Source organism: Geotrypetes seraphini, chromosome 7 (assembly GCF_902459505.1).
Source record: "Geotrypetes seraphini chromosome 7, aGeoSer1.1, whole genome shotgun sequence".
In the NCBI taxonomy this organism is placed as follows: Eukaryota; Metazoa; Chordata; class Amphibia; order Gymnophiona; family Dermophiidae; genus Geotrypetes; species Geotrypetes seraphini.
Window position 1 is genome coordinate 70,892,919 of NC_047090.1, and position 102,589 is coordinate 70,995,507.

At 44.1% G+C, this 102,589-nt stretch overlaps 1 protein-coding gene across 1 annotated transcript; it reads left to right on the plus strand.

The window, feature by feature from the left end:
• The first annotated feature begins 674 nt into the window (after positions 1–674).
• CMAS (cytidine monophosphate N-acetylneuraminic acid synthetase) lies at positions 675–100,400 on the plus strand. Its single transcript, XM_033952198.1, has 9 exons — positions 675–1,113; positions 20,692–20,840; positions 53,076–53,228; positions 75,927–76,057; positions 78,374–78,468; positions 84,407–84,518; positions 89,492–89,597; positions 93,080–93,246; positions 98,719–100,400. The coding sequence occupies exons 1-9, from the start codon at positions 830–832 to the stop codon at positions 98,836–98,838; spliced, it is 1,317 nt and encodes a 438-aa protein (XP_033808089.1). The 5' UTR covers positions 675–829; the 3' UTR covers positions 98,839–100,400.
• Positions 100,401–102,589: the final 2,189 nt, after the last annotated feature.

Here is a 102,589-nt window from a genome sequence, read left to right on the forward strand (position 1 = left end):
AACTAATACAATCAGAACTGTCCCAAGCATCACCTGCAACTACTCCATATGTACTTCTGATGTCATGACAATTCAGACATAATTTGTTATGTTTGGAATAATGGTTACATATATGAGGGTCCTGTATCCCTAGCGGACTAGGTCCTTTAAGGCTCTTATGTGGATGGAATTATTTTATGTGGATGATTTTAGTGTACCTTTGGAACTTTGATACTTTCAAATAAAGTCCATTTGGGAACATCGTCACTCCACAGAGTTTTTTTGGTTTCCTTACATATATGAGGTTCAATAAAAGAAAATTTTCACTGCCTGTTTCTATTATGACCATTTATTTTTCATGGTTATTACAAAAAATATTTTTTTACATGGGGGGGTGTAAAAAAATGATGGGCCCCGGGTGCCACATACCCTATGTAAGCCATTGACTAACCCTCAAGCTTTGTATTGAAGAATGCTGGTGTAGAGGGACTGAGGCTGAGATAGAGACACGAACGCCACGGGATGGCTTCCCGCGGTTATCCGCCAGGACGGGAACTGTTCTAGTTCGGAGGGCGCAAAGCCCGACGTAACGTGCAGGGCGGGTCACGAATCTTTCGTAGATGCGCAGCGTGCTATGCAACCAGGTTATTCTGGACGCCCGTCGCTCTGTCTACACTACAGTATCTTCGAGGCGGGGCTAGAAGCCTACGAACAGCCTAACTCGTTGACTAGGGTTGTACGTGGAAGGGGCGGGACTAGTGCTCAGGCTCATTCTGTTAATGCTGTGGAGGGTCTCAGCTGTATTTAAATAGGTGTCATCGGCGAGGCGCTTGGTGTCTGTGCTGCTGACATGGGGAGTGTTTTCAGTACTGGCCTGAAGTTGCTGGGCGCCGCTTCCGGTTTCCTGGCTGCTAGTTTTGGCTACGCCGCAGATGGCTTTACCAGCCTGGGTGTCTTGTGTGACTCGGTGATGGGAGCGGACCCCACCGATAAAGCTAAGGGGCACTTGGCCTGTGTGGTGCTGGCCCGGGGAGGAAGTAAAGGCATCCCGCAAAAGAATATTAAGCCGCTGGCTGGGAAGCCGCTCATCCACTGGGTGCTGATTGCTGCCATCGAGTCGGGCGTCTTTGACAGGTTCGTAGGGGGCGGCTCGAGTTGTATGGATCGCAAGAAGTTAATTGAAATTTAGTACCTAGATTTTTGTGTTTTCTAAATATAAAGAATATGTTAACAATATGCTTTAAGAGGAAGGGTTGGGGGATATTTTTTGTATAGCATGGGTCAAAGTGCCAGGACCTGATTAACTTAGCCCCAGGAGATCTCGGCAGGTTAGTAGCTTGGAGGAGGTGAGGCTCGAGGAATGTGGTGAGTCAAGAACAGGGAGGCTGGTTGGTTCTTTTATTAGCTCTAGCCAAAAAAAAAAAGATTTTGGTGTCCCTGTTTCATAGAGTGGGATGTGCATGGGTCTGCCACTTATAGCCACAAAATGATGTAAAATTTTATAACTATTCGTACACCTGAACATTCACCAATACGTATCCTAAGTATTCCGGACTGTGTATAGCTTTGAATGTTTTACAGCAGGGGTATACAACCTTTTGGCTTCCCTGGGCCGCATTGGCCCCCCAAAAATTTTCTGGGACTGCGCAAACGCTACAGCAAGACAGGAGGGAGCTGGCAAGACGGTAAACACCCGGGGGCAACAGAGGAAAACACTGCATCGCCCTCGACCGGGGCCGCACAAAATACTTAACGGGGCCGCATGTTGGACATCCCTGTTTTACAGCCTCAGCCCCACCATTCCATCACCAGTATAAATTTATAGGGTGAAGAATTATGTGGACTTTCATCATCAGCCATCTTCCGCTATAATAATACCTTTAGCACGCATGTGCACTTCAATCTTCATGTTCCCGTGCCTCCGTGGTGCCGTGTTCCCGCTTGCGCAGTAGAGTAGAACTCTGCCTGTGGCGGTTTCCCCATCGCACTCGAGACAGTTTCCAAGCTCTGCCCCGCACGTTTGACGTATAAAGGCCTGCTGTTGTGCTCTGTGCCGGAGAGGGGAGGGAGGAAGCAGGCCTCAACGACAACAAACAAGTGCTGCCCGTGGAGCCGAGCAGGAAGCGAGGGCCCGCCACACGGAGTCATGCGCTTGGCTCATTATCCCCCTCCTCCTCTTCACGCTGGTGTCCCTGCCTCCCTCTTCTCCATCACCCGCCCATGGCGGTTGCGTTCTGTGTGAAGCAGTTTCCCAATCTGAAAAAAATAGCCTGCACCGAGCCCTGCCAGAGCTGCTTCCGATTACAAGCTAAACTTCTCAAATAAGCCTGTTTGGGGAAGGGAAATATTTTGCTTTAATTTGGGTGAAGTGTGTGTGCTGGGAAATCAGTGAACGATCTTACATTATTTTAGGTAAAGGGGGGGGGGGTGTTGGGAAGGGAACAATCTTGCTTCCATTTGGGGAGAGCGGTGTGATTTGTTGGGGACAGGAAATGATCTTGGTTTGATTTGGGGGGAGGGTTTTAATTGGTTGAGAACAATAAACTATCTTGGTTTTCATCACGCCACAATCTTGCTTTGCTTTGGGGGGGGGACGTGTGAATATTTTGCTTAAATTTGGGTGAAGTGTGTGTGCTGGGGGAGCAGTACTGAAGGAACTGACAGGAGGGAGGTAAAAGAAACGGAGAAGGGCTACTGCTGGACAGGGGGAGCAGGGAAAGGGTACTACTACTGGACAGAGGGGAGGTAAAAGGAAGGGAGAAGAGACAGAAAGAAAGACTGACAGCCAGCCAGCCAGGGAGAGAGACAGACAGAAAGACAGGGGGGCAGGGAGAGAGACAGACAGTAAGACGGGGGCCAGGGAAGAGACAGACAGAAAGAGAAACAGAGACACAGGGGGACAGAGACAGAAAGAAAGAAAGGGGGGCAGGGAGAGAGAAAAAAAGACAGAGATAAAGAAAAACCAAACGCCTCAGTGACCCATTGTGCTAAAAGTCTACACATCTATTCTAGCATCCGTTAATGTAATGGGCTTAAACACTAGTAAATTCATAATCAATTTCATCATCTCGGTTAATGTTTAATTATGTTTTATAAATATGTTAATTTATTTCAGTAATAATATTTAAAACTTTACAGCCACTTATCTTAACAGCTGACATGACCCGTGAGAAGTAGACCCAACATGTTTCGCACACCGTGCTTTGTCAAGGATCCCCCTTGGCTGGTACTGTCAAACGACTTGCAAACAAATTTAGGCACATGCATAACCATGGATGGGATATTGGTGCTCCTTCTGTGCAGATGACAGGAATCCCTAAGCCCTGCTAGCCGAATTGCAACCCAGGCTGCCCATGGTCTTGTATTCAAGCAGTTGCCTCCTGCCCCCCCTACCCAAGTGCTCAGTTTTTACAAACTTGAAACTCAGTAAGTGGGAGGAGAGGACAGGGTAGGATAAGCAGTGGTTCCAGCTGGGGGTAGGAGGTCTTTCGCTGGCAGGGCTTGGGGATCCTTTCCCTACCAGCTCAGATATTTTTATTTCTAGTTTTGGTGGAGGGTATGAAATTTTAGGCCCATCCTAAATCAGCCCTCTATATATGCCACTGCTGGATGAGATGGCAGAAGCAAAGCAGTAAGTAAAGAATATTTACAATCTTCAGCAGGTTGGGCAGACTTGATGGTTCATGCTCTGTGTTCAAAATATTGTCGCAGCTTTCTTGTTCTCAGAAATTATATGTAAGAAAATAGAGAGCTTTACAACAAATTGTATGCAAGTACAGTGTAGCCTTTATATAGTCTGCTTCAGACAACTGGAAATAGTGATGACTAACTTCTGGGTGTGTCAATAGTAAAAGCAAGATTAGAATTCCTGATTCTTATCTCATAACTCTATTTACATATTTTCTCTTCCTGATTCTTATCTCATAACTCTGTTTACATATTTTCTCTTTCTATTCAAGAACTGATTAACAAAGGAATTGTGGTGACAATGCAATGTGCACACTATACAGCAGAGTATAGAACAGTGTTCTTCAATCTTTTTTACACCCGTGGACCGGCAGAAATAAAATAATTATTTTGTGTACCGGCAAATTATTAAGACTGAAATTAAAAAAAAAACATTTCTGCCCCATCTTCGTGAGCTCGGTCCCCGCAAATCATCTGATCCCATCTACACAAGCCGCAGTTATGATTTTATATTGAATGTAGTTTATTAAAGTATAAAAAGAAACAATATTATGTACAATTGTCATTTTATAAATACAAATATACAGAGCAAGGACCAACAAAACCCCTTTCTCCCCTCCCCTTCACATATATCCCCTCTACTATCAAGAAAACTGAACAAGCCAAGTTATTACAGAATGCTACACAGAAATATCATGCTAACAGAATACTGCAGTCACACATGACAAGAATAGTGTTAGGGGAGTGCCCCCTGGTCCGAGAGAGCCCTGGGCTTTGCGGTCCCCAGTTATATCTCTAGCAGGAGTATATTTCAAATCTGATATATTCTAATGCCAAAATAGAAATAAAATTTTTTTTTTTTCTACCTTTTGTTGTCTCTGGTTTCTGCTTTCATCTTCTTTTCACTCTTTTTCTTCCAGCGTCTGCCCTGTCTCTTCAATCCAGTATCTGCCCGTTCCATCCACTGTCTGCCCTCTCCCCCTTCCATATGTATCTGACGTCTTTCTATGCCCCTCTCCCCTTTCCATCCAACCTGTGCCGCCTCTCCTTTTTACATCATTCATTCCAGCTTCACTGCTTTCTTCATTTTTATCTCTCCTACACCAGATCTAGCATCTTTATCCTTCTCTCATTTCTCTGCTGACCCCCTTTCCAGCATCAATCTCTCTACTTTCTCATTCCTTTCTCTCTCCCCTTTCCCTCATCTGATCTCTCCATTCCACCCTGACCCCCTTCTCCTCCTGTAATCTCCCTGCCAGCTGTTTCCTTCCTTTTTTTCCTTCTCCCTTTCCTCCTCCCCCTATCCAACAGTAACTCTTCTCTACCCTTTCCCTCTTCCCCTCCCAGCAGCATCTCTCCTTCTACCTCCCTCTAAGTCCAGTATTAGCGCTCCCTTTATCCAGCAGCTTCCCAGCCTCCAACAGTGGCTTCCTCCCCTTCCAGCAGCTCTCAGTACTTGCCTGCAGTAGTGATTTACTTAGGCAGCCTTGGGTCTGTTGCCGCCTCTGAGGAACGAGGAAGTTGCTGGTGAATCACTGCCCTGGCAAGTATGAGAGCTGCTGGGAGGGGAGACAGCCACCAGGATCTTGCTCCCGCGCACGCTGACCATCTCCCTTCCACCTGCAGCTCTCTTCCTTCCACCTGCACTTTCCCTGTGGCCCTCTTTGGCAACTCGGCAGGGGCAGCTATCAAGACAGGCTGTCGATGTCGGGACCTTCCCTCTCTGAGTCCCGCCTATTTTGTTTCAACTTCCTGTTTCCGAATAGGCGAAACTCACAGAGGGAGGGCCCCGACATTGGCAGCCTGTCTTGATCGCCCGAAGCTGGGTGGAACAGCAGCCTTCTGCCAACACCACCGCAGTTGACAGGAAATTTAACCGCCGACTCAATCTCGCTGGCCCTGTGCGGACCGGCAGGAATTTTCTGTGGACCGGTACTGGTCTGCGGACTGGCGGTTGAAGAACACTGGTCTAGAATATCCTTCTATACCCAGGGGTGGGAGGTTATGGGGGCACTGTGGAAACAACAAGCTTTGCTATGGAATTGAAAGTGTGCATTAATGGCTGAGAAATGCATAGAAGGGGTTGAGCATGAGTGCTAATTTGTGCAGAAGACATGGTTGCAGATTGGCCTTGTTCCAAGCATTGTAATGCATTTATTCCACAACAAGCAGAGAAAGGAGACGTAGCTTCTGCCTTATGGGCAACCCAAGAAAATTTTGCCGGGTCTGGGGCAACCTTGAAGGGTTAGCAGCAGGGTGGATTTGATTTAAATCAAATTAATTTAAGTCATGGTTTTGTGGAGATGACGCGGTATACAAACCTAAGGTTTAGTTTAGTTTATTCTTGCTGGTATAATCTTAATATTTACAAAAGATGTACAGTCAACCTCGATTTGCGAGTAACCCAGTTTGCGAGTGTTTTGCAAGACAAGCAAAACATTCTCGCAAAATTTGTCTCGCAAACCGAGCGTTGACTCGATTTGCGAGCACCTCCCCTGAGAACTGGCATCGCTCTCCCCCCGCTCGCAAAGCCCCCCCTGCTCGAACTGGCACCCCCCACCCGAACAACTTGAACTTACACCCCCCACCCTGTCTGTCACCGGCACGCAGCCCACAGGATGAGCTGGTGCCGCTTGAAAATCTTCCTACCTCTGCCGGGCCTTAAGCATGCATCTGCGCATGCTCAAGGCCTTCTAATTCTCCCTCTCGCTAAGATTCTTGGCGAGAGGGAGAATTAGAAGGCCTTGAGCATGCGCAGATGCATGCTCAAGGCCCAGCAGAGGCAGGAAGATCTTCAAGCAGCACCGGCATGTCCTGTGGGCTGCGTGCCGGTGCCAGACGGAGGGGGGGGGTAAGTTCAGATTGTTCGGGCGGGGGATGCCGGTTCACGCGGGGGATGCCGGTTCACGTGGGGGAAGCCTTTGCAAGCAGGGGGGGAGAAGGGGAGCAGCGCCGCTGGCCTCGTGGGGGGGGAACGTATCAAAGCCAGTTTCCATTATTTCCAATGGGGAAACTCGCTTTGATATACGAGTATTTTGGTTTACGAGCATGCTTCTGGAACGAATTATGCTCGTAAACCAAGGTTCCACTGTAATCAGAATAGGCCAGTTCTTGATATACTTCTCAAAACAGTCCACTACAGAGTTCCATCTTACATCTTATTGGAGCGTCTTGGCTCCACCCATTCTTTTCAGAGCTGCTGCAGTAGCAAAATGATTGCCACTGAAGTATTTCGTAATTTCAATGACATTAGTCTTTATTTCTGGGAAACTGAGGTCTTTGGGTAGGAGGTGCAGCAAATGAGTATGTATTAGCTTGGTATTTTCTTCATGCTCTTCTAAACTTCTCGTCTTGGATACATTTGCAGCATTGTCTGTGACTAAACTGCATACTACACATTTGAATTTTTGTTCACATTTTATTACAGCTTTTGAAGCTACTTTCTGAGGTATTAATTGTTTCTGCAAAAAAGGCATTTTCTTCATCTCTTATACCAGCACATACAACAGAATCATTGGACATTACTCCATCCATCAAGACTTGCCCAAAAATTTTAATATTGCATGAATATACAACCGCATGAAGAAAATACCAAGCTAATACATACTCATTTGCTGCACCTCCTACCCAAAGACCTCATGCTACATAATTAAAAACTAATCCTTATATCATGATGAATAACTTTTGTACTATAATGTACTTTAAACAGAAAATTCTTTAGATTTTTTCCTCAAAAAAGCATTTTATTAAAAAAAAAATTTTTTTTTTTTCCCCAAAAATAATTTAATTTTAACTACCATGATTAACGGAGAAGATTTAATGCCAGGTTTTAAGATTTAACAGCCAGTTTTTTCATTTTCTGCAGCCAGAAAAAGTGCCTGCAAGTTTAAAAGACTGATGGGAAGTAACGGAGCTTGTGTGCATGTTAGGAGAAAATTGAAAGTATTAGCACACATACTTGTACCTATCCGCATAGATATCAGCCTTCCTAAATGTTTGTGTTGAAAATTTTTGTGAGGCTTTTATATATGCAGAAGGACAGGCACTAAAGACAAGACAGAGAGGGTAAGTTAGGAGGAGGGGTAGCACTTTACATCAAAGAGATCATCAAGACAACCAGGATCACGGATGTCAAGTATACTGGGGAATCCATCTGGGTAAACCTGGCCAGAGGCGGAGAAAAATGCCTGTACCTTGGTGTGGTATACAGACCTCCAAGACAATCGGAGGACAAGGACGCAGAATTAATTGAGGACATTGAGAATATCACCTTACGGGGGGACGTTGTTATGTTAGGAGACTTCAACATGCCTGATGTAGACTGGAACACACTCTCAGCGACAATTTGTGATAGCAGGAGGATATTGACGTCCATGAAGGGAGTACAGCTCAAACAAATGGTACTAGAGCCCACTAGGGCCCAGGCCATCCTGGACCTGGTACTTACGAACGGGGAAAGCGTCTCGGAGGTCTCGGTGGGAGAAACGCTAGCCACCAGTGATCATAACATGGTATGGTTTAACCTTAAGAAAGGCTTCCCTAGATCACAAACAAAAACAAGGGTACTCAATTTCCGGAGCACTGACTTCGCACGCATGGGAGATTTCGTCCATCAGACGCTGCAGGTTCAAGAAGTAACTGATAATGTGGAAGCTATGTGGTCAACCTTGAAATCAACCCTTCACGAGGCAACTATCCGCTACATAAAATCGGTAACTAAACAACAAAGGAAAAAGAAACCCCAATGGTTCACTGATGAGGTCTTGTACCTCGTCAAGGAGAAGAAAAGAGCATTTCTCTCATACAAACGCACCGGGGAAAAGGAAGCAAACATTGAATACAGGACAAAGTCTACAGCGGTCAAAACAGCAGTCAGGGAGGCCAAGCTTCAAATGGAAGAAACTCTAGAGAAGAACATTAAGAAAGGGGACAAATCCTTCTTCAGGTACATTAGCGACAGGAAAAAGAACACAAACGGGATAGTACGCCTTAGAACGCCAGACGGGAATTATGTGGAAACAGATTCTGATAAAGCCAAACTACTGAATGATTACTTCTGTTCAGTCTTTACCTGCGAGGCACCAGGGCATGGGCCACGGCTGGAAACAAAGCAAAGCATGGAAGACCCATTTCAGAATTTTGAGACCCTATTCAGGGACACCCTGCAGGAAGCACAAAGAATGTACGTCCCCAGTTTCAGGAAAGGCTGCAAGAACAAGCGATCAATGGACCCGGTTTGGATATCAACTGAAGTAAAGAGGGCAATAAATGACAAAAAAGTATCCTTCCGGAGATGGAAAAAGGACCCAACGGAGGAAAATCACCAGGCGCACAGGAAATGCCAAAAGGAATGCCACCAAGAGGTTACATTACATTACATTAGTGATTTCTATTCCGCTTATACCTTGCGGTTCAAAGCGGATTACATAAGAAGAAGCTGGACATTTCCAGGAGGGTACGTGACATTTAGGGTAAGACATAGTTACAGAATGAGTATAGACTTGGTAACATTGGATGAGAGCAGTTATATTACATTACATATCAAATCTTTTTCCAGGTGTTGGTAGGTAATAAATCGGTAGGAAGAATTAGTTTTGTTTTTTTTTATTTTTTTTATTTTTTTATTTTTTTGGTCGGTTGAGGATATGGTGTCAGGGAGTGGGTAACCTGGTCGGTGTATGTGGAAGAGGAGATTAGGTGTTTTGAATATGCTTTTTGAAAAGTAGCGTTTTGAGTTCTTTGCGGAATGCTTTGAAGTCAGATGTTGAGGTTAACAATCTGGTTATGGAGGGTTCGAGTTTTGCTGCATGCGTTGCTATGAGGTTATCGTAAAGCTTTGTACGATGAGTGCCGTTGAGTGGTGGGTATGAGAATGGTGTCAGTGTTCTTCTTATTCTGGGTGGAAGGTTTCGGTGTAGGCGATCGATTAGATAGGCAGGTGCTGTACCGTTGAGTACTTTGAAGATTAGACAGTATAGTTTGAATTGGATTCTGGCTCTGATCGGTAGCCAATGTGAGTCTAGGTAGGCGTTAGTTATGTGGTCATATTTTCCGAGGGAATAGATTAGTCTGAGAGCCGTGTTCTGAATGGTCTGTAGTTTTTTGATCATTTTTGTAGGACATGGTAGATATAGGATATTGCAGTAGTCCACAAGTCCTAGTACCAGGGATTGAACAATGATCCTGTAGTGTTCTTTGTCGAAGAATTTCCTTATTTTTCGTAAGTTGCGCATTGTGAAGAATGCTTTTTGGGTAGTTTTGTTGATTTGAGTCTGCATAGTGCAGCATCTATCTATCAGCACTCCCAGGATTTTGAGGGAGGTCTGGATTGGGTATTTGGTAGTTTTGATTTCCAGGTCTGTTATGGATGGGATTTTGTCCGTTTCAAGCATTAAGAATTTGGTTTTGTCCGAGTTTAGTTTTAATTTGTGGTTTGTCATCCATTTTTCTACTTCGTCCAGTATTGTTTCCAAGTGTCCAGTAGCGGAGTTGTCTTGGGTTTCGAAGGGGAGGAGGATAGTTATGTCGTCTGCGTAACTGAAGGATGTTACATTTAGGTTGTCTAGAGTGGTACCAAGTGAAGAGATGTAGAGGTTGAATAGAATGGGTGAAAGTGGAGAGCCCTGAGGGACTCCACATGGATTAGACCATGTGTTGGATTTCTTATCGTTTATCTTAACTCTGTAAGTTCTTGTTTTAAGGTATCCTTGGAACCAGTTGTATACCACCCCTGAGATCCCTATTGCATCAAGTATCTGGAGTAGTATGGTATGATCAACTAGATCAAAGGCTGCGGAAAGATCTAGTTGGATAATTAGGATCCTGTGACCTTTACTGAGGTGTTGTCGGGCTATGTCCAGTAGTGTTGCTAGTAGAGTTTCCGTGCTGTGGTAAGATCTAAATCCTGATTGGGATGTGTGAAGTATATTGTGGTCTGCTAGGTAGTTAGAGAGGTATTGAGCCACGAGTCCTTCAATCAGCTTGACATAGAGTGGGATTGAAGCGATCGGTCTGTAGTTGGTAGGTGTGTCTACAGGACCTTTTTGGTCTTTCAGTATGGGTGTGATTATGATCTCTCCTAGATCTTGTGGGAATTGGCCTTCTAAGAGAGTGCTTTGTATCCACTGCATGAGGCTGGTTTTGAATTTAGGGGAGGCATTTGTGAGTAGATACGATGGGCAGTTGTTCAAGTCGCATGAGGTGTGGCTGTATTTTTTATATAGTCGGTTCAGTTCAGGCCATTGTAGAGTTGGGAAGGTGGTCCATGTTCTGTCTGCTGTTATGGCTTCTTCTGTTGTGGGGGTAGTTATTAACTCGTTGAGTATGGTAGTTGAGTTGTTGAAGGTAGTTCTGATTTTGATGATCTTGAGTTTGAAATGATCAGCTAGTTGGGAAGCTGTTGGGGTTTTGTTGCCTTGAGTGGCAAGGTATGGGTTTGTGTCTGTAAGTTTTTTTACTAAGTTGAAGAGTGTTTTTTTGTCGGGGTTGTTTGTGCCAATTAGTTTAGTGTAGTATGTTTTGCGCTTTTCCTTAAGTTTGTTGTTATATAGTTTGATTTGGGTTCTCCAAGCGGATTTGGTTTGGTCGTTTCTCTTTTTTCTCCAAGATCTTTCAAGTTGTCTGCAATGCCTTTTTAGTAGGTGGAGTTCTGAGTCGAACCACTTGTCTGATGGTCTGCAGGTTCTGTGTTTGGTTTTTTCTGGGGCTAGCTCATTCAAGGTTGTTTCGCTTAGGGAGCGCCAGTGTTTTGCGAAGTCTGAAGGGTCTATGGGGTCAAGTGCTGGGTCCACTTTGTCCCAGAATGTGGCTGGTTCAATTTTCTGTCTAGATTTGAAGGTTGTTTTTGGGGGCATAGATTTTGTGTTATTTTGAGGCCAGTTGATAGTGAAGGTGTATTTATGGTGGTCTGACCATAGAGAGGGATGCCATGTACCATTGGTGATGTGAATATTTGGGGAGTGTAGGTTATGAGGTGTGAATGCTGCTATGTCAAGTTGGTGGCCTTTATTGTGCGTGGGTTCCGGATTGAGGACCTGGAAGGATAGGGCGTCGAGGTATGAGAGTATTTCGTTTGCTTGTTTGGATGTGTGGTCTTCGAGGTGGAGATTAATGTCTCCTAGGAGCAAGTTTTATGAGGAGGATAGAGAGTTCTGGAATAAGAATTCTTCAAGATCGTGTTTTGAGGTGTTCCATTTTCCTGGAGTGATGTAGCATAGTAGACAGTTCAAGGTGCCTGTGAGTGTGTTGTCGGATAGTTGGCATGCAAGAAGGTCTAAGTGAGGGGTTGATTGTTTGTGTAGCACTTTTAGGTTGAGATTGTTTTTTACTAGAATCGCTAGGCCACCTCCTCGTTTGTTTTCTCGACATACCATTTCTACTTTGTAACCTGTGGGGCAGAATTCGGTTATGCATGGGTCCGTGTTGGATGTTAGCCAGGTTTCAGCTAGGAAGAGGCAGTTTAATTGTTCTTTGATTATCCAGTCTTTGATTAGATTTGCTTTTGGGTTTATTGACCTTATATTCATGTAGGCACAGGTTAGCGAGGTGTATTTTGTGTTGGAGTTAAGGTTGCGATTGAGGTAGAGGATGTTATTTGCTGGTGCTTGTGCTTGTTGTTTTTGCGAGGTAGTATTATGTTTTGGTGGAGGTCGTTTTCCCCAGACCGTGGGAATGTGGTCTAGGCTGGTCAGTGGGCAGGATGTTAGGGTTCTGGTGGTGTGGATTTTTCTGGGTGGATGTGGTTGTCTGAAGGTTGATGTCAGAATTGGGATGGGTGATATGTGATATCCTGTGGTTTGCCAGTTTGAAGTAAGTAGAGAGAGTATTAGGAGGGCTAGTGTGATTTTGTATGCGTGGTTTTCCATTTTGTTTGTGTGGTGGATGATTTTTTGGATCTAGTAACTATTTGGTTAGAGTTGAGGCAATGGTGTTAGAGTTTATGAGAGGGATTTTTTGAAGAAGGTGAGAGTTTCTGATCGCTCTCCTCTCTGGTGAAGGTAATCGCCTATGTGTTTAGACTCAACTTGTGGTGGCGTTTGGTGAGTCTGGTCCCTCGCAGATTGGGGAGAGGGGCTGCGTGGGCTGGACTCTAAAAACTAATGACCGCGCTGCAGGGGGTGGAATTGGGTCCCTCACTGGTCGGGGAGAGGTGCGGAGCAGGGCTCCCACGCTGCCTCTCTTCTGCTGGGCTCTGAAAAGCGAAAGTTTGCTGCTGCAGGGGGTGAAATCGGGTCCCTCGCTGGTCGGGGGGAGGGGCGGAGCAGGGCTCCCACGCTGCCTCTCCTCTGCTGGGCTCTGAAAGAATGAAAGTCCGCTGCTGCAGGGGATGATTTTGGGTCTTTTGCTGGTCGGGGAGGGGGCGGAGCAGGGCTCCCACGCTTCCTCTCCTCTGCTGGCTCTGAAATTAAGAGTTCTCACTGCAGGGGGTGAAATCGGGTCCCTTGCTGATCGGGGGGAGGGGCGGAGCAGGGCTCCCACGCTGCCTCTCCTCTGCTGGGCTCTGAAACAAAGTCTGCTGCTGCAGGGGTTGAATCGCTGGTCGGGGGAGGGGCGGAGCAGGGCTCCCACGCTGCCTCTCCTCTGCTGGGCTCTGAAAGAATGAAAGTCCGCTGCTGCAGGGGATGATTTTGGGTCTTTTGCTGGTCGGGGAGGGGGCGGAGCAGGGCTCCCACGCTTCCTCTCCTCTGCTGGCTCTGAAATTAAGAGTTCTCACTGCAGGGGGTGAAATCGGGTCCCTTGCTGGTCGGGGGGAGGGGCGGAGCAGGGCTCCCACGCTGCCTCTCCTCTGCTGGGCTCTGAAACAAAGTCTGCTGCTGCAGGGGTTGAATCGCTGGTCGGGGGGAGGGGCGGAGCAGGGCTCCCACGCTGCCTCTCCTCTGCTGGGCTCTAAAAGTCTCAGTCTCACTGTATCCTCCCCACCCTGTATCATTGGGGCTATAGTCCATTAGGTCTCCTGTTTCACTTTCCACTTCCCATCCCCCTTCCTGGGTGTTTGGGATAGATTCAAAGGAGGATTCCTCCTGGCTTGAGCTATTCTCTAGCCCTATCTCCCAAGGATTATATGGGGTATTACCTCTCTGAAGGGAATATTCCTGCCCTTCCTTCCTAACCTAGAACATTAGAAAAGCGAAAGGGGAATACGAAGAGGGGCTGGCCAGGGAGGCGGAAAACTTCAAGGCATTCTTCAGTTACATAAAGGGGAAGCGACCAGCAAGAGAGGAGGTGGGGCCGTTGGACGATGGGGATAGGAAGGGAGTGATTAAGGAGGATAAAGAGGTAGCTGAGAGGTTGAACACGTTCTTCTCGTCGGTTTTCACGAGCGAAGACACATCTAATATACCGGACTCAGAGGAGCTCATGAGTGGGGAACAGGCCGAAAAATTGGAGCACATAGAGGTAAGTAAGGAGGATGTCCTCAAACAGATAGACAGGTTAAAATGCGGTAAATCACCGGGCCCAGACGGGATCCACCCAAGGGTTCTGAAGGAACTAAGACAAGAAATAGCGGGCACAATCCAGCATGTTTGCAACCTATCCTTGAAAACTGGTGAGGTACCAGAGGACTGGAAATTGGCGAATGTCACACCTATCTTCAAGAAGGGATCGAGGGGTGACCCCGGGAACTACAGGCCGGTGAGCCTGACTTCAATTATAGGGAAGATGGTGGAAGCTATGATCAAGGACAGCATTTGCGAGCACATCGAGAGGAATGGCCTACTGAGAACAAGCCAGCACGGATTCTGTAAGGGAAGGTCGTGCCTAACGAACCTTCTGTACTTCTTTGAGTGAATAAGCAGTCGGGTGGACAATGGGGAACCCATAGACATCATTTACCTCGATTTTCAAAAGGCTTTCGACAAGGTGCCACATGAAAGGCTGCTTAGGAAGCTGTGGAACCATGGGGTGGGAGGGGATGTGCACAGATGGATCAAGCACTGGTTGTCGGGTAGACTGCAGAGGGTCGGAGTGAAGGGCCAATATTCTGACTGGCGGGGAGTCACAAGCGGTGTGCCACAGGGATCGGTGCTGGGGCCGTTACTCTTCAACATATTTATCAATGACCTGGAAAAGGAGGCAAAGTGCGAGGTTATAAAATTTGCAGACGATACCAAACTGTGCGGTAGAGTTAGGTCCAGGGAGGAGTGTGAGGACCTGCAAAGGGACCTGGACAAGCTGGAAGACTGGGCAAACAAATGGCAAATGCGCTTTAACGTGAAAAAATGCAAGGTCATGCATATAGGGAAAAAGAACCCGTTGTTCAACTACAAATTGGGGGGGGGGGCATTGTTGGGAGACAGCAGACTTGAGAGAGACTTGGGTGTGCTGGTGGATGCATCACTGAAGCCATCTGCACAGTGCGCAGCAGCCTCGAAAAAAGCCAACAGGATGCTGGGCATCATAAAGAGGGGCATAACAACCAGGACGCGGGAAGTCATCATGCCATTGTATCGAGCGATAGTGCGTCCACATCTGGAATACTGCGTTCAGTATTGGTCGCCACACCTCAAGAAGGACATGGCGGTACTTGAGAGAGTCAAAAGGAGAGCAACGAAACTGGTAAAAGGGCTGGAACACTGCCCATACGCCGAGAGGTTGGATAGGCTGGGGCTCTTCTCTCTGGAAAAAAGGAGGCTCAGGGGAGATATGATAGAGACCTTCAAGATCATGAGGGGCATAGAGAGGGTGGATAGGGACAGATTCTTCAGACTGAAGGGGACAACAAGTACGAGGGGGCATTCGGAGAAACTGAAGGGAGATAGGTTCAAAACAAATGCAAGGAAGTTTTTTTTCACCCAAAGGGTCGTGGACACTTGGAATGCGCTACCGGAGGAAGTGATCAGGCAGAGTACGGGACAGGGATTCAAACAAGGATTGGACGGATTCCTGAGGGATAAAGGGATCGTGGGATACTGAGAGAGGTGCTGGGATGTAACACAGGTATAGAAAGCTAACCAGGTAATAAGTATAGAAACCCAACAGGTCGTGCATGTGCAAGACCGGAGGGTTAGGACTAGAGAATGACACGGTGGCGGTTTACCCGCGGCCACCGCATTTTAGCCGCGGGTCACCCGCCGAAAACGGGGAAGAAAACTAGCAGTCGCTGCGGCGACGGGGACAAGGCCATTCACCGCCCGCGGGGCGGTGAATGGTCTTGTCCCCGCAGTGAGGCATGAAGGATCGCGCGGTCCCCGCAGCTCACACCCGCCTGCCCAATCGATTCTAGTGTTTAGCCAGCTCTCTCCCTTCTCCTCACCTTAGTTTGTAGATTTTCTTTTTCGGCGACCCGCATGCTATCAGAGAGCTGCGCACCCGCTGCTGCTCAGTTTCGATCTTCTGCTCTGACGCAACCGGAAACAGGAAGTTGCAGCAGAGCAGAAGATTGAACACTGAGCAGCCGCGCGTGCAGGTCGCCGAAAAAGAAAACCTATAAACTAAGGTGAGGAGAAGGGAGAGAGCTGGCTAAACACTAGGATCGATTGGGCAGGCAGGTAGTGGCTGCGGGGACCGTACGATCGCTAGTGTTCCCGGCTCAAATTGGAAGGAGGGAGTGAAAGGGAAAAGGATTCTGGGCCAAGGGGATGAAGTCGGAAAGAAAAACCCACAGCAGGAAAGAAAGGGAAGGACTGGCAGGTGAGCCAGATGCTAGAAGCAGGGGGGGGGGGGGAAGAAAGAGGGAAAAAAGCTAGATGGGGTTGAAAAGAAGAGACACACTGGTATGGAAGAGGAAGATAGGGGAAATCTGGACACAGGAAGGTAACAGAAAGAGGGGAAATTATGTGCATGGGGCATAGGGACAGAGACATAAAGGGGACATGCCATGGGAATGGTATATGGACACAGGGGGGGCAATGACAGATACATAGGGGAGATATTAAAAATGGAGAAAATAGGAGCACAGAAGCGAGATGGTTTGTGGGGATGGGACAGGGACCGAGCTTGCAGGCTCCAGTGGCTTGCACAAATTACATTGTAACGTGCCATGAAAATAAGAGGAAGGAAGGTAGATAGGCCACGCGAGAGGAGCTGAAGGGTAGTAGAAAGGAACAGATGGTAAAGGAGGGAGGGAAGGGTGGTGGTGGAAAGGAATAGAACAGACATTGAAGGAGGGTGGAGAGGAACAGACCCCCAAGGGAAATGTGGAAGACAGAGTGGGAAGAAGACAGATGCCAGACTATGCGGGAGCGGAGGGAAGAAGATGGGTGCTAGACCAATTGGGGGGGGGGGTTAAGGGAGAGGCACAGTAACAGCAAATGGAAGACGCAGAGAGAAGACACACAGTGGATGGAAGGAATTCAATGAGAAGATGTGGAAAGCAGAAACCAGACAACAAAGGTAGAAAAAAAAATTATATTTATTTATTTATTTTTTGCTTTAGGATAAAATAGTATATTAGTTGTGTTGATAAAAATTTATAAACAAAGCCCTGCCAGCTGAACATCTCTTTCTCTAGTTCAGCAGCAGGAACTTTGATTTATAAGAAAGGAATAAGCTAAATATTACAGTACTAAGGCTTATATGGATGCAGCGGGGACGGTGACGGGGCGGTGAATGGGATGGCAGTGGCGGTGACGGGGCGGTGAAAGGGATGACGGTGACGGGGCGGTGAAGGGAACGGCGGTGACGGGGCGGTGCAGAGGATGGTGGGCCGGTGTCGGGGCGGTGACGGGGACAGATTTTTTCCCCGTGTCATTCTCTAGTTAGGACTACGATGGGAAGATAGGACTTCAATGAGAAACCAAGGTGGCAAGGGAGCCCCTTCTGGTGATTCAGACAGGTCGTGACCTGTTTGGGCCGCCGCGGGAGCGGACTGCCGGGCAGGATGGACCTATGACCCGGCGGAGGCACTGCTTATGTTCTTATGTTCTTACAACAGCTGATGTTTACAGAGAACTGCCAAGACTCAAGGTGAACAAAGCCATGGGACTGGACAATTTGCACCCAAGAGTGCTCAGAGAGCTATGCGATGTTCTGGCAAAACCATTTGCCATGCTCTTCAATCTCTCCCTAAGTACGGGGAGAGTCCCCCTGGACTGGAAAACAGCTAATGTCATTCCTCTGCACAAAAAGGGTTGCAGAGCAGAGGCTGCGAATTACAGACCGGTGAGTCTCACATCAATAGTGTGTAAACTCATGGAAACTCTACTTAAAGGTAAATTAGACACGATATTGGATGAGGGGAATCTAAGGGATCCCTGTCAACATGGATTCACTAGGGGCAGGTCATGCCAATCCAATCTTATCAGCTTCTTTGATTGGGTGACAGGAAAGCTAGACTTGGGAGAGTCTCTGGACATAGTGTACTTGGATTTCAGTAAAGCTTTTGACAGTGTCCCACACCGTAGACTATTAAACAAGATGAAATCAATGGGGTTAGGTGAGAAACTAACTGCATGGGTCAATGATTGGCTGAGTGGAAGACTTCAGAGGGTGATGGTCAACGGCACCCTCTCTGAGACTTCGGAGGTGACCAGCGGAGTGCCGCAGGGCTCAGTCCTGGGACCATCCCTTTTCAACATATTCATAAGGGACTTGACCCGAGGGCTTCAGGGTAAAGTAGCACTGTTTGCCGAAGATGCCAAACTGTGTAATACAGTAAGCAAAAGCAATCTCAAGGATAGTATGACGCAGGATCTGATCACGTTGGAAAACTGGTCCTCGACATGGCAGCTGGGCTTCAATGCTAAGAAGTGTAAGGTCATGCATCTCGGCATCAGAAATCCATGCAGAACATACACCTTGAATGGAGAAACACTAGCTAGGACTTCAGAAGAACGGGACTTGGGAGTAATCATCAGTGCAGACATGAAGGCTGCCAAACAAATAGAGAAGGCCTCATCAAAGGCAAGGCAAATGATGGGATGTATCAATAGAAGCTTCGTTAGCCGCAAACCTGAAGTCATAATGCCACTTTACAGAACCATGGTGAGACCTCATCTGGAATACTGTGTGCAATTCTGGAAGTCACATTACCGTAAAGATGTGCTTCGAGCTGAGTCGGTCCAGCGGATGGCCACTAGGATGGTCTCCGGACTCAAGGGTCTCTCATACGAAGAAAGACTGGGCAAATTGCTGCTCTATACTCTAGAAGAGCGCAGGGAAAGGGGTGACATGATAGAGACATTTAAGTACGTCACAGGTCGTGTCGAGGTGGAAAATGACATATTCTTTCCCAAGGGACCCTCGGTCACAAGGGGGCACCCGCTCAAACTCAGAGGAGGGAAATTTAGTGGTGACACCAGGAAGTATTTCTTCACAGAAAGGGTGGTGGATCACTGGAACAAACTTCCGGTGTAGGTGATCAGGGCCACCAGCGTGCTCGACTTTAAGAATAAATGGGACATCCACGTGGGATCCCTGCGAGGGTCGAGTTAAGGAGCTGGGTCATTAGCACTCAGACTTAATGGGGTGGGTCAGTAGAGTGGGCAGACTTGGTGGGCTGTAGCCCTTTTCTGCCGTCATCTTTCTATGTTTCTATGTTTCTGGTTTTGTTCTGACATGCACTCAAGAAGCTGTGCTTACTGTGAAACTTTATTTACATGCATCTGGCTGACTTCCCTAGAGCTGCAAAATATGTCTTAAGTCTGTTTTGGGCCTAGGGTGCTAGTTGCAGCGTTTAAAGTCCATTCTCAAAAAAATACATCCAACCATATTTTTTTTTTATTTTTTTAAATCGTCTACTTCTACGTTCAGCCATTTTACAGTGACTTGTTAAACTTTAACCCTTATTTTTTTGGCATTGTTTGCTGGCATTGAAAAACAAAACCATCTTTTTCATGGGGCTTGAAACATGGCATATGTCAACAGGCAGGGAGGCACCAGGATGGATTCGTATGGCCATATCTACATCATACATCTAGAGTCGAAAACAATCCCTGATTTTGTTGATGCTGCACTCCACTAGGGGTGTGGCAACTTCCTGGGCAGAGTCCTGGGTGATTCTGCCTGAAGAGATATGTAGAGCAGCGATGTGGTCCTCCCTCCTTTTACAAAGTTTTACAGGGTGGATGTAGTGGCTCACTTGGACACAACTTTTGGGTCTTCAGTGCTGGCAGCAAGCTCATCTGTCCTGCTCTGGACTCTATAGACTGTTAGGTATGTTGGAGCTGTTCAGGACTTCTATACCCATTGCACTGGAAAGAAAGATTAGGTTCTTACATTGATAATCTTCTTTCCTGTAAATGAGTTTAGAGGTCCTGATACCTGCCCATCAGTTGTCACTTCGCGTTCTTGGGGTTCCAAGAAATGTATTACAGTATAGTAGACTGCCTCAGTCAGTTGTCTTAACACATGTTTACATTTCCCTATCAAGCAGGGTTGCACAGTGATGAGGCTTCTTCAATTGAAGAACTTAGCATAAATTGGTAAGAACTCCTTAACTGTTAGTGCAGTTTGCACTCAGGTAGGTGGCTGTTTTATTCCACCTTTTTTCATTCAAATGTTTAATTCATGTAGTTTATGCATGGTATTTACAGAGCAGAACAGTTATTAACTGGGGAATTCTCCCAAGTCCCCCTCCTTCTGTGTATTTTGATAATATACTGATACTCGATTGCTTTGGTACAAACTGAGGAGCTACAGCACAGCCTTCTGGGTAAGGTGGCGGAGCCGAGAAAATGATTGTTGCCTTCTTCAAATAATATGCAGTTTGAGGGTGACTACCCAGCTGTTCAGGACCTCTACATCTGTCTGCAGGAAAGTAGATTATAGAGATAAGAACCTAATATTTCTTGAGGAAGCACAGTTTTGGCTCATATAGCTGTCGTGACTGGGATGGCTGAGTTAATTAGTTGCGGGAGGGAGGGAGGTGCTAAGAAGCGAGAAAATAAGAAGGCAAATGGTGCCATAGCCTGGCAGAGAACCTGCAGATCATGCTGGAAGCACCTGTGCCACTACCAGTGAGAGAAAATGGTGGGAAGGGGGCAATTTTTTTTTCACCACTCCACATTGGTGCCCTTTGTAGCCACACTGCTTGCACAGTCCTTGATATGGTAAAGGAGATATCCATATAATTTTCTCTCTCTTCAGTGTGTGGGTTTCTACAGATACAGATGAAATAGAAGCACAAGCAAGGAGTTTGGGTTCTGTAGTTCAGGTCCATCGTAGGAGCCCTGAGGTGTCTAAAGATACAACCTCATCACAGGATACTTTAAAAGAATTTCTTCAGTATCATCCAGGTAAGCTAGTTATCATTCTGTACATTGGAATGTGCACTTCTCCTAGAGTCCAACCAAATTTCAGAAACTGACCCAAAATCTGGGTTCAGGTCAGCTACCTTTAAACAATGCAATACAATACAATTTTTATTTTTATACTGCCAATACCTCCATGAAGTTCACAGCTGTTTACATAAGTAATTATAGTGATCCAAATTAAAAGCTAGTGTTACAATATTTAGGAATTATTAGTAACAAATTCATGAAATAGGTCTTTAGGTCTTTTTTGAAGCATTTAAAATTAGATTGCTGGTTAGTATTGGTAATGCTTTCCACAGTTTTGCTGCTTGATATGCCCATGTGGAATTAAAAAATTCTATTGTATCTAATGGTCCTAATGACTGGATTCCCAAAAGTATCATTGTTTCTTAGGTTCAAAGATGGATTGTTAGAAAATGTATAGAGATGTGGTATATAATCAGTAGTTTCTCTAAACCGTATTTTAAATAGAATACAATATAATTTATAAAGTAGTCTCCCTTCTATAGGTAGCCAGTGTAATTCACGTAAAGGTGTAGGTCTAGTGGGTCTTCAGGGCAAGAGCAATCCTCAGTCATTCTTTCCCCCATATGTTTCGCAGCCAAAATGGGATTGAAAGCAGCATAAGTGGGAACAATCTCCAGTTGCTCCTGCTTATGCTGTTTTCCATCTCAAAATGACTATCGGGACCTTCCGTGGCAGTCTTGCAAGGCTGCCACAGAAAGTCCTGGCAGCAATTTTGGCTGTAGAACCAGAGGGGATAAGTGCAACTGGGAATTGCTGTTGCCCTAAAGATCTACTAGACTACCAAGAGGTTTAAAGGCATTCCTGGAGAGGGCCTTCAGGTGGTGGGAGGGAGGAGGGGTGTACCAAGAACAGTCATGGGGGGGATAGGCTATAGTAGTGGTATCAAGAGTGATCGCATGGGAGGGAGGGAGAGGGTTTGTTTTCAATTTTAGTTGCTAGTTTGGTTTAGATTGAAACTTGGGAATCTCGATCAGCCACCAGCTGCTCCAATGGCATGGGTCTTAAAGGTGGTATATAAGAAATAACACAAAAATTCTGTTGCTGCTGCTCTTTACAAATACAAGTTCTTGACAATTGCTTCTGAACTTGTAAATTAGATAGATCATTGGTTCGGAACCCTGACCTGGGAGACCACCCCAGCCAGTCAGATTTTCAGGATCTCACTAATGAATATGCATGAGACATATTTGCTTGTCTGTCTCCTCCATTATATGCAGATCTCTCTCATGCATATTCATTAGGGATATCCTGAAAATCTGACTGGCTGGGGGTCCTCCAGGACAAGGTTGAGAACCACTGGGATAGACTATTTTAAGGCCTCCAAGTATAGTCCTCTTGACTCTTCCCCAATTCAATTTCCCCCACATTTTCTACAAACTTGCTGCTGGTGTATATCCCATAAGTCTGGTCTTCTACCTGTACTGTGCAGCTTTTCAGTGAGTCAGTCATGTGCTATCCAAACTTCCAAACAGTTTTGCAAGAAGGGGCGACTAACATAGGAAAACACTAATTTGTGCAGGAGTTCTGACTTTAGTGAATCGGGGCCATAGTTCCCAAATTCTCTGAAACTTTTTTTCCACCTCCTAAAAGAAACAATTCGTGCAGCTTATTCCTCAATCAGGGATGACCCAATGTTGTATTATGCATTGGCGGCCCACTAAAAGAGTCTTACGTATAAATAATTTCTTGCCACTACTAAAATGTGTCCAAAAATGTGCCATATCCAAAAGAAATAGCTGAGGCTGCACCTCTAAAGGCTGATGAAGCAGAGTAGTTAAGAAGTTTGCCACCTGCCCCCAAAATCTCCCAATCGGAAGCTTGAATCCTTTTTTATTAATGAAGCACACTAACAGTGGCAATGTTTCGGGAACTGGGTCATTTTCTCCCAGAGATGGTTCATGAGAACTGTTTCTTGTTTTGACAGTCAGGTGAAAAGAAAGGGGCTCTTAGCAACTTACTCCTTCTACCAAATGAGGTCTCAGTTTGGCTGTGTGAAGACTGTTTGCTTCTATATTTGAACTCCTTTTTTATTTTCCCTACATGCAGAGTGGGAGAAGTTGTGTCTCGGTTAATGTCCTAGATCAGGGGTAGGCAATTCCAGTCCTTGAGAGCCGGAGCCAGATCAGGTTTTCAGGATATCCATAATAAATATGCATGAGATAGATTTGCATCTCAAGGAGGCAGTGCATGCAAATCCATCTCATATCTTGAAAACCTGACCTGGCTCTCGAGGACCGGAATTGCCCACCCCTGTCCTAGATTGTACTGCTGTGTGATGTACCATTGCTAGTTTTTGAGATTAGAGAGGTTCTCTTATTTCACTCCGCACAAATTAGTGTTTTTCCTTTTTGTACTATGTGGAATATCCTCTATAATAAAACCCTAAGCGCGCATGCGCACTTAGGAAGTTGTGATCCCTGCCGCTGTGATGTCTGCCTCCGTGCCAAATTCGATTGGAAGCACGTGGGGCGGCTTGTGGCACGTGGGACAGCTTGAGCAGCGGTGCCGGGACGCCTCTTCTCACCCCCGGACCAGCAAACGCAGCAGCCGCAGGGCATTTGCTAGGCCGGCTCACTTCAATATTGCAAGCTCTGCCTGGGCTAGCTCTGCCTGGGCTAGCGGATGCTGGACAGGGGGAGCAGGGAAAGAAGGCCTGCTGCTGGACAGGGGGAGGTAAAACGAAGGGAGAAGGGCTGCTGCTGGACAGGGGGAGCAGGCAAGGAGTGGTGGTGGACAGCTGAGGAGAGAGAGAGAGAAAGAAAGACAGACAAACACACACATCTATTCTAGCACCCGTTAATGTAATGGGCTTAAAGACTAGTATCTCATATTCTTAGAAGCTAACCTTATTTCAAGATGTGCCTCATCTTATCTTGTTTACTTTCCCCGCATTCTGTATCACATAGCTCCTTTCTACATTTCTTTGTTTGTCCCAAGCTTCTGTTTGCTTCCTCCTGCAGATGTTATGAACCTCATTTGGGCAGAAAAATTATACTTTACAGTGGTTCATATTCTGAGGTTAAGGTTTTTCTACTTCTTATTTTCTCAGAATTCCTTATTCATAAGGAGCAATATGGTATTTCTAAAAAAAAACAAAAAAAAAACCCAACTCAAACAAACCCAAACACACACATATTTATTTAGTGGTTGGACCTCCATCTGTTCGGGACCCTTTTTCCCTTCAGAAGACAGCTTGTCAGTTTGAAGTAGTTGTCTCCTCGTAAGTAAGTCTTCCTTTGAAGCTTTTTGAAGGAATGACACAAGATGCCCTGGATCAGAACTTATCAGATCTCCATCCCTACATTTCCCCTTACTTAACTATTTTGAAGGGTTTAAAGAGGTGAGGCAAATCTGCTCGGGAGAATTTGGATAGCGATCATAAAGTGGACTTATGGGCAAGTTAAACAAGGCAGACAGGCATTGCAGAGAACAACAGAGGGCAAGCAAGAGACCTAATTCAAAGAGGAGATTTTGCAGAATAACCTGGATCCACCAGCCAAATGGAAGCCATGCCCATAAAGCATTCCAGCACTTTGGTGAGCTATTGTGTTCTTGATTTAAAAAGCTAAGTGCTCAGTAAGATATGATCGATGTTCTTAGCTAAAGCACAAGCTAATTGTGATAAGGTGTTTCGATTAAATAATGCTAACCCAGGTACACCAACTAAAGAGACTGTCAAAGAGATAAGTTCAGCTGCTGAGAGCAAGTTAACATTACTATTCAGTTAAAGCATAACTATCAGAGGTTATAGAGACAGAGCGTCTTTCTCTAACTATCCCGGGATTAATCAATTGCTTTCTATTTACCAAGGCTGCCCAGAATTTACTCAGGCAGCCTGGGATATTGTGTGTTAAATTAGCAGAGATGTCCTGCAGGCAGGACAAGGTGAGCATTAATATATGAAATATTTACAAAATGTGAACAGTTCCATAACTACAATTCTTACCCTAGCACATGACATATTTTTGTGATTTGCTACCACGGGGGAATAAATAGTCATGGCATTCCAGGGTAATTTTCTGACTACGTTTCCCCATGATGTAAACTTGGTACATGATACTTCAGCTTCAATCATAAAATTAGTTAGTGGGGAAATCTTTCTTATTCCCCTTGGTGCTAACTTAATCATTTCCATATAGTGCCTCTGGAAGCTGCAAAATCTAATGTGTTGGTAGTAGTGTTTTTGTTATTATATGCACATTTCAGATATAACGATACATCCACAATTCACACACCTAAATCAAACACATGCTCACACACACAGTCTGGGGCCCCAAACACGTCACACGTATATCTATCACATATTCAGTAATTACTAATAAGGTGCATATGTTATAATCAAAAGTGTGAGTCCCTATAACTTCCTAAGCCAGAAGGAGGGGTCTGGCATTAATTAAAGTTCACTAGTAGATATGTGATGCATATCCAAAAAATCCCTAAATGTCCCTAAAATAAGAGAACCTCAAGATTACTTTCCCTATACCCAGAAGTGCCGGGCATAGTAACCTAGAATTAAATGTATTAAGATGGAGAAGAAATGCCCAGGGCAAACCCTAAAAAGCCCAAATATATGCATAATATGTACAGTTAATTCATGTGAAGGTGATACAAACAATGAATATACACAAGACAGATTTTGTCTTTTTAGAGTGTGGTGCAAGGGCCAAGTTCTCAAATTAAATGTAAATCGTAAAAATAACTTGTGATGTGTCAGCAAATAATCAAAAATGTAAATCACTGCCACCTGTGGGACAGGCCTATTACCTGCGACAGGTGTTACAGTACATAAAATATGGGATAAACAAATAGTTCTTTTCTGAGAACAATGCATGAGACAATAATAAAGAAAATACAACAGCGAACAAAATATCATAATGGGCCTATTAGATTCTGAAGATCTGCAGTGCTACTATAAATAGCTTGCATGGTGTGGGTGTATATTTTTTGGCAGAAAGGTATTAAACCATAGAACAGGTTTGTTAAATTAAAAAAAGGAAAAAGCACAATAGTTGCACACCTAATGTGAATATTATCAGTCTTTTTCAAGGTGAGAATGGCTGGGTTACTCAATCTTTTAAGGTGTCCCCCAAGTTACAGGATCAGTCTTAGAATAACGCTTTCTTTTCCGAAAATGGAAGCTTTTAATGTGTGCCCAAGTCACAGGATCAGTCTTAGAATAACGCTTTCTTTTCCGGTGGTGTGGGAGTTTGTTGTGGTTTCTGTAAGATGGAATTTAATTCAGGAATGGGGTTCTGCAGGAATTGATGCCACAACATTTTCCTTTGTGGTTCTTGCACTGGTGTCTGCAGCTGCTTGCTTTTCTTCCATAGGGGCAGCTCAATTTTCTTCTGTAGTTTCTGCTCATGCAGGCCAGACGTGTCTGCTCGACTCCCAAGGATTAGGAGACAGTACTCTGAAAGATAGTTCAAATGGTTAAGAGTGAACAAAATAGTGAACAAAGACATTTGAACCTGTCTCAAATTAGGAATGGCATATTTCACTGGTTTCTGTTTTAATAAAGAAGATGTTAATATACGGTTTGCTGTGCTAAAAATGGCTTGTCCTGTAGAATCTTAAGGCAAATCGTGAATCAGCTGGATATCCCACTGTAGGCAAAACTCAGAAAAAGCATTGGAAGAATATGCAGAGCCATTGTCTGCTTTTTAAAGTTTTTGGCTTTCCCATAACAGCAATGCATTGTAACATGTGATTAAGTACTTGATTCGTTGTTTCTCCTGTTTGTAATGTTACCCAAAGATAACCAAAATAGGTGTCAATAGTAACGTGCAGATATTTCCATTTCCAGAAAGAGGGATATTGCATGACATCTATTTGCCACACTTAATTTACTGCAAGTCTCCTGGTTTTACCCCGTACTCAGCAGCAGAATGCAGCTGTGAGCATATGGGGGCAGGATTGAACTATTGTTGTAACTTGATTTAAAGGAATTTTTAACATTTTCACCAGAGCTTTGGCATTTTGGTGAAAGAATGCATGCCTATCCATGGAAGGGGTAAAGTGTGCAGTATCTGCAATATTATCTCCTATAGAAATGACTCCAGGAAGATTTTTGATGGCTACGAATGTGAAACACATTAAGAGAGTTTTACGTGTTGACAATAATGGGCATAATTCAAGAAACAAGGATAGCAATTTGTCATAAATTGACGGGGTGACGTAGGCACCAGGAAGCTGGTAAACTAAAGTACGAGCGTACAGACTGCCTGTAAGCAGGTTCAATGGACAGAGGGAAAAGGTGTGCAGCGCAAGAATAACAGCGGCTATTTCCGATCGCTGAGCAGATTGTTGCGGGGCAGAGATTAAGACCCGAGAATCATTTTCTTGGGTCCAGAGCATGACTCCGCGTGTCTTGCTGCCATCTGTATACACAGTGAGAGCGTCAATTATAGGTGTTAAGCTTAGTGCAGAATGAAATTCCAAAACACCTGCTGCCACTAGAATTAAACATTTATCTTAAGGATAATGATGACAAATATGACCAATGTAATTTATTAATGCAATTTGCAATTCCTCATTATATTTAAAAAGAAATTCCCATTGCTCTTGTGAAATGGGAACGGTGATAGATATCAAATCCAATCCCATAAAGTTTAATGCTCTATTTCGTGCCTTACAAATCAGTGAACTATACATGTATTAAGGAGAACTGATATTCTTAGGGGGTGTATGTGGTAAATATATCCATTCCACCATATGTAATGATTATCTGGTGTTAGCTGGCCTAAAACCGCAGTAGGTTGGCGTTTCTATGGAAGGATTAATAAAGAAAGTGCTATAGAATCTTGAATCCTATTAACCCATTGCGTTAATAATAGCTGGTTAAGAATCACTATCACCTTTTGAATGTCTGGTGTTATATAGATCAAATCAAAAAATTGTTTGCCTTAATTAAGTTTTAAAGTAATAATGATAGGAGCTGCAAATGATTGCAGTAATTTGTGACCCAAATAAATATAAGGATACCGCTTTTGAACTTTTTCAGGTGCAATGCACAACCCTTAATGTTTTAAATGTGTGGTCAATTCAGAACTCCATTCAGTTTTAATTGTCGGAGCTACTTATCAAGATATTTGCTTTATCATCTGGATGTAGAGGAATGATAAAAAAACAATGTTTAAGGCCTATTACCAAAACCTCCCTTTTTATCGGAATTATGTTAGGATTTGGAGTGCCACAGTGTAAAGGACCCATAGGTTGAATGCACTGATTAATTTTCCTAAGATCATGCAGCAATCTCCATTTACCTGATTTTTTCTTTATTACAAACACTGGAGAGTTCAAGAAGCCAGCATTTTTCTGTATAAATCAGTAATTCATTCTCCCATCAAATTACCAAAGTACAATTAATACCCAAATTTTAATTTGTGACCACTCGGTGAGGAGGCTATTAATTCGTGTAATAACATGACTCAGAAATAGCTTACCTTAATTGCAACTAACTGGGAAAGGCGTTCCATATCTGGGGGTTTTCTGTAAAATATTTTCTTTTCACAAAATAAGACATGAATATAACAGATTGCAAATTCATTTATATGTAAACATTAATCACCTTAGAAGGTTCCTATCTTAAAGAGATTACCTGTCAGAAAGTTTAAATTCACCTCTGAGTGAGTCCTGCCATTCAGTTAATGATTGTCTTACCCGGAGTTGGCAAATGCTATGGAAGGACACATCCTGCATATCTAATTTTAGACAAACCTAGATAACATCAGAGTCATCAGTACTGAAGAGTTGCAAACAAAAGGACCTGGGCTGTAGTCTGTCAACAAACGTGATAAAATGTGCAAAGGTCAGTTTGGGGAAGAAATGACTAGTCAGTGTCAGTGAATTTAGAATTTTAACAGTGACTCCAATTTATGAGGGATAATTATTTAGAATTTTAACAGTGACTCCAATTTATGGGGGATAATTAGTACCCCACATCGTAGTCACCAGTATTTCAACTAATTTACAAAAATATAATTTATTGTTGTTATTTTCTGAACCAAGTCTCAACTTTACAAATATAAGAGGTTATAAAGATAAGAGGTTAAAGTCCCCATTCTCTCTCTAAAGCTTTTGACCAACTTCACTAATTTCTACTCAGACCCATCTTATCAGTAACACACACAAGAAAAAAAAACCTCTCAGGCAGGCAGCCCCCTCACACACAGACGTAGCTTCTAAATCCTTGGTGCTTTTTTGTCAATTCTTGTTCTGCTTGAATATATAAAGCTATGCCTGCACTGTGAGCTATTTCAGATTTTTAACTTGACAAGTTGGCTTTGTGCTTACCAATATTAGGGGGTCGGCCTATGTTTCATATGGGCAGTTTATTACTATTTCGTCCTCTGTTCCATATGGGCAGTTTAGTAATTTTTGCCTTGAAGTTTTGTTTGAAGTGTCCTGATTTTAAACCTGTCTCTGAAATAGATTTACGGATTTCTCGCAACATTGCAAAGGACAATGGTTGATAAGTAGCTATCTGTCTTGCACCATTAGGATCTTGGGCATATGTGACTGGATAGGCTTGAATTAAATCTTTCATAGCCTCTGTGGCTAATTGCCCTTCATCTCTGGCCTTTTTTTTTGTTGTTTGAAATAATTTTTATTAATCTGAAAAGACTGAACAGCCAAAACAAGGCAACAGGGTACACACAGGTCATGAAAACAGCAAAACAAGCAGGAAACCACCTACCCAAAGGGAGGAGATGCAATACCCCAAAGAGCACAATCCCAGAAGCAACAGCAACACAAATCCAAAAAGAGGAGCAAGGAAGAAAACAAGCTGGTCAGTACACTTCAGTTTTCCAATAGATAGAAAAGAAACAATATCCCCCAGAATCCCAGCAGCCAAACAACACATCCACACCGACACCCAGACCACAAGCAAACACAACACAGAACCCCCCTACCCTCACCCCGTGTATGTGAGTAATTAGGAGCAAACTGGAAACAATCACAGGGAACCAATCTCTAGTAAGGTCGCATCCCAAAGAGAGCGATATAAGCGACAGGACGCGGACAACGTCCCCTGACAGCTGCAAATCTCCCATCTGGCCACCTCAGCCAGGGAACGTTTCCATCCCAACACCTCAGGCGCACTGGCATCCATCTACATGCGAAGCACCCCACTTATGGCCACCAATAGAGCAGTGTACAAGAAACGCCAGTGCTCCTGATCAAGCACCTCTCCCTCACAGCCCAGCACAATGAGTAAATAAGACCACTGAAAGGGCACTCCCACTATTCGGGCCAGGAAATACAGCACTCCATTCCAATAAGTACCCAATATCGGACACTCTATGAACATATGCAAAAGGGTGCCATGCATATGCTGACATTTAACACAAACATCCGAGTCCCAAAGACCCACCCATACCCCCCGGTCCCTGGTAAAATAAGTATGATGTAACAATTTGAACTGTATTTCCTGCAGTTGAGCGTTCCGGGCCCCCCTAGGTATACTAGAAAAACAGGCCACCAGCAACTCAGTCCCAACAGGCTCCCCCAACTCCCCAGTCCACTTAGAAGCCAAATGCTGGAGCTGAGAGTCTGGCCGTTCTGCCCGGGCAAGCCCGTACCAGATGGACAGAGAATTCAAAGAAGCAGGGAGAGAGAGAAAAAGATGATCAACCTTTAAAAAATGGTATCCCAAGGGGCTACACCTCTGACAGTCCTCATAAAAATGTCGCAATTGCAAATAAGCAAAGAAAGGCATATCAGGAAGAGACCAGTGTCGACGGAGAACAGCATGTGAAGGGAAAGTCCCATCCTCAGAAGACAGCTAGCAAACATGCCCCAAACAAAAAACTAGTGCCAAAACTGGGCCGCCAACACCCGGCGGAAACGCAGGGTTTCCCCGGACCGACTGGAAAGCCCAATTATCCCACGCTCCCCCTCCTATCTGCCGCTGCCACCAAAGCAACGCTCGCCGCAGCGGGTCCAACCACAAAGAATTACAGCCCACCCAGGGTCACCGCCACCGAGGGACATCAAGACAGGCCAGCGTGCTGTGGGGAGGAATCAAACAAGCCTGGGGGGGCAAACCGGGAACTAGATGTGGAGAGTTCATGTTCCCAGCGCTTCAAGGCAGCCACATTGTACAGCTGGAGGTCCGGAAGCGCCAATCCACCCCGCTCTCTACTCTGCATAAGTCTCCAATAACCAATACGGGCCCGCCGATTTCGCCAGATGAAAGAACCAATAAAGGACCTATAGGCCCGTTCCTCTGCCCCTTTGAGCCATAAAGGGATAATCTGCAAGGGGTAAAGAATCTTGGCCAACAGAACCATCTTAACCAAGGCTATTCAACCGAAAAGAGACAGAGGAAGGTCCCCCCAATGATGACAAGTGTCAAGGAGCTGGGCAAGCCGAAGCACAATATTGCGCCGATAGACAGCGGACCAATCAGCGCTAAGAAATATCCCAAGGTACTTAAGCTCCCCCACAGCCCACCGAAAAGGAAAGGTAGACAGAGCGCGAGAGACACATGGCGAGGACACAGGAAGCGCCTCAGACTTACTGAAATTAATACAAAGTCCCGAAAAAGACCCAAATGAGGCAATAAAAGTAGTTATGCAAGGAAGAGAAACCCGGGCATTACCAACAAATAAAAACATATCATCCGCAAACATGGTAATCTTGCAGAGCTCCCTGCCCACTCGAATGCCCTCCACCCCAGGAGAATCCCGGATCTTAGCTGCCAGAGGTTCAAGCGAGAGTATGAACAATAAGGGCGATAAGGGACACTCTTGCCGGGTCCCCCGCCGCAGAGGGAATGAGATCGTACGCTGTCTATTAATGAGCAGCTGAGCGGTCGGGGCCGTATACAAGCGAACAACCCAGTCATGAAACGAGCCGGTAATGCCAAAGCGCTGCAAAATCCCAAAAAGGTAAGGCCAGACAACTTTGTCAAAAGCCTTTTCGGCGTCTAAACTAGCCAACAAAATCAATTCCAGGGCGGCCCCTGCCCTCCCGCAAAGCCACCAACACCTTGAGAATGTTGGCCGATGAGAAGCGACCAGGTACGAACCCCACCTGATTGGGATGTAAAAGCGAGGGGACAACCTGAGCCAGACGTTTAGCTAGGATGGCCGTAAGAAGTTTCATGTCCTGATTAAGCAATGAGATGGGTCTATAAGAGCCCACAAGGTCAGGGTCCTTTCCCGGCTTAGTAAGCACCACCACATGAGCATGATTCTGCTCCAGGAGAAGTCTATCAGTGAACTGCATATCTGCAAACATAGCACATAAGGTGGGTCCGACATGGGGTTGCAAGATCTTATAAAACTCAGGCCCCGACATGGGGTTGCAAGATCTTATAAAACTCAGGCCCCATGCCATCCGGGCCTGCTGCCTTAGCAAGTTTCAGGTTGCCAATAGCTGTGGAAATCTCCTGACAGGAAATAGGAGCGTTTAGCAGAGCGCGATGCACCTCGGTGAGCTGAAGAAGATTCAAATCCCGAAAGAAAAGGTCCCGAGCCTCAGCGTCATAAACACCTGGACTATACAATTCACTGTAAAAACGCATGAATTGGGACTGGATAGCAGCATCTGCCGTGTGCAGCACTTTGGAAGTGTCTCGAATATGGGAGACACGCGCAGTTCTTCGGAAGGGTCTGACAAGGTTGGCCAATAGTTTCCCGCCCGATTACCCCCACCTATAAAGTTTAAACTTGTAGACATCAATATGAGTTAAAGCCCTAGCAGTGAGAATGGTGTCAATTTGTTTACGCAAACTAAGATACGACTGACGAGCCTCCTCGGAGCGATGCCGTAAATGATAGAATTTACGTTCCCACAGTTGTTTCGCCAATGACGTGAGCTCAGCATCACGCAATTTGCGCGTACGAATGGAGTAGGCTATTATACACCCTCGCAGATAGGCCTTCGCCGCCTCCCAAAACACGGTGTCTGAAACATCAGCCCCTTCATTCGTCTGCTGATACTTAATCCATTCCTCTATGAGGTAAGTATGAAAAGCATCGTCCAAATACAGGGAGGGATTAAAACGCCAAATGCGATCAGCAGTGGGCCCCTTCCCCCACTTCAGGGACAGAGACACAACAGCGTGATCACTGAAAGGGACATCCAGGATGTGGGTGCGCACCACCTGGCCAATGGAACGAGATGGAAGTAAAAGATAGTCCAGACGAGAATGGCTTTGGTGCACCCCAGAGAAGAAGATGAAATCCACCTCCCCAGGGTGGTAAACCCTCCACACATCCTGGAGGTCCAACTCTCCCATCAAGAAATTTACCCCCATGCATTCATTATCCGTTGGCACTGGTCTTGGGGGCTTGCAATTTATGGAAGGGTTGCTAGTAACATTGAAATCCCCTCCCACCAAAAGCTCATAGTTCGGCAGCGCTATCAGATGAGCTAAGAGAGTAGAAAAAAAAAGTGAGAATAAACATTGGGGGCGTAGACATTACATAACACCACAGGTTTGTCGGATAATGTCACTGTCCAGATAATATATCGGCCCTGAGGGTCCTGGGTAATCTTATGGGTGACCACCGATACCTCCTTATGAATGAGAATGGCTACCCCCCTCTGCCTGGAATTATAGGAGAACGCAACCACCTCACCCACCCAGGCACGCTTCAACTTCTGATGTTCACACACCGTAAGGTGGGTCTCCTGTAAAAAGGCCACCGAGACCTTCTTCTTCAAAAAGGATAGTACCTTGGTGCGCTTCACAGGAGAGTTAATGCCCGCCACATTTAACGTGACACAGACGAGATCAGCCATAGCCATGAGAAGTACTAGCCAGTAATGCCCAACCACACCAAAGCATCTCACAGTCCCCAAGGGTCTCCCAGCCAAACCCCCAAGAACAGGCACAAAAACACCAATCACTCCAAAGAATCAGAGGCCCCCCCCCCCCCCCCCGCAGCCAGCCCACTCCCCACAAGCACCCACACCCCAGCAGACACAAGCCTCTCCCCAGCCAGCCCCCAACTCCCGCCTCCCCTCCTCAGCTGACCCCCCCATCCAACCCCTCCTCAATAAAAAAGAGTACTAGAAGCCCCCCCAACCCCCTCGCGCTAACAAATCAAGAAAGCACCCTCCCATCCCCACCCCCAAGAACAAGCCCCCCAAAAATCCCAAGACCATATCTCTTTAAGTGCTTAGGGAATTAGTTGTCAGACTGCGGAGCAAGTCCGCATAATGGAGCATCTGAAGTAATCACATCTAATCATTGCACGTGAGCCCTACCCAGCTTTTTTCAGATAAGTTTTCCCATTTTGAATTTACACATTGATTGCTTTGAATATGAATTTGTACACCATGTCTCGCGTGCAATGATTAGAGGTGATTGTTTCAGACGCTTCATCATGCGGACTTGCTCCGCAGTCTGACAACCAATTCTTTGAGCATTTAAAGAAATATGCATAGGGGCGTGGCTTAGTGTGCACACAAAATGGTCGTGTGATCGCAGCACTCCTCTTACCTGGGCAACCGTTGAATAAATAAAGATTTCCTTTTAAACTGTTTTTGGCTGAAAACATCGGAGAGGACAGCGGGAGCATGGCGAGCACCCGACAGAGTAAGAGTGAAACCGGAGGGGCTGTGAAAAGGCAGAAGCAGTAAGGTTCCGCTTCCTGCTGATGTATCAGAGGAGTTAAGCAAAGCTGAAGTTATGGGGGAACTGAGGCAAATCAAACAAATGCTGACAGAGACTGTGAGTAATATGGCAGAACTGAAGGAAGAAATCCTGAATATACACAGACAAATGGAAGTAGCTAATAAAAGAACAACAGAGTTAGAAGTTAAAATGGAGAGCTTAGAATGTGAAGGAAAAAGATGCAAAAATGACAGTTTGGAAATAATTCAATTGAAAAGTCAGCTGGAAGATTACGAAAACCGTGGAAGAAGAAAGAATATAAAACTTTTTGGAATACAGGAAAATTTGGAAGGGAAAAATGCAATACAGTTTTGAGAAAATTTAATTCCTAGATTATTGCAGTTGGATTTCAAACAGCCTTTGGAAATAGAACGGGCACACAGGATTCCAATAAAGAGTCTGGAAAATCAAGGGAGACCAAGACCATTAATATTCAAGATGTTAAGATACCAGCAAGCAATAGAAATTTTAAATGCTGCCAAAAAAGATAAAAACTTAAACTATAAAGGATCCAAAATATGGTTTTTACCAGACTTTGCTAAAAATACAGCAAATATTAGGAAGAAATTCCTTGATCTGAGGTCTCAATTAAAGGAAAAAGGATATAAGTATGGGTTATATTACCCAGCAAAAATGAGGGTATCTTGTGGGGATAAATCTTTGTATTTTGTTGATCCGGAAAAACTAAAGACCTTTCTTTCAAAATCAGAACCTATGTCATTTTAGCACAATGGGTGTTGAAATGAAGGGATAAATACTAAGACTGGATTGGTGGATATTGAACAAAAAATTAAATATAAAGAACTATGGGACTTTTGTTTGTTGGAAAAAGAAGAATATGCAACAAAGAACAGGAAATAAAAATGGACAAGTGAAAAAGAAAATAAAAGAATGTAAAGAAGAAAGAAGAATAGACTGGAAAGACATTAAAGTGAAGTTATTAGACTGAACTTTTAGGAGACTGAAAGATGGATGGTTGGAGTAAAGAATGAACAAGAAGGATTAAAGGACTGGACAAATTAACACAAAAGGAAAAGTGAAGACTGAATAGGAAAATAAATAGATGTGAAGAAGAAGAAAGCAGGACTGATAGACTAAAAGGATATTATAAAAAAAAAAAAATGAATGACAATTGGCAGTCAAAAGTCTTTAAGAGTGGATGGATGGAGATAAGAAATAAATATGAAAGTTCAGTTTATTTAATAAGTCAGAAAAGGAGAAAGTAAAGAATGAAAGGACAATAAGGAAAAGATTGCAGAATGGACTAATGATAGAAAGGACAAGTTATATGATATTTAAATGCAAGTAAAGGAAAGGAAAATGAATAATATAAAAGAAAGATACATAAGAATTTATTGGTAGCTGAAGGAATGTAAAGATTGATGTTGTGATAATATAGTTTTAAAAAGATTGGATTTAATTTGTAGAAGAGGAAATATAAAAAGGGGGGAAAAAGGGGAAAAAAAATTATTTTGAAAATGAAATACAAATGTTTAAATACAAATAGGGGATAAAACTTATAAAATTGAAGTTTTTTTTTTAACAGAAATATATGAAGAGATGGATATTTGTTGTTGGATATTTAAAGGAGGATAGGAGAAGATGGATTAGATAATATAAGATATAGGAAAATGATACTTTTTATTAAATATATGACTATGATAGAATTTTCTTGAATGAAATAAAATGTTGGGGGAATGAATTAGAGATTGGTGAAATGATAAAAATGCATTAATGGAATGTTAGGAAATAAATATGGTTATGTGACTAAAGGTTAAATAATAGATAGAGAAATTAATTACTTTAAAATGGAAAAAGAAGAGAGATATAATTAGATATATTGTGGAGAGGTAGTGAGTTTGTCTCAATAAAGGATAAAGGGGTTATTAATAAATATTGGTTGCCTGGGGGGGGGAGGGGGGAAGTTGGGATTACTGTCCAATGTGTGTCCTTAAACAGTCATTATATTGGGGAGGGAGGGGTGGGAAGAAGGTGGGTATTAAAGATATTACTAGGATGATTAAGGAAAAGATTAATAAGGGATTGGGTAATTTAGAGGTAAGAATGTGTGCCATGGGGAGAAGTTTTTTAGATCTTAGTTATGGAAGAAGGGAAGAGGAAGATTATGATGAGGAGTATAAAATATATTATGTCTTTTAAGATATTTTCTATTAATGTCAATGGCCTGAATCATGTAATCAAAAGGAAAAAGGTATTATCATTTTTAAAGAAGCAAAACGCGGATGTTTATTGTCTGCAGGAGACCCATCTTAATATAAAGGAATCACAGAAACTAACGGGTGGGTGGGTGAAAGAATATGTTTTTGCTCCAGCAGAGGGTAAAAAAGCAGGAGTAGCAGTTCTTATAAATAAAAAGTGTATGGCCAATTTTAAGATAGTAAATTCGGACCCACATGGAAGATGGCTACATGTTGATATAAGTATGGGAAATAATGCCCTGACGTTGTTCAATATATATGCCCCTAATTCGAATCAATCAGAATTCTTAAAAAAATTGCAGAGTATGTTGTTACCACTGGCTGCTTCTAATTTAGTGGTGGCTGGAGATTTTAATGCTGTAATGGATCCATTAATGGATAAAAAACCAGGTAAAAGTATAAAATCTTTAGGTTTAGATAATTTGGTTCAATCATGTGATTTGAAGGATATATGGCGTATTCTTCATTTTAATGATCAGGAATTTTCATTTTGTTCACAGGTTCATAAATCATTTTCAAGAATAGATTATATTTTTATTTCATCACATAAGGTGCAGCAAGTGATTAAGGCTTCCATTGATCCTATTATCATTTCGGATCATGCGGGAGTATGGATAGATTTACAATTAGATCAATTAGAAAATAGAAGACCTCTTTGGAGATTTGATAATGCATTGCTTGTGGATGAAAAATTTTTGGAAAATTTTAAAACACAAATTAGTGATTTCTTTCAAATTAATTTAGTGGAAGATACATCTATTGAAAATGTATGGGACGCTTTTAAAGCGACTATGAGAGGTCATATTATATCATATTCGGCTTTTGTTAGGAAACAGATTAAAAAACAGTATGTAGAGTTAGAAAAAGAAATTAAAATACTAGAAACTAAATTGGTAAGCAAATGGGAACATGATGTATTACAAGCTCTTTTGAAAGCAAAAGGTAAATATAACGAATTAGCTTCAAAAATGATAAGAAGAGACTTGTTTTCCAAACAGACAATGTATTATGGAAATTCTAATAAGGCGGGAAGATTATTGGCAAATTATCTTAAAGCAAAAAAAAGAACTAACATTAATGGGATAAAAGATGATAATGGTATAATAACCAATCAAACGGATATAATTTTAAAGCAATTTCTAAAATTTTATAAGGACCTGTATTCTTCCGAGCCTTATTTGGAGAGGCAAAAAGATGGTAAAAATTTTTTAGATTTAATTATTGGACCTAAGGTTCCTGATCATATAAAACGGAGTTTAGATGAACCTATATCATTAAAAGAATTAGAAACAGCGTTGAGATCTCTTAGAGTTGGATCCGCTCCAGGTGGTGATGGTTATACAGTAGAATTTTATAAAACATTTCAAAATGTCCTTTCCCCATATTTACTAAATTTATATCAGACACAACTTATAAAAGGTGATATTAAAGATACTATGGCTGAATCAATAGTAATTGTTTTGCCTAAGCCAAATAAAGATCCTACTTTGGTTTCAGACTACAGGCCTATATCTTTAATAAATGTGGATAATAAATTTTTGGTGAAAATTTTGTATTGAAAATTTGTATTGAAAAGAGTTACAGAGTTATGTGAGCAATGGAATCCGTTACATCTTTCTTGGTGGGGGAGAGTTCAAACTATTAAAATGATGATCTTGCCTGTAGTTTGCTACCAAATGAGTATGATACCTATTTATTTTCAGGGGTCCTTTTATAAAAAGCTTAATAGCATTTTAACGAAATTTATTTGGCTTGGTAAAACGCATAGAATAGCTTTGGTATCTTTGCAAAAATCAATTAAGGAGGGAGGGGTAAATTTTCCAAATTTTTATAGGTACCATCAAGCCTATATTTTACGTCAGGGTATGTATTGGAACCTCCCAGAACTGATAGATAATGCACCGGATTGGTTATATTTGGAATGGCGCCTTATGTTTCCCCTAAATTTAGTTCATCTTCCAAGTATCAACATGCCTAGAAGATACAGAGAAAATAAGATATTAATGGATACTTGGAAAACGTTGAGGTTTATTAGTAAATTAACACCTGTCCCAATAAACATACCGAGGACATCGACCTGAGACCGAAGCGAACATTGAAGAAGGGAAGGTCAGCGATCCTAGTGGGGGACTCGATCCTGAGGCAGGTGGACAGCCACATAGCAGGAGGGAGAGAGGACCGACTGGTGACCTGCCTCCCGGGAGCGAGAGCCAAGGACATCGTGGACAAAATTGGAAAGATCCTGGAAGGAGCGGAGACGGAAGAGACTACAGTAATGATCCACATCGGGACGAACGATGTCAGCAGGAGGGACTATAGAAGAAACACACTGATAGAACAGTTCAAGATTCTGGGAATGAAGCTGAAGATGAGGACCCAGAAGATAGCGTTCTCAGAGATCCTACCAGTGCCGAGGGCAGATGTGAAAAGGCAAGAGGAACTACAATCAATAAATGCATGGATGAGGAGATGGTGTGAGGAAGAAGGATTCCACTTCGTGAGGAACTGGACGACGTTCTGGGGCAAGAGCAAGCTCTACAGGAGAGATGGACTGCACCTGAGCGCAGCGGGAACTAGACTTCTAGCAAACAACATCAAGAGAGGAATAGAACAGGCTTTAAACTAACAAGAAGGGGAAAGCCGACAGTCGACCAAGCGTCGATGATTCGGAAAAAGGTATCTTGTGAAGATACTAAGGAGATAAAAGGCTGGGATGAGACAAGGGACAAATTACAGGAGTCGACAAACAAAGGAGAGGAGATTAGAAAGATCACAACCAAAGAGAAGAATCTAATGACCAAAACACAGGGAAAGGAAATGAAGGCAACAAAATTCCAGGAGCTAAATTGCATATATACTAATGCAAGGAGCCTAAGAAACAAAATGGGAGAATTAGAAGCCATGGCTATTGCAGAGAACATAGACATCATTGGAATCTCCGAAACATGGTGGAATGAGGAAAGCAGATGGGATACAGCACTGCCGGGGTACAAACTCTATCGCCGAGACAGATTAGGACAGAAAGGCGGAGGAATAGCACTATACATAAAAGAAAACATACAATCGACAAGAATGGACATAGCAGAGACGGCCAACAAGCTAGAATCGCTATGGGTTAAAATACCAGGAAGGAAAGGGCCTGAAATAAAGATAGGTCTATACTATCGTCCACCCGGGCAAACCGGAGAAATCGATGAAGAAATGGAAGCCGAGATGAAGCGAGAATGTAAAAGCGGTAACACAGTTATTATGGGAGACTTCAACTACCCTGGGATAGACTGGAGTCTTGGAAGCTCAAGATGCGCCAGGGAGGCAGACTTTCTGGAGGCTGTACAAGATTGCTTCATGGAGCAGCTTGTTAGAGAACCGACGAGAGGAAATGCCACTCTGGATCTAATCCTAAATGGGCTAAGGGGACCTGCAAAGGAAGTGGAAGTAGTGGGACCGTTGGGAAACAGCGATCATAATATGATCAAGTTCAAGGTGGAAATAGGAATACTGAAAGGAAAGAGAACCATAGCGACAACTTTTAACTTCAAGAAGGGAAACTACGAAGCAATGAGAAGAATGGTAAAGAAGAAACTTAGGAACACTTCCAAAAAATGGCATACGGTAGAACATGCCTGGTCCTTTTTCAAGAATACAGTGAGCGAGGCGCAAAATCTGTATATCCCCAAATTCAGAAAAGGGTGCAACAAGAGTCGAACAAAAGACCCGGCGTGGATAACTAAAATAGTGAAGGAAGCGATAGGCAATAAGAAAAACTCATTCAGAAAATGGAAGAAGGACAAATCTGAGGGAAACTGGAAAGAACACAGAAAGTATCAAAAGGAATGTCATCGTGTGGTTCGAAAAGCCAAAAAAGAGTATGAAGAGAGGCTAGCCAGGGAAGCACGAAATTTCAAGCCGTTCTTTAGATATATTAAAGGGAAACAGCCGGCTAGGGAAGAGGTGGGACCACTGGACGACGGAGACCGGAAGGGAGCGGTGAAGGAAGAGAAAGAGGTCGCAGAAAGACTTAACATGTTCTTTTCATCGGTATTTACAAGCGAAGACACAACCAACATACCAGAACCTGAACAAATCTTCAAGGGAAATCAAGCACAAAAGTTAACATCCATGGAAGTGAGCCTTGATGAGGTGCGCAGGCAGATAGAAAAACTAAAAACTGACAAATCGCCGGGTCCGGATGGAATCCATCCAAGGGTTCTGAAGGAACTAAAGGAGGAAATAGCAGAACTACTGCAGCAAATTTGCAACCTATCTCTGAAAACCGGTGTGATTCCGGAGGATTGGAAGATAGCCAACGTAACGCCCATCTTTAAAAAGGGATCAAGAGGGGACCCGGGAAACTACAGACCGGTGAGTCTGACCTCGGTTCCGGGGAAAATGGCGGAAGCACTGATAAAAGAAAACATCGATGAACATTTTGAAAGAAACAAACTTCTGAAAACCAGCCAACATGGTTTCTGCAGGGGAAGATCGTGCCTGACTAACTTACTGCACTTCTTCGAAGGAATTAACAAACAAATGGACAGAGGAGACCCCATAGACATCATATACCTAGATTTCCAGAAAGCCTTTGACAAGGTGCCTCATGAACGTCTACTCCGGAAACTGAAGAACCATGGGGTGGACGGAGACGTGCATAGATGGATCAGAAACTGGTTAGAAGGTAGGAAACAGAGGGTAGGGGTGAAGGGCCACTACTCAGACTGGAGAAAGGTCACGAGTGGTGTTCCGCAGGGCTCGGTGCTCGGGCCACTGCTTTTTAACATATTCATAAATGATCTAGAAACAGGGACGAAGTGTGAGATAATAAAATTTGCGGACGACACCAAACTATTTAGTAGAGCTCGGACAAAGGAGGACTGCGAAGAATTGCAAAGAGACTTGGACAAACTAGGGGAATGGGCAGAGAGATGGCAGATGAAATTCAATGTTGGGAAGTGTAAAGTATTGCATGTGGGAAGCAAAAACTCGAGGTATAATTATGCGATGGGAGGGAAGTTTTTGAATGAGAGTGCCCAAGAAAGGGACTTGGGGGTGATGGTAGACATGACAATGAAGCCGACAGCACAGTGCGCAGCTGCCGCTAAGAGAGCGAATAGAATGCTAGGTATAATCAAGAAAGGTATTACAACCAGAACGAAAGAAGTTATCCTGCCGCTGTATCGGGCAATGGTGCGCCCACATCTTGAGTACTGCGTCCAGTATTGGTCACCGTACCTTAAGAAGGATATGGCATTGCTCGAGAGAGTTCAGAGGAGAGCAACACGACTGATTAAGGGGATGGAAAGCCTTTCATATGCTGAGAGATTGGAAAAACTGGGACTCTTTTCCCTAGAAAAGAGAAGATTAAGAGGGGATATGATAGAGACTTACAAGATCATGAAGGGCATAGAGAGAGTAGAGAGGGACAGATTCTTCAAACTTTCAGAGAATAAAAAAACAAGAGGGCATTCGGAAAAGTTGAAAGGAGGCAAATTCAAAACTAATGCTAGGAAATTCTTCTTTACACAACGAGTGGTGGACACCTGGAATACAATTCCAGAGGAAGTTATAGGGCAGAGTACAGTACTGGGGTTTAAGAAAGGTTTGGACAAATTCCTGCTGGAAAAGGGGATAGAGGGGTATAGATAGAAATTTACTGCACAGGTCCTGAACCTGTTGGGCCGCCGCGTGAGCGGACTGCTGGGCACGATGGACCTCGGGTCTGACCCAGCGGAGGCATTTCTTATGTTCTTATGTTCAACTAATCAGTCTTTATGGATAAACTCCAAGATTAAAATTGGCGGAGCTCAAATCCTTTGGAAGGAATGGATTATTGCAGGCATTAGATCTCTGAATGATGTTATTTCGGAAGGTAAACTGCTGGAATGTTCACAATTGCAACATAGATTTGGTCTTAGTAAAAAACAAAGTTTTAAATGGTTGCAATTGAAGCAGGCCATTCAGGTTGGGTTCCCTGAATGGAAAACATTGAATAATCAATATAGTTTAGAGTTCTTATGCTTCCAAGCAGACTTCCTAGGGCATCAAGCCGTCTTGTGGTATAAATTAATATCTGGATATTTGAATAAAAAACCAAAAAATGGTCTAAGAGACATTTGGAGCATTGAGATTAAGCATCAAATTACTGCATCTCAATGGCCACTAATTTGGTCTTGGAGAATGAGATGTACAGTGTCAGCATCTATGAGACAAACTTGGTTCTTTTTATTACATAGAGCTTTTTGGACCCCTACACGTTTGCAAAAATTATATAGTTCTAAGTCCAATAAATGCTGGCACTGTAATCTGGAACCTGGGACTTTGGATCATTTACTATATCATTGTCCCTACATTAAAAGTTTTTGGAATGCAATTTGGCCACAAATTAATAAATTGATGGAAAATCATGTAGCAATATCATATGATACAGTGTTATTTGGAATGATGATGAGAAAAAAAAGTCAAATTTCACCAGAAAATAACAAGCTTTTACTAGTCATGACAGGGGTTGCCATTCAGCATATAACCAATAACTGGAAGAATCATAGTAACCTTAATTATACATTTTGGTGGAATACAATTTGTCATATATTCAAAATGGAAAGAGTAATAGAAATACAAAGAGGGAAATATCCTAAATTTATAAAAATATGGGGGCCATTGACAAAGTATTGTACTGAATGAATAATAGGATTTATCTTCTTCTTTTCTTCTTTTTCTTGTCTTCTTTATGGCACACATGGAGGGGGGGTAGTGAAAATAATTTTACATAACATGTTATAATATGGTATACAATATGTATAAGGTGATTGGAAAGTACTTGAAGGGTGGGGGGTGGGAGAGGGGATAAAAAAAATTTGTTCAGAATATTATGTAATAGATATAAAAGTGATATTGTGTATTCATTAGTTGTAACTCAATATTTTGTACACTTCATGTAAAATATGAAAATGAATAAAGAATTATAAAAAAAAAAAAAATAAAGAAATATGCATATGAGCTGCAGTTTTGAATCGCCTTTGCTTTAAAACAAGTAGTGTCACTTCCATTTTTTGTGTTTTGGTACTGTATAGCATCAACATTCTCTCTGTCCCCCTGCCCTGCCTTTTAGGATTTCCTTTCTCTCTTCCTCGGTCCAGCCATCCATGACCTCTCCTCGACCCCCTTCCCAACATGCAGGATCTCCTCTCTGTCCCACCTCCTATCATCCAGCATGGCCTCTCTTTTTTTCTTCTCACCATCCATTACCCCTCTTTTTTTTCTCTAAAATTGCTCTTCTATCATCCTTCCAGTATCCAGCATTGCTGTCTCGCCTATCCCTCCATCCAGCATCATTCGTTCCCCTATCTCTATTTCCTCTTAAAAGCCCTATCATGAATAGCATGAAGAAAGACCTAGCGAAGCTTGAAGAATGGCAGCTAAAATGTAATACTAAGAAATGCAAGTTCATGCATTTGGGCTGCAAAATTCGAAGGAACGGTACAGTTTAAGGGGGTGAAGAACCTATGTGCACGACAGAAGAGCGGGACGAGTGTGATTGTATGTGTGATGATTTTAAGGTGGCCAAAAAGGTTGAAAAGGTGACTGTGAAAGCTAGAAGGATGCTAGGGTGCATAGGAAGAGGTATGGCCAGTAGGAAAAAGGAGGTATTGATGCCCCTGTATAAGACTCTGGCGAAACCTCATTTAGAATATTGTGTATAATTCTGGAGACCACACCTTCAAAAATATATAAAAAGGATGGGGTCGGTCCAGAGAAAGGCTACTAAAATGGTGCATGGTATACATCATAAGGCATTTGGGGACAGACTTAAAGATCTCAATATGTAGAGGAAAGGCAGGAGAGAGGAGATATGATAAGAAGCATTTAAATATCTACATGGCGTAAATGCACATGAGTTGAGTCTCTTTCATTTGAAAGGAATCCCTGAAATGAGAGGGTATAGGATGAAGTTAAGGGGTGATAAGCACAGGAGTAATTTAAGGAAATAGGTGGTAGATGCATGGGACACTCTACTGGAAGAAGTGGTGAAGACAGAGACTTTCTGAATTTAAGAAGGCGTGGGATCTCTTAGAGAGAGAGAGAGATAATGGTTACTGCGGATGGGCAGACTAGATGGACCATTTGGCCTTTATCTTCTATAACATTTCTATGTCTTCCTTCCCCTCACCTCACCACCTTCTCTCTTTCTCCGTCTCTCCTCCTCCTGGTCACTGATTTTTGGCTTGCTCAGGCCACAAACTTCCCTCCTCTTATCTTCACTCACCAATGCATTCTGCTGCTTCCCCCTCCCCCCTAAATGATATAACTTCCTGTATCGGGGAGGAAGAGGAGGGAGACTGCCAACATTGGCAGTGTGACTATGGGTTAATCTTCCCAATCTTCTTATGCGCGCATACTATGGTTTAATCAATAGGGATGGTTACGTCACTGGCCCTTTATCACCACTACCCTGTACCAGAGCCTCACCTGGTCTATAGGTTAAGCCAGCCCCTGTTAAGATCCCTACCATACTTGGGACTGGTTATTTTGCTACATACCACAGATTCTGAACTCATTTGGAAAGGATGCTAAGGAAGAAAAAAAATTATACAGTATCTTACCTGCTAATTTTCTTTCCTTTAGTCTTAGTAGACCAGTTCATAAATCTACCTTTGGATATCTGATTATTCAGCAATTCTGCTGTTTATATTTTTTCCAGATATAAATTTTCTGATTTTTCACGGTTAATTTTTTTCCATCAATTTGACCTTCATCAATTAATTAGTACTACTATCCTAGTTTTACTTCATTATCTTCACTCAGTAGTTTTGCCTTTTACAATTGTTCATTGTAATATGCTAGCTTCTCTACATTATCTCTAGCCAATAACGATATATGTTTAAAATTCTTGAGCTATTTTATCAAATGAAATACTGAGCTTCTGTGTCTGCATGCTGCCTTTAAAGGGCAAATTGCATGGAACTGTTAGAGAGAGAAATCAGTCTGCTGGTTGACATGTATAATACCTACAGGTTCTGAACTTGTCTGGTAGGACAAAAGGGAAAAAATTTAGCAGGTAAGATATATTTCCTTCGAGAAGGTAATGCCATCAACAAGCCTATGATGAAAGAATGGGGGGAGGAAGAGGATTAAAAACAAGGAGGAGAGCAAAAATGGGAGTGAAAACAGGTTGATGGAATTGACTGGTGGGGGTTGGAAGGATATACATATTTTTGAAGAGGAGATGAAATGGGAGGCAGACATAGTATGTGTTGGGAGGGAGGATAGAACTTAGAGTGGAGGAGAGTAGGATTTGTTTTAGCTTTTTGGGCCACTCAATTCTTCTGAGCAACTGGACCAACTGTATCTTCATAAAGGGAAATCCCTCTGGACCAGTGACCTTTACTAATTTTAAAGATGGAGCCACTTTGGATCCAGTGAGCTTAAGGCAAGCTGCCAAATATTTTTCAGTGCGAAGTCACAACACCGCTGATCAGTGTGTGCCAATGACATCCAGTCTACCATCCCACCTTCAAACTGTTTATTGGATGTATCCTCAAGGAGGCAAGTATTTCCAATTGCATTCTCTTTACCTATTGAGGAATGACTTAAGAACATAAGAAGTCGCCTCTGCTGGGTCAGACCAGAGGTCCATCGCGCCCAGCAGCCCGCACCCATGGCAGCCCATCAGGTCCATGACCTGTCAGGTGTTTCTTGACTTAGCCCTGTAATCCCCCTTTTTCTTCTATCTATACTCTTCCTAACCTATCTCTATTTTTATCTATACCCCTCAATCCCCCTATCCTTCAGGAATCTATCCAATCCCTCTTTGAATCCCCATAGCGTGCTCTGCCCTATCACAACCTCCGGGAGTGCGTTCCATGTGTCTCTCTGGGTGAAGAAGAACTTCCTGGCATTGGTTCTTAACTTGTCCCCTTTCAGTTTCTCCGAGTGCCCCCTTGTACTTGTGGTTCCCCGTAGTCTGAAGAATCTGTCCCTGTCTACCTTCTCTATGCCTTTCATGATCTTGAAAGTTTCTATCATGTCTCCTCTAAGTCTCCGCTTTTCCAGGGAGAAGAGCCCCGGCTTTTCTAACCTATCAGCGTATGAAAGGTTTTCCATACCTCTTATCATTTTCATCGCTCTTCTCTGGACCCTTTCAAGTATCGCCATGTCCTTCTTGAGGTACGGCGACCAATACTGGACATAGTACTCTAGGTGCGGGCGCACCATTGCACAATACAGTGGCATGATGACTTCCTCCGTCCTGGTCGTGATACCCTTCTTAATGATACCTAACATTCTGTTTGCTTTCTTTGAGGCTGTTGCACACTGTGCCGATGATTTCATTGTTGTATCCACCAGCACCCCCAAGTCCTTCTCAAGGTTACTTTTCCCTAGCAGTGATTCCCCCATTGTGTAGCTGAACATCGGGTTCTTTTTCCCTGTATGCATGACCTTGCATTTCTCTATATTAAAGCGCATTTGCCACTTTTTTGCCCACTCTTCCAATTTCTTTAGGTCCCTTTGCAGGTCTTCATAGTCTTCCATGGTTTTAACCCTGCTGCAGAATTTGGTGTCATCTGCAAATTTAATAACTTCACACTTCATCCCCGTTTCCAGGTCGTTTATGAATATATTGAACAGCAGCGGTCCCAGCACCGACCCCTGCGGAACACCGCTCGTGACCCACTGCCAGTCCGAGTATTGGCCTTTTACGCCAACCCTTTGTTTTCTTTCTGCCAACCAGTGTTTAATCCATCGGTAAACATCCCCTTCCACCCCATGGTTCCACAGCTTCCTAAGTAGCCGCTCGTGGGGTACCTTGTCGAAGGCTTTTTGGAAGTCGAGGTAAATGATGTCTATGGATTCCCCTTTGTCCATCTGGCTGTTTATCCCTTCAAAGAAGTGTAGTAAGTTTGTTAGGCACGACCTTCCTTTGCAGAAGCCATGCTGGCTCGCTTTCAGATGTCCATTCTTTTCTATGTGTTCACAGATGCTGTCCTTTATCAGTGCTTCCATTATTTTACCCGGAACCGAAGTCAAGCTCACCGGCCTGTAGTTCCCCGGGTCACCCCTCGATCCGTTCTTAAAGATAGGTGTGACATTTGCTATTTTCCAGTCCTCCGGGATCTCCCCAGTTTTCAAGGATAGATTATAAATTTGTCAGAGTGTTTCCGCTATTTCGTTTCTTAGTTCTTTTAATACCCTTGGGTGGATTCCGTCCGGGTCCGGTGATTTGTCGCTTTTCAATCTATCAATTTGCCGGAGTACATCCTCATGGCTTACCTCTATTTGTTCCAGTTTTTCATCTTGATCCCCGCTTATGATCTCCTCGGGTTCTGGTACATTGGATGTGTCCTCGCTCGTGAAGAACGACGAGAAGAACTTGTTTAACCTATCAGCTACCTCTTTTTCCTCCTTTATTGCTCCCTTTCTGTCTCCATCATCCAACGGTCCCACTTCCTCCCTTGCCGGTTGCTTCCCTTTCACGTATTTGAAGAACGTTTTGAAGTTTCTTGCTTCCTCAGCCAGCCTCTCTTCGTATTCTCTTTTTGCTTTCCTAACCACCCTGTGACATTCTTTTTGGTGTTTTTGGTGTTCCTTCCGGTTTTCCTCAGTTTGGTCCTTTTTCCACTTTCGGAACGATACTTTCTTATTACCTACCGCTTTCTTCACTTCATTTGTTATCCACACCGGGTTTTTTGCACCCTTTCCTAAACCCGGGGATGTACAGGTTTTATGCTTTTTGCGCCGTGTCTTTGAGTAGGGACCAGGCTTTCTCTATGGTCTCCATCTTCCTTGAGCTGTTTCAGAGTTTATTTCTCACATTGTTCTCATAGCACCGTAGTTCCCTTTTCTAAAGTTGAGCGTTGTTACTGTGGTTCTCTTCACTTTTGATGTTCCTACCTCTAATTTGTACTGGATCATCTTGTGATCGCTATTTCCTAGTGACCCTACTACTTCCACTTCCTTTGCGAGTCCCCCTAGGTTGAGGGTGGCATCCCCTCGTGTTGGTTCCTTGACTAGCTGTTCCATGAAGCAGTCCTTCACAGTTTCTAGAAATTATGTTTCCCTTGTGCAGTTGGAGTTTCCAAAACTCCAGTTTATCCCAGGGTAGTTGAAGTCCTCCATCACCATCACACTCCCGCTTTTGCATTCCCGCCTCAATTCTGCTTCCAGGTCGTGGTCATTTGCTTCTGGTTGTCCAGGTGGGCAATAGTATAGTCCCAATTTTATGTCAGCTCCATTTCTTCCTAGCAGTTTAACCCATAGTGATTCCAATCCTTCCGCCCTTGCTGCCGTATCCATCCCAGCCGAGTGAATGGAGTCCTTTATATATAGCGCTATTCCCCCTCCCTTCTTGCAGGTCCTGTCTCTCCTATAGAGTTTATACCCTGGCAGTACTTCGTCCCATTTGTTGTCCTTAGTCCACCATGTTTCCTTGATTCCAATTATGTCTAGGTCCTCATTTTTGGCCATGACTTCCAGTTCTCCCATTTTGGTCCTTAGACTCATTGCGTTGGCTTATAAGCAATTTAAGTCCCTGGTTTTTTCTTTCCCTGCTGATTTTCTTTGTGGTTTGTTTCTCTTGCCTTCCCCCTCAAAGGCTGCCAGCCCCTGAGTTCTGTTTTGTACTTCCTCTTTCTGTGGTGCGTCTTCTTCGTCCTCAGCCAGCTTCCTCATTTCCACCTGTCCCTCTAGCTCCTGTTGTTTTCTCTTCTTATTTCTCTCTGGTTTCACATGTTCCTTGGACCCCTTTAGTTTGTCTTTTAATTCTTCCCCGCATTTTTCTCGCTGAGTATCTTCATTAGATACTCTTTTCCGATGCGTCATCGCCAGGTCGACTGTCGGCTTTCCCCTTCCTCTTAATTTAAAGCATGTGGCTTTTCCTACCATCCATTGAACATAAGAATAACCATACTGGGGAGGCAGTGACCTAGTGGTTAGAGCTACAGCCCCAGCACCCTGAAGTTGTGGGTTCAAGCCCAGCACTGCTCCTTGTGACCCTTGGCAAGCTACTCAATCATCCATTTTCCCAGGTATATTAGGAGATTGTGAGCCCACCAGGACAGATAGAGAAAATGCTTGAGTACCTGATTATAAAAAACGCTTAGACAACCTCCATTGAGTTCCAAAGCTTAACTAGGGAGTCTGTAACTTTTTTGATGGAGTAAAAAATCAATTCACGAATACTCGTTCCACACCTCTCTAGATTTTGTAGACTTCATATCCCTCCTTAGCCATCCCTTTTCCAAGCTGAAGAGCCCTAACCGCTTTAGTCTTTCCTTATACAAGAGGAGTTCCAGCCCCTTTGTTATCTTGGTTGCTCTTCTTTGAACTTTTCTAATTCCACTTTATCTTTTTTGAGATACGGTGACCAGAATTGAACACAATAAACTTCTCTTTTTCTGTCATGAACTTGGTTAGAAAGGCAGAGAGGTCTCCAAGGGCCACCATTGGCCCCTGGGCCTTGCGTTGAATACTGCTGTAGGCTGTCATTGGAGATTCCCTTTTCCCCACTTAACCAGGATGTTGACCACTTTGTCCAGTGTTGGGTCTTAACTCTCATATAGTTTTTGGCAAAAAAATGGTCCCTGCTGGAAAAAATGGTGGTGATCACTGGTGTAGACAAACTGTCCACAATGTTGAAATTTGTTGTTATTAATCCCTCTGCACTCAAGTACCAAGCCATGAACGAATTATAGGAACTGCCACAAATATGAAAGTTTTTCATGTAGGGAGAAATAATCACTTAAGCACCTGTTTTTTTGTAAATATTTTCCAGAGCAGCAACATTTTTAAAATATATTGGTTTATTTTGATACGATAACAAATCAAAAAGGTATCAAAGCAGTTTACATTCATGTGTGTAAGGTTTTACAACACAGATATTTTTGTTGTGTTTAAAAAAGCTTTTAACAGAAAAAACCCAGAAATTGATGCACATTTCCATATTTATTTAATGAGCCATTTTATGTGCTACTCTCATGGTGATATCTTTCTAAGATAAAAATAAGATACTTGTTTTGAAGACTTAAGGGAAGATGCATAAAATTTAAGCCTTGCAATGTTTCATTTGGACTGCTTTTAGCCAGTCTAAATGAAATGGTTTTCTGCAGCCAATGCACAGAAGCTTTCAGTCACTGCTTTACCATATATGGAGGCAGTGACAAAGTCTCATGCTAATGAGCTTGGTAGTATTAAAACAAATTCATTAGCAGATTCTGTGCAATGCACAGAAGCAGGCGCATGGAAAACCCCTGCCAAACTACTAACAAACTGTCAATAGGGTCCCCTGCTTTACTTTCCTATCAGCACCCGAGTGCTGATTGCTCAGGCACTGACAGACAAGTAAGGGAAGCATGCACCAGAGCCCTAGCCTCCCCCTCCCAAACCCCCCAAATCCATGGTGGTTCAGTGGACCCCCCCCAACCCCCTAAAATTGCCTGGTGGTTCAATAAACCACCTGACCAAGCGGGTCCTGGACCAGGCACAACTCCAACCCCTAGTCAACACTGGCCCTCAACCACCCCTCCTCCTCAAAGACCCATCCACATAACTTCCACATATTTCTAAAGCAGGCAAGAGAGATGCCTACTCCCTCCTGCATCTTGGCCCACCCTCTTCAAAATGGTGGCACTCTACCCCTGCCCAGTGCTTCCTGGAATGTACTTGGAGGGGCCTATACCATATAAGGAGTTTTTTCTCCTTATATGGTACCTGGGCATAGACAACCATATGGTTACAACCTAGTCTTATTTTGGAGAGTTGGGTCCCATGATCGGTTCACAAAGAAATTTTTTAAAACCTATTTTTTCACAAAAATTTTTCAGTTTGTTAGACTGTAATAATTTTATATTTTATAGCTCAGTAGGATTTGTTATAAAAATGCTGAAAATAAACAACTCCACCAAAGTTAAAAACGGTCATTAAAATCTATCACTTTCACTGAATCGCCTCAAAAAATTACTTTTAACACTTAAAAGGCTGTGTAAATTGCTTTAATAGATGAAAGATGCTATGCTTTCTACCACTGGACTGTATGTGTACCCGCTTGTTCCACTGAAGTTGTTAATTAGAAGTCATTCCAACCCAATCCATTAAAATGAATTTTAAAAAAACTAACACTTTGCTGAGAGATGGAGAATCAGTACAAATGTTTAAAATCTGAAAAAGTCCTGGCTCCAACCACAAAATAGCTGCTGGGACCTCCCACAGCAGTCTCAGCAACCATTTCCATTGGAACAGTGACACAGGGCAGGCCACTAGACCACCAGGGCATCCTGCCTTGGAAGAGCTTCTGGTAATAGGCAGGGGGGCATGAGTTTTGGCTGAAACCCAAACCCAGATTTTGGGTTGGTTTTGGTGCCAAAACTGAAATTCGGTTGACCTCTAATTTTGTACATAAAGAAATATCCTATATTCCTGTGGTTTAATCAGATTTCTTAGTTTTACTATATGTAGTAGAGGTTGGACAGTAGAACATTAGAGGAGGCGGAGTCTGAGTCAAATGCCTGTTTGGGAGAGCAGAAACTTTAGGCTGCCATATTGCTTGGCGCTTACGAGCAGCCCCGTCTAACAAGGTATTCACATACCCACCCAGATTACAAAGAGAAGATATGTATGAACAAAAGTCTGCAACTTGAAACAATGACAACATGTCTGAAAATAGGCTTCCTGGACCCCAGCATCTTTTTCCACTCACAGAGCCAACTTGTGTGCTATCCAGTCATTTGTATTTGAACAAATCTACAATATTGCTGGGATGTCACAAGCTTTAAGAACAAGAATTGACTGTATGGCATTGCATAAACTCAAAACTGCCTTTACTGTATAAAAACACTAGAGATAAATATCGAATAGTGTTGAAGATGGGCAGTACCCTGTGAGATCTCAGACCACAAAGGACCAAAGGGAATTAGATAAGTTCCTTATGAAGAGAGGTTGAACAGGTTGTTTGTTTTCCTTTTGGAGGAGATACAACTGAAAAAGGAGAGGTTTATAAAATGTGCATATTTTAAATCTATTGCCTGCCTCAGTGCGATGGCATCAGTCATGTGGTACTTAGACCAGTCTGGGGTGCTGGGCAAATCAACACACACTGGTGCAATCACAGTGTAGTAAATGGCAGTGTGAATACCAGGCCGTGCAGAATGTATTTCAAAAGTAAGGTGAGACAAGAATTAGTTATTGAAGAACCCTCAGAATAAAGTCACTCTTCTACTCTAGCATGTTCATGAAATGGAACATTTCATGGCAGAATGCTGGAGTGACCTCTATACATTAACCTCTTTCAAAATGAATTATCTGTAAGCCAATATTTACTCATACGCTACTTGATTTCTTTTTATTTTCTAGAGGTTGATCTTGTTGCACTCATTCAGGCTACTTCTCCATGTCTGCATCCGGAAGACCTCATAAATGTAGTAGATATGATCAGGAAAGGCAATTTTGATTGTGTCTTTGCTGTTGTGAGACGACATCAGTTTCGCTGGCAAGAGGTAAAGCCAGGTAAGTTTATATGTTGGTGTTTTTTGTTTTTTTTTTTAGTTCTAATTGGTAGTTTGTAGATACATATTTTTATTTATTTAAAAAATGTATATACTGTATAAAACTAAACAGTTTACATGGCTTACATACATATAAGGACTTGTTGAGTAAATGTTTCACATCTATAACTGAACTCTCAGATGCCTGCCCTGGTGAATCATCAAAGATTTCTATCCAGAAATGCAGGAGAAGGTATCATTCATTGAGTTCGTTATAAATAATAAGAGTGCAAAAAAGTATGTGTTGAACAAAACTTAAAGTGAATAAATAGCACTAAAAACATCGCACTTATCTTTTCATTTTGAAGTTATATGCAAGTGCCAATGTGAGAAACCCTACGGGGACCCGTTTCACCATTCGTGGCTTCCTCAGGGGTCAAAATCTACAACAGAAAAAATAAGAAAATAAACAACTAAAATCATAGTAAAACATTTCTGTTAGTGCTTCTGGGTGGAAAACCAATAGTATAATTTAATTCTGTTAGAGAAAATTTACGGTTCAGCTAGACTCTGTTGAAGAGACAAAAAATGGCTCTGACAGCCGGCAGAACGCTGGCAGGTATCTCAGCTGTCAAGATATCACGCATGCGTGCTTGATACAAAATTAAAATCCAAACACTACTGAATTGTCAAAGAAAAGATGTCCAATCTATGGACGTGTTCAGTCCTTTTGGTTTCATTGTATCCAGTCTATATATCCAGCGTATTTCCCTTTGTGATAAGCGTCTTTTATCCCAGGACAAGCAGGCAGCATATTCTCACATGTGGGTGACGTCATCTACGGAGCCCCAGCGCGGACAGCTTTTCAAGCAAACTTGATTGAAGTTTCAAGTTTGCTACACTGCACCACGCATGTGCATGCCTTCTTGCCCACTAGAGGGCGCATCCCACCTCGTGGTCCTCAGTTCAGTTTTTTCCACGGAGCCAGAAGCCCTGTGGAATTTGAGCTCTGCTATTTTTGCCTTCTGTTGCCACGTCCGGTGTTTTTTCTTCGGTCGTGGTATTTGCTTTCTCTTTCTTTTAGTTTTCTACGTCTTTGAATCAAAAAAAAAAAAAAAAAGTTTTTCCGTCGGCTCCGGGGGCTCCCGTGAGCCGCGACCCGGCCTCCTTGTCGGTCGGTTCGGTTTTCATGTCCCGTCCCTTGACGGGTTTCAAAAAGTGCACCCGGTGTGAGCGGTTACTATCCATCACTGACCCCCACCGGTGGTGCTTGCTCTGCCTTGGACCCGAGCATCCGACTGGTTCTTGCGATCGGTGCTCCACTTTTCAGGCCAGAGCGCTCCGTCGACGCCGCGCCAGGATGGCGGAGCTTTTCGCAGTTGACTCCGCGCCCGGGAAGGCCTCGACGTCGGCCTCGGCTTCGGCCCCGGCCCCGGCCTTGACCTAGGCGCCTTCGGCTTCGCCGCGTCCCTCGACCTCGAAGCCGACGCCTGCGACCAAACCTGCCTCAGGTAAGTCCTCTTTTCCATCCCCGACTCCAGGGTCATCGAAGAAGCCATCCTCAAGCTCCTCTGCGGCGGGTGGGTCGTCCTCGGCCCCGCCCAGGACTCCGGCCACTAATGCCCCGAGGGAATACTCGAGACCGAGGTCGCCCTCCAGGGAGCATCCCCCGGCCTCGGACCTGCCTACCATGGTCGGGATTCCGGCGTTCCAGGACCTGCTCCGAGCATTGATTTCCTCGGAGCTGTCTGGCGCCCTCGAACAACTGCAGCGGGCTGCGACCTCGACTGCTTTGACCTCGGGGGCACCGACCTCGGCGACCTCGGTCTCGACCCCCCTCGGTCTCGGGTACCGGGGCACCACCGACCTCGGCCTCGACCTTGCCCTCGGGGGCCCCGCCTGAGAGCAGCGTACGGCCCCGGGACAAGGTACGCAGAGTGAGACGGATTTCCTCCTCCTCCTCCTCGAGGTCCTCCCGGGGTTCCTCGCCCTCGGGCCGGCCTTGGGCGAGGCGTCGCCCGAGGAAGCCCAAGCGTTCGCGAGGCTCTCCTCGGCGACGTGGTCGCTCCTCGCCGCTCGGGGGCGAGGCCTTGCGGATCTCGGAGCTTCGCCTCGATAACCCGAGGCTTCTCCGTTCCCCTGCGAGAGGGGGTTCTCGTGACTCCTCGCCGAGGAAAAGGGGGCGTGCCTCGGTCCCTCGGACACCTGGGACTTCTCCCAGGGGTTCTTCGAGGCGGAGACGTTCCCCGACCCCCTCGAGGCCATTAGATCTGGCCTCATGGGGCTCGGGGTCCGGTAGGGAGCCACGATATTCTCACGAGGCTTCCCCCTTCTGTTCGGCGGAGAGGTCGAGAACTCCCTCGCCGCCTGCCAGACCGTCCTCCTTCTCCAGCTTTGTGCAGGACATGGCGCGTGCCTTGGGTCTGGACCTCATGGCTGGATCTCAATATACTAAAGAGTTCCTCGAGGAGCAGGACCTTCCCACTCCCCCAAGGGAATCCCCTCGGCTGCCCTTGAATAAGGTCCTTCATCAGACCTTACTTAAGAACCTGACTTCACCTCTTACAGTCACTGCGGTCCCGTCCAAGATGGAGTCCAAATATAGGACGATTCCACCCAAGGGGTTTGAGAAGGCTCAACTCTCCCACCAGTCCTTACTGGTCGAGTCTGCGCTCAAAAAGACGCAACCCTCCCGAGTTTCTGCGGCGGTCCCGCCCGGCAGGGAGGGTCGGACCCTTGACAAGTTTGGTCGTCACCTCTATGCGAATTCCTTCATGGCAACCAGGGTTTTAAATTATGCCTTTACCTTTTCATCCTATCTGCGTGGCATGGTAAAGGATCTGCCCCAATATCGCGAAGCCTTGCCGGACTCCCGCAAGGAAGGGTTCGACAGGTTTATGTCCAACCTGTCTCAGTTGCGTCTGTACCTTTTTCATGCGGTGTACGATACGTTTGAGCTGGTATCGAGGGTGTCGGCTTTTGCGGTAGCTATGCGCCGGTTGGCGTGGCTACGCACCCTTGATATGGACCCAAACCTGCAAGAACGCCTTGCGGACTTACCTTGCGTGGGGTCCGAATTATTTGATGAATCCCTGGAGGCGGCGACCAAACGGCTCTCGGAACAGGAGCGCTCGTTGGCCTCCTTGGTCCGTCCGAAACCTCGAGCCACGCCACAGAAATCCTTCCGGCCTCCCCCGAGGCGGTACCCTCAAAAGTCGACCCCTGCTTTTTCTAGGCCACCGCCTCGGCGCCCCCCTCGACAGGGCAGAGGGGGACAAACCAAAACTCCAGCACAGGGTCCTGCCAAGCCAGCGCCGTCCTTTTGACGGGCTAGGCGGATGGGGCCGGCCCCCCTCCGCGATCGCGCCGGACCCCCTTCCCATAGGGGGTCGAATCCGGTCCTTTTACGCGGCTTGGACCGAGATAACATCCGACGCTTGGGTGCTCCGGACCGTCTCCGAGGGCTATTCTCTCAACTTTTGCTCTGCGCCGCCGGAACAGTCACCGGGGGCTTGCCCATACAATCGGAACCAGCTCCCCATCCTCATGGCCGAGGCCAGGGCCTTGTTGATGCTTCGGGTGGTGGAACCTGTACCCCCCGACCAGCGGGGGCGGGGGTTTTACTCCCGTTACTTTTTGGTCCCAAAAAAGACCGGGGACTTGCGTCCCATTCTAGACCTCAGGAAGCTCAACAAGTTCCTGGTCCGGGAGAAGTTCCGGATGTTGTCACTTCCGATATTGTATCCTCTCTTGGAGGAAGAGGACTGGATGTGCTTCCTGGACCTGAAGGAAGCGTACACCCATGTTCCGGTGCATCCCGCCTTCCGCAAATTCTTACGGTTCCAGGTGGGCGAGCTACACCTGCAGTACAGGGTCCTCCCCTTCGGCCTGGCTTCGTCCCCTCGAGTCTTCACGAAGTGTATGTGGTAGTCGCTGCAGCCCTGAGGTCTCGGGGGCTTCAGGTCTTCCCTTACCTGGACGATTGGCTGATCAAGGCCCCGACCAGGGAAGGGGTTATCTCAGCGACCCTACAGTCTATCGCCTTCCTTCAACGACTAGGGTTCGAAGTGAACTTTCCCAAGTCACAGTTATGCCCGACCCAATCACTTCAGTTTATAGGCGCAGTGCTGGACACTGTTCGCCTCCGTTCATTCCTCCCTCCTCCTCGGTTGGAGGCTTTGGTTCGGTTGGGCCGTCTGATCTCTCAGCTACCGGTGGTGTCGGCTCAGCGCATGATGATGCTTCTGGGCCACATGGTTTCTACGGTCCACGTCACTCCATTCGCCAGACTGCACATGAGAATTCCTCAGTGGACTCTGGCCTCTCAGTGGCGCCAGGAGTGCGATCCTGTCTCTTCTCGCATAACGGTGACTCCTTCTTTGAGACGTTCGCTCCATTGGTGGACCGACTCTTCGAACCTTTCCGGGGGTTTGCTCTTTCTCGTCCCTCCACATCGCAAGGTTCTGACCTCTTGGAGTACGCGTGGGGGGCCCACCTCGACGGTCTGCGGACCCAGGGCCTGTGGTCGGCGGAGGACCGACGCTGTCACATCAATGTGTTGGAGCTTCGCGCCATCTTTCTGGCGGCTCGAGCATTCTGCCACCTGCTCCGCGATCAGGTAGTCCTCGTGCGAACGGACAACCAGGTGGCCATGTATTATGTGAACAAGCAAGGTGGGACGGGCTCTTGGTCCCTCTGCCGGGAAGCTCTGCGCCTGTGGGAATGGGCGATCTCCCAGAACATTTTCCTACAGGCGGTCTATATCCAGGGGGAACAGAACTGCTTGGCAGACAAACTCAGTCGGCTTCTCCAGCCTCACGAGTGGTCACTCAACTCCAGAGTCCTGCGCGAGGTCTTCGACCGCTGGGGGACTCCACAGGTGGATCTGTTTGCCTCTCCGGAGACTCGCAAACTACCCCTGTATTGTTCCCGGATGTACTCCCCGGACAGTCTAGAAGCGGACGCCTTCCTTCTCGACTGGGGAGGGAGGTTCCTTTATGCGTTTCCTCCTTTTCCCCTGATCTTGAGAACGTTGGTTCGTCTCAAATCATCCGGAGCCACTATGATTCTCATTGCACCTCGGTGGCCTCGTCAACACTGGTTTTCCCTGCTTCTTCAACTCAGTGTCAGGGAGCCTCTGCTTCTGCCTGTGTTTCCCTCTCTGCTATCTCAGAGTCGGGGTTCGCTGTTGCATCCCAATCTTCAGTCGTTACACCTGACTGCTTGGTTCCTCTCCCCTTGACTTCGGTCCCGGTTTCTCAGTCGGTGAGGGAAGTTTTGGAAGCCTCGCGCAAGGTCTCGACCAGGCTTTGCTATTCTCAGAAATGGACCAGGTTTTCCTCCTGGTGTTCCTCGCGTCATCTGAATCCGGATTCGGTCCCGGTGCCTTCGGTACTGGACTATTTGTTACATTTGTCTAATTCCGGCCTGAAGACAACATCTGTTCGGGTACATCTCAGTGCCATTTCTGCTTTTCATCGGCACTTAGACGGACGTTCTCTTTCGCTTCATCCTCTGGTGACGCGTTTCATGAAGGGTCTAATCAATGTTTGTCCCCCTCTGAAGCCTCCTCCCGTCGTTTGGGATTTGAATGTTGTCTTAGCTCAACTGATGAAACCTCCCTTTGAGCCTATCGACAAGTCTCTCCTGAAATTTCTTACTTGGAAGGTGGTATTTCTGATTGCGCTCACATCTGCTCGACGGATTAGTGAGCTGCAGGCTTTGGTTGCGGACCCACCTTTTACTGTGTTCCATCATGACAAGGTGGTTCTCCGCACCCATCCTAAATTTTTACCTGAAGTTGTGTCTGATTTCCACCTCAATCAGTCCATTGTCCTTCCTGTGTTCTTTACTAAGCCCCACTCCCATCCTGGCGAGACGGCGCTCCACACGCTTGACTGTAAGAGGGCGTTGGCATTTTATCTCCAACGTACCAGGTCTCATCGGAAGGTTCCTCAATTGTTTTTGTCCTTTGATCCTAATCGTTTAGGACACCCGGTTTCCAAGCGCACCTTGTCCAACTGGTTGGCTGCTTGTGTTTCTTTTTGCTACGCTCAGGCTGGTCTTACGCTCCCGGGTCGAGTCACGGGGCATAAGGTCCGGGCGATGGCAGCTTCGGTTGCTTTCCTCCGATCCACTCCTATGGAGGACATATGTAAAGCTGCCACTTGGTCTTCGGTTCATACGTTCACCTCCCACTATTGTCTGGACACTTTGTCCAGAAACGACGGCCGGTTTGGCCAGTCGGTGTTACGTAATCTGTTTTCCTAGATTGCCATCCTCCCACCTGCCCTTTTTTGGTTGGCTTGGAGGTCACCCACATGTGAGAATATGCTGCCTGCTTGTCCTGGGATAAAGCACAGTTACTTACCGTAACAGGTGTTATCCAGGGACAGCAGGCAGATATTCTCACAACCCGCCCGCCTCCCCGGGGATGGCTTCTTTGCTAGTTATGGAACTGAGGACCACGAGGTGGGATGCACCCTCTAGTGGGCAAGAAGGCATGCACATGCGTGGTGCAGTGTAGCAAACTTGAAACTTCAATCAAGTTTGCTTGAAAAGCTGTCCGCGCTGGGGCTCCGTAGATGACGTCACCCACATGTGAGAATATCTGCCTGCTGTCCCTGGATAACACCTGTTACGGTAAGTAACTGTGCTTTTCTATCACCCCCTCGGACACTTGATGTTACTCTGTCAATACAGAAACTTTTGAGATCTTCGAAATTATGATGTAGGAGAGAACAATGTTCTACCAAGGGTGCATTCACTCTGTTGTTTTTCAAATTAGATCTGTGTTCAACCATTCTGGTCCTGAATGTTCTTGTGGTCATACCCACGTAAAATTTGTTGCAAGGACACATTATGATATAAATTACGTGATCCGAGGAGCACGTTAAAAAATGTTTGATAGAATAACGGTTTCCATCATTGGGATTAATGAATTCTTTTTGTGATCGTACAGATACTACATTTTCCGCACCTGAAAAATCCTGTAGGTAAAACCTTCTTATTTGAGGTCGAATCAATATCATTGGTGGTGGAAGATAATATTTCTTTTAGATTTCTCTCCCTAGAGAATCCAAATCCAAAAGGACTGAACACGTCCATAGATTGGACATCTTTTCTTTGACAATTCGGTAGTGTTTGGATTTTAATTTTGTATCATAAGAACATAAGAACATAAGACTTGCCTCTGTCGGGTCAGACCGGAGGTCCATCGTGCCCGGCAGTCCGCTCACGCGGCGGCACCTCAGGTCCAGGACCTGATAGTGCTCCTACCCTAAAACTCACATACACTTTTCGATTTTGTCCTGTAGAGTAACCTTCTATCTATACCCTGCAATCCCCTTCGCTTCCAGGAAGTCATCCAGTCCCTTTTTAAAACCCAGTATTGTACTCTGTCCTATTACCTCCTTTGGAAGCGTGTTCCAGGTGTCCACCACCCTCTGAGTGAAGAAAAAGTTCCTTGCATTCGTTTTGAATCCGTCCCCTCTCAGTTTTTCTGAGTGACCTCTTGTTTTTGCTGTCCCTGCTAGTCTGAAGAATCTGTCCCTCTCCACCCTCTCTATGCCTCTCATGATTTTATGTCTGTATCATGTCTCCTCTCAGTCTCCGCTTTTTCAGGGTAAAGAGCCCCAGTTTGTCTAACCTTTCGGCATATGAAAGGTTCTCCATTCCTTTTATCATCCTAGTTGCTCTCCTCTGAACCCTCTCAAGTATCGCCATGTCTTTTTTAAGGTACGGTGACTAGTATTGGACACAGTATTCCAGATGTGGTCGCACCATTGCTCGATACAATGACAGGATAACCTCCTTTGTTCTGGTAGTGATACCTTTTTTGATAATGCCCAGCATTCTGTTCGCTTTCTTTGAGGCCGCTGCACATTGCGCCGCTGGCTTCATTGTTGTATCCACCAAAACCCCCAGGTCTTTTTCCAGGGTGCCTTTCCCCAGCACCCTTCCTCCCATCGTATAGCTGTACATGGGGTTCCCTTTCCCCATGTGCAAGACCTTACATTTCTCCACATTAAAGCTCATCTGCCATCTTTTTGCCCACTCACACAGTTTGTTCAGGTCGCTCTGCAGTTCTTTGCATTCCTCAACAGTTTTGACCCTGTTGGAGAGTTTTGTATCATCCGCGAACTTGATAAGCACGCATGCGTGATATCTTGACAGCTGAGATACCTGCCAGCGTTCTGCCGGCTGTCAGCGCCATTTTTTGTCTCTTCAACAGAGTCTAGCTGCACCGTAAGTTTTCTCTAACAGAATTAAATTATACTATTGGTTTTCCACCCAGAAGCACTAACAGAAATGTTTTACTATGATTTTAGTTGTTTTTTTTCTTATTTTTTCTGTTGTAGATTTTGACCCCTGAGGAAGCCACGAATGGTGAAACGGGTCCCCGTAGGGTTTCTCACATTGGCACTTGCATATAATTTCAAAATGAAAAGATAAGTGCGATGTTTTTAGTGCTATTTATTCACTTTAAGTTTTGTTCAACACATACTTTTTTGCACTCTTATTATTTATAACGAACTCAATGAATGATACCTTCTCCTGCATTTCTGGATAGAAATCTTTGATGATTCACCAGGGCAGGCATCTGAGAGTTCAGTTATAGATGTGAAACATTTATTCAACAAGTTCTTATACCTATGGTCTGTGTAACCAATAACTTGTTTCCATTTATCTCGATTAGTATTTTTACATACATATAAGCCCATATTCTGTAAACAGCGCCTTAACTTAGGCGCCTAAGTTAAGTCCAAAATGCTGTTTAAAAGAGTACTTAAAATAAAATTCAAGGCACCTAACGCCACTGAAGGCTTGACTTATGTTTAAATAATTTTTATTGAGCACTAAACAAACAAATCCAATATTCCTTGTAGCAAACAAGACCTTAACCTTTTACTATAATCCCCAACCCCCCTCTCCCCTTCCCCCACCTCCCCTATCCGGAGTCTCATGAGAACTAACTCACACACATATACAAACATGGTTAAACAGGTATTCAGTAATTCAAAATACGACTTCTGGCCACAGGTGTTATAGTGTTCCAAAAAGGTTCCCAAATAATCGTAAAATGGAGACCACGTACTAAGCAAAGGTCCAGGATACTCCGACGTTCCCAGGCTAAAAGGTAATCATCTGAGACCTCCACAAAGAAAGCGTGGGAACTGTGGGCTCTAACCAAAGCAACAAAATGCATTTGAGTGCAGACAAAATTGACCATCGCAAGAAGACACCAGCGCCAGGTTGTCTAGGGTGGTGAGAAGGTAAGACCCCGAAAAGCAGTTTTGGTGAGGGACGTACTGTAAATCTTCCAAATATGTCCAATAAAGATGAATAGATTGGTCCAAAAAACCTGTACAGCCGGGCAAGACCAGAACATATGGCCAAGAGTAGCTTCACGGTGTCCACATGTCACAGCAAGGAGAAGGGCGTAACTTAGCTCGATATGCCCACTTGGGTGAAATAAATAATTGAAATAGCAGTTTATATTGCATTTCAAAAAAGTATATATATTTCCTTAAAGAAGGCAATCGAGTTACAGCGGTTAAAATAGTATCGGTCAGTGTAACATTAAGATCCTGTGCCCAAGCGATCTGATATTTAGTATAATCAGGCAATGAGGTCTCATCTTTCAAGTAACGATGATGAAATTTTAGAGGCACCAGCATTTGGGCGTTTAACGTATAAACTGTGGACAATAATTCACGTCTGGTAGTGTCCAGATTGGATCGCTTAAGGGAATTCACATAATGATGGATTTGCAGGTATGGAAACCAATCTCTGTCAGTCAAATCATATTCTCTGCATAGCTGGGCAAAGGATTTAATGGTACCATCCCGATGAACTAGGTGGAACAAATATATCAGCCCCTTAGTTTCCCAGTGGGTAAACCGCGAGACCCCCATTCCAGGTATAAATTGTCTGTTGAAGCAAATAGGCAAAAAGGGGGACTCGCGGTAACTAAATCCATGAAATTTACATATCCATGCCCAAACCCGTCTCAAAGGCATACCAAACAACTTTAGTCCAGGATGAGAGGGAAAGGGCGAAGAAATGGAATGTAGATATGCACTGAAATGATCTCCTAGGAAACAAGTGAGTTCTATAGGGGTGTTGGAAAAATCAGACGTTCCCCTAAAATAATCGTTAATATGGCGCATACCACAACTGATAGTTAAGTAACGGAGATTAAGTAATCCAAGGCCCCCTTTGGAAAGTGGACACACCATCTGGTGGTAAGATAGTCGTGCCTGGTGGCCCCTCCAAAGAAAATATTGAAGAAAACGGATGTACTTGGTCTCGTCTCGAGTCAAAAAATATAAAGGAAGAGTTTGAAAAATATATATCCAAGAGGGAATCACAATCATGTTGAGTAATGCGATTCTATCCATAATAGAAAGAGGAAAGGTGTGCCACATACGTAACTTCGCAGACAGAGATCGGAACAGAGGGTCTATGTTGATGGCATATAGAGTGGAAAGATCTGATGGAATCAAAACTCCCAGATACTTAAGGTGCGTATCAGCCCATTGCACTGGGAAAACGCCTACCCACTGCTGACGAAGAAAGGAGTGGGAGGGCATAGCCATCGATTTGTCAAGATTAATAACCAGACCCGAATAGAACCCATATTCCGCTATTAGATCCAAAGCTACCGGAAAAGAACATATGGGGTTCGTTAATATAAGCATTAGATTGTCTGCGAACGCCAATATTTTTATTTTTTTTTATTTATTTATAATTTTTCACAAATTGTTTAACAACAATCTAAAGAAATTAACAATTGAAAAAGAAAATAATTATATTAAATTATATATAATAATTCCACATATATGACTAATCAGAGTCCACATAGAACGCCAATATTTTAAGTTCCTGGTCAGCTATTTGTAACCCCTGTATCGCCACGAAATTATGCAAAGTGCATAAAAGTGGTTCTAATGTGAGGATAAATAATAATGGAGAAAGCGGACAACCCTGACGGGTTCCTCGGGGAATAGGAAATTTCTCGGAAGGAATTCCATTAACCAGTAAGGAAGCCATAGGATTAGCATACAAGGAAGAAAGAGCGTGTCGATAAAATCCAGAAACTCCAATATAATCCAGTGTTTGATTCATATAGGTCCAAGAGACATTATCAAATGCTTTGGCCGCATCCAGGCTCACAAATAAAGTTGGGAGCGCTACTTGCTGAGCGTGAGCTAAAGCATGTAAGATCTTGCGCACATTTAACACTGATTGGCGTCCTGGAACGAAGCCAACTTGGTCTTTATGGATCAACAAGGGAATATATGGGAGTAATCTATTTACTAATATTCGAGAAAAAAAGCTTAAGATCCACGTTAAGTAGAGAGATAGGCCGATAAGAGCCTGGGAGATCTGCAGCCTTGCCAGATTTGAGTAAAAGAATTATAGATGCCTCATTGGCGAATCGAGGAAATGAGCCACTTCGCACAGCCTCATTAAAGTAAGACAACAGGGGACCGCAAAGCGATGTCTCTAAGATACGATAAAATTCACCTGAAAAGCCATCAGGGTCAGGAGCAGTACCAGGCTTAGTAGCCCTAATAACCTTCTGTAACTCTAAGTGGACGATTAAGTTGTAGTACTGCCTCCTCCAAGAGACGCGGCATCCCTGAGGAATCTAAATAATCATTGACCAGTTCAGATGACAAAGGAGAACCTGTGACGTATTGAGATGCAAAATAATCTTTCAAAACATTAATTATATCTGCGGTGCGAGAAACAGTTGTACCACCAGGAGAACATATAGCTAAAATAGGCTTCCTACCTTTATGCATATCCACCAATCTAGCCAACAATTTACCTGGTTTGTTACCATATATTGAAAAATGATATTTACGACAGGAGGCCCACCGTTGCATCTTGGAATGGAGCAGGGCATTGAGAGTAGCCTGTGTGGTTAAATATTTTCCTTTAGTAACCTCTGAAGGCTTCGCCACATAAATGCGTTTAGCGGCTTGCAATGCACGTTCCATTTCAATAATAGCTTTATTTATTCTACGCATCTTGGTACTAGTATAAGCTAAGATATGTCCCCGAAGGACCGATTTAGCAGCGTCCCAAAATAAAAGGGGATCATCTTGATGCTGAACATTATTTGAAACATAATCTTCCCATTGAGCCAAGAGAAATTTTTTAAACTCAGAATCTTGGGCCAAGAAAACAGGGAACCTCCAATGCTCTGGACGGGAGAGAGGGGCTTCTAATTGAATATCAATCCAAACTGGAGCGTGATCAGAAATATGAATATGGCCAATTCTCGCCTCTCTGACCTGTGATAACAAAGAGGAGGACAACAAAACATAATCGAGACGAGACCAAGAACCGTGAGCACGAGATAGATGAGTATAATCTCGTACTTCCGGATGGAGGAGCCGCCAAGAATCAATTAAATCAAGGTTTGAGCAAAAGTTTTTAAGGATTGAGCCCCGTGGACCAATAGAGGTATCAGGACAGGAGGACCTATCCAACTCAGGTTCCATCGCTAAATTAATATCTCCTACCAAAAGTAAAGGAGTGCCAGAATAGCGAGAACACAACGCAATCAGGCGTTGAAAAAAAGGTAATGGTGAGGAATTTGGTCCATATACCACAAACAAAAGATAATGAGTATCCCCCACCTGGAGACGTAACAGCAAATATCTACCTTCTATATCTTTGTCTAATATCTGAGCACCCAAGGAAGAGGACCTGCGAAGTAAGACTGCCACACCACCATGGCGACCTGTAGGGGAAGAGAAAAATACCTCTCCTACCCATGATCTTTTCAACTTAAGGTGTTCCTCGTCTGTCAGTCTGGTCTCCTGGAGGCAAGCAATGTCTGCTTTGGTGCGTTGTAGGGAGGTAAGAATTTTTTGTCGCTTGATTGGTGTAGTGATACCCCCTACATTCCAGGAGACCAGCCTAAGAGGTGAACCCATGGCTTAGACAAGGAGAAGTTTTCCAATTAAAACTAATACGAAAATGCCCCAGGAGCCCTGCCTCTCCCAGGGCTGTACATCTCTCCATGTTCCTATACTAACAAGATATTTCAAAAGCCAAGACATAAACTTTAAAGAAAGATTTTTTAAGGACTCCGGATCTACCCTCAATACCCAACCCCACTCCATTACCGGGGCCCCCAACGTAGTGGATCCCAAATGAACACAAAATGCGGGGGCCCCCTTTGAGACCCTAAGATACAATGCAATGATTTATACAAATCGGAATGCACCAAGACAACACCATGTCCAGTGAGGCCTATTACAACTTTTAAATCAGAAGTTAGCAAATGAAACTATGTGACCATACAAGGTCGCATAGTTATAACATAGAATCCATAAATTCCTTAGCCACTTCCACAGTGTCAAAGGATTTCCAGACTCCATTTAAATATATCTTAAGAATAGCAGGATATATAAACAGGAACCTGATCTTTTTCTCCGTCAAGGCCCCACATAGGGGCTGGAATTTGCACCTCCTCTCCTGCAGGGTGACAGAGTAGTCTTGAAAAATCTGAATCTGTGTATCTTCATATTTAAAGGAGTCACGACGAAGACGATATTGCTTCAGGATTTTTACTTTATGAAGGTAGTTATGCAGTTTAGCTACTACTACTCGAGGTCTCTGGCGGTCTGGCACTGAACGGCCCACACAGTGCACTTGCTCAAAGCGAAGTGAACCTAGGCCGGGTGGAAAGGGAAATTCAGCCGCCAACCATTCTTTAAAGGTAGATCCCAGCTGCTGGTCTGTGATAGATTCTGGAACACCAACAATTCGGAGATTATCCCTCCTTGATCTGTTCTCCAGGTCATCTATTTTTTCCTCATTTTCTGCCAAGCGTTTCTCTAACTTGACAAGTTTTGTAGTAAGAGCCTGAGTAGAATCTTCTACCCCAGATACCCTGGTTTCCAATTCTGTAGTGCGTACCACCGTTTCCCCCAGCAAGGTTTCCATATGGGAAAGTTGCATAGATAATTTGTCCAGTGGGGAAGCTAGTGCGGCGGTAACTACAGCTGCAAGCTGGCGCATCTATCCCTCAGTAAACTCCGAAGGCTGTGTTACGCCTGGATCCGCCATTTTTTCTTCAGCTTGTCTCGTCTTGGCGACCGTACGGCTCGTCATGCCTCCTCCGGATCTGGAAACAAACTGATCCATATGCTGCCGTTAAAAAAAACACCATTCGGTGCGCTGAAATCGATTCATGGAGGTAAGTAGAGCAGGGAATCAGAGCGGGGCCCGGGAGCTGAAGGGCGTGCGACTTCGCTCCTCACTGCATCACGTGATCAGCCCCGAAGGCTTGACTTAATACTGGAAGTGGCGTTAGGCACTGTAAAGCACCTACATAGGCGCAATTCACATTAAAGTTTAGGCTCTGGAAATGTAGGCCTTGAAAACTCTGGCATACATTTTCGGCGCCTACCTTTGATAGAGGCACAGTTCTCTAAATGGCACCATTGTGTGATTTGACATGTGATTGGCAGCTGCCAACAATGATGCCATTTAGAGAATCCGGGTCATAGCATCTATCTTAATAAAATTTACTAATGTTATTAATACAGTAAGTTATTTTACCACAGGTCCTATTTTATGCAAGGGGAACTTATTTATTTATTTAAAAAATTTATATACTACATATAAACAAAGCGGTTTCCATAAAAATAAACATACATAATTATAAACACAAGACAAAATTACAATCCTAAAATTAAAACAAAACTACAGTTTCATTAATTTCATTCTCAAAGAAAAAAAAAAAAAAGGGCTACTCCACTCTCCCAGCAAATATTACTACCATTGAATATAAACAGAGATTTGCCCAAAATAATGGCCCAAAAAGGGGGGGTCTCGGTTTATATTCGAGCTTCCTTTCAATGATGGTGCTTTTTTCCCACCCGTCCTGATGTCCGGCACTGCTATCTTTCCTCCACCCTCCCTCAGATGACCATCACTGCTGTCCTTTATTACCTGCTTCTTCCTTGCCCCAGACTGACATCGCGCTTACAATACTGATGCGCTGGAAGCCAATGCTGGCGCTCTGGGCTGGGCTGAAGGGCCTTGAACATCTGCACATGCTCAAGGCCTGCTGACTCCCATGCTCTCCGGGATTCTCTAAGGGAGTCCAGCAAGCCTTGAGTCTGTCTGTAGAAAATCAAATCCACCCTAGCACGAGGAGGATGGCAGTTTGAGAGGAGGATGGCAGTTTGAGTGCAGAGCTCCTCTCCCTGGACAATCTGCCTGCTTTTAAATATCAGCAGCAGTGGGAGATCAATTACTTTTACACCTAAGCAGTAACGGGACCAACCCACCAAAAACCCACAGTCCCGGTCCTGCAAAAATATGAGCTCCACCCTCCCTGCAGTTCGCTAGGAAAATCAACTGCTTTTACACCTAAGCAGCAGCAGGACCGATCCAGCCAGGCATGTGAGCTCCTTCCTCTGCAGTCCATTGGAGAGATCAATCTACCTGCTTTTAAATATCAGCAACAGTGGGAAATCAACTGCTTTTACACCTCAGCAGCAGCGGAACTATCCGCAACTACCAAGAGCACACAGACCCGATCCAGCCAAGAGTGTGAGCTCCACCTCCCCCTGCAGTCCACTAGGAAGATCAACTGTTTTTTACACCTAAGCAGCAACAGGACCAGCCACCACTACCGAGAGCCCTTTGCCCTGATCCAGCCAAACAAGTAAGCTCTTCCCCCAGCATTCCGTTGGAAAAATCAATATGCTTGCTTTTAAATATTATCAGAAGTAGGAGTCAACTGCTTTTACACCTAAGCAGCCTATAATAGGAGCCCTTGCCCAGATCCAACCAGGCATGTGAGCTCCTCCCCCTATATCCCGTTTAAGAGATCAATCTACCTGCTTTAAATATCAGCAGCAGTAGAAAAACAACTGCTTTTATTTACAAGCAGCAGCGAGACCTACCACAACCACCAAGAGCCCACAGACCCGATCCTGCCAGGAGTGTGAACTCCTCCCCCTGCAGTCCATTGGAGAGATCAATCTGCCTGCTTTTAAATATCAGCAGCAGTGGAGATCAACTGCTTTTACACCTAAGCAGCAACGAGACCAGCCACAACCACCGAGAGCACACAGACCCGATCCTACCAAGAGTGTGAACTCTTCCCCCCATGCAATCCGCTAAGAAGATCGACTGTCGGCTCCGGGCGGCTTTCCCGCAGAGGAGAGAATCCTGCATTCACCGTGGGCCTCATCTGGGGCAGCCTCCTTGGAGTGGCTGGGGCACGGGCAGTGTGTCTGGGAGGGAATGCATGGATGGGAGAACATCGCAGGGGAGGAGACATAGGCATCCTGGGACTGTCTGCCAAGTCTCTTCCCTGAAGAAGCCCTTTCTGGAAACGTCAATCGCTCCTCCTAAACTTACTTGCTCCACTTCATCACTGACGCTGAAACCGTGGATTGAAGACAAAGTTTTATTTTATTTTTCTTTCCAGCTTATGATTTATCTTTAATCTTATCTATTGTTTTGCCTTTTGTCTTTGTTTTGTTCTATTTCTATCATTTAAATTTCTCCAGAATTCTACTGTTCAACGGCTCCCCCTTCTGCTTCTATTCCTTTCTCTCCTCTCTTCTACCTTCCAAAGTATTTAGATCAATGCTGTCTTGTTAAAATGTTTATTTTATTTTTATTTTTCCTCTAACTCTACTTTTCACTTCTCTATTACCCTCCAGGTACTTTAGTTAGATTGTGAGCCTTCGGGACAGTAAGGGAATTTTTCAAGTACCTTTCTTATTTCTAATCTTAATGTATATTTTCTGTAAACCGCTTAGAACCTAACGGATGTAGCGGTATATAAGAAATAAATTACATTACATTACATTACACGTTAGTAACTCTAGCTGTTAATTTGTTTTAAACATGTAAGATATGAGTTGTGTTTAGTACTTTAGATTCTAGAAGGGTATTTCATTAACTAGGCAATCGGGGGCAGATTCTATAAACGGGCGTCCCGATATAGGCAGTGGTAGGCATCCTACCGCTGTCTAGCAGCCAATCAAGACACACGTTTAAAAAACAAATAAACCCGAGGCAGACTGCCTACACTGTAGGCATTTGTCGCGGTTGAGAGGGACACTTTAGCTTGCCCAAGTCTGGGTGTGGTTTTGCCCAAAAGTGGCTTTGGGTGAGCTTAAACGCCCTAGGCATCTCCCTAGGACCATAACATAACACCTGAAATATAGGCCATTTCAGATGAAGCCGCTGAGCTGATCATTTCTAAGAATTCCCCCTGCTGTGACCAACTGAGTGGCTGTGGCAGGGACTGCCCCTCCCCCACCATGAAGTTGGCCAGCAGAAGGGATGGCCACTCCTTACTGCCAGAACCCCTGAACACCTCCCTTAAAGTTGACCGGCTGAAGATATGCCCACTCCCTCCTGCCCCTAAACCCCTGCCAAAGCGGCTGGGGTACCTCCCACATGCTCCCGTACCTTTCCAGAAGAAAGTCCAGCTGAAGGGATGCTTACACCCTCTAGCTGGCAGGCCTGCCATTCCAAAATGTCAGGCCTTCATGGTGCATTCTGGGATGCACTGAGGAGGTGAAAGATGCCTAAGGCCACTCCCATAGGGTGTAAAGGGTGCGCACAGGGCTGGGTAACAAGTAGATGTACTTGGTTACAATATTTCATTATATTTTTGTGTACTTTTGCATGCAATGAACTACAGTTTAAAGCAGTATGTCATACTTGTAACTAATTTCTTTACTTGTTTACTAAAAAAGTCATTTTGACAAAAAGGTACCATATTTTTTACTCCATAAGACGCACTTTTTCCACCCCCAAAAAGGGGGTAGAAAAGTAAGTGTATCTTATGAAGCAAATATATCAAACACCACCTCCCCCCCCCCCCGGCAGTACCTCAAGATTTTACCATTATAGCCCACTAAGTTAAACTGATCAGACAGTTCAGTCACAGAATGATGTTCGCTGGTGCTTCGCTGGACGGCTCCTGCTGATTGCTGGTATGTTGGGGCCAGCGGCTGCTGTGTAGGCGCGTGCCACTTCCTGAATGGCTGCCGGCAGTTCTCGTGGGACTGCCAGCAGCCTTTCAGGAAGTGTTGCGAGCCCAAGCATTAGCATGCTTGTGTGTCACTGGCCTCGACATAATCAGCAGACAGCCGACCACCACAATTTAAAGGTACCGCGGGGGGGGGGGGAGGTTCTGGGACATAATTTAAAAGACCAAAAGAACAGAAATTGCAGGAACAACATGTGAATAGTTGAACTGCCAGAATCTTTAACAAAGATTTGATGGCATTCTGTGACTGAACTGTCTGATCAGTTTAACTTAGTGGGCTGTAATGGTAAAATCTTGAGTGAGAGCGCAAATTGCCTGGGCCCTGCACCAGCGGAGGAGGGAATGAGCCCTCACAGTTATTGCATGGGCTCTGAATAAACGCCAATAAAAGTCAAATTGAGATTTTACACAGCACAAGAACTCATGGAAATTCATGGCTACAAACTGCTACTCTGAAGAATTCTCAGCACAAATAACATAACATAAATTTTTTATTTATATCCCGCAAAAGCCTTTCGGTTCTATGCAGTTTACAAAAGGCGCTGGGGGGCTGGGACAGAATTTAAAGGTGCCGAGTATATATTAGTATACAATTTGGTTCAGAATGGGTTTTTTTTTTCTTGTTTTCCTCCTAAATCTGGGGTGCGTCTTATGGCGATGTACATCTTAAGTAGCGAAAAATACGGTACTCCCTTTTGGTACATGATTTTTAACCAGAAGTCTTGGTGTAAACAGCAGTGGAAAAACGGAAAAAGGCTATGTGTGCAATTGCCATTCTACCATTTCCCCTCCCGAAGTCAGCGGTGGGGGTGGGGGGGGGGCAGATGAAGTTGGCATCAGTGCACATAGACTGAGGCGCCGTGACCTTTTTTTTTTTTTTTTTCTGTTTTACCTCTGTCATGAGTTGTTTTCATTTAAAAATTTGATAATGAGGATTAACAAGTTGAAGAGGACAGATAGTATTTCACCTTCGTCTCATTTAGATTCTATTTTTTGCAGTTAAGCATTAATTGGGGTCCCTTTACCAAACAATGGTAAAAAGTCAATTTTCCTATTTCCCTTAATGGCCATATGCTAATTTTCCCATTAGCGCATGAGCCCCTATCGTCATCCATTAATTAAGTAGTAAGGGGCAAATTCTATAAAAGGGCATCCTGATTGTAGGCAGCAGAAGGTGTCTGGCAGCCACTCAGGATGCACGTTTATTAAAAAAAAAAAAAAAAAAAAGACTCGAGGCAGGCTGCCTACACTGTAGGCGTTTGTCATGGGTGTAGGGAGATGCCTAGGGACACTTAAGCTCACCCAAGGCTGGGCATGGGCGTGGTTTTGGCTGGAAGTTGCCTTGGGCAGGCTTATGCGGCCCTAGGCATCTCTCTAAACATAGAAACATAGAAGATGACGGCAGAAAAGGGCCACAGCCCATCAAGTCTGCCCACTCCAACAACCCTACCCCCTTGAATTTACCCCCCTAGAGATCCCACATGTGTATCCCATTTCCTTTTAAAATCCTTCACGCTGCTGGCCTGAATCACCTGAGGTGGAAGTTCATTCCACGATCGACCACCCTTTCGGTGAAGAAGAACTTCCTGGTGTCACCATGAAATTTCCCACCCCTGATTTTCAGCGGATGGCCTCTTGTGGCAGAGGGACCTTTAAAAAAGAAGATATCATCCTCCACCTCAATACGGCTGGTGATATATTTAAGCGTCTCTATCATGTCTCCTCTCTCTCTACTTTCTTCGAGTGAATATAGCTGCAATTTATTCAGCCTTTCTTCATACGGGAGGTCTTTAAGTCCCGAGACCATTTTGGTGGCCATTCTTTGAACCGACTCAACTCTCAGCACATCCTTTTGGTAATGTGGCCTCCAGAATTGTACACAATACTCCAGATGAGGCCTCACCATGGATCTGTACAATGGCATTATAACTTCGGGCTTCCGGCTGATAAAACTTCTTCGGATGCAACCCATCATTTGTCTTGCCTTTGATGAAGCCTTCTCCACTTGATTGGCAGTCTTCATGTCTTCGCTAATGATCACCCCCAAATCACGTTCCGCCTTGGTCCTAACTAAGGTTTCACCATTTAGTGTGTAAGTTTTGCATGGATTCCTGCTGCCGAGGTGCATGACCTTACATTTTCTAGCATTGAAGTTTAGCTGCCAAGTCGAGGACCAATGTTCCAATAGAAGTAGGTCCTGCATCATACTGTCTGGTAAAGTGTTCTCACTTACTATGTTGCATAGTTTGGCGTCATCGGCGAATAATGTGATTTTACCCTGAAGCCCCTGAGTCAGATCTCCCACAAATATGTTGAAGAGGATCGGGCCCAAGACCGAGCCCTGAGGCACTCCACTGATCACCTCTGACGTTTTTGAAGGGGCACCATTTACCACCACTCTCTGAAGTCTACTGTTTAGCCAATCACCGACCCATGTAGTTAACGTCTCTCCCAGTCCCATTGATTTCATCTTGTTCAATAGTCTGCGGTGCGGAACGCTGTCAAAAGCTTTACTAAAGTCCAAGTAAACGACGTCTAGGGACTCACCCATATCCAGTTTCCTTGTTATCCAATCAAAGAAACTAATTAGATTGGATTGGCAGGACCTGCCTTTGGTAAATCCATGTTGGCGGGGATCCCGTAGATTCTTCTCGTCTAGGATTGTATCTAATTTATGCTTAATTAGTGTTTCCATGAGTTTACTCACTATGGATGTGAGACTCACCGGTCTGTAATTCTCAGCCTCTGTCCTGCAGCCCTTTTTGTGGAGTGGGATTACATTGGCTGTTTTCCAGTCCAAGGGGACTTTTCCCGCCTTCAAGGAAAGATTGAAGAGCACAGACAATGGCTCTGCCAGGACATCACACAGCTCTCTAGGGCCGCAATAGATGCCTGAAATGTATACACTTCTCCCTCCTTATTCGCGGTGGATGCGGGTAGACTCGAGATTTCATGAGAATCTCGGAGATGGTGAGATCCAGAAGGCCTTGAGCATGCGCAGATGCTCAAGGCCCAGCAGCAGCCCAGCAGAAAACCAGCGGCATGCACTTTCTAACATCGGCGGTGCACAGGCAAGGACAGGGCTGGTCAGTGGGTGGGGAGGAGGTAATCGCGAAGGGAGGGAGCAGCGCTGGTGGCTTCAGGGGAAGCAATACTGCTGGTTCCCGGGGTCAGCTTGCGTGTCGGCTCGGGGATCAAGTGTCGGTTCGCAGGTTGGGTGGAAAGAATCATCTGAGTTGCCATTATGGCCTATGGGGAAAGTTGCTTTGCTATATGAGTACTTTGGATTGCGAGCATGCTTCTGGAATGAATTATGTTAACAAACCAAGGTACCGCTGTACTTGCGAACCCTTGTTGTGGCTGGTGGGCACTGAGGATCCCCAAGCACCACCAGCTGAGTACCTTCTCCGTAGGCGGCCAGAATTTCTTTCCACCAACCGTAGCAATTGCTGACAGCATCCCTGAGCCAGTAAGGTGCCAGCATCTGTGACTCTGTGGCACTGCTGCTGCTTGCAAAGCTTGGCAAAAGGGATCCCCAGCCACCTTCAGAGTTAAGTCCTCAGCTGACATAGCTTGAGGGTCCTCATCAGCTGGAGTATTTATATTAGAGGCACTGGCAGAAAACCATTTACAGTATATATGCTTCCCAATTAATTTTTATAAATTAATAAAGTGTCTTTGCTTATTTGTAAATAGGTCTCTACCAGATCCTTTAATTCAGTAGCATAATTAAAAGAAATAACTACTTCATAAGTTTATGGGGACAGGCGATAATGGAAGAGGTTACTTGCGGGGACGGATTTGTTTCCAGTGGGAACAGGCAGGGATGGATTTGATGCTGGCAGGGATGGGCTTGATTTCTGTCCCTGGGCAACTCTTTAAACTAGACGCAGCTGGCATGTATGGTGGGGGCAGGAGCCTCTGGCTTGGCCTCCTCTGGACCCTCAGGTAGTGTTAGTGCCCAATTGTCCGAAGCCTGTCAGAAAGTTCAGATTGAACTGGGGAGCAGCACAACTATGTCCCTGTCACAGTGCAGCTGTGACATGGCTGCAAAACCCCAGAAAGAAGCTTCTGGACGTCCTGGTCAGAGGTTTCCCCCTGAATTCATCAATATGATGTTTGAAGTTTACATGATTAATAAGGGCCTTATGGAACCCTTGGGGATCTAGTCCCTGCTGGCATCATGGATTCCCCAGCAACGGTGCCATGCACAAGATTGGGAAGTTGTCTGAGGCAGACTGGGACAAAATGCCTTTACTCTCCCAGTCAGGGTCCTCCTGTAGCAGGAGATGCTTCAGTCCCCTTCCAGCCCTTCTTACTTTGAAGCATGCCATCTGTAAAGTTGTCATTTTGTTGGATCCTGCCCACTGTAGAAGAAATTTTTTAGGAAGTGGTTAAATCTCAAAATATCCATTACTGGAGTGCCCAGTAGTTTTAGAAAATAAAAAGTAACTTGTTGCAAAAGATAAGAAAATAATTTTAAGAGAAAAGGATTTCTGGAAAACTGTTTGGAAAAACAAACTATCCTAATGGGGTTGGCTTGTAGAAATATTTACACAGAATATCCCATTTTAATAAGTAAGCAGGATTGAATGTGTTGGAAATGTGGTATAACTATCAGTTCTTTTCTTATAGTAGTAGTTGAATTGTACTATTTCATTGTAGGTAATTGGACAAAGCCTCTTAATTTTACTCCAGCTAAGAGACCCCGTCGTCAGGATTGGCGTGGAGAGCTGTGTGAAAATGGCTCATTCTATTTTGGTACCAAACGTAATGTAAATAAAGGTTGCATGCAGGTTTGTATTCCTTTTATATGTTATGCACACGTGTGTTCAACAAAAATTATATTTTCTCTTTGAAACCTTTTCAAATGCTCAGTATCCATTTTTTAATTTAAACGGAATCCTTCCTTTTCTGAAACGCACATTAGCATGGGTTTGAGACTTGGGGGTCCTTTTATCAAGCCGCGCTAGCGGGGTTAGCGCATCGGGACATTTCGTCAATCACTAACCCCCGCGGCCGGCTAAAAAACTAATGCCTGCTCAATGCAAGCGTTAGCGGCTAGCGCGGCAGGCGATATAACGCGCATTAAACCCCCGTACCGCAGCTTGATAAAAGGACCCCTTGGTTGGGGCTGAAACCTTGATAATTTGGGCCGCTCCTCAAAAGTTTCAAGCCTTTACTAATTTCTTTTTTAGTGTCCAATATACACAGGTGTGCATTGCTAAATCCAAATTCCTATTGGCTGTTTTAAAGAGAAATTGAGGGATCAAGGTATTCCTTAAAATAATCTGAATATGCTCAATTTCCTTGAAGACAAAGGGCTCCTTTTACAAAGGTGCGCTAGCGGTTTTAACGCACACTACAATACCGCATGCACTAAACGCTAACGCCTCCATAGAGCTTGCGTTAGTATTTTTCGTTTAGCACGCGCTAAAAACTCTAGCGCACCTTAGTAAAAAGAGCCCTAACAGGGAAAAGAATCCGTATACAGTACTCCCCCTGATATTTGCGAATACGGTTTTTAGTGGGGGAGACGCAGGGCTAGGCAGCGACATAGCAGTGGCAGCCACTGCCCGTCCCATCAGCGAGCCTGAACGCTGAACAGAAAAGCACGCGATTCGGGCACCTCACAGGAGGCACGCACTCCGGTGAGGAATTTCGAACCAACTGTGTCTGCACGAGGCAGGAAAGCCTTTACCGGTGTGATGGTTTGGGCAGGGAGGTGAACAAGCTTCTCTAGCTGATTGCATCAGAGCCCTCTTCAGCCCAAAATCCAGTGGTTGAAGTCACTTCCGTAGGTGTTTTTAGTGGGGGAGGCAGGAGAGAGCAGCCAGAGCACTGGCGAGTGAAGGTAATCACTTGTGGTATGCTCCGACCGCCTCTTCCTGCACTAAAGTCAAGCCTCACCAATCGGGAAAAATACGGTATTCCCCGAGAATGCTCGGTTTCTTTTTTGTGAACTGCCTAGACCTGATCCTGTAATGGGTTATATGTGATTTGTAATGTTAAGTGGTAAAGGGAATGGGACTTGATATACCACCTTTCTGTGGTTACAATTAAAGTAGTTTATATATTATATACAGGCACTTATTTTGTACTTGGGGCAATGGAGGTTTCAGTGACTTGCCCAGAGTTGCAAGGAACAGCAATGGGGAATCGAGCCTAGTTCTCAGGCTAATCCTCAAAGGAGTAAAAGTTTGAAAAAGCATGGTCTTTAAAACCCATACATTGTATAGAATGCTGGTTGTACCAGACAATTTGTTACAGCAAGATGTACAAGGCATTCCTTTTAATTCAGTATATGGGTAGTGGTGGTTTCACCATTGTTCAGTCAGAGGGAAGCTTATTAATCTATAGTACTACCCCGAAATTTGCGGGGGTTCTGTTCCAGGAACACCCGCGAATGTCAAAAAAACCACAAATGCAGTTTTGCGCCTATCAAGAGGCAGGAGAGCAGGGGGGGGGGGTGTTCTGACCCAAATCTGCAGTTTGACTCGCTTATCATTCCTATAGACAGTCTTCACTTTGAAGTCAATGTCCATAGTGCTAACAAAAGCCGGGGTGAACGTGTCATCGGCATATCTAAAGAGGAAAGACGTCTTCCCCACACTGCTGTTACCAATGATGAGGAGCTTGAACATGTAATCAAAATTTTGGTCTGACTCATCTTTGTGTCAATATCTGGAATCTGTTACTGAAGCCGGCGGGTGCAGAAAATCAATTTGCAGTATGCTCCAACAGCCTCTTCCTGTTACTAAAGTCAGGCTACACCAGTCGGGAGCTGCTTCGACGTGCAACTCCTGATTGGTGTAGCCTGACTTTAGTGACTTAATTGCAATTTGTATTTTCTGAGAAACATTTGATGCTCATGTATATAATTCACTGTTTGTCCAGCTTCTTCTTATTGTGAACTGCCTTGAACTGATGGCTTGGCGGTATATAAGAATAAATTATTATTATTATTATTACACGAAGAGGCAGTCGGAGCATACCACAAATTAGCGAGTCCGCGATTCGTGAACTGCAAATTCGCGGGGGGACACTTGCTTCATACTTGCTTTTGAAAATGGAAAATATGCTTATTTAATATTTATTTTAATTGTTTCTAGCGTGGAAAAGTTATCTACTATGAAATGAAAGCTGAACACAGTGTGGACATAGATATTGACATTGACTGGCCTATTGCAGAAGAACGTATATTAAGGTAATTTATATTCAGTTTAAATAAAAAGCTGTTAATTGGGGGGTTTTAATATTTGATAGCTTTATATTATTTTTAACCTAATGGAAGTTGGAAAATAATTACACAAGAGTGATTGAGAAGTAGATGGAGGCAAAATATCTCTCCAAAAACAGAGTGAGATAAAACTTGGCAAGGCACAAAAAAAAAAAAAGAGAGATTAGTGAAAAGATATTGTGCATTGAGTTTGAAAATAGACCACAGTGGACTGAGGATTCCAGAAAATAAACATTACATGAAATGGTCCTGTGCATTTCTATGGGACAAGTAATTTCAGCTTCTGCAGTCTAGAAACTTTTTTTTTATATATAGTGAAATAAGGCTGTTGAGGAATTTCTCCTTTTTAAATTTCCTCATTCCTGTTCTCTACCCTAAACTGCCTTGTGCTTTGCCTCTCCAAATTATCCTAACCTCAAAAATCTCTCCCATAACTGCCTCCGCCTTTCCTATATGAATATATTCACAAATTTGCAAGCAACACATGTATACAGGCTATACATTCCACAGGCAATATTGACATACATAATACCACATGAATGTAATATGGTTGGAAACATTTCCATGAGCTATGTTCTGAATGCTTTATCCACTTGTAATATTAAAAGCAAAAAACTACTTCTGTTCGCCCCCCCCCAAAAAAAAATAAAAAAATACAGTATTAGAACATAAGAGTTGCCTTGCTGGGTCAGATCACAGGTCCATCAAGCCCAGTATCCTGTTTTCAGCTGTGGCCAACCCAGGTCATAAGTCCCTGGCAAGATCCCAAGGAGCAAAACAGATTTTATGCTGCTTATCCTAGGAATAAGCAGTTGATTTCCTCAAGTTCATTTTATTTTATTTTTTTTCATTATTTATTTATAAATTTTCAAATTATTTAACAAGCATATAATCTTGTACAGAAAAGTACGATCAAGAAAACAACATTAATTGTTTCCAAACTTGAAAATAAACCAAAACAGCATGAAAAAAAAAATAATATGATCTTCATCTTAATCCCACACTAGTTCTCAAAATTAGATCCAAGATTAAAGAATTAGGAGTAAATACAATACAATAACAGTTAAACCAAATCACATTATCTGTTGCTGAAAGAGAGCTTAAATTTTTAAGACACAGATATTTCTCCTTTTTCAAGACGCTTCATAGAGAGGAAAGCCGTCAAATGAGCCAGTTCAAAGAAAATATATTTAAAAGTACTATATCTGATTACACATTTACAAGGGTATCTAAGAAAAAAATAAACCCCCTATCTGGATCACACCTGGTTTTAATAATAAAAATTCCCTCCTTCTCTTTTGGGTTTCTCTCGAAACATCAGGAAAAATTTGAATATGGAAGCCAAGGAAATCTCTAGATCAGTGGCCTCAAACTCAAACCCTTTGCGGGGCCACATTTTGGATTTGTAGGTACTTGGAGGGCCGCAGAAAAAATAGTGCCTGCGTCTGATGCAGGAGTGGATAGCGCAAGGAGCCGCCAACCCGCGGCTTTGAACGAACGAGCCGACTGCTGCTCCAAAAGGAAGAGAATGATGCCTCCAGACCGCGGGCCGCAAATAAAACCTGGAGAGCCACATGCGGCCTGCGGGCCGCGTGTTTGAGACCACTGCTCTAGATCTATTTTTAAAGAAAGGTTTAAGGATCCAATCTCTGTCTGGAGCCAAAGCCACAGTCAATAAGAGAGTGGCTGGGCTAGCCACCTCTCTATCAGATTGTTCCAATAAAATTGTAACATTCAAAGAACTTTCCTGTGGTTTTCCATCCTTGTCTTTTTTTTTTGAGAGTCCTGATTCTTTTTAGGCAAATAATACACTCTTGACAGTGGTGGCAAAGAGTTCTCAGGAATTTTTAGGATTTCCAAAAAGTAACGTTTTATCATATCTCCTGGAAAAATTGACAAGACCTTTGGAAAATTAATCAAACGCAAATTGTTAAACCGACTATTATTTTCAAGTGCTTCCAATTTTCTCCTCATAATCAGGTAATCTTTCACAATTAAGTCTTGATTACTCTTAAGCATTTTTAAATCCTTCTTTTCTTCCTGAATTTCAGTCTTTGTTACTACAATGTCTTGTTTCAAGATTTTAATTTCTTCTTTCTGGATTTCTAATTCCTTTTCTAAGTTCTTTATTTGAGAGTTGAGGGAATTTCCCAAAGTAGAAACTAAATCCCAAAGCGAATCCAGTGTAACCTCTGGGGGCTTAACAGGAGCAAAGGAAGATATTTGTGCAATACTAGTTTGCTCAGTTGAATGGTTTACCTCCCCTGTGCCTTGTTGCCCCTTAGACACAGTTGTCCCAGTTGCTGGTCCTTCCAAAAGGAAAGATTCCTTTTGTGTTGTTCCCTGTAACGAGCCCTCCAGTTCACTGGCCTCTCGGGAGGAGAATACTCTTCAGACATACTCTCCTCTCGTAGAGAGCTGGCTCCCAGCGGCAACAGCTGAAGGGGAGGCGTCCTGACATCGGGGCTCAGTGTGACGTCTAGCCCGGGGGTATCCACTGAAGCACTCCTCTCTGCCGGCGCTCCCAACGGGCGAATCCCCAAACGGCCCTGCTCACTTTGGAGGCGTCGGAAGATGTCATCGACTGTAAGAACCATGGGTCCCAAGCGCTGGGAGGCTCCACCAACACTCTTATCCCTTCTTTTCGGCATTTCTGAGCGGTAAGAGAGACACTCTCCTGCGTCTTACCAGCAATCAGATAGTGGCAGCCATCTTGGATCGGCTATCAGAATCCTTGGATCCTCCAAAGCTTTCCTCAAGTTCATTTTAATAATGGCTTATGAACTTTTGTTTTAAGAAATTCATCCAAATGTTTTTAAACCCTGAGGCAGCAATTAAGACAGGTTTCTGGTATTGGGGGCCTTCCCTCTGCGAGTCCTGTCTACATGGAAACAGAAAGTTGAAACAAAGTGCAAGGCTTACAGATGGAAGGCTCCAATACTAGCAGCCTGTCTTAATCACTGCTGCTGTCAAGATGCCAAAGACATTCAAAGTACAGAGGGCCACAGGAAAGGGGGAAGTGGAATGAAAGGAAAAGGGCCAGCTGCAGGACTTGCCGGGGAGTTGATGAAAGACAGGAAGCAAGAGAGGGAAGGATAATGTGACCATTTATTTTTTTTTCCTCAAAACGGGACATCTACTAATTTTCAGTCCCGCCCCAGTCCCGCCCCCAATTTCTTCCATTCATTTTTAATGTACAGTACACATTATCTTATTCATAATGGTAACCATAAAAGTAAAAAAAAAACCACACTGTATTCAGAGAAAATGTTAATTATCATTTATATTCGGGGGGGGGGGGGGGGGGCTTTCAAAGAGGTCAAGACAGATGACTTTAAAATATGGAATGTCACCTCAGTAACAACTATAGAAAAATAGACAAATATAGTGCAAAATATAGATAGCAGATATAAATTCTCAAAACTGACACATTTTGATTACTAAATTGAAAATAAAATCATTTTTTCTACCTTTTTGTTGTCTGGTGAGTCTCTGGTTGCACTTCCTTCTGACTGTGCATCAGTTCTTTCTGTCTTTCTTTCTTTCTCCTTGACCCTCTTTCTTTCTCTCTCCTTACCCCTCTTTCTTTCTCTCTCCTTGCCCCCTCTTTCTTTTTTTTATTTCAAACTACAAATCTCTCCCCTGTTGCATCTTTGAAGAACTTTAAGTCTGGAGCAGGGCTTCCGCTGGCATTCAGGGTCATCTTTCCTATTTGCAGTGGGCTTGGGCACCTCTCGCAGCTGGTTGGTGTCGAGCAGCAGCTCCTCCAGGCTGCAGCTGTAGCGGGCACAGCCTGCAGGGAGCAGTGCTGCTTGTTCACCGACTCCACATTCCGGTTGTAGCACTAGAGGGGGATGCACTTGAGCATGGCCACTGCCGCCGAAGCCCAGGCCGCTCGCATTTAATGTGCAGATGGGGGGGCTATCCTCCCGCCACGAACTAAGCCCCCAGGACGAACACTAGGCCAGGGCCATAGGGAGGGGGCAGGGCGGTCCTGTCAAGGGGGGACGACTGAGGAGAGCATGTGAGCTGATGTCCCCGGGGTGCTTCCGTGCATTCTCGGCCCTCACAGCCAGCCACTCGTGCCAGCAGGGAGAAATACCAGGCTCCTTTTGGGCACCCCTGCACGTCCCCAAGCACAGCTTCGGGACGCCAAAATGTCCCATTTTCAGAAAGAGAGCAACTAATCTCTAGTTGCTCTCTTTCTGAAAATGGGACATTTCGGCATCTCGAAGCTGTGCTTGTGGACAACGGGACAGGGTACTTAAAAACTGGATGGTCATGTTCAAAACGGGACATATGGTCACATTAGGGAAGGACCAGAGTGGAGGGAGAGAGAGAGGAGGAAAGATACTATACTGCAGGGTGGGGGAGGGAAGATGCCATACCACTGGAAAATGCTGATTATTGGGTGTGGGAACAAAGGAAGAGGGAGAAAAGCTGGCATGGAGATAAAACAGTCTAAAGCAAGCAAAACAATCTCATCAACCATGAACGGCCTGGATAACAAGATATGTCTTGAGTAGCTTCTTAAATTGAGAAAACCCAGAAAAATAGCACAAGCATGCTGGCAGCTGATGACATAAAACAATACCAGTAGCAGAAAAATGGCTTCCCTTGTAACTGCATAATTGGCTTCAAAGTTGTGTACCACAGATATCAATCCATGTCACTTAGAATGTAAAACTCTAAGAGGAAAACTCTGGGGCAGCCTTTAACTTGTTGTACTGCTCACAGATTGCAAGTAATAGTTTTAAAATGCAAGATGTGTGAACCAGCAATTGCTCTGTCCTGCAGTAGCCTTGCCCCTTTCTTTAGTGGGTATTTAGTTTGAAAGGGGAGGGCTCAGACCCCCTGTGTGCTCGTACTCAGTACAACTTTCCTGTTGACTTTCAACGCAGTGTCTGTTTTTTTGCCAGATGTAAGTTGGGAACAGGTGGAAGTAATTTCTGAGGCACAGAGATGAAAGATGGGTACTGGCAACCATGATGGTTAGATTTGCTTATCCAGTAGAGTCTTGCTTGTCTGACATTCCGTGGTGACATCACAGCATTGTCATTGAGATGTGCATGGGCTTTTCTTTCTCCTTCCCAGCATCATGTTTGCTAAAAAGCAGCCGTTCTAGGTAAGATTCTTAGACTCATTACATTTTTTTTAAACTCTTTATTGTTTCCTCTTTTTTTAAAAGTACATTTAGTATACACTCCCCCCTCAATATTCGCGGGGGATAGGGGCAGAGCAGGCCCACAAATAACTTTTTAGGGCCGACTCTGACCCACCCCCTCCTGCCTTCCGGACCTCTCCCCTGCCTCCCTCCTGCCTCCCAGACCTCTATACAGCTTACCTGGTGGTCTAGCGGTAAAGCGGGGCAGCAGCGCTCTTCCTACACTCCTGCCCCGTGCAGAGCCATCCACAAAAATGGCTGCTGTGAGTTCCCGATGTAGTCTTGTGAGACCACAGGAACTCACAGCAATCATTTTTGTAGACTGCTCTGCATGGAGCAGGAGCATAGGAAGAGCGCTTCTGCCCCGCTTCACTGCTAGACCACCAGGTAAGCTGTATGGAGGTGGGGGTGGTTCTGGGTTTTAAAAGAACTCACGAATAACCGAAGTTGTGAGTCTTAAAAGCGCGAATCGGGAGGGTGAAGTGTACTTCTATTTTGTCCCTCGTCCACTTTTTCTGTATATCTAACTTTTCAATTATGCGACAACTTATCAGACCTCTTGATGTCAGATAATCGAGACTCTGCTGTAGTTCTGAAGGGCTGGACTGTGGTGTGAAAGATTGCGTTTTTGTGTTAATTAAAAAAAAAAATAATAAGAATCCACAGGATTTAAGACTTCAAATTTCGTTTGAATCTTTAGCATGATGTGTGTGATCTTGAAATATTTTCTCTTTGATGTAGTTATGGGTATTTCAGTCTACTAGAACTCAAGTTACTGGTTTGCAATATTGATGATCGCTCTGCTGATGTTTTCAGTAATGCGTTGAGTCAGTTGAAAAATGAAGGTATTCAGGTAAGTTTTATGTATATATGGTGTTTTTTTCCCTCAGTCTTTACAAGCTTGATGTTCACATTTACTTACAGGTGTCCTTTATGTGAGTGTATAGAGGGAGAATGTAAAGCACTGTGGCTTACAAACTATCAGTGGTGGGGAGAGGGACCTTGTAATATTCTGTTTGCCTACTGAACAACTAAGGCTTATGTCTGAAGTGGTGAGCTCTGTTTCTACCTGATATAGATACACAGGTCATTACTGAGGAATGGATAACCTGGAGAAAAGGTAGGTGTACTGTTGATTGGTTGAGGTTCAATGAAAGTAATTTGGGGAACTGGTGGTACATGATTGACTTTTTAAGCTGTCTTTTTCTATCTTACTGTGAGAGGGGAGGAAGCGATTAGTATATGTTGAGAGAAGAATGGATATACTCCAAGGGTAGCTTTGGGGGGGAGTGGGGTTAAGGACATATCTCTACTCTGGAGTCCCAGCTGGGAGTCATCAAAAATCCAAAACCAAAAATTATCTCAAATTTTATTTTTTTCGTATTTATATCTTCTTTAGTGTCCACTGACACTTTTTGAAGCATAAGTAGACCTGTTATAGGTAGAATACGAGCCAACTGTGCCATCAAAAATTCCTATAAGATATCCTAAGTGTATCCATCAGGGTTTCCAATCCTGACTAAATCTGATGCTGGGTCTGAGAGAAGGGAGCTGAAGGTTGACACAGGGGCAGGGGTTACATAGAAACATGATGGCAGATAAAGGTGAAATGGCCCATCTAGTCTGCCCATCCGCAGTAACCATTATCTCTTTGAGAGATCCCACATGCCTATCCCAGGCCCTTTTGAATTCAGCCACAGTCTCTGTCTCCACCACCTCTTCTGGTAGACTGTTCCATGCATCTACCACCCTTTCTGTAAAAAAGTATTTCCTTAGATTACTCTGGAGCCTATCACCCCTTAACTTCATCCTATGCCCTCTCATTGCAGAGTTTCCTTTCAAATTAAAGAGACTCTACTCATGCGCATTTACATTACATAGGTATTTAAATGTCTATCATATCTCCACTCTCCCGCCTTTCCTCCAAAGTATACAGATTGAGATCTTTAAGTCTGTCCCCATATGCCTTATGATGAAGACCACATACCATTTTAATAGCTGTCCTCTGGACTGACTCCATCCTTTTTATATCTTTTTGAAGGTGCAGTCTCCAGAATTGTACACAATATTCTAAATGAGGTCTCACCAAAGTCTTATACAAGGGCATCAATACCTCCTTTTACCTACTAGCCATACCGCTCCCTATGCAACCTAGCATCCTTCTAGCTTTCGCTGTCACCTTTTCAAACTGTTTGGCCACCTTAAGATCATCACATACAAAGCGTGTATGTAGTCAATCCTTCCACTTAGCTTGAATAGCTGGCTTCTTGTAGTAGAATCTCCACGCTGGGAAAACACCATGCTGTGAATGGGCTAGCTTGCCCTAAAGGTCCACCACTGCCACAAGCCATTTCTGGAAGAGCGACAGCAGTCCACCCTCACTCAATAAGAACCTTGTTTCGCTTTGTGCAGCATAGTTCATCTAAGTTTGCAGAAAACCTTATCTCCTGAAGCAACTGATTGATTGCAAAACAAAGCTCTTCTTGATTGAGGATGGACTGCTGTCTCTCTTCTAGAAGTGGTTCATGGCAGTGATGGAATTTTAGGCAAGCTAGCCCATTCACAGCATGGTGGAAGGGTTGACTACATTCAAGCTTGTTTTCACTACGTCCTTGTGTTTGCCTGAAAAAAGTTGGGTACATTTTTCCTCTGTCATCGAGTGGGCAAGCGCAGGTTTTTCTCATTTGGAGTTTGCCATTGAGGTGTGGTTTTTTTTGTTTTTTTGTTTTTTAATGTGCTTTCCCCAAAGCCAAGATGAGCCTATGATTGAGGAGTCAATAAGCTTTGCTATAGCTTTAGAAATACAGTGAGAACTTGATGGTATGCCCCTTTTCTGGTTTAACACAGTGAGTAAATAGTATACCATACAGGATTAGAGAGAAGCATATGAAGTGGAAGGGCACAGTGCTGGAAAGGGAAAAGGAGGAATCAGATAAGAGAATTGAAGGGGGAAAGAAAAAGAAGGATCAAAGTAAGAGGAAGATTACATTAGAGATTTCTATTCCACCATTACCTTGCGGTTCAATGTGGATTACAAAAGCATTATAGAAAGTGGGTTACAAAAGAAGATCTCTGGTCATTTCCAGAGAAGGTAGAGAATAGATCAGGTATATTTGGGGAGACAGGAGGAAGATGGGAAGACGGAAGGTACTCGAGGTGTTAAGACTTTTTCGGGGATTTCTTGAAAAGTATGAAGGGAAGAAACAAAAATGTAAAAGAGATCCTGGAAAAGGACTTAAGCAACAAGACAAACTTGGACCAACCCAACTGGAAAATAATGATCAAAAGTACAGAACATTTCTTTTCAATTTTTAGAGATTGAAAATGTGCATTACTTATTTTTGCCAAATTGATCCCAAAGCAAAGGGCAGGGTAGAAGGTAGGGCACAAGGGGGGGAGGGGGTGCGTGCAAAAACAAGTTGATTCAAGGTGCTGCAACCTCTTAAATTGGTAGAAAAGCATACAAATGGTATCACAGCTGGTGCACCTTAGTGCTGCCCGATTCACAGAATAATTTTTTGATTTGATTCGGCCTATTGAATCTTTTTTTTTTTTTTTTTTCTGTTCGATTCAATTGACTTTTCTTGCCCAATCGGACGTTTTTTCAAATGTCCTGACAGATTTATTTTGTAGCTTTTTCACTCACCCTATCCCCCTTTGCCCTCTCCAACCCCACGCCGACACTGTGGTGTAAACAAAGCAAACAAAAAGACTTCCTCTTTCTTTCAGGTCCTACCTAGTTCATGCTCGCTGTCTTAACACCAGCTCTGGCAGGATACATATTTCAAATCTGACATATTGTAATCGCAAAATAGAAAATAATTTATTTTTTTTTTACCTTCCATTGCCATATTCAACACATGTTTCTTTCCCAAAGTCTTCTTTCTTCTTCTCCATGCAGCATTTTTCCCTTCCTCCCCTCCATTATCATATGCAACACTTCTTTTCTCCCCATGCACCATCTCTCCATGCCCTCCACCCTATGTCCAACATTTCTCCCTCTCTTCCATGCATGTCTCCCTCACACCTTTCCATCTTTCCATTCCTCTCCACCTCAGTAATTCTTCCTTTCCCCCCATATGTAGCAGCTTTCCATCCCTCCCATCCTCCCCCTGTGCAGCATCACCCCACTGACCCTCCCACCGGGAGACCTGACTTACCTCTGGGCTTCCCAAAGCAGCAGCAGTGGTGGCTAGCCTTGAAGAGGCAGCACTGTGAACAGGCTGATTGCAGCCTGTCCTGCCAGGGCTTCCCTCTTGCGTCGTCAATGATGTCACTGACGTGGCAGAGAGATGGCCCTGGTGGGATAGGCTGCAATCAGTCTGTTCATAGCCTTTCCTTGGTTGTGTCTGCCTCCTGTGATGTCACTTCTAGTAAGCAGATTCAGGAAAGGAAAGGCCCTGGTAGGGCCAGCTGCAGGCAACCTGTTTATCGCACTGTCTCTGTTGGCCAGCTGCTGCTCCTTTGGGAGGTCTGCGGATGAAAGGAGATGCCGGGACTCATGCTGGGGGTAGGGGGAGAAATAAACAGAGATTGGAGCCAGACTGCACAGTGGTAGGGACTGGATCCACAAGAAAGAGAGAGAGGAGAAGAGATGCTGTACTGGGGATGTGGTGAGGGAAGAGTGACCCAGATTAAAAAGGAGGGTGGGAAGGGAGAGAGATGCTTGACCATGGGATGTAAGGCCTCAGGGAGGGAGAGGGAGAGATGCTGCCCTGGGAGAGCAGGGATAACAGGAGAGAAGGAAGGACAAATTCTGACCCTGTGGTGGGTGGGGGAGAGGCAGGGATAGTAAGAAACAGGAGAAATATATTTTGGTTCTGGGGGGTCATCGGGGTGGGGACACTCTCACATTAAAAAAAAAAAAATGGGGACAGATATTGTGTGTGTAACACGTACAGCATCTGTACCCATTAAAAAATAAAAAGGCTTCCTGCCTCGAGCAGCTGAGCAGCAGAAGTCTGCTTTGGCGCTTCTCCTGCAGCTCAGCTGTTCAGGATTCTCTGTGCATGTGTTGAGTTGGTTTTTCAATGACTGGTGGGTTGGGATTAGGGCAGACATCTGACTCAACCCATTTGCATGGGAAGCCTTTCGAGTGTGGATCGTTGTTTGGAAATCGGCCAAAAAATCAGCCCACAGCGACTCGCACAGTCTTAACGACCATGTTTTATGCATCTATCCTAGAGTGGGAACAGCGGACAGGGAAGCACCTCTAGTCACAGGAAGAGAGGAGGTAGAGGAAGTTGGTGCCATAGAAAGTGGTGGAGGGGGCTGAAGAATAATGAACCCCTTTCAAAAAAGAGAACTATAGTACCTATAAAAATGCCTTAATACATTTCTATGGGAGAAGCAATTGTATCACATTGATTCACTGTAATATAGTGATTAAGGAACTGTACGCTTCAAACTGCCTTCCCCTTTTCTCTCTCCTGATCAGACGCACATACTAACATACAACTTTGCATGTGCTCACACTTCCTCACCAATCTCCCCATCACACCCATGCACACTCGTGCAGAAGGGTTGGAAAGAATTCCATAAGCTATGCTCTGCACTCTTTCTCTACTTGTTTAACCTTAGTGAGTCAAAAAAGGTATTAGGTTGGTCTACTATGAGAATAACAGCCAGTCGGCACTCTTTTCTTTTTCTTCTGCCTATCTTCCCAATCCAAAAGAATGTATGGCAGGACCAAGATGTACCTTCCCCCTCCTCCACACACGCACACTCAGATCCCTTTCTCCTACCTTCCTACCTGATCAATAAACATAGTAGAGCCAAGTCATTGAAATATTGAGGTTATTTTTTTTTCTCTTTGTCATCCAATAGATACGGTTACTCCCCAGGAAAAGTGAAATAAAGTCTGCTAAATTATTAATAGAGGAGTGGATGAAGGAAATAAATTTTCGGTCCTGGAAACAGATTGCTTTCATAGGTTTGTATCCTTCTAAAAGTGTTATCACTGTATTACTCTGTATCCTTTGGATCAAACCGCATCTTTTTTATAATGTAAAATCTTTTCTTGGGCAACCATTAAAACTACCAGGATGTAGTCCTTTCCAGAAATGTCAGCAACCTAGTTTAAGAGTAGCCATTAGGAACTACTGTTGTAAATATAGAACCCTCAAACATTATACTGAAAGTCAAATATAATAACCAAGTTCCAAATGGTGATAGGTAGCTAAAATCAAATTTTGACTGACCAGAACTGCTCTAGTAATGCATTTTTATAGGCTTGTAGTCTGTTCTGTATATTAGTAAAATCCATAAGCAAGGTATTACTATCTACATCTATATAAGGTAATCTTATAACCTCTAGTCATGGTATATGGGCTTGTCGTCGTGCCACTGGGGCTTGCGCGCATCTGAGAAGCTGAAAGCTATGTCATCGGTAGTTTCGTTACCAACAGGGCCTCCCGAGGTGGATAGATTTCAGCAGAGATGTCAGACTAACTATGTACCACCCATCTGGGCAGCAGCAGATGGGCAGTGTTGGATGTGGAGGGTCACATTTAATGCGACAATGACGACATCGAATTTATACTGCGCAGAAAAAAGGCCCGGCAATCTACTTAAGAAGTTGCTAGGGCTCGAAAGCGAGTCGATGGCACCTAACAACAATTTTATAACAGGTGGCCTAGGTCATGAGGGCAAGAAGGTACCTGTTTTAGACCTGTTTAGAAACATAGGTACCTAATGTGTCTTTAAAATCTCAACTAAAGAAAAGTCATAGACATTTCTGCATGCTCAGGAGCAAATGTAAATATGTGCAAATATTTTATATTATAAAGTATGCATGTAAACCCTATCTCATGTCATCCAGCCCAAAATGGCTGCTTAAAAACCCAGCTTTGGACCCACTACTTGAAAAATAACACTATGTAACAATTTTTTTTTCTTGTTCTTGGATAATAAGTGTTCTTTCTTAATTGCCTATGACACAAAAGTATAGAAAATGGCTATCATTCCCCTGAAACTCTGCTTTTGTGACCAGAACACTGATTTGAAACTTACCTTTTTTGCAAACCATTCCAGATTGATTCCAAGCCCTTTTGACATCTAGGCTCAAACAGTGAAACTTGGGATGAAAGTGTGCAAGTCACAGATCAGAGGAAGTGTCACCAAGCTTTCTACCATCTTTACCCTTCAAGATGGGTTCTGCTTCTCCCACAGTGTGACCAGTCTTTTTGAGGCAATTGGAACGGCCTATAACCCAAAGAGTGCATCAAAGCCATGCTGTTCCATAACAGGAACAAGTGCCCATCTCTTCCACTGCTCACTCAGTCCACCTCAACGAGGATTACAGCATCTTACTAGGCTGGGAGGTCATCAGAGACTTCAAAATTGTGGCATTCCTAATTGGTCTCCAAGGCAGTTTTACCGTTTCCCTCATATCTCTGCCTTTGGGACAGCAGGGATACAAAGATGGCACTGGCCACAGCAGACTGAGTTCTCTGTGGGGAGAAACAATGTCAAATGGGAACCACTGGGGGATCCCCAGAAGGTGATGCCACCACGGCACATCAAATTGGGCTTAATGAAACAATTTGTCAGAGCTCTAGATAATGAGTCGGCAGCCTTCAAGTACCTTCAAGACATCTTCCAGCTAACTAGGAAGGAGAAAGCAGCTTGAAACAGCTTAGTTACAGTGATTCGGGGCTTCCTGGGCAATCACAAGACAGAAAATTATGTGGAGTTGGTTGAGAATCTGGTGAAGAATTACAGTAAAATGGGCTGTAGGATGTCTCTTAAAGTCCATTATTTTCAAGGTTTATTAAATATTTGATGAATCGCTATATCTTTATACAAAGCGATGTACATAATAATAAAAATTAAGTTAAAATACATACAGTATATATAAACAATAGAACTCCAACATGACCAACAACAATTGGGAGGGAAGGGGGGTTAAAGTTACATCTATTATATTGAGAAATACATTTAAGGAAAAAACATTAGGGAGTAAGGGGATTTTAAAAGCAAAAAGTAATAAAATAAAGTAAATTTTAGATATTTAAAATATATTTTAGATATTTAGTAAATTTTGATGCTCATATTGAGATATTCAAGGAGAACATGGGAACATAGTCAGAGGAGCAAGGTGAACACTTACATCAGGATATACTGGACTTCGAATGCCACTACCAGGGAAAATATAATGAGAACATGATGGGAGACTACATCTGGGGCCTGATTCATGAATGTGACTTACAATACAAACACAAATCTTGAAAAGCTACTCGCTTCTATCTGTGGTCATCTTTGTATAACTTCAATATAAATACATGTTAATTGTGATTCCTGTGTTGCTTTTTATGAATTTATAAGAATGAAAAGATAGATATACTCCACTTACAAACTCAAGAGCCCTATCTCAACGGAAGAAAAGGCCTCAGGTATTATCATGGCAGAGCATAGCAGCTCAAACCTCCTCCACCCACTTCATCGGCCAAAAAACTTCTGGAGAGAATGTGCTACTGCCACTACTCTAGCAGGACTGAGATCACTAGCAGCCTTTCATATTATGTAGGTATCAGTGATACAATATAATAGTCAACATTTCACGGTATACAACCGTTTCTTCAGGGCTTTATCCACTTTCACTGACCCAGTAAGGCTATTCTTATGTTTTTATGAATTCTTACCTTTGGCTATCATACTCTGGCCCAGATGCACTAAACTCGGCGATCATCTAATGATCATCGCTTAACCAGTTTTGAGTGCTTAGCGATGATCGGATTTGCCAACCTAATGCAGAAAATGGCTCTTCTCATGGTTTTCTGCATGATCGCTTCATTCTCCGATTCGGCCAAGCAAATAAGGTCATTAATATTGAAATGCCATGTAACCTAGCCGAGTGACTGGTACGTTTCATGATGCACAAAAAAAAAGCAATTGCTTTTAGCGATCCGAAAAAAGTGACTGTATGTGTCTTCCCAATAGTTTGAAAGCTCATCATAAAATGCATTGAGTTAGTTAATTAAAAAAGGTATTACCTTATTTCTTTTGGTTATTTTTTTTTTGTTTTATTTCTGTATATTAACTTAAGAGAAAAAAAATGATTATCTAGTAATATTAAATCAGTTCATCTAGTATGATTGGGCAAAGGTGGGCTTTAATTAACCTTATTATAGGCCTTATTAAAGACGTTTGCAGAAATGGAGCAAATGTGGGTTTGCTGTGACTGTGTGTGAAGATTTATGCAATCCTTTTTGCTTATTTATGTAATTGCTCTGTCACACTGAAAGTAGAGTAATTTGTGTACATCAGGGAAACCACACCCTTAATTCATTTTGCATTGTATTTTTTTAGATAGCAGATTGTGAAACATGTACAAGGGTGTGAAGATTTCTGCCAGGCACTCTTGACAAATGGTTTATTTAATTCAGTATGGGCACTCTTCCTTTCATTGTCCAGGAAGTGAAGAATCTGATGTGGAATACATGAAGAAAGTCTGTATCTGCACTGCCCTCCCTAGTGCTTGCCCAGCTGCTTTGGAAGCCTCCAATTATAAGTGCAAACATAAAACTGACTCTGATGCTATCCATGAATTTGTAGAGCACTTAATTTATAAGATAGGAGAGGTAGGTAAATCACTAATGTATGGTCCTTTTTATAATTTGGTTTAACTGATGTTTGGGTGAGTGTCCCTAGTGTAATAAGTGGGATGGACTGCCCTAGGTGCCACCTTTTGGTAGGGGCGCCAGCACCTTTCCTCTTCCCCCTTCCCATGCCACACCCCCTCAAACCTCTTCGAATCTTTGCTGGCTGCAAGCAGCATCTCTTACCTGTTGCTCAAGTCAGCTTCATCCTCTCTCTGATGTCACTTGCTGTTAACATCCAAAACTCTGGTGCCAAATATGGCCATTTTCAAATCAGAAAACATCTATTTTTTTTGTTCACAAATTGCCCTATTTTAGACATTTTTGTGCTCGCTATGGCTTTCTTTAAGAGCCATTTTCAAACAAAAAGCATCTAAGGGAAAAATGCACAGAAACAAGCCATTGGGATGCCCCAGAAGAGCAGCATGGCATCCCAGTGAACTTCACCTAAAAGGCCACAGCTAAACATCACATCATAACTTATTTAATTTATATGGTGAGCCCTCCACGAATAATGCAAAATGTACAGTATCCAACTGTACACCACTACAAAAGTCTTTATGCCTGAAGGTGTACCTATATGTGGGTTCAGTAGTTATTTTCTGTGTTTTGGGGCACTCGTACTTTCCGCCACAAATGTACCAGTTAAAGTGGAAAATGAGCTGCGCCCGCTACCTGCAGTTCACTATATGGACCACAAAGCTAGGCCAGGGACTTATTTGCTGCTGTAAGAGGAATGGCCATTATATTCACAGCTGTCAGAGCCTGATATGTGGAGAGTGTGACGCAGTGGTCAGAGCTACAGCCTCAGCACCCTGAGGTTGTGGGTTCAAATTAGAGAATGACATGGGGACAGAATTTGTTCCCGTCCCCACGGATAACTGAGAAACCATCCTGTCATTCTTTAGTGCAGGGGTGCACACACTTTTTGGGCTTGCGAGCTACTTTTAAGATGACCAAGTCAAAATGATCCACCAACAATAAAATTTTAAAAAGCACACTGTACGCAAACAAATTATCATTTATATTCCGCAGGTTTTCATAGGTCAAGGCAGATGACTTTATGCAATGTCACCTCAGTAACAACTATACAAAAATAGACAAATATACCCCCTCCCTTTTTACTAAACTGCAATAGCGTTTTTTAGCATAGGGATCTGCACTGAATGCCCTGCGCTGCTCTTGATGCTCATAGGCTACCTGTGCTAAAAACCGCTATTGCGGTTTAGTAAAAGGAGACCATAGTGCAAAATATAGACAGCACTAAATTGAAAATAAAATCATTTTTCCTACCTTTGTTGTCTCTGGTTGCACTTTATTCTTCTGACTGTGCATCCAATATTTCTTCCCTTCTTTCAGCCTGCTATATGTTTCCAGACCTCATTCCCTCCGCCAACTTTTTCTTCTCTCTCCCTGCCCCTCTCCCTTCTTTTTTTCTTTCTTTGTCTCCCTGCCCCTCTTTCTGTCTGTCTGTCTGTCTTTCTCTCTCCTTGCCCCCTTTCTTTCTGTCTCCCTGCCTGCTCCAAGCCACTGCCATCAGGGAACAGGCCTCCAAACCACCACCTCCCTTCCTCCCCCTCGGAGCCACAAACACTACCTGTCGCAAACTGCTGCACGGGACGGGAGTTTTCTGCAGGTATCACCAAGGATGGATCCCCCTGGGACATCAATGAAGCTAAAGCCAGACCGATGTTATCAACATCTCCAAGTGTGCGAACAGGCGTTCGATCGGTTCTCTATCTGTCCTTCCTCCTGCTTCCATCCTCTGCACCGCCATCTTCGAGGGCGCTTGCAACCGACCCCCCCAGAGCTTGCGCTCTCTGCCACTTCCTGCCCCCCAGTCCCCCCCCCCTTGACGCAACTTCCTACTTCTGAAGGGGTGGCCCGTGGCAGAGGGGAAAGCTCCAGGGCTGGCCTGGGAATCCTTGAGAGAAGGTAGGATGGGGGAGGGGAGGGAGGTTGACTGACTTTTGGCACCGCACCATGCATGTAGTGAGAGGAGCTGCCGGGCGCATGAGGACTGCCAGAATGCTTCGGGTCCGTATGGCTCTTGTTCTCCCCCCATCCTTCTCTTGTAGGCCGAATAGATCATCGCAAAAGCCTTTCTGTTTACGACTTGGACACGCTGCGAGTAACGGTAGGAAGACGTGTCGATACTGGGTCGCTCTAAGGTGCCGTCGAGCTCATTTCCTTTCCCTGAGACGGCTTAACTCGGCTCGCGAGAAAAATCATCTCCTGGGGGGGGGAATTTTGCATGAAAAGAAAACATCATCGGGGAACAGGCCTTCAAACCACCGCCGCCCCAAGCTCTCCCTGCTTCCCCACACAGAAGCATCGGGCCGACCAGATTTCATCTCCCTGACGTCATTTCTGAAGTCTGAGAGGAAGTTCCGGGCCATCCAGGCAGCAGTTGGCTGGCCCAGAATTTCCTGTCCGACATCAGAATTGACGTCGGGTGGGGGAAGTTGGTCGGCTCGGCGCTTCTGAGTCGGGAAGCAAGTAGAACGCGAAGGCAACGCAATTGACTCGCATTGCCTTCATGATCTACTGGTCAATCGCAATCGACCTTTTGGGCACCCCTACTTTAGTGTATCTCAACCTCAGTCCTTCTACACCAGCATTCTTCAATGCAAGGTTTGAGGGTCAGTGGCTGTACCCAATTATACTCTGATTCTTCCCTCTCTCCTTTAATGAATGACAGATGGTTTCCCATGGGGATGGGGACAAATTTTATTTCTGTGTCAGTCTCTAGTTCAAATCCTGGGCAAGTCACTTAATCCGCCATTGCTCTAGGTACATTAGATAGAGTGTGAGCCCACCAGAACAGATAGGGAAAAATGCTTGAGTACCTGAATATAAAACACATGGAGCGGCATAATTAAAAAAAAAAAAAAGTCTTAAAGTCTATTTTGGGCCTAGGGTGCTAGTCGTCCAAAGTCAGCGGTGTCTAAAGTCCATTCTCAAAAAATATGTCCAAAATATTTTTTTTCCGATAATTGTCTAATTATACATCCAGCTATTTGATTGTCCAGTCTGCCAAGTCTATCTTTATACTGCATTCTCATCCCCAAATTTGTCCAAGTTCTAAACACCTAGAAAAAGATATTTTAGACGTGTGAGGGGTCAGCAAAGTGATGGTCTGGCCACCTAGACATGGCAACAGAGTAGTGGGGCACCTTACAGGGCACAGCTGTGAACTCCACAAAAAGGGTGCCACATAAACATTTCACCACAACTCCCTTGCAGGTCATGATGAGCCCCCCCCAAACCTACTATACCCACCTGTCTACCACTTCAATAGCCCTTATGACTGCAGGTGCCACCTATATGGCAGTAAAGTAGGGTTTTAGGGCATTCCACCATGAATGCAATGGTTAGAGTATCGTATGGGCCTGGGTCCTCCCCTCTATGGATCACTAGATCACCCCCCCCCCCCAGACTACTTAAACCACCTCTGTGCAGCTCTACTAGGCTTTCCTATGCCAGGTGCTGATGTTCTGGAGGCAGGTATGTACATTTTTCTATTCAGATTTTTATGGTGGTGTGGGAGGGTCAGTGATCACAGGGGAGTGTGTGGAGGTCTGTACTTTGTCCCTGTAGTGGTTATCTGTTCACTTTAAATACCTTCTGAGCGCTTAGACCTGGTTTAGATCCACGGGCTCGCTGGGCGGGGAAGGGCAGGAAAGCTTCGGCGAAGGGCAGGAGAACAGCGATGCAGGGGAAGATCGAGGCAGAGCAGGGCGGCATGAGGGCGAGCAGCAGAGATAGCAGGGCAGCATTTGGGGCGAGCAGGCAGGAGAGATTGCAGGGCAGAGAGCAGGGCTTCCAGTTGGAATGACGTTTTCGACTGGTCCCCAGAAGTCGCTTCTTCAGGTGATCGGCCAGCCCAGTCGGATTGGAAATTTGGTGTAGTGAATCTGGTCGCTATCCAATTTGTTTGCGTTTCACCTCATTTGCATGCAAGGATTCCAAGCGGATCGCAGGAGAGGTAAGTGAATCAGGCCAGAGGAAAATTTGATAGTTAAGTGGTCGCAAACCGATCGGTTTGCTTAGTGAATATAACCCTTAGTCGGGTGGGAAGGGGCATGCTTTTATCCCTCTAGTAGTCATCTGTTCAGCCGTAGAAAAATGTCAGAATCTAAGCCTGACCTAGTCCCACCCCAAACATGTCACCCAAAACCCTCTTGAGATTTATAGACAAACTGTGGAGAAAAACATCTTTTAAAAAGTTTCAAAAATAGCAATTTGGATATTTTTGTGAAAATTCATCTGTGGCATTGTGCCATTTTTTGAATGTTTTTCAAAAATGAGCTCCTTGGACTACCAGATTTTTTTGTATCAATTCCGACAACTATGTATTTGTTCTATCTGCCTGGATTTTGGGTTATTGAGATAGGATAACTACTTATCTATGAACTCCAAGTGAACAAAGTAGTGAAAACTTCATTTATAGGACTATTCTAAGGGCCACATACATAGCAGGAAAGTATAGTGGCAGACATGCCAGTCATTAACTGAACCACCAAGAGTGAGCACCGGGTCATTGGAGGAGTAGCCCAATGCTTAGAGTAGTGGGCTGGAAACTAGGTTCAAATCCCACTGCTGTTCTTGTGATCTTGAGAAAAGTCATGTGATCTTCCATTGCTTCAGGTACATACTTAAATTTTAAGCCTTTTGGAGAGAAGAAAACACTTACTGTACCTGAATGTAACTTGCCTTGAGCTATTGAGAAAGGCATGAGCTAAATCCAAGTGTAATTTTCTGTGAGCAGAGCATGTCAGAGAGATCTTGGCAATAGACCAGTTGGTTCCAGAAGATCAGAAGGTAGGATAGCAGAAAACTTCTCTCTTGGGTTGGAGACTGGCAACTAAGATTGTGCGCCAAAGCTCTGGCAGCCTAAATCTTAATAAAACTGATTTTCCCTAGCATGTTGAGGCATCTGAAGTTAAAGCCGCAATAATATGGTAACTCTCACACACAGAGTGAGTATCTATAAATATCTAGAATCTGGTGTTGAGCACTGTTCCTGTGAGCTGAATGGGTGTCCTCCAACTGCATTGCTGCCAGAATGGTGCTTCATCATTGCGTTTTCAATCACTAGGGACAGACAGGTTCTCTGGAATCTTGCAGAGAGCTTGCCTGTCCTTCACTGTTGAAAATGTGATATTGAAACAGCACCCCTCACTGTCAGGACTGTAGGTGGAAAACGGAACAGTGGTGTTAAGCATGATAAAGTGGGTCGATTATGATTGATAACTATAACAAGCAAATAAATACGCTGCTTGTTAGAGGTTACTCTCATTTAACCTTGCTTTTGGCCCATTTCAGGTCTCCTCGAGATTATAGCTCAGTGATTTGTCCAAGATTTTGGCCCAAGCTTTGTTTTTAATGTCCCTTGTAAGTTTTTTATTGGAAGGTTGAGTGTAACTCAAACATTTTCCTTTCTCTTTTCAGGCCAGAGATAAATATATTAAGACTCCCAGAGATTTTGGATCCAAAAAGGTACCAGCTGACTGGTACCAGGAACAAAGAGATGGGAATATTAGGCAAAGGCACATGGATCAAAGTAGCTGAATTGCATGATGTATTTCATTGAAATTCCTGCAGCTCAAAAAATGAAGTGAAAGAAAGCTAGCTTTACATATGCATCCAGTAGGATTTAATGAAAGTTCTAAATGTGTATGAAAATAATCATGGCTGTTAAAGAAGCTTAGAATAGAGCAGGGGTAGGGAACTCCGGTCCTCTAGAGCTGTAGTCCAGTCAGGTGTTCAGGATTTCCCCAATGAATATGCATGAGATCTATTTGCATGCACATTCATTGGGGAAATCCTGAAAACCCGACTGGACTACGGCTCTCAAGGATTGGAGTTCCCTACCCCTGGAATAGAATATTAGATTCTGATTTGTTGACAACAGTGGTGTTGATGAATAAGCATGAGTTACTGTACAGTACCTACATATAGCTTCTGAAACACTACGTTTTAAAACCGTGTGCCTCTATGAATACTGCTTCATGTGGTCTTTTCAAAACCAAATAGTTAGGAAAATACATGTAAATTTCTGAACAATTTTTATAGTGGTTTGTAAATGTAATATTGTGTTAGCATATTATGTGCTGTAGCTGTGAATTAAGGCACTTATTTTTAGAATCTTTTATTCACTGTTTATGTACCCTGAATAAATGCGAGAAACCCAATTTTAAGAAAGCTGAGATGTACAAATATAAATCACAACTTTGTTTATATATAGCAATGGGGCATTGAGGACCAAAAAGTACATGTGTATTCCCCAATTCAGAAGGGAAATGTATGGCTGTGATCAAAGATCAGTGTCTGGATTTACAGCTGCTCCTGAGTACATATCTGTTTTGTAAAACTGCTTGTGTTGGGCAGCTTTGATGTCAAATGGTTGCGGCCTTTCTGCTTAATTTGGAAGCATTTAGATGTTTTCTGAATGGCAGACACATATTTCTAAGTGTTGGCACTTAACATATCTGGATTCTGAAATCCCAACATGTATACGGAAGTCTGACATTTACATGTGTACGTTGCTGAGTTGCCTCTGATGCTGACATATAAAATGATTGCTCTTGTCATGTGCATGTCTTCATGTAGTTTAGAAAAAGGGCTACATTAGCAGTTCCTTTTTCTAAAATACTACTGGAATTTCACATGTCCTGACCTGGACATTTTAATTCCAGTTTCTGTGATGTACTGTAAATATGGATACTATTTCAGCCCATTGCAAATCACTGATATTTTACTTGTATTTTGTCTTTAAGATTATGGAGTATATGGCGACTGGGATAAATGTCAGATTGTTAGAAATATTTTTTGCACATTTTGCCTGTGCCTCTTGTCTGGGCTGGACCTTGAGCAAATCAAGTCAAACCTTGCAGATTCATGTATATGATAAGGAGCCAATAGCCAGTCTAAGATAATTTTACTAGATAAGGTTAAACAATACAGTGCTGTATACCTAGTAAGCTGAACATTTTGCAGGCGGTGTTAACATCTTTGGTCTGTAATAGGCTTACTGTGATTACATTTCTATCTATGGACCCTAGATTTTGTGATTAAGTATTTAGATTTTAAAGAAAATGTATGCATCTCGATAAATTGTATTTCAAACAGGAGTTTCACATTTTGGTTTCTTTTTTCCATTCCAAAGCAGTAGCCTATCTAGACAGTATGTGAGGCTAGAACCCTAGTCTCCTATTACAAGAAGAGTCATCTTTCCTTAAGCTATAAATGCAACATTCAGAGGTTTTTAAAGCAAGTCCCAGGATAGTACCAAGCTACACTGGCCTGCAGTGTGAAAAGGAGATGGGTGCTTCAGTAAAAATAGGCACTTGCTTTCTTTTGCCATAGCAAGGCAGTCGTTTGTGCTCTGTGTGATTGGTCTGCTGGTGGTTCCTACCCCCCCCCCCCTCCCATGTTCCACTCACTTTGCCACATCTGTAAGGAGACGATTGGCTAAGAGCCATTTTTGCATCCCTTCTTTTTTGTGCCCTGTGCAGTCTAGATGTGGTGCTATAATTTCCAAATCTAGCCATCACCAAAACCGAACAAATTGCCAAAGCCATCACATCTGAGGATGTTTAACAACATATCCCCAAACTCCCTCCGTTGTAATAATGTGGCAATTTGCTGTCTGCTGGTGAAAGCAAAAATTGAACCCAAGGCAGTTCACAATATCTAATGTAAACATTGTAGCAGCTGCTACACAACATAAATGTCAAAATATAAAATTTAAATATGATCCAATCAAAAATCAGCTACAGAACAACTTTCTACTGTTACTTCCTCCCAGCATTCCTACAGCTTTACAATCTAACCCTTCAAAAACAAATTTGCCTTTAGGTGACCCCCCAATTTAAATGAAGCTCCTGTGGAAAGCCTATTCCATAGCAAAAATACTAAATAGTTCTTAACTAGAAAGAATACATTCTTTATCTAACTTCTGTTAGGGGTTTTCAAACTGCAGTAGGAGTAGGGTTACCAGATGGCCAGGAAAACATGTCCTCTTTTTAGAGGGCTGTCCAGGTGTCCAGATGGGTTTTTTTTTAAAGGGGGGAGTTTGTCCAGGTTTTGTTGGTTCTAATCCCCCCCTACCTCTTCTCCAGCCGCTGGATTGAATCTTTAGGCAGTCTGGCAGCGGCAAGGAAGGAAGCCTGCTGCTGCTAGCCTGCCCCAGAAGCCACCTCTCTGCAGCAACTTCTGTTCCCATTTAGCCAGGACTTACAGAGGCACCTTCCAGGGCAGGCCTTCGGCAGCAGGTTTTCCTTGTTGTCGCTGCTGGTCTGCACGAAGATTCAATGCAGTGACTGGGAGGAGTTAGGATGTGGGTGGGACCGGGGCAGGGTGTGGTGAGGGTCATGTCCTTTTTTTTTTTTTTTTTGTCTTCACAAATATAGCCCTAAGTATGAGAGGAGGTAATTTTGACAAAAAAAAGACCATAAGTGTGACTCAGAAGTAGAGAATGACATGGGAAAAAATTATGTCCCCGTCACCGCCCCTGCCGTCCCCTTCACCGCCCCGGCTCCATCCCCGTCTTCTCCTCTCCATCCCCCCACCCCCAGCACGCTTCACACAGTCCAGCAGCTCCCTCCCACCGGCCAGCCGTGCATTTCCCTCCCTCCCTTCTTTTCCTTGTTAAAATGCACATTTTCTATAAGGCTAGGAGCTGTATTACAGCTGGAGCCTTGAAGTCGCGTCGGGTTGCCGGCTAGAAAAGTCTCCTCCGATGCAACCGGAAACAGGAAGTTGCGTCAGAGGAGACTTTTTCCAGTGTGCAAACGCGACTTGACTTAAAGGTTCCGGCTGTAATACAGTTCCTAGCCTTATAGAAAATGCACATTTTAACAAGAAAAGGTAAGGGAAATGAAGGGAGGGAGGGAGATGCATGGTCAGCCGGCCAGCGTGAGAGAGTGGGCTGCCGCTCGTTCACCATGGGGCGGTGAATTGCCTTGTCCCTGAACTTGCGGTGACCATTTTTTTTGGTCACCGTTTTGGCGGGTTACCCACAGCTAAACGCGGCTAACCGCGGGTAACCACCACCGTGTCATTCTCTACTCAGAAGGGCACTAGAATATTATAGTTCCTCCCACTTCTATGACAAGCCTGTAATATGTGCACCACAGTGACTACACTAGAAAGTTCTGCTTCAGTTTCATGGCACATAAATTAGCACTGTTCTCAAAACTATTTGTTCACAGGAGATTTTCAGGAGCAGATTGCAGTGCAGCCTTGGGCTTCTCAATGTCTAAAGTGGTCTTTGGCCCCATTAATTCAAATGGAATACTGCTGTGCTTGCCTTGTTGTA

What these genes read in the sequence shown, in the direction of transcription:
- CMAS (XM_033952198.1), top strand. Translation starts at nt 830, where the DNA reads ATGGGGAGTGTTTTCAGTACTGGCCTGAAGTTGCTGGGCGCCGCTTCC. An exon ending in CTGGCAAGAGGTAAAGCCAG is followed by an intron (nt 53,229 to 75,926) that starts GTAAGTTTATAT and finishes ATTTCATTGTAG; the next exon opens with GTAATTGGACAAAGCCTCTT. An exon ending in TAAATAAAGGTTGCATGCAG is followed by an intron (nt 76,058 to 78,373) that starts GTTTGTATTCCT and finishes AATTGTTTCTAG; the next exon opens with CGTGGAAAAGTTATCTACTA.